Here is a 123,612-nt window from a genome sequence, read left to right on the forward strand (position 1 = left end):
AATAGGTCCCCCCCAATTTGTATTTAGGGCCCCCACCTACCGCTCAGGGGTGGGGGCCAGGGGGGAGGACATTAGGTCCCCCCCAATTTGTGCTTAGGGCCCCCACCCACCGCTCAGGGGTGGGGGCCAGGGGGAGGACATTAGGTCCCCCCCAATTTGTGTTTAGGGCCCCCACCCACTGCTCAGGGAGGGGGGACCCTTTTTTTCTTTTTTTTAACAGTAATAGGGGGCGGACCGAACATCGCATATGTTCGCCGTCTGCGGCAAACGCGAACACGCGATGTTCGCCATGAACTATTCGCCTGCGAACTGTTCGGGACATCACTAACTGCAATAACTGTAATAAAATAACATAAAAAATATAGTTATATAATATAGTTAGTGCTGTGCTTTGAGTCAGTAACCCATCAGTCTCTTTATGCCAGTGAACCACTGTTTAGTAATAGTAACACAAAATCAATAACAACAATAAGACATAAAAGATCGGAGGTAAATTTGGGAGGCTGGTACAAATGCGCATATGCCAAATGGTTAGTAAACTTGCCCATTTAAGTACTTAAGGCAGTAGGGCCCGGACCTGGCAAAGGCCATAATTGAGGACATAGATTATTTGCACTAAGATGTGTTATAACATCACTGTGTTGCTTTTGACAACAGTAAGGTTGAAATAAAGTCAAATATAAGCCAATCCTATCCACTACTACTAACACTACACCACACTGATTATGGATATAGTCTGAGGAACAATCATTTAAATATAGAAATAATGTAATCGATCGATAGATCATTTTTATCTAGATTTCATGTGGACTGAGTTTTAAGCCCCCCTTAATTAACATTGCTTGATTAGAATGGGAATTACCTAAGCCTTTAATTGTTAATGCTTGCTGCCCATCCCCAGACTACAACGTTCCTGGCCAAGAAGGTTAAATGTATGGAGTTATAGACTGTGGATTGTGCAACAGGTTGCTGAAATTAAGGCGTGGACAAAAAGCAGGTAGAGTGTGCAAGAAATTCCAGTTTGTCAATGTGCCTCCTCCCTTCTATTCTGTTGATTACGAAGTTACATTTGTATACATATAGTATGACAGTCATGTCAAACGTTTTCCTTTTTGCGACTGGATGCCAATGAGGTTGGATTCAGCAAACTGGGCTAGTACATCTGTCTCCTAAGACCTACATTCCTATAAAGGTAAGTTAACATCTGTGTTAAATGCAGTCCATTTGAGTATTCTTAATGTTTAAGCCTGTGTAATGTTTAAGGAAGCCATGACATTTACTCTCTTAGTTTTTGGTTGTGTTCTTTTTTTTTTTTTTTTAATTAACGAATATTAACACTAAGTCTTTATCCTAAATTAACTTTCAGTCTCTTCTGTACCCCACTAATTCTTCCTCTCTCTCTTGTTATTCTTAAACCTGTTCTCTGAGATCAAAGGTCAAGTGGTTAATAAATGTTAATAAACGCAAACCAACATTATATCCCCTACTACACGTTTTGTTATTATGTATCTTACATTATATGATATTTTTAGGTTAGTATTAAGTAAATGTATGGATTAATGGTTAAGGTAGAGTCTGTATTAATGTTTAGTGTAAGTGTACTTTGAATGGTAAGTGTTTTTTAGTATACTGTAGGGGTTAATGTTTAATGATTATGATAGCGTAGGGGTATTCGTTAGTGTCGTGTGATAGGGTAGTGTACGTGCTTAAGGTGGGAACATTACTGTTTGACATTAGTGGGCAACACAGTCCCAAGCAGCATCTATCTCGCTGCTTCTATTAAATTGGTTGCAGCTGGCACTGGAGAACATAAATCCCAATAATCTCAGGCAGACCAGGACTTGTATGTGAGGTTTTATAAATATGACTAATAGTTTTCAAGACTTTTCTTTGGTGATTTTTTTTTTCCCCTACGGAACATGTTTTCAGCATTTGTAATTGTATTTTGAATTTCTCTGTTAGCCTAAATACATGTGCATTTCAAACCAGAGGTAAAGAATTTTGACTACTCCAAATATACGGACTTACCTCATTCTACTGAAACTGAAGTGACACTAAAACCTGGACCGTTGTTTAAGAATTAACTATTTGAGTACCTATGGTGTCGGGAATTTAAACCATAGATAGAGCATATGTACCTCAATTATTTGCTCACTTTTCTGAACCCCTAGCAATTCTCTTTAGATACTAAAGCTATATAATGTAGGAGGTGCAGGTATGGAAAGTATGCTCTGGGATGTCAAAGCCCTTGTTCCATCCTTATTAGTTGCAGTATTTAGATGCTGACATTTTGTTTTTTAAAGGATTACTCAAAGCATCATAACCACTGATGTCCATTGTAGTGGTTATGATACCAGGAGTAACCTGGTCTAGTTCCCTGGTAAAGGGGGAATACCGTTTGCCCCCTTATCTGAGTCTTCACTGGGTTCTGATGCTCCCAGGTAGTCAAGTGACGCTCTACAGGCTTCTGCAGAGCTACAGAAGCAGGGGCGATCGATGTTCATTGGTAAACTTATCGCTCTCAGCCAATGACATTCTGTGTAACAAACGTTGGACAAAATTGTAGATTATGCCAACGTAGTGTACCTATAATCTTAATTTTAGTAATGACAGGAGGTGAATATTTGCATAATCTTTCTTTACTAAAACTCCAGCAGCACAGATCAATTAAAACTTTTAAACCAGGTAGAAGTGAATGAAGTAATACTCTGACCTGTACTCTGGCAGAGCAGCAAAGAAAGAGGAAGTGGAAGTGCACCACAGAGCTATTCATACCAGTGACTCTTGTTTCTGATTGGTTTAAAAGTTTTGATTGATCTGTGCTGCTGGAGTTTTAGTAAAGAAAGATTATGCAAATATGAAGCCTCCTGTCATGTGGTAAAATTGAAATTAGCCTCCCGGAACTCTGACAGATGACACCCTTATTAAATATAAATCAAAGGGAATATAATCTGTTACTTTTATTCATTTACAGATTTTCAGAAAAAAGGAGGACCATCCAGGATTAAAGGTAAGTAAACTATAATTTTACCTTTATTTTTCACTAGATATAACTTTTGTGCATAGTATAATAAGGTGGCTGAGAATTATATCCACATCAGAGTAACAATAAATGTAAAGCAAATAGTACTGAATAATTGATTAAAAAAGGAAAATATTTTAATAAAGTCTATGAAACTATTCAGGTCTTCAACAGTGAACTATTGAATTAAGGAAATACATTTTCAAATCCTTGAGCAATCTAGTTTGGCAACATTAAATCAAACCGTTAAAGAGAGAGGAATCCTAAAGGCAAAAAAGTACAACAAATGAAACAAATCAGGTTGCGCCTATTAAAGAAAAAGCTTAAGGAGGGTGTCCACAGGTTGTGATCTAGGATTTTATGCTACTTCACCAAATATTCTTGATTGTTACAGTGTATGAGCTCTTGTCCATGGGTACATGTGAACAAAAAACTGAAAATAGAAAAACATTCGTAGAATATGTTTTTTGTAAATACAACACATGCAGAATTTTCCACTCACATTTATGGAGCTTCAGACCAGCTCCACTTTCAAAGGTATGTAGTGGTACAATCCACACCAATTGATTGTACCAGGGAATGCCAAAGGTATGGTAGTAGTAGTTTATTTGTGATGAGTGGTGAAGGAGCTTTGTACAGAGCTCAATGTATCAGGCAAATGGCGTCACTTTTTCTTAGGTGGTGTAGGCGGAACCAAAAGCAACTAGAAAAAAAGAAAAACTAAATATTGTGTTCACTGTTCAACAAAGTGCGTAAAAATATATTGAAACTGTAAGCACATTTGGCAAAGCAATAACACTGCTCAATGTATCCAGCATATGTGGTTTAATCCCCACCAATGATTAGATATCCAATATCCTAGGCAGGTGCTTCAAATGCAGTAACATAGAAATATAAAATAACTCTTGTAGACCCAGTAGGCATTAAAACCAAAGCAACTTTATTGTTGAGGCAGTTCAATAGAAGATAAAATCAAACCACAAATCATCTTGCCAAAAGGCTTTTTCAAGTGGTTATATATTAATATCTGCTACCCAGTGTTATATAGGAGAAGCTGTAATTTAATTTTGCTCTGAAATTATGCAAAACAATACCAATCACCAATCCCAATCCCGACCATGTGGAATAGTAATGCACACAGATACGAAGATAGAGTATTATATAAACTTTTAATATTAGTGGATACCCAAATAAAAGCAAAAAGAAGACCATGGATTAAAAATAATATTTCAAATATTTTGAAGGTTGCAGTAAAAATAAATAGATGGCACGTCACGTGACTGCATACAAATGTATTGGAAGTGCAAACTTAAAGGACCACTCTAGGCACCCAGACCACTTCAGCTTAATGAAGTGGTCTGGGTGCCAGGTCCAGCTAGCTTTTACCCTTTTTTTTTTTATAAACATAGCAGTTTCAGAGAAACTGCTATATTTATACTGAGGGTTAAGCCAGCCTCCAGAGCCTCTAATGCTGTCTCATTGACAGCCGCTAGAGGCGCTTGCGTGCTTCTCACTGTGAAAATCACAGTGAGAGCACGCAAGCGTCCATAGGAAAGCATTATGAATGCTTTCCTATGCGACCGGCTGAGTGCGAGCGCGGCTCCTGCCGCGCATGCGCATTCAGCCGATGACGTCGCGAGGAAGAAGAGGAGGAGGAGGAGGAAAGCTCCCCGCCTGGCGCTGGAGAAAGAGGTAAGTTTAACCCCTTCCTCCCCCCAGAGCCCGGTGGGAGGGGGTCCCTGAGGGTGGGGGCACCCTCAGGGCACTCTAGTGCCAGGAAAACGAGTGTTTTCCTGGCACTAGAGTGGTCCTTTAAGACAGGACAAGTATATTGTTATATGCCTCAGAAGGCTAAAAGTTGAAGAGAAACTTTTGGAGAAGGCTAGACTATTAGAGCTTGGTAGAATCACGATATAACCTGATTGCATGGCAGTTTGCATTTCAAACAATGTAGGCCATTCTTAAAAGGGTAAAAGGATGGGAAAATTACAGTGGTGGTAACAAGAAATGAAACTGCTATCCACTTACAGTGCAAACTTGACAAAGGTTCATATAAATTGTTATATTTGAATAAGACAAAAAAAAGTATTGTAAAAAAAAATGAAATAGGGCCTAAAGTCGCAGTCTATCATGACAGGCAAAGTATCGAAAGTGGCCATTTAGATAAAGGATGAATGAAGTGCACAGGAATGTCCAAATTAAAATTGTTACTGGGACAATATAAGGAAATGTAAAAATATAGAGTTATAGAACATATCAGGGAAAATATATATTTTTTATATCTCCACCCCTTCAAGATGTTTACACTTTTGAATTCTAATGATTTTTAGCATTTAGGGTCCATGTTGTGTATACTGAAATGTTTGGACAGAGAATGTTTTTTCATGATTCATGAAATTCATGATTCTTTTGTCACAATGTTCTGCAATTAATGTTTTGAGGCATCTAAACGTCATGCCGACCTATTGGAGCCCACAGGAGCATTCCAATAGGTAGATACAATGTTTAGTGTTATATGTTTTAACAGACCGCCTGGCACCCCGACTGGGTTCCTCCGCCAATCAATGTTTCCTAGTGCTCACCAAGTACTCCAGGCACTCCACCAGACCCCATCAGCACTGTAGACCCTTACCCACCACAGCTTGGCTGGGGTCTCGCTGTCTTCCACCGAACCTGGACCCAAGTCAGGGATCCAGCTTCCAGTGGGTAGACCTCTCCTACTCCAGAAAGTATAGCAGGATAGCTCTTATAAGAGCTAGTGATTATTATCCCAGGGAGTACAAGGAGTACAGCAATCCCCAGAGTGAATATAGCTTTCCCCTCTACACATGAGGCGAGGCTCTATGTTGAGGGTGAAGAGGAACTGTTTAATTACAGCCACAACTGGCATTATATGCTAGTCCCCATGCAAGGGTTTTCCATAACATATTCCAGGGGCATTTCCCACTGGACCTGAGAGGGAACTGTGACAAAGTACACACTGTCATTACATTGACTCTCAGGTCCAGGACACTCCCACACAAAACAGGATAATCCTTCACCTGTGCCTGAGAGATAATTGAGTCAGGAACTGTACTAAGAAAAAATTGCCATTCTACCTGTGTATGATTTACTGAGAAGATTATAAGCTTAAAAAGTAACTTAATAAATAAATCTAAAATAAAAATATATTAAAGAAAAATAATAATATGAACAGCAGGAGTGAGTGGAGACTATACAGCGAGTAAAACTCTGTGACTACTTAAACAAGCTGTAAAAGTGTATACATAATAACACTAATGCTGAAGCAATACTGTTTTGCTATAATAAAACATCAGGGTATCCACAAGTAATAGAGGTGATACTGTATTAAATATCACCAATAGCTGTAACAAGAGGGGGGAGATAAGACGACTGCTAAACCAGTGCTGTCAATAGTTAAAAGATTTATGGATAAGTAAGTCCCTACATGATAGTATAACTAGCGACATGGGTTAACTCCACATACAATAATTGATAATGTTCTATGGTACTTAACCTCAAAAAGATCAAAGATAATGGTTCAGCTAAGACAGATTACTGACAGACGGCAATTAGCCAGTTAAATATCACAAAAGCTGCCTAGATCATAGCAGCGTATTGATAATAAATAAGGTTTCTGTCAAGCAGTGAAGTGAAAACTAAGGGGTTGCTGACCTAGCTCCATTTTTTCTGCAAGATACCTAGCAGTATATTATAGTGCAGGCCCGGACTGGCCATCGGGCACACCGGGCAAATGCCCGGTGGGCCGCGGTGGCCATGGGCCGAGGCCGGCAGGGGAAGGTCCCAGGATCTCTCCTGCCGGTCTATGCAGGGCCGGCACTATCTGAGCGCCGGCCCCGCTGTTTTCAATGAAGGGCCGGTGAGGAGATCAAAGATCTCCCTCACCGGCCCACTTGGAAAGACATGTGGCTGGGGAGGGAGGGAGAGGACCCGGCGGAGTTCTATCTTGCAGCTCCGCCGGGTTCCTCTCGCGAGATCCGGCGCGTTGCCATGGCAACGACCGGATCTCGCGAGAGTGAACTCTAGCCTCGCAGGCTAGAGTTCACTCACCCACTGGACCGCCAGGGAAGATACCAGCGTGCCGGTCCCCCCCTCTCACTCACCAGCGTGCTGCCCCCCCACCTCCCAGGCTACAGGTAAGAAGGGAGGGGGGTGCATAATGCTACATTTTATTTTACCCCCCAACACTCAATCCCTTCTAACATGCACACACAGCACTATCACACACAGCACTATCACTCCCATCACACACAGCACTCTCACTCCCATCACTCTCACTCCCATCACACACAGCACTCTCACTCCCATCACTCTCATCACACACAGCACTCTCACTCCCATCACTCTCATCACTCTCACTCCCATCACTCTCACTCCCATCACACACATCACTCTCACTCCCATCACTCTCACTCCCATCACACACAGCACTCTCACTCCCATCACACACAGCACTCTCACTCCCATCACACACAGCACTCTCAAACCCATCACAGCACTTTCACACACATCACTCTCACACACATCACACTCAGCACACACACATCATCCACAGCACTCTCACACACAGCACTCTCACACACATCACACTCAGGACTCACACACACATCACACTCAGCACTATCACAAAACACATCACACTCAGCACTATCACAAAACACATCACACTCAGCACTCTCACACAGCACCCTCACACACATCATACACAGCATCCATCATACACACATACTGCATCCCTCACATACACACAGAACCTCCCCAACACATTGCACCACACACATACTTCCAAATAAATATATATATATATACACGCACACACACACTACATTCCTGACATACGCACTCTGGATCCCCTATACACACACTAGATTCCTTGTAAGCAAACGCATACTACACCCCTAAACACACACTCTCTACAAACACTACATCACATATATACACACACACACACACACTATAGCCTGTATGCACACACTTGCTACATCCCCTATACACACATTCTCTACAGCCCCTAGCCACATATGCATTACATTACACCACAAACACAACACGACTAAAACCGACCTTATTACACAATACCACACCACAATCAGCTCACTCTATACACACACACACACAATCCCACAAGCAGGCTCCAAACACAGCACAATACTCTTTCCTGGCATTTTTGTCTCCTGGTATCCATTTATAGAGACACCAGAGACAAGTTGCAAGGAAACACAGTGCAAGCATGTTATTAAATTTGCTTGCACTGTGCAGAACAAATACAGGGCTTTTTTCTCATGCTAGAGATCTTTAGCAGAGCTCTGCGCATGGTCTGCCCTGGCCTGCACTTTGAGAAGGGGGCGTGTTTGTCGTTAGTGACGACAAAACACACCCTCTCTGCCCCGCCCCTTCTTAGTGGGCCACTCTGATAAAAAAATGCCCGGGACGAATTTTTATCCCAGTCCGGCCCTGTTATAGTGTAACAACGGCTGCCTGCACTGAATGATGTTATCTTATGCTTGACCACAGTGGAGCACAAAGTAGTAGCTCACCTGTGAAGGACTGCTGACAGGTGCTAGCTGCATCTAAATAATAGGTCAAAGTGTAAAGAGAGGGTTTACAAACAGTTTTGAACAGGTTGCCTAGGTAGTAGAAAATATACAGACAGTGACAGAGGAAGGCATATAGAATAAAGATTCCTGAGTCTTGTGCCTTCGAGGGCACCCCTTAATAAAATGCCTGGTCTTATCAAACTCCCCCCATAAACATAATAAAGGAAAAATAAAGAGAAATAAAGTATGTACAGAGTACATAAAATTAGTGTTAAGAGTCTCCAATATGCACTCCTGAGATGCTGGACATGAAAGAACTTGATGTCGGTAATTTAGCAATAATGTGTCAGTATGTGTCCAGAGCCCCTGACGTGCACGTTTCGCCAGTTAAGCTCATCAGAGGGGAACCAGATACAGGCAAGTATAGGAGTATTTAAATCATAAGCTCTCAATTGATTGGGAGATTATCAGGATTCTGACCAATAGTAGCTTGGGGAGGGAATCTCAACCATTAAGAAATAATTGACTAATTAACCCTATGTTTACCTGAATCTTATGTTTTTTTTTTACTGAATATTAAAATGATTAATTACATAAAAAAAAAAAAGTGGAAAAGTGTAAGTAACAGTGGTTATCAAAATGACAGTAATGTCATTATTTTAACTTATATGTGATTAACAATAGTGACATAGTTAGTTGAACGAACATAGCAACGTTTATCTGCTAAACTATTTACTGATTAGTGCAGATATATTAGTGGATTCCCAAACTTGTTGACTAAAATGTAACATTAATAGAAGTTTTTAGGATTTTAAGATTTTAGGAAAGAGAATGTTTGTAATAGACCTAAATTAATATTGATAATGAATAATTATGCATTTATTTGGGAATGAAGGGGGTAAAATAAAATTCTTCATTTAGTCCCAAGAGGGATAAGGTCTTACATTCATGTATCCATCTGGATTCTTTCCTTAATAGGGTGAGATTAAAATTACCCTTTCTAGTGTTCAGGTGGATACGTTCTAAAACCTGAAACGTAAGATGAGATGCATCCGAGTTATGGAAGTTCCTTATGTGATTGGAGACAGGAGTGGAAATGTTTAGGTTTGAGACGGAATTCACATGTTGTAGGATTCTCCTTCTCAGTTCTTGGAAGGTTTTTCCTATATATTGCAGTTTACAGCTACACGTAATGATGTAAACTACTTTTGTGGTGCTGCAATTAACAAAATCATTAATCAGATATGTTTTCTGCGTATTGGTGCATAAGACTGATTTTGATGGTTTGATAAACCTACATACCTTACATTTCCCACATCTAAAAATTCCTTTTGTTTCTTGTAGCCATGTCTTAGGTGATGGTTTTGTTTCAAGATGACTATGAACTAGCAGGTCACGCAGATTGTTAGCTCGTCTTGCTGTGATACTTGGGAATATAGAAAGATTAGTGGCCACCTCTTTGTTGTGGGTGAGTATCGGCCAATTGTCTGCATAGATTTTTCGAATGGGATTCCATAGTTGATCATAAGTGCCTATGCATCTAATTGTAGGTTTAGTATCCTTCACTTTGTAATTTCTGAGACTAGTTTATCTGTCCATACTAGAGACTTCCTCTGCCACTGTCTGTATATTTTCTACTACCTAGGCAACCTGTTCAAAACTGTTTGCAAACCCTCTCTTTATACTTAGACCTATTATTTAGATACAGCTAGCACTTAGGCTAGTTGTGTGATTTTTAAATGGTTAACTGCTGCCTGTCAGCAGTCCTTCACAGGTGAGCTACTACTTTGTGCTCCACTGTGGTCAATTATTCAGTGCAGGCAGCCGTTGTTACACCATAATATACTGCTAGGTATCTTGCAGAAAAAACGGAGCCAGGTCAGCAACCCCTTCGTTTTCACTTCACTGCTTGACAGAAACCTTTATTTATTATCAATACGCTGCTATGATCTAGGCCAGTGTTTCCCAACCCAGTCCTCAAGGCACACCTACCAGTCCAGGATTTAAGGATTACCTAGTTTTGTCTAAGGTTTTTTTTTCTTTTTTTTTTTCTAAAAACACCTTAGACAAAACTGGGTAATCCTTAAATCCTGGACTGGTAGGTGTGCCTTGAGGACTGGGTTGGGAAACACTGATCTAGGCAGCTTTTGTGATATTTAACTGGCCAATTGCAGTCTGTCAGTAATCTGTCTTAGCTGAACCATTATCTTTGATCTTTCTGAGGTTAAGTACCATACAACAGTATCAATTATTGTATGTGGAGTTAACCCATGTCGCTAGTTATACTATCATGTAGGGACTTACTTATCCATAAATCTTTTAACTATTGACAGCACTGGTTTAGCAGTCGTCTTATCTCCCCCCTCTTGTTACAGCTATTAGTGATATTTAATACAGTATCACCTCTATTACTTGGGAATACCCCAATGTTATATTATAGCAAAACAGTATTGCTTCAGCATTAGTGTTATTATGTATACACTTTTACAGCTTGTATAAGTAGTCACAGAGTTTTACTCGCTGTATAGTCTCCACTCACTCCTGCTGTTCATATTATTATTTTATATATTTTTATTTTAGATTTATTTATTAAAAGTAACTTTTTAAGCTTTTAATCTTCTCAGTAAATCATACACAGGTAGAATGGCATTTATTTTTTTTGTTTTTTTTTATTCTCTATGATATTCACCATTTAGGGGTTACCCCCCTTTTTTGTGCCTTCTACCTTGTGATATCTAAATTTTGGCCCTAGGTTAATTATTTTCATTTTCTTCGTATAACAGGAACTGTACTAAACTCAATTATCTCCAGGCATAAACATACATTTTAACAACACCCTGAAAGTACCCCCCAAAACACATGGAAACCCTACAAAAGTCATATCTCCTGATAGCCCCGATCTGCGGGACCAACATATCCAAAAATCACCCAGATCGGTTAAGGGGTTCAGGGTTTCCCCAGAAGGCATAATCCTATGCCCAAAACAGTTCAAGGAAATCATTGTTTCCCAACTAATCACCACACACTTTTGCCTATTTAAGTCTTTCTCTGACATCACATCCTTGACCTGTTGTGGTCTTTATAGCGCGAGAGTGCGTTCCTATATTCTTGACTAACTAGGCTTTATTTAATCATTTATTCTGTATTCTGGTATCCCTGAAGCTTGGCTTTGATAAACTGTCTCTAACCCTGACCCAGGCATGTATCTGACAATTCTTTATCCTATACCTCATATTTATATATATTGAGCAGAGTTATTGCTCTGCCAAATGTAAGTACGGTTTCAATATATTTTTATGCACGTTGTTAACCAGTGAGCACTATACTTTGTTTCTTTTTTTTTGTGTCTTTGATTCCAACTACATGACCTAAGAAAACATGATCAATTTACACCCCTTAGGCGGGGATTGTACTCCCATATGCCTGATACTTTAAGCTCAGTATGAAGATCCTCCACCACTCATCATGAAAACTACTACAAACATACCTATTATATCTAAATCCATTGGTGTGGATTGTACCACTATATGCCTATAAAGCTGGAGATAGTCTAAAGCTTCATTAATGTGAGTGGAAAATTCTGCACTTGGTGGCTATATGTCTCTAAGCTGGCCCGGTCTGATAACAGTAATTGAAGTCAGAATTTAGGGAATCCCAGAAAGGGAAAGTCAAATAATAAGCCAGCCTTACACAAGAAGTAGTATAAATCAAAGATTATTGTGATGCTATTCTTGTTCATCTGATGAAGCATTGGGTCCCTTAAATTAACTTCTTATAGAGAGGAGAAAGTAAAGGTTTCTCAAGGCAAGAAAAACATTACCAGGCAAAGCGGCACTAAAGGCGCACGCTATATAACAGTAACTGTGACATCCATCAGTGTCTCCTAAAGATAGTAGTTAGAAAACATTTTTTCAAGATATAGCACATACTAACAGAATCATGCCATGGAGTTACACCTCCGGTAGCAGAGGATTTAATCTCTGTAAGTGCAGCATTTAATAATACTGCACATATATGTTCCAGGCACTATAACCACTTCAAATCAAGGAAGTGGTCATGGTTCTTGGAATACATCTTTAAGCATTTTTAGCCTCTGAATATTGTAACTGTTAATGCGAGAATAGGAGCTTTGACGTCCCAGGATGCTCATTCACAGTGGTCTTGTCAACTTATTTAATGTATGACATGGAGTTTTAAGGTCATCATTCTTTTCACTTCCACATCAATATTGTAACTGAGCTGTAAGAACATGATTGCTAGGTAAGAGTAAAATGCACAAAAATAGTCAGTTGCCTTTCAGGTTTCGAACAAGTTAGACATTTGCGAATGATGTAAACACATTCTAGAGATACACCTTATACAAGCATGCACCCATGGGCAAATTTTTTAATATACATATTTCCTGCCTTATACCTTAAGGTTGTAGAAGGTTCTGACATTACTGTAGAACAGCAGTAAGCAACCTTTTAATAGTCCTTAAAGTCCCCTGGTGTGCCAGCCCTATTTTGTTTAAATTGAGGTGTGTTTGTTGCCATATTCTGCTTGTGTTATTTATGGGTGCTGCAGTTGCTTTGTAGCGTTGTACAGTATTTGCATATGTGGGCTGTTATATAAGTTCATGAGTAGTTTGTAGTACTGTGTATGATAAATATGAATGTGGGTTATGTATGGGGTCTGCTTGTAGAATTGTGTGTGGATGATGTGTCACATAGTGTGTGGTGTGTGTATTTGAGTGGCTGCTTGTGGTATTGCATGTGAGGCTGCTTGTGGGGTTGTGTGTGGTATTGCATTTGAGGCTGCTTGTGGGGTTGTGCGTGTGTATGCGGATTGTCCGTGATCTTGTGTTTGGGTGGACTGTGTGTGTGTGTGTGTGGGGGGGGGGGGGGGGGGCTGTTTATAATATTTGTATGAGGGGGAGCTCTGTGTATATCTAGCAGTCTGAGTTGCTTACCTGGGGTTCAGTGGGGACCAGGCTGGTCAGGTACAGGTCAAGGGCAGAAACTGTGATAGCTGCTGTGGGCTGCTCTACTCCAGTGCGGATTCCTCTTAGTGCTTCAATGCATAAATTGAAGATTGGCCCTCACCACCTGCAATCACTGCTCGGTTTGCAATAGCAACTATCTCTGGAACTCCTGATAATTCAGAGTCTGTTTGGCTTTGTCAGCCTTTGATGTCGTGCAAAGACACTTTAAATGCCATACGTTGAACCCTGCCCCAGAGGAATGTATATAAAGACTTAAATAAAAATAAGGTTAAGATAACTCTTCTTCCCTTTAAGTGACAATTCCTTGTTAACTTGATGTGAAAAGTGTAGTGCAGTTCCCTGTTATCTCAAAAAACCTAACACCAGGTAAAAAAGTTGGTACGGTTGGACAGGATCAGAATAAATTGGGACAGTTTGGAGGCCCTTTTACTCCAAATAAATGCATGCATGTTTTCATCGAGAGGTATTTCTACTAAACAGTAACTTTCTTGTATTTGGGCCACAAGGTACTCCTTTAAGGCATTAAAAGCTAAATATATCTTAACCCCTTAAGGACACATGACATGTGTGACATGTCATGATTCCCTTTTATTCCAGAACCTTGGTCCTTAAGGGGTTAAAAAGCCAAACCAATGAGGGTAAATGTGCCAGAACAGATTGAGAAAAATTACATAGCATTTATAGTTTACGTGTTTTCTTAGTAAACTTTGTCAAGAAAAAGTTGATATTTAAATTATTTTATTTGTGCAGCAAGGAACAATAGACATGCAGAGCCACGACAGCTGCTGCAGGCTTTTTCATAGTATTACAATGCGTGGCAGGTTAATCGGCACAGGTTTTTTTTTTTATGACATGAAAAAGACAAGCTATGCAATCTCGTTAGTTTTTGATGAACATGTTAGGCTGTGCGTTTGAATAACATAGTAGGATACAGGTAAACTGATAGCAATATATGTGGGTTGCATGTTGTAGGATGTTCTCACTTTTAGTGCTTGATAGAAACATAAGCTTAAAACAGAAAAGCAGTGTCAACAATGAATATTGTGCTTCAACGCTTAAAAATGCTTATAATAATGCCTATAATAGCCACCCCATGTTGACCCTGAGTCAGCCAGGCGAGAGTCTATGTCGGCATTCAAGGTGACCCCTTCGTAAGCAGTGTAGTGTGCTGTAGTGAGGCAGGGTGCTCAATGACTGCCCCTGTACTTATAGTCCCGTTGGGTGACCTTGTAGGGGGGGTCGCAGCTTTAGCCTTGGGTCCCTTGCAGTCCAGCCGGGTGCCTGTCATGTGCTTAAGGTGAGTCCCAGTTTAGTGGCTATGGGTGGGCATACCTTCCTATTCTAGCCCCTTGCGGGAAGCTGGGCAGTGGGTCAGTTTAGTCCCATGCCTTGTGAAGTGTTCTCTTTTCGGGTTCATTTTCCGCTGGTGCATCGAGCTGTTATGCTGTTCCTCCATAATTTGTGTGGGTTAGGCTCTTGCTTGCCGGCACCCTCTCTGGTGTGATCAGCGGTCCGCCTGTACGAGAGCAGGAGAGAAGGGTGCCTCTGGCGGCTCTGTCCTCACTTTCACTCGTGGCCTCCGCCATCTTGGATTCGAGCTTCAGGCCTTCACAGCGGCCTGGCAAGATACGGCCTCCGGTTTTGGCTGTGAGGTGGGGCCCAGAGGGGGAGGTGGAACCGGACAGGGTCCACACAGTGGCGCATGGTTGTCGGACTCCATTGGAGAGGATAATGGAGCGGCGGCTGTCCGCTCCACTCACCGCCAGGAAAGGTCCCGCCTGGTAGAGTAGAGATCTCCCCTCCAGGGGACTAGAACTCCAAGAGCAAGCCTCTCCCTGGTTCGGTGGCCCTTACCCATCGAGGGTCGCAGTTGTGAGTAATGTGGGAAGTCAAAATCGTTATTTCCATGCTAAATGGATCGTTATTTGCAGGAGCTGTTCTTTCCTGCGACCGCTCTGCTCGGCAGCCCGGCCCTAACCCCAAAGTTGATATTTAGTCTATGCATTTTGTTAGTAAACTTTATGAAGATAAAGTTGAAAAAGTTTAATAAACACAGACTATATGCTGTATATGTTGCCTAATTTTTGCTTGATCTGTTTTGGCACATTTACACAATTATCGGTTTACCTTTTTAAGATATATTTAGCTCATGTTGCTTTCTTGATATAATTTGATTTTACTGCTCCAAGAGATGAATACATGCTTTTAAATGTTAATCACTGTGAGGGTAAAACTAACTTACATGGCATGGTGTAGAAATTGAATATAAATACTTCTGCAACTTTTGCAATCATCCTACTGTGAGATGATCAAACTTGACCTCTCTCCAATCAAATAATTTGTAGACAATGGCACATGCATGGCTAGCTATTGCCACAACTCACCAATCCAATGGCTCTCAGTCTCCATTAGAAGCATTGAACTGAAACCCAGGGTGTGTATTAATGTAATAATATAGACTATTATTGTAAAATATAAGAAGTATTATTTTTGAGAAATTGCACTGTTTCCATCAGCAAGGTGCTGTGTCTATGCCTCAAAATAATTTCATTAAGATGCAATATTTTTAGTGCTTAGACTGTGCCAATAGCTTTTTTTTTTCTTTTATATCTTATTGTGTCTTAAACAGTGAATGGTGGTATTGTGAAATTTAAAAAAAAAAAAAAAATGAAAATTGCCAAGTTGTGACTTTAGCATACCTCCCAATTTTGACCAATGCCCAAAAATGCGTGGAAAAGCAGTCTAGAGAAAAGGAGCACCAACCTGGCATTAATGCTCACCGGACTGACTTACTGGACCACCTAGGGCAGACCATAGACAATGCAAGTGTGTCTAATGATGCACTCATGTTGTTCCCGCCAGGATCAGAGGCTGAAATCAGAAATATCCCGGCTAAATTGGGACATTTAGGAGGCCTGCCGTAGTAAAGTTGAATACGTTTTACAGTGCTTACGTTTTTTTTCTTTCACTTACATTACACTGTTTAGTTAATAAACTCCCTCTGTTTTATAGCCTTCTCCTGATCTTTACTTCATCTCAAGGGTGTGGAACAGCTTGTAGACCTTGAACAGCTTGTGTAGTGCAACGGCTTTCTCAGTCAGGCACTATATTAACATTTTGAGACATACTTTAACACAAAACAAATTTCATTTAAAATGTTCCACGCAATTAAAAAAACAAAAATGTATAAACACCAAACTTAAATCAATTAAATATTCTAATTATTTTCAGTGTTACATCATACTTCTCTCAGCACAAATATACACAATCTGTTCAGTTTGGTCACTAAACATTAAATTCGAAAAATTGTAAAATTTGAACAAATTGAAAAGAACGTTTAAATTAAACAATACGGCTACAATAGCCATGCAGTGTATTTTTCCAAATTAGCTTCTTCTTTAGATTTTGAAATTCATAAATTATTTGCTCTCCATTCATTAGTGAATAAACCCATATTGTTTACTAAGATATATTCTCTCCATCAATTCTCTGTAGAAGCAGTTAGGAGTGCTTAAGATAAAGTTTATTTTATGTTATCATAGTTTGATAGTACACATGTGCCTGATCTGGCAAAAGGGGAGTTATCTATGCCTCCAACCTTTGATGCCCGTAACCTGGGGAGGACTGACCCCCACCTCCTGGTTAGAACTTGTTTGGCTCAGTAAAGACATACAAAAGCAGACGTAGGCACCCAGGGGACCCACTTATGTTGTCAAACCATTTGTTTGTTTGTTTTAATTTAAATTGTCTTTCAAATGTGGAAAATTGATCTTGCTATTGTAAAGGTATATTCTCAAAAATGGCTTCACAGAGAACCAGGTGGCACATACTGCAGCCTAATAACAATTGTTTGAGAGAGCACTTTTATTTTTAAGGGTGCAATGACTCCGGTTCCGCCTTCCCGGATAAGTATCAAAGAATAAACATAAAAAGATGTCCAGCACTCCTTATTGTGAAAAGAGAATATCCTTTTATTGGCAAAACAGGTGTTTTGGCAATAAAGATATATAATCGTTTCACAATAAGGAGTGCTGGACATCTTTTTTTTGTTAATTCTTTGATACTGCAGCCTAATAGCGCAAAAATAAATTACACTGGGTTGTAGCAGTTATGGAAATTTGAGTGTAACTTTAAATGCATGTTTTCTCTATGATTTTATTGTTTTACTGCCTCCACTGCCAGAGAGCCATAATGGAAACACACATCCTGGTTTGCTGACTTATGAGGAAGTCCATTGTTTAAACAAACCTCTCGGTTGACCCTTGGCCAAAATATACAATCTTTTTAGATTCAACATCAAACTACATTAACTAACTTTAATAAAAAGTGCTTGGAGAGTTGCCAAACATTGCACTTCCATTGTAAACACGTATGAAAGGTCTCAACAAAGCCAGTAATGCCACATGTAACATTTGTCATGCCGAAATTTCCCATGGAATCCTTTGATATGGTATACAGTGGCGTACACACAACCCATGGGGCCCCGGTGCGAAAACTGATCTGTGGCTGCGACCCGTGCGACCGCGGTATGTACGCCAGTGCATGCATAAACACATACACTTAAAGGACCACTACAGACACCCATATCAAATCAGCTCAATGAAGTGGTCTGGGTGCCAGGTCTCTCTAGTTTTAACCCTGCAGCTGAAAACATAGCAGTTTCAGAGAAACTGCTATGTTTCACTGAGGGTTAATCCATCTCTAGTGGCTCTCATTGACAGCCACTAGAGGATTTTCTGCGATTCTCACTGTGAAAATCACAGTGAGAAGACGCTGAACGTCCATAGGAAAGCATTGAGTAATGCTTTCCTATATGGGCGGTTTGAATGCGCGCGTGGCTCTTGCCACGCATGTGCATTCGGAGCTGAGAGGCGGATCGGGACGGAGAGATCCCCAGCGCCAAGGGAGCCCGGCGCTGGAGAAAGGTAAGTGCTTTAGACACACACACACACACTCTCATGAACAGACGCACACATTTACTGACAGACACACACTCAGTGACAGACGCACACAAACATACTCAGTAACAGACACACACACTAACACACACTAACACTAACACACTCTAAAACTAACACACTCACTAACACACTCACTCTCACTAACACACTCACTAACACACTCACTAACACACACTCACTAACACACACTCACTAACACACACACACTCACTCACTCACACTCACTCACTAACACACACACAAACTAACACTAACACACACTAACACACTCACTAACACTAACACACTCACTAACACTAACACACTCACTAACACACTCACTAACACAATCACTAACACTAACACACTCACACTAACACACTCACACTAACACACTCACACTAACACACTCACACTAACACACTAACACTAACACACTCACACTAACACTAACACACTCACTAACACACTCTCTCACTAACACACACACACACACTAACACAAACACACTCACTAACACACACACTCACTCACTAACACTCACACACTCACATTAACACACTCACTAACACTAACACACTCACTAACACACTCACTAACACTAACACACTCACTAACACTAACACACTCTCACTAACACACTCACTAACACTAACACACTCACATTAACACACTCACTAACACTCTCACTAACACACTCACTAACACACTCACTAACACACTCACTAACACACTCACTAACACACTCACTCACTACCACTCTCACTAACCCACTCACTAACACTAACACACACACACTCACTAACACTGACACACACACTAACACTAACACTAACACACTCACATTAACACTCTCACTAACACTCTCACTAACACACTCACTAACACACTCACTAACACACTCACTAACACACTCACTAACACACTCACTCACTACCACTCTCACTAACCCACTCACTAACACTAACACACACACTCACTAACACTAACACACTCACTAACACTAACACACTCACTCACTAACACACACACACTCACTAACACACTCACATTAACACACTCACTAACACACTCACTAACACTAACACACTCACTAACACTAACACACTCACATTAACACACTCACTAACACACTCACTAACACTCTTACTAACACTCTCACTAACACTCTCACTAACACACTCACTAACACACTCACTCACTACCACTCTCACTAACACACTCACTAACACTAACACACACTCACTAACACTAACACACTCACTAACACTAACACACTCACTAACACACACTCACACACACTCACTAACACACTCACTAAACACACACACACGTTTTTTCTGTTTTTTTTTTAAAATTTAATCCCCCCAGCCTCCTTACCTGTGTGAGAGCTGGGGGGATTCCCTGGGGTCCAGTGGTGTTGCTGGTCCTGCTGTTACCCGGCTGGCGGGCGCGCGAGGGAGCACTGTCCCCTGGGTGCTCCCTCTTCAGCTCCCTCGCGCGCCGCGTACTGATACCGGAGCCGGAAGATGACGTCATCTTCCGGCTCCGGTTTCAGTGCGGTGCGCGAGGGAGCTGAAGAGGGAGCACTCAGGGGACAGTGCTCCCTCGCGCGCCCGCCAGCCGGGTGACAGCAGGGCCAGCCTCGGGGGGCCCGGAGGTGGCCGGCTCCTGGGCCCCCCAGCAGAAGAGGCTGGCCCTGTGGGTACATACCGGGTCACAGGGGCGGCCGGGCCCCCTGGTGGGCCGGGCCCGGTCGCAGCCGCGACCCCTGCGACCCTGGTATGTACGCCACTGATGGTATAGCAAAACTTTGAAACCCCAACAAAAAAATGTGTGCCGTAGAGTATTGCAGCGCAGCGCAAACTTTTCAATGAGCAGAGTGTATCTTTCAAATTATTTTTATATCTGGTTTAATTGTTGACAATTGTATTTGCATGTCTGCAGTTGCGTCAAGTCGATTTCGATACTTTGTTTTTGTTGCAGAGTAAAGCGAAAATCCACTTAAGTATGTGCTGGCGGATGGCAACAGAACTTTGATTGCCCGCTTGGACAATTCTGGGTATTCTTTGCGTAAATTACCCAAAAAAGCAATTAGAGAAACTTCTTTAAATGTTTGACTTAGTTGATTGTCAGAAGTTATATCGATCAGATTCTCAAAATCTATATCAGAAAAATTGGCTGGCTTTTCTTTTATGAATGGATTTTGAACCATCAAGAATGGAAAATACTGATTAATAGATGTGATTAAATGACAAAGATGATCTACAATGTCATTGCAAATTTCATCTTCAAGTTCAATTTCTGATTCTTCAAGAAAATCCTTAAGTGTTGGCAGAGTTCAAATTATTTAGCTCAACAGATGAGGTCCAAAACAGCAGCTTAAGAGACTGAGCGATCTCTGCCCAGCTCCCTCGCGCGCACCGCAATATGACGTCACTCCAGCTCCGGCATCAGTATGCGGCGCGCGAGGGAGCTGGGCAGAGAGCGCTCAGTGCTCCCTCGCTGCATGCAGGACCGGCCGCCCAGCAGCCCCACTGGACCCCAGGGAAATCTGGAATACCCTCAGCACTCCCAAAGGTAGGGAGGCTGGGGGATTACGTTTTTAAAAAAATGTGAATGTGTATGTGTGTTAGTGTAAGTTTGTGTGTTTTTATGTGTCAGAGTGTGTGTGTGTTATTTTGCGTGTGTCTGTTATTGAGTGTGTGTCTGCTAGTGAGTGTCAGTGAGTGTGTTAGTTTTTGTGTGTGTGTTACTGTGTGTGTTTGTTGTGTGTTAGTTTGTGTGTCTGTTATTGAGTGTGTGTGTGTGCTAGTGAGTGTCAGTGTGTACCAAAATTGTTCCACGTGAGGAACCAAAGAACGTTGGATAGCCTTTTTAAATTCTGAGCATGTAGTTTAAGATTAAGTAAAAAACTCCAAATAACCACTAATAAAAATGTTAAAACACCATATTGAAAAGAAATCTAAAAGATAATACCCTCACATGTAACCAGTGCTGATTGATATTGGAAAATAATCCTTTATTAAATGCTAGGATAAATGTAGAGTGGGTATATCCACTAAATGTCCCAAAATAGGAGTAAGTTCGTCACTACAGGGGAGGTAATGAATAAAAGTCTGCAGAAGTCAGTAATTGTTGCAAATTATATTAACCTCTCTTCCCCAAGTGGCAACAGTGTAGTGGTAATAGTGACACATAGGAGAAATCTGCACAGTGAAATAATACAAGTATGAAAATATCAGTCCTATTTAGATCGTGCACACCGCACGGATCTCCTAATCAGTTGCTCGGGCACCTTAAACGATGTCTCTCCCAGCTAAACTCAAGTTAACTTCATCATACTAGTAAGTCTCGGAATTTATATAGTGCATATCCATACAGGGAATTGCTAAATGTGTGAAGGTATCAGTCCTGTTTAGGTCATACACGTTACACATATCTTCCAATGCTTAAAAAATGCCTCTTCCCAGCTAAACTGAAGATAGCCTCATCATATTAATAAATCTCCATATTTATAAAGACCATACATATTGGATAATTCCTGAGTACCCACACTCCAGAACTGATCTAGGCTCCTAGATAGATCTTATATAAAGTCTTTAGTCCGTAGCAACTAACCGCTAACTGCCTCCTATATCCGAGACTTGCTAAGTCTTTCTCCTCAAGTCCTACATTAAATGTGCCCAACACCACACCAAATAAAAAGTAAGAAAAAAACATACAAGACGCTGTTAGTTTGTGTGTCTGTTATTGAGTGTGTGTGTGCTAGTGTGTGTGTGTCAGTGAGTGTTACTGAGTGTGTTAGTTTGTGTGTGTCTGTTAGTGAGTCTGTTTGGTGTCAGTGAGTGTGTATGTATGTCTCTCACTGAGTGTGTGTCTGTCAGTAAATGTGTGTGTCTGTTAGCTAGTGTGTATGCGTCTGTTCGTGAGAGTGTGTGTGTGGTAAAAAACCCTTCATCACTTACCTTTATCCAGCGCCGGGCTCCCTTGGCGCTAGGGACCTCTCCGCCCGATCCGCCTCTCAGCTACGAATGCGCATGCATGGCAAGAGCCACGCGCGCATTCAAAATGCCCATAGGAAAGCATTTTCACAGTGAGAATTGCAGAAGCGCCTCTAGCGGCAGTCAGTGAGACAGCTCCTAGAGGCTGGATTAACCCTCAGTGAAACATAGCCGTTTCTCTGAAACTGCTATGTTTTCAGCTGCAGGGTTAAAACTAGAGGAACCTGTCACCCAGACCACTTCATTGAGCTGAAGTGATCTGAGTGCCTATACTGGGCCTTTAAGTGTATGTGTATCTGTGACTTGTCACTTGTCTCTGCTATTTGAGGAACAGTATGTACAACTATTTCAGGCATGTTTTCTGGATTTTTAGGTCTTAAGACTGAAAGAAATGCCTTTTCACTTGCAGCAAAGTAAAGGGTTCTTTACAGTAAGAACAATAAAAATGTTAACTAACAAGGTTATTTTATCAGATTGTATAGATATTAAAAAAAAAAAAAAGACGAATACCTTTTTGCATAAGCAGAATATTCAAGGATATAATTGATATGTATGTGAACAGGTGGTTGATCCAAGGTGAAATCTGATTGTCATTATGGATTCAAGAAGTATTTTCTCATAATTAAAAATGGCTACAATTGGGGATTTTAGCCTTTTTTTGAATCAACAGCATAAAAGACCGATTGAACTTGATGGACTTTGGTCTTTTTTCAAGCTAGATTCCTAAGTAACTACTAAACAACATTTCTGTGTTATGGCATATTCTCCGCTCAATGATGGTTTGCACATGCTTATGCACGCTCAGGCACCTAACAGCCATCTGCATTTTTTTCTGACAGTAGCGAAGTCCACTACAAGACTTAGCAAATTAATACAATGTACCTGGCTTTTCCTGGCCATGAATTTGAAAATAAAGATTTATTTTTTAATTTTTTTTTAAGTATTTTATTGTACAGGATAAATTATATTTTCATAACAGTCAGATCAACAAAAACATGCATGGTGACATAACAGACTATAGAGTAAAAATAATGAATTACATTTTTTTTGAATTAGCACAATTAACAGCAAACATTTAAGTTTATTTTTAGGTTAGCTTTGCCAAATTAGTCTTCACTAATCTGGCAAAGGTTGTTTAAACTAACTGTCAAGTGGACTTTTTAAAGCACTACTGACATATCCATGCTATGTTATCTTGCTTTACAGATGGTACACTACTTACACATTTTCCTTTTGGTTTGCTTTAGAATAGTGTGTTTATATTATTTAGATTTTCATTCATCTAGGAATCTAATTTTTGCACTTTTGAATGTATACTGTTTAAGATACTGCATGTAATTTCCAACTCTGACATGAGACTTAAAATATATATATATACTTTTTTACGTCATGGTTTTTGACCAATGTGCTGTTATGCACATATACTTTAAAAGTCAGTTATTTGCAGAATCTAACAGTCTCTAATTGTTATTGTAGTGAACCATGTTTGAGTGGAGTAGCCTTAACATTTATTGTTGGAAGGAAGCTGAAAAGAGACTTGCGTGCATCAAGTTCAGCCTTCCTCACATTTGTTTTTTGCTGTTGATCCAAAAGAAGGCAAAAAAAAAAAACCAGTTTGAAGCACTTCCAATTTTGCAACAAGCTAGGAAAAAAAAATCCTTCTTGACCCCAGAATGGCAGTCATACTTATCCTTGGATCAAGCAGTTATTACCCTACATTGAAAGATTATATCCTTGAATATTCTGTTTTTGCAAGTATGCATCCAGTAGCTGTTTGAACATCTGTACGGACTCTGATAAAACCACTTCTTCAGGCAGAGAATTCCACATCTTTATTGCTCTTACAGTAAAAAAAACTTTCCTTTGCCTTAGACAAAGTTATCCTACAGGAATTTCTTTATAAGACCTAACCTGTGGCCCCATTATAAACTTGAGAGGAAAGTACTTTTTAAACTATTAAGTCCTGTGGTGTAGAAGCATGATCTTCCCACTTACCTTGGCATTGGAAAGTGTGAGAGCCAAACGCCAAGATTCTATGACAGATATTAAACAGCTACACTACAAGCTTTCAAGTGCAGAACCTTCTGTTATTCTCAACCAGCACATTGCTATGTGCATGATGTAGTAAACCTGGAGAGTCTGTTAAATACTAGCTCGCCAGTTACTCCGTTTGTGTATTATTACATATAAACATGTTTTGGTCCAAATTCCATAACTCTAAAGTTATAACAGCCATATGAATGTTTCATGAAAAAATTAACTGGACAATGGACATGCATGTTTGTTTGTTCCAGGATTTGGATTTTCATGAACCAAAAAATAAATAAAAAAAGATGATTGTTGGTTAGGAACTAAATATTGATTTTATAGATCACGTAGAAGTGACCAATATAGGTAAGAAAAAGAAGAGCGGCAAAATATATATAATATTAATATAGATTTTTTTTTTTTTTAATACACTGATTGGCCTATTTTTGCACCATTTTTGATTTGTCCAAATATTTTGCATGGATGATATTCAGACAAGCCAAACCGCCATATAGACGAAAATCACATTACCAGAACAAAACCTTTTAATATTTTTGTATTGATTCAGCCATGCACAAATATATAATCAACCTCTAAAAATGATTTTACAAAATGTAGCACCTCATCCAACTGTCCATACTTGAGAAAATAGGATGTGATCTAATGTTTGTACCTGTAAAGGATTTTAGAAAAAGACATGACTGGCATTTAAGTATAGATTCTCTGTATTTACATTTTAAGACCCAAGCTATCAAAAATGCTACTGAAATCTGAAATATACGACTATCTTAAAATTAGTTTAACTCGTTTGAATAAAATCAATTCTTTTTATATGCCCTAAGAAGTTATTTTTCTTGATTGCCATATTTTTGATGCCAGTAAGCCTGTAAAACCACAGAGAAGCAGCCTGTAGGAGTAGAACAATACAACATATTGTTAAGTTTTTTGCAAAATGATTTAAGATCAAAGGGCCCAAAATAAATGGTTGTCGGGTATTGGTGAAGGACAGTATCTGGTCCCAGAAAAAGATCTATTTCTTATTACCACGTTTGTACGTAATGGTCTGCATAATTATTTTGCTACTTTATGGATCCAAAATGAATATGCTTCTTTGTGGTTCACAAAAAAAAAATCAGACAAAAATAAAACATAAAAATGACATGAGATAGTTGTAGTGGAGTCTGCGTGTAACATCCCAACATGTCTGTTAATGATACTGATGCTGATGATGTTAATGCACTAGAATCTACCTCTACAATGTGACTCCACTCCTGATGTGGTTACCCATTGAACACTCTACCAGACTGAATAATAATGGGTCTGAGTTGCAAGATTTAATTTTTTTAGTACAACAAACGTTTGACATGTTTCACAGTCTCTTAGCAATCTATCCAACCATCAATAAGATTAGGGGATTTGGAAACTGCAGAATTAATTATGACAGACAGAACAATTTAATAGGTTTGTGGTTTTTGTTAGGGAGGGGGGGGAGGGGGGGAGATGGGTTCTGAAACAAAAAGCTGGAACACTTTCCCACCTTCCTTATTGGCCAGTCTGATTAACAATATAAAACATATTGATTGGCACAAATGATCCCTAAATACGCAATTGTTCAGCAGACCCAAAAACAGGTCAATATGTGGGAAAAAGAGACCACCTCTAGAAGCTAAGATATCTCCATATCCACTTAGAAGAAAAAAAAGTGTGTCCAGGCAAATTGAAAGTGAAATATTAAAGGGATGGGCATGGACTTTGGAGTGTAGGTTCAGAAGAAGGAAGGGGCGTGAACTGCAGAAGTAAGCCTTAGACACAATTACAAGAGGGAAATTGGTTAAGGTATGAGTGAAATAAAGAATAAAACCATTAGGGAAGTAAAAGGTTAAAAAAACAATAATTGTAATCATTAGTATGTAGTACGTTGTAGATGCAAATCCAAATGCATACCTATTGTATGAAATTTTTTTTTTTTTTAAATCCAAACAAAATAATGATCACAGTAGACTATCTTATAGAGCGAGTTGTAAAGACACATCGTTGAAATGAAACCAGCATACTACAGTTTAGTTCCCACATGAAATGAGGAAAAGCACATCATAATGGATAACAAAAAAATACTTATTAGGTGTGTCATGAATAAGTCGAGTTTTAAAAGTCGTCACTCTTTTATATTTTATTTATTTTTATTTTTCACTTTGGCATTACTAAAGATTTAATTTGGGCAATTAGTTCCTTGCACTAATACGCCCGGTCACAGACTCTAAATATCTTTTATACATATAAAAGTATATCAAGATGCATAGACACCATCAGCCCTGTGTTGTTTTAACAAGCAGGGCTAAGGTCATTTATGATATAAATCGAGGACTCATAGATCCCTTGGGACTGATTGTATATTCCACATTCTGCAATTTTAGTTTTACATCTTATTCTGGACTCTTTAACTGTAGACATTTTATCAACAAGTAACCTACATGTTACCCTGATCATTATACTTGGTTATATGGTTATTGTTAATTATCTGAATTCCATTTTGCATAAATTGTTATAACCTATATCTAATTCCCATTTTATAGCTCCTGGATACCCACACTATATTTCATGGTGTATTATTCTTGTGTCATGAATTTCCCAAGATATGGTAATGATAGCAAGTAATCAGGTAGTCTATATGCCTTTTGTGCACGTAATACAATCTAACTGGAGCTCGGAAAAATGTTCCCCCAATTATCCCAGGTTGTTCAGGGTCCCAAAGTCTCTGTTTATGTTAAGGTGACTTTGAGTTTACGCACCTTGTTTCTAGTGCTGGGGCTCCGCAGCAACCTCCTCCAATCCATTGCTTCTCATAGACATCACTTATGACCTCCTCAAATCCATTGCTTCTTATAGAGAAGCAATGCATCGGAAATAGGTATTTGTGTTTTAACGCCAAGCTCCTTTAATCAAATGCTGCTATCATTTCACCCGATTCTGGAAGAGAAAGCGCCTAAATAGTGCAATGTGTCTGGGTGACTTACTTTAGTGGTCCTTTTATTTGTTTGTTTTTTAATTCTTCTTTACCCAATATTCTCTTCATAATTGTGTTCTTTAAGACATTCATGTCAAAATTAACCAGCAGCTAATCCTTTGGATATGGTTACAGTTCTTTTGTGCAACATACACATAATTATCAACACAATTAAAAATACGTATACATATATCTATATACACATAAAGTAGAAACACCCATTGTTTGTCTAAACACTAAACTATTTATGGTAGTTTTATCCTATTGCCATGCAAATAGAAAAATAAAAAACAGCAGATAGACTATTCTCTTTCTGTAAAAATGTAACTGGTAAAACAGGTTTTAAAAGAGATTAAAACTGGTTTCCAAGAAATGTGTGTACGTTTATAGAGGTAAAAAAGATAATCTCTACGTTTATAGAGATAAAAAAGATAATCTCTGTTATAAATATCTCTTTAACCCCTTAAGGACCAAACTTCTGGAATAAAAGGGAATCATGACATGTCACACATGTCATGTGTCCTTGAGGGGTTAAAAAGTATTTACAAAAGCACAGAAATGAGATTACATAATAGCAATCCAGACAATAGATATAAGAAAGAAAGAATAAAAGATACCAAACCAGCAAACTAAATATATCTCCCGCGCTCCATTAGGCTTTCTTACAGTTTATAGTATAGTTTTCTGTAGTGCTTATGGTACCAGGAGGGCCTAAGCTCCTCCATGGTTTTTTTTTTTTTTTTTTATAACTTAGTTTTTATTATTTTCTGAAAATATAGGGATACAGAAGAGAAGAGGGGCGGGGAGTCAAAACGATCTTATACAGTATGGCACACTTTCCAAATGACATAGTATACATTTCGTACTATGGGAATATTATTACATCACATGTCAGAACTTGCTATTAGTATAGACAGCTCGGGTCGTGCGTGGTAGGCTCGTATGTCAGGTTAACCATTGATGTGTGGTATAGGAACTGTGGGAGGTTGGTGATCAAGTGTCCGCCAGTTGCCCCTGTGATGTGTTAAGTTGCTCTTGACCTTCTGTCTTTGGTGCTGCCTAAAGGGTCTGTCAGATTAGGGTTTTAGTTTGGTCTACTGTCCCATGCCCAATGGGGTTTGTGGATTTCCTCTGCTTATGTGGTCTGAGCAATCGTAGGTGCCTGCGTAAGGTAGTTCCGTTGTAACGTTCTGGTTTATGAGATTGTGCAGATGTTTAGAGCGTGTTGTCATGGTACTCTTCAGGTTTTGTCGCTAAGGCTTAATGGATAGGGGGAGGGGCATAGGAGAGGGTGGGAGAATAGGTTGATAAAGAATAAGGAAGGGGGGGCAGCTGAAGTGGCTCCTGGTACGGTTCGACCGGGCAGGGGTCATCTGGGGGGCTGACAGCTTGACAGGGGTCTCGTATAGTCTCGTGATGTGTAGGTATGTTGTGTCTAGGATGGATAGGATCCTCGTGGCTGTGAACTCTGGAGTTTGACTTATGTTAGCCTTTCTTCGCGTTAGGCTTTGGGAATTTGTGTAGGCTGTTTTAGTAGGTAGGTACGCCACATCTCGTCTATGGACGGGCTCAGTTTCCCTATCCTCATTTGGTTCCACATTAGGAGTTCGTAGTCGACAGTTGTCGAAATCAGGGTAGTAATTTCTTGGGTTGAGGGGAGAGCAGGGGTCTTCCAGTTTCTCGCTATTAAGGTGGACACTGTGCTCAGAATGATGTATATCATTTTTTTTTCTGGTTTGGGGATGTTATTTGGTATTGACCGTAAAAGTATTATCTTTGGTTCGTGCGGTAAGGAGCAGTCTGTAATTTCATGAATCAAACGTTCTGCTAATTTCCAAAGTTCGTTAACTGGGTTGCAGGACCACCAAATATGCATCATTGTGCCTCTATGTGAGTTACAGCGCCAGCATATGTCAGTCGTTGCTGGGTACATGGAATGCAATCGAGAGGGCACCATGTACCACCTGTATAGTATTTTACGCGACGTCTCAAAATGTGCTGCGCAGGTGGTCAGCCCTTCATGAGCTGTGTAGATTTTCTTCCATTCTTGTGGTGTGATTTGTTCTTGGAGGTCTTCTTGCCAATCCCTCATGAATTTCCAGGTGTCATCTGTCTTGGGATTTGCGAGATTGTAGTAGCAATTGGAAAGCGCTTTTGTCGGGGATATTGCTGTCATGCATTGTAGTTCGAACTTCGTAGCAGTGGTACGTAGCGTCTGGTTCCTAGTGTGAAGCGAGTTGTCTGTCAGTAGCGCTTTCAGTTGGAGGTATGCGAATGTGAAGTTTGAAGGGAGTGTAAACTCGGTTTGTAATTCTGGGAAGGGTTTCAGGCCCCCAGGCTGATATAGGCGATACTCCTCCATGGTTTTAAGGAGTCAAACTGTTCTAGAATGCCTGCGTGATTCCCATCTCAAATACTGCTGGTGCAGCCAGATGCACTCTGTCCGAGATAAGCCCTGAACCTGATGCTCTCAGCTCTCTGACAGTTTGACTCTTTACAATTGGGGAGGCGGTCACCAGGACCCTCATGGCACCATAACCACTATGACGTGCTTCAGTGATTATGATACTTGGAGTGTACCTTTAATAAGCCCTATCCAGTCATTTTATTACCGGGATGAATTGCAAAACGCATTACCAATCAACAAAATCCTTTTACCCACAGCTGTGCTCTGTAACAAGAAATAAAAAGTGGTAAGGAGTCTTGCACAGATACTTCCAGTTTAATCCGAGGAGCATGTTTAAAATGCTTACCTAGGTAACTCTCCAGGGCGGCTGATGCTCTTTGTATTGTTTGTCCAATAATCTACACTAAACCACAGAGGAAGACCTTACGGTCATTGATTTCTAAACAGGAAAGTATTTTAGTATTTGATCAAAATTCTACTCCATAGCAATTCTGGGCATTCCCCGAGGATATCTCTCTGTCTGTGTCATCAAGGGACACCAGAGATCCAGCCAGAGTGTTTATTGCTGTTCTATGTCCTACTCAGCTGCAGACATAAATCAGAAAAACAGCAGAAACAGGACAGCGGTGTTAACCCTTATTTTCCCACAATGCTAAGGCAGTCTATGACTCTCTGCAAAAATAATGATATTCTTTAACTCTGATTCTGCTGCTGATATTTTTTTTTTTAACCCTTTCTCAATAACAGGAATACACTAGGGAGTGTTTGTTTTGAAAAATACTTCAAATTTTTATTTAGCCTCTAAAGCCCCATCAGTTTTCACTAGCGATCCATGCAAACAGATTTCTCCATCAGAACAGTTTGTCGCTTTGCGTTACTGCAGAGGGAATATTAGTGGTGGTCTCTCCCTCCTTCCCTTCTAGCCGTGAATAACTTTGTCATTTTTGGGAATCCCAGTTTCACGGGTCTACAGGTGGCAAGAATTAGGCAGTTTTGTGTACACTGGAATCAATACATGCAACGTTGTCGTTGAAATTGCATTGTTCACTAGCATTACATGATTTTACTCACTTGTTTTATTATCCAGTCTTTCGTGGATGAATTAAACTTGTTTATGCAGCAAATGCTTATAGGTGATAAAACATGCAGATTTTCTTGTTTTTCCATTAATGGCAATTCCACCCATCCCTACCAAAGACACTGTGGAGTTTTATTTTGCTGCTGCATACACGTAACAGGGCTGTATATGATTTGTTTCCTAGAAGAAAGTAACGGTATACAAAAAAAAAACACAACACGGGTAATATTAACATTTAAATGTACTCATATGTTGAACATATGTATGCTTTAGTTTGTTAATCCCTTTTACAGCAATTAAAGCACTATAGCTTTCCCCTCTGACAAGCACCCCCACCCCTTCAGCGCTGGGCTTCTGTTACTTTGGTAATGGGACTGAAATGGTGAATGTATGCTGTTGCACATCTGTAAATAATAAATTATGTTATCTTGTTTATTTTAATTCCTATAGTATGTTGATGATCTCAGCCAATCCAATGCTTTCCCATAGGAAATCATTGGGAGGCTGTTGTGCATGTGTGGCAAAAAGCTGCGCGGCCAAACAGCAACTCCATGGGGAGCATTCAGCGCCTCCATGCAGACCCAATCTAACACACTGGCCTTCTTCCCATTCTAATAACTGCCCACAAATCCAATTGTTACGGTTGCCTCCAAAGTGGCTGGAAGTTGGACCGTAGAAAAGGATGCTCCTAGCGCTCACCAAAGGACCATCAGCACCGTAGACACCATAACTACTGCGTAGCCACCATAAATACTGCAGACTCCACGAACCACCGCTGCTGGGCTGGTATCTCGCCGTCTGCTCTGTGCCCTGGACCTACGACCAGGCTCCAGGTTCCAGTAGGTGATCTCTCTTCCTTCTGCAGAGCGAAGCAGGATCAGGAACAAGAGCTCTTAAAAGAGCTCAGTAGCTAAGGGAGTATGAAGAGCATAGCAATCCCTGTAGTGATTATAGCTGTCCCCTACAAACATGAGTCAAGGCTGCAAGTTAGAGAGTCAAGTCATTCTGTTTATTGGCACCAAAAGAACCTTCTTTTATGCAGGTTTCCCTTAGATAGGACCACCCACAGGGCGTTACAAAACAACCAATCACACACGTACATTACAGAAAACACTCCCAGCAATTACACACAAAATCCTCCCCTCTGCCTGTGATATAATTATGTTACACAATGAGTTTGTGGCAAACCTAGCCACTTCTGTAAAATGGGACTTTACTTGCCATAAAGTTTGTCTGTATGATCTGCTGTGTAACTATGTGTTTTATGCTGTAAATACTGTGTCCCGGGTAATTCTTATGCTAACAGCCATAAGCTGCTAGCATTCAGTCATTTCGTTTCACGAACAGCGACTATCCTGGCCGTTCGTGAAACGAATATGGCCACCCCTGGTAGACCACACATTAAGAGACGTGTGGCGCTCGTTAACCGATTGCAACAATGTTGCAATCGGTAATTAAGTGTAATCCTAGGTGGCCGTCGTTCGGCTACCGACCACGCGGCGCTCGGCCATCTTGGATTCTTTGTTCCCCAGCGGTGTTTTGTCGTCGAGCGCGTGGAACTAAAACCGGCTGCTCGACGACACGAACACCGCTACACTTCCAGGCCGTTCGGTAACTCCGGTATTCTCATATTATGTCTCCCCCTTATATTCGGTACGTTTGGAACTAATTTAATAAATGAATGTATTTCATGCGGCGTTCGGTCAGTTTAGCTGCTATCTGAGCGGTATTCACACAAAATGTACCCACAGACCCCAGCTATCTACCGAACACCGGTTCGTGCAAATCAGACGAATATTGTTAAAGTTACGTATTTTAAGGTGAATTGCCGGTTCTGCTGTACGAGGGGATAATCCACTTAACAGTCTATTTCAGTGGGAGTATCCCTCTCGTGCAGCAGTGCCTGATGGGAGAAATGTATCAACGGTTAAGTCCCCCATGTAGTCCCTTACTGTATCACCCCTGCTTTGTCAGTAAGGAAACCCCTTGCATGGGGACTTGCATAAATACTGGAAGTTCTGAATAAAGCTGCTAGTTGACTCCCAGACTGTGTTTCATCCGGTTATTGGGAGGATTGGGGATATTGCCTTACTTTTCAGCGCTGACTGTGGATTTACCTGTTATACCAGCGGAGATCGTGGATTTTAATATTGCACTCCGCTACAGGGTTAACATAATTATCACAAGCAGGAAAAATACAGTTTTTACACATACACTGTAACTTTAAAACCATAAATCCAATCATCATAAAAATTAATCAGCACACTTTAAACATAAACACTCTCAAAAATCAGCCAAATCCATCCAGTAGATTAAAAGTAGTTAGACGGAAGTCCTTTATGACCGACCGCAAGCACATTTTCCTGCCCAAAACAGTTCCATAGATTTGGGCTGTGCGGTCGGTCAATTTCATGCAGAAAAACAACTAAGTCCCATTCGAACGTGCGTTCGAATCTTCGAACTGGACTTCGTCTCTGCAGCTGAAAATTCAGTATGGGAGAAGGTCAGCGGTGTTCGTAGAAATGTGTAGCCGATTTTAGTTCCATGAATTTGGCTACACATACCGCTGACCTCGTTCGAAGAACAAAGATGGCCGCCGCCACGTGTTCGTTTGCACGAACTGCGGCCACCCAGCGGTCGACAATTAACCTGCAGTAACCTCGAAGCCTGGGAGGTAAATTGCCTGCACACTTCCACTTCTGGGTGGTCCGCCTGTGTGGTACTTGGTTCAGTAAGCCCCATTTACTGAACCAGGTGGGAAAAAGCCAGGAACACAGTGTATTAAAGGTTTGGGGACACCGTCTTAAAGGGGCATTGTTCAACAAAGTCACAATATGTCCCCAGACGGTTCTTAAAGGGCCATACACACCCAATACAAGTCCATACGTTTTCAGGGGCACAATCTCCCAGGGGCCATAGTCATGAGGAAGGAGGCTGGCAAATAGGCTTCTCCACAACACAGGGAAGCAGGGAAATTTGTCATTGATAGGGCCAGTTACAAATGGTGGTTTGTAACACCAATACATTGCCTCCCCCCCTCCATCCACTGTTATACACTGCCCTCTTCACCCAATCTAATACATTGCCCCTTACTCTAACACACTGCCCTTCCTACTCCAAATTAATACAGTGCCCCCTCCCTCCCATTAATATACTTCCCCTCTCCCTCCCATTAATACACTGCCCCCCTCATGTTTGACATGCTTGGTGTAGTGGATGCAGTGTTTATATCATATTCAGTGTGTAGTGAATGCATTGTTTGTGTGTTCAGTGTCATTGATGCTGCGTCTGTCATTGTGTCATGGATGTAGTGTGTATTGTATGCAGTGTGTGTATAGAATATATTGTCTGTGTGTATAGAGGAGGCAGTGTGTATTTGTTAAGTGAATGTCGTGTCTGTGTGTCGTGGATGCTGCTTCTGTAATTGTGTCATGGATGTAGTGTGTATTGTATGCAGTCCGTGTATAGAATATATTGTCTGTGTGTATAGTGGAGGCAGTGTGTGTAGTGGAGGCAGTGTGTGTAGTGGAGGCAGTGTGTGTAGTGGAGGCAGTGTGTGTAGTGGAGGCAGTGTCTGTGTATGTAGTAGAGTCTGTGTAGTGTGTATGTAGAGTTAGATAAATGCTGGTGGGGGTGAGCAGTTTGAATTAAATTGGGGTTATCCCCACTTCCTGTCTCTTACCTGAGGAGTGAAATGGTGGAATAGTGTGTATGGAGGTGACAGTATAGAGGAACAGTGAGCAGGAAGGTGACAGTATAGGAGGGCAGTGTGTAGGAAGGTGACAGTATAAGGGGCCAGGTGTAGGAAAGGGACAGTGTGTGTGTGTGGGGGGGGCAGTGTGTTGGAAGGCTATGATGGCAGGGTGTGGTGGTGACAGTGTGGAGGGCAGGGTGTGAGAATGACATTGGTGGGAGGCAGTATGTAAGGTTGACAATGACAGTGTGGGAGTGTCAGTGGTAGGGGGTAGGCAGGGCCGGCGCGTCCATAAGGCGGCACAGGCGGCCGCCTTAGGGCGCACCGGCCCGGGGGGCGCAAAAGTCCGGGTGACCAGCAGGAGGGAAGCGCACAGCTCCCCTCTCCTGCCGGTCACTTCTTGTAGCGTGGCCGAGCGTCAACTGCAGCGCCGCGGACTGTGTGGAGGGGGAGGGGATATGAATACGTCATATCCCTGCTCACTCTGTAGCACACAGCGCGGCTGGCGCCCAGCAGGGGCGGAGCTACTGCCAGCCCCCTCAAGTCCGCGTGGGAGGAAGTCCTTCCAAGAAGACTGAAACAGGAGAAGGCAGAGAGGAGGGGAGCTGGGCAGGACCAGCTCCTCCAACTCCCAACTACCTTAGGCAGCACTTTGGATCCCAGGTAAGGGATCTGTCAGTGTGTGTATATGTCTGTCTGTCAGTGTGTGTATATGTCTGTCAGTGTGTCAGTGTGTGTATATGTCTGTCTGTCTGTGTGTTTATGTCTGTCAGTGTGTGTATATGTCTGCCTGTCAGTGTGTCTGTGTGTGTATATGTTTGTCTCTGTGTGTATATGTCTGTCTGTCAGTGTGTCTGTGTGTGTGTATGTCTGTCTCTGTGTGTATATGTCTGTCTGTCTGTCAGTGTGTCAGTGTGTGTATATGTCTGTCTGTCAGTGTGTCAGTGTGTGTATATGTATGTCTGTCAGTGTGTCTGTGTGTGTATATGTTTGTCTGTGTGTGTATATGTATGTCTGTCTGTCAGTGTGTCTGTGTGTGTGCATGTCTGTCTGTCTATGTGTGTGTATATGTCTGTCTGTCAGTGTGTGTGTATGTCTGTCAGTGTGTCAGTGTGTGTATATGTCTGTCAGTGTGTCAGTGTGTGTATATGTCTGTCTGTCAGTGTGTCTGTGTGCATATGTTTGTATGTGTGTGTATATGTCTGTCAGTGTGTCTATGTCTGTCTATCAGTGTGTCTGTGTATGTCTGTCTGTCAGTGTGTCTGTGTGTGTATATGTGTGTCTGTGTGTCTGTGTGTGTATATGTCTGTCAGTGTGTATATGTCTGTCTGTCAGTGTGTCTGTGTGTGTATATGTTTGTCTGTGTGTATATGTCTGTCTGTCAGTGTGTCTGTGTGTATATGTCTGTCTATCAGTGTGTCTGTGTATGTCTGTCTGTCAGTGTGTCTGTGTGTATATGTCTGTCAGTGTGTGTGTGTCTGTGTGTGTATATGTCTGTCAGTGTGTGTATATGTCTGTCTATCAGTGTGTCAGTGTGTATATGTCTCTCTGTCAGTGTGTCTGTGTGTGTATATGTCTGTCTGTGTGTGTATATGTCTGTCTGTCAGTGTGTCAGTGTGTGCATATGTCTGCCTTTCAGTGTGTCTGTGTGTGTGTATATGTCTGTCTGTCAGTGTGTCTGTGTGTGTGTATGTCTGTCAGTGTGTGTGTGTGTCTATCTGTTAGTGTGTCTTTGTGTGTTTGTGTATGTCTATCATTGTGTATGTGTGTATCTGTATGTCTGTCAGTGTGTATCTATGTGTCTCCCAGTGTGTCTGTATGTCTGTCAGTGTTTGTGTGTATCTGTATATGTGTGTGTGTATATCTGTGTGTCTGTCTATCTGAATGTGTATCAGTTTGTGTATATGTGTGTCAGTGTGTGTATCTTTGTGTATGTGTATCACAGTGTGTGGCAGTGTATGTGTATATGTATATGTGCATATATCTCAGCATTCAAACACCAACACTACACACAAATAAACACCTGCATGCAAACGTCAACACAACATACAAACACACCCCTGCATTCAAATGTCAACACTACATACAAACACACCTCTGTATCAGACACCAAAATGATACATAAACACACACCTGCGTTCAAAAACCAACACTACACAGAAATGCATGCTTGCATTCAAACGCAAACACTACATACAAACACACCCCTACAATCATACAAACATACTCCATACAAACACATGCTTACAGTCAAACACACAAATACTGCTCCGTGCTAAATACAATCCTGCAAGTATGGGGAATCAGGAGAGCCCCAGCTTTCAAAGCATTGTTGAAGTTGCACGACAGATGGGGATCTATCTTTTAGCCATCCTGTGTACATACACAGACCGTCATACAGAGACATACAGTCTGTATGTCTCTGTATGACGGTCTGTGTATGTATTCAAAAGGAATAAACGCAGGCAACACTCCAATAGTAAGGATGGTATATTTATTGATAGGTGAACCACCCCAAAGAAAGTGCGACGTTTCGGCTCAGCAGAGCCTTATTGCATGAGCTGAAACGTCACGCTTTGGTAGGGGTTGTTCACCTACCAATAAATATACCATCCTTATGTGTGTTGCCTGTGTTTATTCCTTTTGAAGACTTTACTGGTGGATCCAGCGACGTCCGCCTGACACGGAGCATCCACCACTGTGGATGGCCGGAGCATTTACACGGTATCAGTGTGCAGGGTTCTTTGTTTGTCTGTGTATGTATGTCTCTGTATGCCTTGTCTATATGTCTCTTTATGACTGTCTGTGTATGTATGTCTCTGTATCATTGTGTATGTATGTCTCTATATGCCTATCTCTATGTTTCTTTATGTCTGTGTCTGTATTTCTGTGTGTGCCTGTGTCTGTATGAATGTATGTTTGTGTTTGTACGACAATGTACCTGTATGTGTAGATTGTATGACTGTGTTTGTTTGATTGTGTGCCTTTTATGACTGTGTGTCTGTATATCTTTGTGCCTGAATAATTATGTCTGTCTGCTTGTATGGTTGTGTGTCTGTATGTTTGTGTATTTGTGCATGTATGTATTTTTGCCTGTATCTATGTCTATGTAGGAGAAAAAGAGAGATAGATAGGGGCTGGGGGGAAGAAAGACAGAAAGGGGCTGGCGGGGAAGTAAGAAATACATAAGAGGGGTTGTAGGAGACACAATAAAGGGGGGGTGTAAGGCACAAAGGGGCCAAAGTGGTAAGACATTCAAGAGAGTGGATATGCAACACTAATGGGGGTAAGAAATTCAAAAGGGGGCTACGAGACACAGAGGTGAAGATGCATTGTTTATTTATTTATTTATTTTTTGGGGGGGGGCATCAAAATGCATCTTCGCCTGTGTAGTCAAAAGTCCTAGCACCGGCCCTGGGGGTAGGGTGTGAGGGTGACAGTGTAGTGCAGGATGTGAGGGTGACAGTGTGGGGGACAGGATGTAAGGGTGACAGTGTGGGGGACAGTATGTGAGCGTGACAGTGGTGGAGGCAGAATGTGAGGATAACAGTATGGGGGCAGAATGTGAGGGTGAGAGTTAGGGGGAAGCATGTGAGGGTGACAGTGGGCAGGGTGTGAGGGTGATAGGGAGCAGGGTGTGAGGGTGACAGTGTCAGGGTGACAGTGGGGGGGCAGGGTGTGAGGGTGACAGTGTGACAGTGGGTGGGCAGGGTGTGAGGGTGACAGTGACAGTGGGGGGCAGGGTGTGAGGGTGAATGTAACATGTTGATAGTAGGGAGGCAGGGAGTGAGGGTGACAGGATGACAGTGTATGAGGGTGACAGTGGGGGGGCAGGGTGGGAGAGTGACAGGATAAAATCGGGGGCAGTGTACGAGGGTGACAGTGATAGGGTAACAGTGGGGGGCAGGGTGTGAGGGTGACAGGTTGACAGTGGGTTGCAGGGTATGAGGGGTATAGTAGCGAGTCAGGGTGTGAGGGTGACAGGGTGACAGTGGGGGCAAGATTTGTTGGTGACAGGGTGGGGGCAGGGTGTGAGGGTGACAATGACAGAGTGACAGTGGGGGTAGGTCGTGAGGGTGACAGTGGGGCGCAGGGTGTGAGGGTGACAGTGAGGGGCAGGGTGTGAGGGTTACAGTGGAGGGCATGGTGTGAAGGTGACAGTGGAGGACAGGGTGTTAGGGTGACAGTGAAAGGGTGACAGTGGGGGGCAGGGTGACAGTGGGGGAGACAGTGTTAAGGGGCAGGGTGTGTAACATTGTGGGGGGCATGGTGAGGGGGTTAACAGGTCATGGGGAGGATGGTTACATATATTTTTTTTCTCAGTGCACCATTCCCTGGTGCAGACAGGAGGCTCCCCCTGGGTAGACTGATGGAAGGACCCAGCGGCATACAGGGAAAGCCACCGGGCCCCCTCCTGGTGTCGGGCACTCACTGACCGAGGACCCGACGAATCAATCTGCCTCAAGGTTTAAAGAGTCCGTCCTATGGATGGGTCAGCCTTGAAATGTAGCCATACTTGTTTGTGGGGCTAGCTTGACAAAGAGCCAAAGTATACCATTATGGTATCAGAGCGCATCTTGTATCAAGATCAAGGTTGCTTTGGCAGGAAGGAAAGGAATGTCCTAGAGAGCGATGCTACTGCTGTGTATGGTTTACTAACTAGATTTTGATTATTTTTCACCTTTCATTCCACTGAAAAGGTTTGTTGTCCGAAACACTAACAAGGCTATTGTAATTAATTCTATAATTAGAGTCGCAATTGAAATCACCCATTCACTCTGCACCTAACAGTTTTTAATTACTTCATTGATGCCAAACTGATAAATATAGCATAATTATCTCTTCACTAGGAGACAAACTAATTCATTGGGACTTTAACAACAAAAATAAAACAATTACAACAGTAGCCAAATTAACCCATGAATTTAATCCTTGATAGACATTCAAAATGTTGCCATCATTTTCCCTTCAATAGCTAGCTGGTTTTAAAGAAATTCAGTAATTGATAGCTACTAACAAAAGGTACTCGTTTTCCTTGGCACAGCAGAAAATCATATGTCAGAATAATTAATTAATCATCTCTAAACACTGAGAATTCCAGTCCAACCCTAATTTGCATCATTGTCCTCATACGTTGTGTTCCTTAAAGAGGAATTGTCACTTTACTTCTTAGTATAATGTTCACTAATCCCTACAGTTAAGCAATATGTATTTGTTAGGCATGAAAAAATAAATGTAAAAGATTAAAACCACACCGCCTTATCTTGAAACTGGGTGAAGCCATCTTCCTTGTCAATAATTGTTCCGAACTCTGCCCTTTGGAGCTGACAGCATAGAGGAAGCATTTAGAATAAAAATGCTTGCAAGGTTTGTCCTGGCTTTGACTCGTCAGAAAGAATTATGATGTAGGTTACTAAAATTTTTATATAAAGTTAAAAGAAATGCAACTCATAAAAAAAAAAAAGGTCAATGCAAGTTAGATGATTTTTATTTAATGTACAATGTGTAAATTCGAGCGAAGAGACAGTTCCCCTTTAACTGACTTACTTTGTTTAAATAATCTGAAAACGGACATTACTTTGCAGTTAGTTAGCCTGCGTGCCTGTTACCTCACGCACAGCTGCTTCACCCTACTCAGTTATTACATTTCATCTGAGTAAATACATTTGCCCAGTGGCGGAACTACCGTGGTTGCAGGGGGCCCAGCCACCCCTGCAACCGGGTGCACGCCAGCCATGTGTCGGGGCCGCACGTTAAGGGGCCCATCGGGTGGCCCATGCTGTTAGGGCCACCCAATGGAAATTAATTTCCAGGGGCGCCTGGTCAGTGCTGCGGCACGTTAAGAGCGCGAGCGGGCCCCCTTTGATGACACCAGAGCGCAGGGAGGAAGTGACTGCCCCAGAGAAGTCACTCTCCTGCACCTAAAAGGTAGGAAACATTTTCCATGTGTCTCTGTTTGTGTGTGTGTGTGTCTATATGTGTGTGTGTCTGTATGTATGTGTCTCTGTGTGTATGTGTGTGTGTATCTGTATGTGTCGTTGTGTGTATGTGTGTGTGTCTGTATGTGTGTGTTTGCATGTCTGTCTGTGTGTTTGTCTGTATGTATGTGTGTGTATGTATGTGTGTCTGTATGTATGTGTCTCTGTGAGTGTGTATGCATGTGTCTTTGTGTATGTGTGTCTGTATGTATGTGTGTTTGTATGTGTGTGTCTGTATGTGTATCTGTTTGTCTGCATTTGTGGGGGGCGGGGACGTGTAGGGATGTGGGGACGTACAGGGTGAGGGGTAGATGTAAGGGAGGGCAGAAACATGTGGCGTGGGGGGTAGACGTATGGGGGGGCCCAGGCCAACTTCAACACTGGGGCCCTGTGGTTTCTAATTATGCCTCTGTATTTGCCCTGTTTTAACATCTTGGTTTTCTGTTTCAGTTCAAAACCAATAAGTCATTTCTAGTACAATGTCATGTTCTAACTGAATGCTTTTTGCTTGTGATCTGGCAGTCAGGATATTAGTAGCAGGATAATCGATACCAGAGTAACAATTACTCTGGTGAATTGCAAGGATAGTTCTACTGCTGGAATTTGTGGGCTAGGTAGAGTGATGGTGCTGAAGGTATCAAAGATATCAAAAAGTAACTGAAATAAAATCTCTGCGGATAGAAGCAGCGCTCCTGTTATTGCTAATAACAAAAAACTGTAGTATTGAAGATAATACGAAGACAAGTTATGCTAAGTAAACTCCACACTACCAACTCTCCCCCCTGCCTTCAAGGGCACCTAAGTCTTCCCATGCTAAGATTAATCTAAATAGTAATTGAGGACAAATAGAGTTGCTGTCATGCTCTGTTTTTTGGGTTTTTTTTTTTATAGCTGCATACTATGAGTTTCCCTCCGGCAACATTGCCACCAGATACATAATGCTTGAGAGGTATGACTGTTTTAGTGTTTTTGGTCGATAAGATTCTGTACTTAGGCCCCTGATAACTGTCGGCACCAGGCCCACTGGGCTCTTAATCTGGCCCTGCCCAACATTTCAGATGGATAACGAGGGACACTAATTTTAAGGGTGTAAATGGGGGTTGTAGGTGTAGGGATGTTCTGAGAAGATTTAGCTGACTTACTAATAACCATTTATGTAACTAAATAATTGGAAATCAGCCTGTGTAAATAAGATATACACACACACACACACACCTTAAATTCACACAAACAGGTATTACAAATGAACATGTACATTCACAGTGACACTTTATGCAAATACACACATTAATCCACAGTGCTGCTAACTACATAAACAAGGAACTAGACTCACAATACACATTGTTAAACAGGCATTAATACATACTTTCTATATACTATGTGCACATGTACAAATATACACACAGCAGTGGTGTATCCTGGTTTTGTGCTGCCCTAGGCAGGACAAAACTCAGGCGCCCCCCCCTCCCCCCGCGCCACCCCCACCCAACCTTTCCCCCCGCCCCGCATTCTAAATACACACACACACACACATTCACTGACAGATACGCATACACTAGCTAACAGAAACACACACTCGCTAACAGAAACACACACACACACTAACAGACACACACACTAACAGACACACAGTCAGACACACACAGTCAGACACACACAGTCAGACACACACAGTCAGACACACACAGTCAGACACACACAGTCAGACACACACAGACACACACACTAACAGACACAGACACACACACTAACAGACACACACACTTACAGACACACACACTAACAGACACACACACACTAACAGACACCCGATCGCCCAGCAGCCCGCCGGCATGTCTGTTAGCCACAAGGCTAACAAGACATTTGCCTTGGGCATTTGGGGGCGGCTTTTTTTGCCGCCCCCTGGAAAATGCCGCCCAAGGCAAATGCCTTGTTTGCCTCGCGGCTAATACGCCCCTGACACACAGTGTATTCATGGAACTGTACACAACTAATAAGGGTATTACACACTGACACTTAAAATAACCAAAATAAAAAAAATTCACAGCTCAAATATTTTAACCCAGGAATTTTGGCCTAACAATTCATTTCATTGTTAGTTTTCCAATATTTCACAATTTCTATTAATATTTGTGTATATTAGACAAGAGGTTTAGGGCCTAAGAAAGTATGGCAAGTATTTATTCATAAACAGGACTATACATAGGACAAGAGGCCATGCATCTAGAATGGAAGAAAAGAGATTTAATCTAAGGCAAAATAAATGTTTTTTTTTTTACAGTAAGATCAATAATTCTCTACCTTAAGAGGTGGTTTCATCAAAGTCAGTACAGATGTTATGTAGCAATTGGATTAATACTTGCAAAAACATAATATTCAGGGGTATAATTGTTAATTAGTGGGGTAATAGCTTCTTGATCCAAGAAGGTATCTGACTGCTATACTGGAGTAAAGAAGGAATTGTTTTCCTAGTCTGTTTCAAAATTGGAAGCACTTCAAACTGTTTGGGGTTGTTTTTGCCTCCTTTTGGATCAACAACAAAAACAAATATGAGAAAGGCTGAACTTGATGGACGTATGTCTCTTTTCAGCTATGTAACTATGCAAAGTCAAGGGGGACCTGATTGCTGTCAGCCCATCTTGATTTCTAAATAACAAAGAATAGTTAACATAACCTTCCTCTAACAACATTAGAGTTATGATGGTTATGACGCCAGGAGTAGTTTGTTCTTGGTAATGGGGCAAACCATTTAGCAATGGCTTGCCTTCTGACCTGGGTCCCCATCTAGCTCAAGGCTTATTTCAGTGCTGGTAACATGCTTCTAGCATCTGCATTGCTGGTAAATCTGGAACCTAAATCAGTTGTGATTTTGACTATACACCCTAATGACTCTACCAAAGGTAGAGTTACACCTCCGACAGCAAAGTGGTAAAACTCTGTATGTGGTCTGTAAGTGGTCATGGTGCTTGGAGCTACCCTTAAGAATCTGTAAACCAGTTTATTTTATTAGGATCCACATCTTGGTCAATAAGGTATCTTCAGCTTGGTCAATAAAGGTATCTTCTCATGAAAACATTCTTATCTATGACTATAGATCAGTGTTTCCCAACCCAGTCCTCAAGGCACACCTACCAGTCCAGGATTTAAGGATTACCCAGTTTTGTCTAAGGTGCTTTTTCTTTTTTTTCTAAAACCACCTTAGACAAAACTGGGTAATCCTTAAATCCTGGACTGGTAGGTGTGCCTTGAGGACTGGGTTGGGAAACACTGCTATAGATGTTGTAGCAGACAACGTGGATCCTAATAAAACAAACTGGTTTACTGGTTTATTTAAGGGTAACTGCAAGCACCATGGCCACTTACAGACAACATACAGAGTTTTACCACGTATTATATTTACCTATTGCCGGTGGGCATATCTATGACTAAGGAGCTAGAAATACATATATTGTCATGTCAACGATATAACTATGACAATGATTTACCAATATTTGTCTAGTGTCACAGAGGGTGGGGACCTTGCTCTTGTAAAAGTGCTACTCCTATGATGTTCCTATCCAAACAGCTCTTTGCACTTTCACATGCTTACTACCTCTAGCCATGCCCACCTATCTCAACAGTTGAGTTTCAGAATGTTTTTGATCAATAATAATTTCTTAAATAATATTTTTTTTTTTCTCTAGTGCTAGCAGTAACCCCTTTGGGCCTGTTTAATCTTAACATGGCCTTTTCACTGCTCCAAAGTTCTCAACCACATACATTGCTGATAAAATGTTAAAAGTAAGATGCTCTGTTAAAATGAACCAAAACAAACGTTTCCAATTTTGGCTACACATCAAATGCATTTTCTTATCTATGAGACACACTGATTTTTATTTAAAATTACGGCAGTATCTAAAGGCAGGAACCGAAGAGCCCAGGGAATATTATACGGAATTGAACATTTAGTATTATCAGACAGCAAAGACATCAGCTCAATACACTTATTGAGAAAATCATATATCAGACATTAAAACAGAAATGTCCAGGAAAAATGCTGCCCTTACTGGTGAAATAGGACACAGTCAACTAAGTAGTGAACTAAAAAAAAGGTCAAAATGTAAAAATGAAAACTAAAAACAAGCAGGATATAAAACTGAACACAAAAGAGAAATCGCATATAGAATGTCACATCAAGGTATAATAAAGTTCAAATTTGATAGATTAACCATCAAACTAAAATCCATAAAAAGTCAGTGGTAAAAGAGATTGTAGCAGTGTCTCTATGTAACTATGTCTCAGCTAACTGGATACACAATTTATTTTATTGAGTAACATGAGCTGCAGATTATCCAAGGCTGATATAATATACCCTGTAGTGCAGAATGTAAAACGGGTGTCAAATAGTTCGGAATTGGCACATCATAAGCCGCAGTAAGAAGCAGTACAAGATGATAATCACTCTCAGATCACAGTGACAGATCTAGAGTGTTGGGATCTTCACTGTGTTCTGAAAGATAGATTAAAAAGCCATAGAGCTCTCTGTTAAAACGTAATAATTTATTCATCAAGAGATTAAAAACTCCCATGTGTTCAGACAAAAACGAGCATGTATGGAGTGATATGGAGCTGCAGGATCAGGAGACAAAGTGTTCGGTGTTGATCCTCCCTCCGGCCGGCTGAGAGGAGGTGATGCGCCGAGATCGATGTTGGAGTCTTCGCGTGCATTCCACTTTATCCCAAGCCTGCGTTCCACTCTAATCCGATACCGGGGTAATTGTACAGTAAATGCCGTAAAGCCTTATGCGTTTCGTGACTACAATGTCACTTCATCAGAGGCTGTCTGGATGTCTCTACACAGCGTACAATAAAAGCACTTCAATCAGCCATGTAAGGGCGGCAGCTGGCTCATTTATAATTTGAAACCAAATTTACATCTATTAGCTAGTACAAAGACAGTTAAGAGATATGAGGTATGGAACATCTAAAACATCAGATCTTGAAATGGAATAGGATAACATCCAAATAAAAGATATACAAGAGATCGAAGTAAACTAGCAATACAAATCTGATAAATAAAAACGTAATGTATAGAAACCTAATACATAAACAAGGACAAATAGATCAGATACACATAACAATAAATTTAAATATAAATTTGAATATAGATCAAATAAAATAAAATAGAATAAAATAACAATAAAGATAAATAGTTATATTGGTTCACTTGGGTGATATGTGAAATAACTACCATAATAAGGGACACCTAAGATATGGGTAAAAATAGTAGTAATTACAGAAATAGCCAACAGATGAATGAACTATTAACATGAACATAGATTTGGTAACTAGGACCATGAGTATGAGCAAATACGTAGAAGCAAGTGGTGATTTCTGGATAGAAATTAGAACAGAAAATGGTTCCTAATTCAGTTGTTACAAATAGAGATAAGTTGAGTAATCTAAAAATGGTAGTGGTTATATATTTATCACAGAAATGTGAAACAAATAGGAGCCATAACGAACAAACCAATAAAAAGTGGAGTAACAGAGAAAAAAACTAAACATAGTTGATGGTTGTAACTCAAATCAGTACCAAAAATAGTTGCTTAGCTGTTAAGATACAGATAGTAGTACATGATTAGTATGTGTTCAGTATATGGTTAGTAATAGTAGAAAAAATTATGGATAAAACTCTTTCCCACATAGGAACTGGTGGAAGGTTAAAACTCCTAAGGTGGGACTAACCCTCTAGGGTGTAACAAGATATTTCGTGGGAAACTGTAGTACAATACTGAAATATGGATTTAGCCAACAAATGAAATAATTAGCAAAAACAATTAGTCCTAGGGTGCAATAAAGGCATATGTAGAGTATATGGGTTCAATAGACCTTCAATCAGAAAGGCAAATACAACGTATAGTAGAAAGAGCATGAATAATGTACAATATACACTGAAATGAGGGGCCTATAAATAATATCTCAATAAGGATGAAATAACATAACTCTAGGGCATTCCTTGGGGGAACTAATAATTTAGAGAAAGACATTTAATTCGAAGTCAACTTTCATGAAACTCAAGTCCTATCTGAGAGATACCACACAAGTTATCAAAATCCTTTCTACAGTGGAATGGAAATGTGAATACTTTTTGGTCACAGCAGATGTGACATCACTTTACACGGTAATTGAACATTTACAAGGCTGTGAAGCAGTGCAGTATGGCTTGACAACACACTCAGAATTAAAAAACATCCAGATCAAATTTCTGGTCAGATGTGCGGCATTCATACTCTGTCACAACTTTTTCTGGGTCAATGACAATTTTATATCTGCAGACTGAAGGCATTGCCATGGGGACCAGATTTGCGCCAAGCAACGCCAACTTGTTTATGGGAAAATGGGAGGACGAGTTCATCTGGTCCAACCCCCACCTGTGCGCAAATCTGGTTCTCTGGCATAGGTACATAGATGATGTCTTCTTTATTTGGAATGGATTGACAGAGCCTGCATGAAAACAAAACTGGTTTCACTTTCAAACAGATGTAATTTACCTTAAATAATTGTATCGCAATCTCTAAATTGAACTTTAATCACATACAGGAGGCTCTTGCAGGGTCTAGCAAGCTATTAACATAGCAGGGGATAAGGAAATCGTAATTAAACAGAACTTGCAATAAAGAAAGCCTAAATAGGGCTCTCTTTACAGGAAGTGTTTATGGAAGGCTGTGCAAGTTACATGCAGGGAGGTGTGACTAGGGTTCAGAAACAAAGGGATTTTACTCCTAAATGGCAGAGGATTGAGCAGTGAGGCTGCAGGGGCATGTTCTATACACCAAAACTGCTTAATTAAGCTAAAGTTGTTCAGGTGACTATAGTGTCCCTTTAACTCATTCCAACAGTATTTGAACCACAACCCTTATCATTTACAGTTTACGTTTAATCAGTCACAAGAACATGTGGAATGTTTAGACTTGGAGAGCTACATCAAAGATAATACCATTCATACCAAGACCTTATAGAAGTCGGTGGATTGTAATAGCTTCATTCCGGCTAATAGTTACCATAAAAAAACCTGGTTGGATAATATCCCTTACAATCAATACAGAAGAATACAACGTAACTACTTGGAACCAGAAGTAGCAAAGGCACAAATGGCAGAAATTACTAATAGATTCTTAGTGAAAGGTTATTTGAAAGAACTATTAGAAAGAGCATCAAAACAAGCCTTAGAATTGCCTAGAGAATATACTTTGGAAACTAGAACTAAAGACAACAGTGACCAAATGGTGATCCCGGCCTTTATAACCAGTTAAAGTAACCAAGCCCAACAAATAAGAATTTTTTTTTTCCAAGAATTGGAATATTCTTAACCCTTTAAGGACCAAACTTCTGGAATAAAAGGGAATCATGACATGTCACACATGTCGTGTGTCCTTAAGGTGTTAAGGGAGATCCCATCCTTTATACCATTTTTGGAGATAAACCCAAAAGAATGATTTTCTCCAAAGCACCAAGTTTAAAAAACATGCTAGCTTCTACTGTGCTAAACAAGAAAAATATATCAGATATCCATCAACGTGGATTCACCAAGTGTGGGAAATGCATTGGTTAGAGAAATAATACCCTACAAGAACCTCGAATCACACACAAAGAAACAAAAGAAATCTTCAAGATCAAGACGGCAATGAATCGTGACTCTATGGGGATTATCTATATCTTAACCTGTCCCTGCAATAATTAATATGTAGGTAGAACTAAAAGAACATTTAAGGTCAGACTGGGTGAACATATCCGGAACATCAAAAGAGGATTCGCCAATCACAACCTATCTAGACATTTTGAAGAACATCACTCAAGGAACCCCCAAGGATTACAATTTATGGCAATTGAGAAAGTTGATATCCATTGGAGAGGGGGCAATTTGGAGAAGGAACTAGACAAAATTGAGGCCAAATGGATCTTCTCTTTAGATACCCTGGAGCCTAAAGGCCTGAAAGTTGACTTCAAATTAAATGCCTGTCTCGAATGTATTAGTTCCCCCAGGCAATGCCCTAGAGAGTTATGTTATTTCATCCTTATTGAGATACTATTTATGTATAGGCCCCTTATTTCAGTGTATATTGTACATTATTCATGCTCTTTCTACTATACGTTGTATTTGCCTTCTGATTGAAGTATATTGAGATACTATTTATAGGCCCCTCATTTCAGTGTATATTGTACGTTATTCATGCTCTTCCTACTATACGTTGTATTTGCCTTTCTGATTGAAGTATATGAGTTCAATAGACCTTCAAAAGACCTTCAACCAGAAAGGCAAATACAACGTATAGTAGAAAGAGCATGAATAATGTACAATATACACTGAAATTAGGGGCCTATAAATATTATTGAACTCATATACCCCACATATGCCTTTATTGCACCCAAGAACTCATTGTTTTTGCTAATTATTTAATTTGTTGGCTAATTCCATATATTAGTTTTATACTACAGTTTCCCATGATATGTCTTGTTACACACTAGAGGGTTAGTCCCACCACCTTAGGAGTTTTAACCTTCCACCAGTTCCTATGTGGGAAAGAGTTTTATTACTAGCCATATATACGTAAATATACAAATATTCTACGTATTTGCTCATACTCATGGTCCTAGTTACCTATATCTATGTTCATGTTAATAGTTCATTCATCTGTTGGCTATTTCTCTAATTACTACTATTTTACCCATATCTTAGGTGTCCCTTATTATGGTAATTATTTCACATATCACCCAAGTGAACCAATATAACTATTTATCTTTATTTTATTCTATTTTATTTTATTTTATTTTTTCAATATTCAAATGTATTTTTATGTGTATCTGATCTATTTGTCCTTGTTTATGTATTAGGTTTCGAAACATTACGTTTTTATTTATTAGATTTGTATTGCTAGTTTACTTCTCTTGTATATCTTTTATTTGGATGTTATCCTATTCCATTTCAAGATCTGATGTTTTAGATGTTCCATACCTCATATCTCTTAACTGTCTCTTAACTGACTAGCTAATAGATGTAAATTTGGTGTCAAATTATAAATGAGCCAGCTGCCTCCCTTATACGGCTGATTTAAGTGCTTTAAATGTACGCTGGGTAGAGACATCCAGACATTGGCCTCTGATGAAGTGACATTGTAGTCACGAAACGAGTAAGGCTTTACGGCATTTGCTGTACGATTACCCCGGTATCTGGTTAGAGTGGAATGCAGGCTTGGGAAAAAGTGGAATGCACACGAAGACTCCAACATCGAACACTCCAAGATCCCAACACTCTAGATCTGTCACCGTGATCTGAGAGTGATTATCATCTTGTACTGCTTCTTACTGCGGCTTATGATGTGCCAATTCCGAACTATTTGACACCCGTTTTACATTCTGCATTACGGGGTATATTATATCAGCCTTGTATAATCTGCAGCTCATGTTACTCAATAACATAAGTTGTGTATCCAGTTAGCTGAGACATAGTTACATAGAGACACTGCTACAATCCCTTTTACCACTGTGACTTTTTATGGATTTTAGTTTGATGGTATATCTATGAAATGTGAACTTTATTATACCTTGATGTGACATGCTAGATGTTGTTTCTCTTTTGTGACCAGTTTTATATCCTGCGTGTACTGTTTTTAGTTCTCATTTTTACATTTTTGACCTTTTTTTCCTGGACATTTCTTTCTTAATGTCTGAAATCTGATTTTCTCAATTAGTGTATGATATTTCATACATGTACCTGCTTTATCCATTATCCATATACCAATGATTATCTGATTTAGCATAATCACCTACTTTCAAGTCTTTTACAAGTTCTCCTGATACGTTTAGGATCTAGTGTTCTTACTTTTCATTTCATTTTCTAAGCCAATATGGGGGCTTATTTATACTAGTCGAGATTTGTTGTGAGTTTGGAATTTTATTATACGCGTAGCAACCCTATTATACAGTCTCTGTTCAATCCTTATTTTCCACTCCACCAGCCTAGTCTCTTTCTGTCCAAATTTACTTGTATCAGCTCAATACAGTTTACATATGCTTTGTTACAAGACTGATATTAATTCCTTTTTTTTCTCTAAAATATCATATTGAAGATTTCCAAAGAGAAAAAATAAGTATTCAAAAAATATATATTCTTTGAGATAGTGTGTGATGTAATATACTATGTCCCACCAGTCTCAACAGTGGCAGAAATTGTCTAATCAATATCTATATAAATCAATGGGTCGCCATGCTATTTCAGTTTGGAACATGTACTTCGCATTTAACCTGAACCAGGTACCTGCACACAGTAGATTGGTCGCTGTAGCAAAACTGTCTTCCTAAAGTCATTGGAGACTCTTAGTTACATAGGTATATAGGCTGAAAAAGTTCAGTGTTTCATATGTGTATTTCTGCTGTTGATCAAAAAATAAGGCAGAACCGCGGTTTGAAAGGATTTGCATTTTTTTCTCAAAAATCATTCTTGGCTCAAATATGGTCACATTTCTCTTTGGATCAACAAGCTGTTACCCCATATTTTAACTACTGAATCATTACATCTGTTTTTTCATAAATATATAACCAGACAATGCTTAACAATATGTACAGAATCTGATTTAAAAACCTCTTTATGCAAAAGAATGGACTCTTTCATTTGCCTTAGGCAAAATATTCATGTATATTATGTAAAACTTGAAGAACTGGTTATTGAGGCAATTTTAATGTCACCTATATAATTTGGGTTGTGCCTGTAAAAAAAACTATTAATAGCTGTCTCTGAATTTTTAGAGACTTACATAATGCTTATTTTTCTGGTCTTCTTGTTACTACAATTAGTACAAATTAAAGGGACACTCCAGGCACCCAGACCACTTCTGCCATTGGAGTGGTCTGGGTGCCAACTCCCACTACTCTTAACCCTGCAAGTGTAATTATTGCAGTTTTTTATAAACTGCAATAATTACCTTGCAGGGTTAACTCCACCTCTAGTGGCTGTCTACTATACAGCCACTAGAGGGCACTTCCTGCATCATAGCACAGAAAACCTGTGCTAGAGCGTCGCTGGATGTCCTCACGCTGTGTGAGGACCTCCAGTGTCACTAAATTTCCCATAGGAAAGCATTGAAAATCATTTTCAATGCTTTCCTATGGGGAGCTCTAATGCGCATGCGCGGCATTGCCGCGCATGCACATTAGGTCTCCCCGGCCGGTGGGCGGGATTAGTCTCGCCCACCGGCCAACGTAATACAGAGGAGCAGCGGCGGCGGACCAAGAAGCAGCGACGTGGGACATGTCGATGCCTCTGGTAAGTTACTTAAGGAGTTTTCACCCCTTCAGCTACCGGGGGATGGGGGGTGGGAGGAAGAGGGGACATGCAGTGCCAGAAAAAACTGATTGTTTTCCTGGCACTGGAGTTTCCCTTTAAGTTAATTGTTATACTTTTTAGATTAGTTCTGTTTACTTTCATATTTTATCTCATATGTATCTCGTATGTTAGTGCTTATGATATGATTACAATTATTATTAATTTTATTTATGTATACACTGTGTAAAAATTATTTTAAAATACAGAAACATATTCTTTTGTCTGCTAAAATGAAAAAAAAATATATTAAAAAACAACAGGTTTATACAAATTGGTATAAATATGTTGTCATTCAGTGGTAAAAATATACAAGTGAACTTGCCATGGACATTCCTTTACAAATATGAATGGATGGAGATATGAGATCTGTGCATACGAGTATGAAACTGGTTAAATTATCTTTACAGTTTTAAAATATGGACATTTGATTCACATTTATTCAGACACATAAAACTGAAATAGCTAAGATTCCAAAAAAAAGATATGTAACTATTTAAAAAAAAAAAATACTGATTGTAATAGAAATGTTATTTTTTTTTTATAAAAGCAGATGCTACAAACTTTGTACACAAAGACTGGACCAGTAATGTGCTTTGAAATATTTAATAAGTTAGTAAAAACAACAGTGTTTTATCATGTTATTTGTTTTTCAGCTTTAACATTTTACATAATCCGCTGTCGAATTTAAAGGAGAGTGATGAGGTGGACAGGTAAGTCACTTTATGTTATTTGATACTGCGTAGAGTTTGTCTATAGTAATCGGTCATGGATGGTGCCGAATACCACATGGCTGCAATGTATTTTATGTAATAAATGCACATTTCAACATTAGCTAAGACAGTGTATCCCACTGCTTCCACCATATTCCATCTTAAATACTTGGGGAAATAATAAATATGAATCTCATATTATGCATAGCTTACTAGACATTACATATTATGAGCTATTTTATAGGCCATTTAAATAAAACAAGCTTCAAAAGTATGCAAGCCAACATACAAAGGCTATTTAAATCATAGTGTAATAATGAGCAAGTGAGTCTAATGAATGGAATTGTTTAATGTCCTAATTACATACAAATGAACCACCCATAGATAGACAATGCTAGGGAGGGAGAGATCTCATTTCATTTTAACTAGTCACTGGTTATCAAAGTCAGGCTTACCCAAACAACAAGTGTCTATGCATAAATACAATGCTAACATTTTTCCTATATTCCCTGCAGGCATTTACCATTGTATTTTAGCAAGTTAATTCGTAGTACAATTTTAATAGATTATGTGTGGTTTTTATTTTCATTTATTTTAAATTTTTCACTTTTCATTTTTTTGTAAATGGTTATTGAGTAGTTAGCTGTAGTATTTATATAGCGCCAACATATTCCCCAGCACTTCACATTTATAGCAAGGGGAAGTGGTGAAAAAAACCCTACTCAAACAAGTTTACAATCCATGAGGACTCGAGGTAATGAGATCTATATCATTAGATGTCTTGGTGACTCATTATACCAAAGTTACAGAAACATTGATGTGTAAAGGAGTGAATGAACAAACTCTCAGATCTGTTATCACCAATCTACTAGGTATATAGGCCTTGATTGCAATCAAATAGATGGATATATATAAATTGGTTTCAGTCATTTTGTTTTTCAGATTTTGACTGGATTTAATGCCAGACAAAATTCTAGCAGATGAACCAAATAAATGGTGATAAATGTGCTTCATTGTTACATAGTTCTCAAAACAAAAGCACATGGAGAGTCAAAATAATATAACAATAGCCAGATGCAAACCATATGAACACTCCCTTAAATGTTTCAAATGTACAAATATCTATAGAATATAGGATGTACATAAATCGCAAAAACTATAATTTTGTTATGTACAAAAAGTACCAAAAAAATATACAAGAAAAATAAATAAACAGAATGACAGAAGCAAGGGCAAATATAATAAGTCAATGGTAAATAACCAAGAAAAAAATCCCTTCAATGGTACCTATTGATAAAGGCAGCTAGTTGGTGCCGAAACGTTGGGGGGTTTGGTGACTCGTATTTCTGTCTTGTGCCTTGTAAGGAATTTTTCTTGGTTATTTACCATTGTCTTATTATATTTGCCCTTGCTTCTGTCATTGTGTTTATTTATTTTTCTTGTATATTTTTTTGGTACTTTTTGTACATAACAAAATTATAATTTTTGCGATTTATATAGTGTGCATCCTATATTCTATAGATCATTGTTATATAGTTACATAGCTGAAAAGAGACGTTGCTGTTGATCCAAAAGAAGGCAAAAAACCTAGTCTGAAGCGCTTCCAATTTTGCCACAAACTAGGAAAAAATTCCTTCTTGACCCCAAAATAGAAGTCAGAAGTCTCCTTGGAACAAGCAGCTATTACCCCACTAATTATAAATGATATCCCTGCATGTTATGTTTTTGTAAGTATTTATCCAATTGCAGTTTAAACATCTGTAGTGACTCTGACAAAACCACCTCTTCAGGCAGAGAATTCCATATCCTTATTGCTCTTACTGTATAAAAACATTATCTTTGCCTTAGATGAAATCTCCTTTCTTCCAGCCTAAATGTGTGACCTTGTGTCCTTTATATAGCCATGTTTATGAATAGATTTCCAGATAAAGGTTTGTACTGGCCCTGAATATATTTGTAGTTAGTAATTTTTAAAAAGAAATTAATAAAAACCTGTCCACCCCAGTGTCCCCCACGATTGGCTATCAAGAAGACAAGACGGTGTCCCCTCATTTCTCACCCATGGTTGTGTCGTATGTTTAGAATAAACATGGGGATTTAGTGTCCCTCCAAGCCTCCACCCATGGGCTGCTGCTGGGGGGCTTTAATCTTTAATGAAAAAGCCTCCACCCAACCTTCAAATTGCCATCAAGTCTCTCCCCCGGATGGCTAGGGGTCCCCAAGCCCCTAGCCACCCTTCAAAGAAAATAAACTATGCATATCCTCTAATAAAAGTAAGGAAGCCCAATGAATCTAACACCTGAAAAAAAATCTTAAAATACTTCCCATTACATTTTTTATCTCTTCTAAAATCTTCTCTTCAACCCCCCACCCCTATCCCCCCTTTCATTAAGACAAACACACAAAAACAATACAAATAAAAAATATGTATAAAAAGCAATCTTTGCATTAAGGGGTACATGCGGAAACACATTGCATAGAGGTAATAGCCCTTAAAAGGGCTTTTCCATGCAATGCAAGTTTAGTCAGAGTGCTTTGATTGATATGCTTGAACTGGAAAATTATTATCAAATAATTAAAGTCACCATAGATAGGAGCAAAGGGGAAAACTATCCCCCCCCCCCCCCCCCCCACACACTTCATTGTTTTATTTAAAGTCTCACTGTAGGGTTGCGGGGGGTTGGACTCTGATATGCCAACCCCACATTTTTTAAATTGAGGCCACCTGTATGTTACTAGAGACTGGGCAGCAATAATTGCCCAGTTGCTGGTCTTATGACAGGGAGCAGCCACTGGCTACTCACTGTTTAACAGACAAGCTCCCACTCATGGCGTGGGGGAGCTTTAAAAACCTCATTCTGATCCCAAAAGGCTCTAGAAGAAAAAAAAACTATTTGCCCACTTGCTGCTAGTATTGCCAGCAGTCAAATAGTGGAAAAAAAAGCTTTTGTCATCAGCTTTTTAGTGTAGACATTTTAAAGAACATATATCAAGGATTATGCCCTTGATAAATGGCCCTGAATCACTGAATCCAATCATTTCAACAATACATTTAATATTGATTTTTTTAAAATTATAATTACATTTTTATTTTATTTTTTACAAAATTTCATCATTCAAAGCGATATTTATCAGCCCCCAATAAGCATTTAAAAGCAGTGATTAAATCAATTAAAACTGATGAAAGGCTCATCATAATCCAATCAACACCAAATTATATGTTATTGGCAGAAATTAAATTGAGGGCATAGATCTCCTTACTGTAAAGGTAAGAGACATAGGTAAAAAGGAGTTTTAGGGAAGAATTTTTGGCCTTTCTATTGTAGGATCCAAAAAACTATCATCACATTTCATTTTCCTGTTGTATGGCACTGGTTGTCATTTAGTCATCAAGGATAGCCAGCAACTAAAGTTTGATCACAATCCCCATTTTAGCAGACTTGAGATACCACTTGATGCCTGACCACTGGTATTTATTTAAAACTGCTTTTAAAAGCCAAGCAATAAAGGTCTTATTCATGAAGATACCAGACTTTCTGACCTCTCAAAATATGCATTTTACACGAGGCTGATTGTCTTGCACTCATTGAAATCCTAATATACCACGAATAAGATGCAATGTTTAAAGTTGACTATGTGATGGCACAAAAAAAATTACATTTTGTGTAACAGATATTATATTCCCTTCTTCAGTCCTTCATTACACTTATTATGTTGACAAGTAAGGGTCAAACTCCAAGACAGGGGTTGGCAACATTCGGCACTCCAGATGTTTCGGACTACATCACCCCAATGCTTTTCAAGCAATATGGCTTTAAGGGAGATTTAGTGCATAACTTCTGGTGTGCCGAAGGTTGCCTACTACCTCTCCAAGACATGGGTAGCCAGAAAGTAAATCCCCAAATATTACTATACAACAACTCCCATAAATGGTTTGCCAACTTTACAACTGATAAAACCCATTATACAATACTGTGAAATTTGTTGGCACTTTATTAATAACAACAATAATAATAATAAAACGCCACGGGAGAAAGCAGTGCTTTTAGTATGCCACGTCAGCCTTTGTAGTGCCCAAAGAGTCAACACGTGTTTAGCATTCAAAATTGTAAAGAAAAAAAAAAAAAAGTTTTTCACTTTGTTAACAGCACTTAAACTTATATTTTTCTTTTTACTTTCTACAGAGGCTTTAAGAATTGTGGTTATATTGGTTACGCTAATTGCTACATGGTACTTTGCTGAATTTGTGTTTGCCAAAAAATGGAAGATGAACAATCTTTTAGGTAAGAAAAAGTAAACTATATTATGAAATATTTCAAGAAATGCAAATATTCTGCATTAAATTAAGTGGACTAGCGTGTGCGGCAGGGGCGGGCTGGGCGGGGGGGCAGGGAGGCAATTGCCCCCCAGGCCGCCCGAAATTATTTTAGGACCGGCCGCGGCGGGCCGGCCCTTTAAATGCTGCAGCCGCCGAGCGCTCTGTAAAGAGCGCACAGATGGCTGCAGCTGCTTTTCCCTCCCTCCCCTCCCCTGTAGGTGGCCGAGCTGCACTCCGGTCCGCGGTCCGCGCGGTTCCGCGCGGAACAGGAGTTTCTGTTTCCTGTACCCGGCCGGACTGACAGGAAGGTGCACACTGAGCACCTTCCTATCACTCCGGCCGGGACCGCGGACCGGAGACCAGCTCGGCCACCTACAGGGGAGGGGGTAAGAAGAGGGGAGGGGGGGGAGAGTAAAAAGAGGGGGGGAGTAAAAAGAGGGGAGGGGGAGAGTAAAAAGAGGGGGGGAGTAAAAAAGAGGGGGGGAGTAAAAAAGAGGGGAGGGGGGAGTAAAAAAGAGGGGAGGGGGGTGAGTAAGAAGAGGGGGGGAGAGTAAGAAGAGGGGGGGAGAGTAAAAAGAGGGGAGGGGGGAGAGTAAGAAGAGGGGAGGGGGGAGAGTAAGAAGAGGGGAGGGGGGAGAGTAAGAAGAGGGGAGGGGGGAGAGTAAGAAGAGGGGAGGGGGGGAGAGTAAGAAGAGGGGAGGGGGGAGAGTAAAAAGAGGGGAGGGGGAGAGTAAGAAGAGGGGAGGGGGGGAGAGTAAGAAGAGGGGGGGAGAGTAAGAAGAGGGGAGGGGGGAGAGTAAGAAGAGGGGAGGGGGAGAGTAAGAAGAGGGGAGGGGGGGAGAGTAAGAAGAGGGGAGGGGGGGAGAGTAAGAAGAGGGGAGGGGGGAGAGTAAAAAGAGGGGAGGGGGAGAGTAAGAAGAGGGGAGGGGGGAGAGTAAGAAGAGGGGAGGGGGGAGAGTAAGAAGAGGGGAGGGGGAGAGTAAGAAGAGGGGAGGGGGAGAGTAAGAAGAGGGGAGGGGGGAGAGTAAGAAGAGGGGAGGGGGGAGAGTAAGAAGAGGGGAGGGGGGGTGGAGAGTAAGAAGAGGGGAGGGGGGTGGAGAGTAAGAAGAGGGGAGGGGGGTGGAGAGTAAGAAGAGGGGAGGGGGGGTGGAGAGTAAGAAGAGGGGAGGGGGGGGAGAGTAAGAAGAGGGGGGTGGAGAGTAAGAAGAGGGGAGGGGGGGTGGAGAGTAAGAAGAGGGGAGGGGGGGTGGAGAGTAAGAAGAGGGGAGGGGGATGGAGAGTAAGAAGAGGGGAGGGGGAGTAAGAAGAGGGGAGGGGGGAGTAAGAAGAGGGGAGGGGGGATAATAAGAGGGGGGAGTAAGAAGGAGGGGAGATAAGAAAAAGAGGGGGGTAAGAAGAAGAAGGGGGGAGTAAGAACAAGAGTGGGGAGTAATTAGAAGAAGGGGGTAAGAATAAGAGGGGGGTAAGAAGAAGAAGGGGGAGTAAGAAGAAGAGGGGGGAGTAAGAAGAAGAAGGGGGGTAAGAAGAAGAATGGGGTAAGAAGAAGAAGGAAGGGGTAAGCAGAAGAAGGAGGGGGTAAGAAGAAGAAGAGGGGGTAAGAAGAAGTAGGAGGGTTAAGAAGAAGAAGGGGGTAAGAAGAAGGGGGGAGTAATAAGAAGAAGGGGGTAAGAAGAACAATGGGGGGAGTAAGAAGAACACAGGGAGGAGGGGGGTAAGAAGAACACAGGGGGGGTGAGAACACACAGAGGGAGGAGTGAGAAGAACACAGGGAGGGTGGAGGGGGGATGAGAAGAGCACAGGGAGGGTGGGTGAGTGTGAGAAGAGACCGCTAGGGGAGGGTGGGGGAGAGGAGAGACCACTAAGGGGCAGGGGAGAGCTCTAAGGGACAGAAGGGACAGCTCTATAGGACAGGGGGCAAGACAGGGAGCTCTTTGACACTACGCGCACACACACACACACACACACACAACATTGAAAGTCAGAGCCGTGAAGGAGCGGGTATGGCAAAGAGCTACTGATTAGCATAACATCAATATCCGTTATAAAACCAGAAAAAGGTGGGCATGGATGGTGAACTGATTTGGTGGCGCAATGGGCCACTTGACTGGTTTTGCCCCCCAGGCCCAAGGCTGCCAGCCCTCCCCTGGTGGGCGGGGCCGGACCGCTAAGCTGAGCGGTCGCAGGAAAGAGCTTCTCCTGCTTTACACAGACAAAACTGCGATAAAACCGCCACGAACGGCACTGAAACGACCCCAAAGTGTCACTAACGGAGAGGGGAAACTGAGGGGTACACGATGACACTAAATGAGTTGCCCAACGTGCAAAAATCGAGGACGAGACGCCTGCGGCCTACAAGCTTAGGCGGCGTGGGGGAGACGGCCGCTCCCCCGCAATCCACCGCGGTTTCTGAGCCTCCGTTCCCCCACCATGGACCGTGGGGTATATCCCGGTCCCAGGAGGGCCCACCCGGGCAGCGGGACAGCAGCTTCAGACGGAGTGAGCTACCCAGAAAATGGCGGCAATAGCCACTGCGACAACGGGCGCAGCAGAGGGGCGTGACACCCCGACACGGCTGCATGCTATATTTGTAGCCTTCTGGAGGAGACTTGAAGACCGGCGAGCCATGTCACAAGCCCCAGAAGAACACACACTGCTGAAGCGGCCCACACGATCCCGACATCACGGTACCTCCTGCAGAGCAAAGAGAGCGCGAACATGGCGCAATCACAAGCGAATCACCGTAAGCAGACATAGAATATGGCACCCTGTAGGGATGAGCACCTCACACGAGCACAAGCAGACCCTGACCAGGCACACCCACAACACCTGTGCGAGGCTAGCTCCGAGGGGAGCCCACACACCATCAAACGCAGCCCTGGACCAACACAGAGGAACCCACGAAGGGCTTCAAAAAGCAGACTCTACAGAATGCATCCTGCCAGGTGCCCCCACAGGCAGGCAAAATCAGACCCAACACCGAGACACGGACGGAGAGCTTCCTCACTGCCAGGCGGACATGGAACCCTGCGGAGCAGTTCTCTCCACCTCTACTCCCAGCACACCTGGCAAGCCTCCAGAGTCTGCATCGGCTGAGTGGGAGGACTGTGTGGGGGACAAACTTGGACTCTTGGCACCGGGGGCGGCAGATGACCCTACCAAGCAACCTCTGGCACACATAAGTATTCAGTATAATATAGCGGGATAACAAATGTAATTGTTTTAGATAACCTACGAATTGCAACAGATATAGGGGTTTACATATTTTAATCATACCATGGGAGGGGGGGGGGGAGACCGCTGGGCACAGGTAGATGACCCCCCTCCACATAGGCTTATAGGCCCATACGCAGCAGACCTCTTGTCCGCCCGTCTCCCATTATGAGCGTCCAGCAATTGTTCCCGATCCTTGCATAATTGCTCCCACGGGATGGTCCATATGTGCAGCCCACTTTACATGTAACTCAAGAGCGAGAGACCTAAGGCTAAAATATCTCTGACCTAGACAAATAAGCATTCTAAACGCTTACCAGATAATAACTGTTAGTCTATATGTCAGTTTATAAGCAATATCTTGTTAAATGCTTCTCTTGACATTAATGTGACTCAACCATGTTACCTTTTCTATTTAAAAAAAAGTGCAATGAATCTTATTGTTTTTTGCGTGTCTACAACTTGTTATGCCATTCACCAATTTTGTCTTGTGTAATCAACTCTGCACTTTGAAAAATAAAGAATTAAAGAAAAAAAAAATAAGTGGACTAGCATGCAACATAAAATAAATAAAAAAGACAATATCATGTATTTTCGATAACAGCACAATTTAATTCCCAAGGTTTAGCTATTTTTTGTGGTTATTTTAAATAACTCTTCCAGTGCATTAAATACAAGGGTGTTCTAAAACACCCACATAATAATGCAAATGATTAAGGTTACATGATTATCTTCCCACACCTGTGGAGATATGTCAGGGAGTTCTTGGAGAAGATGGCAACACCTGAAAACGCGTTGGAGGTAACTATGTTACCTTTACTGCATATCTCACAATAAACATTCCATTAAAATGTACTGGGGTTTGTAAAAGTGGCATTGTCACCAACAAAAGAGTGATAGTTTGGTTACTCTATAAAGCAATTGAGAAAATAACTTCCTAAATCTGTATAAAATGGGTATGGTTTCAGGTTTCCACCAGACCTACACACATAATTTAGGAACATGAGATCCAGCACAGCCAATCTTCTCTATTTGCCACTTTTGCAATTCATACAAAACCAACAACTGTTTGTTAAAAAGAAAAATCATATTCTGCACTAGGCTGCACTAGGACTTTTTGTTATGAATAGAAAGTAGAAATGGTAGTATAGACACTATAATCGCTACAGTGCTGTTTCATTGTAACTAGTCAAACCTCAGGTTCGGACCCCTTTTCAGATCTCACTTAAGTGTAAGTTCTTACTTCCACTTTAGTGAGATCAACTGCATCTAAATAAGGACAACATTGATATATCATATGTCAAAGTGGAAATTCTTGTTTAGGTATATCTGAAACTGGGGCCAGACCAGAGGTGCCTTGGGGATTTCTGGCAAAATAACTTCTACAGAATACTGTAGTGGTTACTGTGTTTTATGCCCCTCTGAACTGTGACCACACAAGTATTAATGTGTAATATCATTCATGATTAAATATTTTCTGTGCAGGGTTTAAATATTTAAAGTAGCAGAAATCGTTTCCTAGTGCTACATTTTTGAGAACTTGTCTATAGGACACCGGCAAGTGGATTCTATCATATCTTGAACATGCTTCAATCCAAGTGCCTTTAAAGGAAAACACCAGTGCCTGGAAAACAATCCGTTTTCCTGGCACTGCAGGTTCCCTCTCCCTCCCACCCCCCAACCCCCAGTCGCTTTCTAATAATTTAGTTCAGGGTACAAAAACTCAAGAGGCAGCAATCGCCCAGAGCACCAGCCTTGCAAAGACTTCTCATTGAGCTACATTAGGAAGCCTGATTAGACAGTCACAAAGTCTGGACTGGGCAAGAAGGGGAGGGCTTACACAGGCCCTAAACATTATAACTGCACATTAGAATGATGTTTTTCGGATATGCCCACAATTTAAAAAAAAATCAAAATTACTGTATTTTCATTTGGGTATATTTATAATATTTTCATTGGGGTATATCTAACAGATAGTGTTATTATTTTTTTTTTTTTTATTTGTCCCTGTGTAGACCAGGGGTACATAACCTTCAGCACTCCAGATGTTGTGGACTATATCTCCCATAATGCATTTATAACAACAATAATCCTGGCAAAGCACCCATGGAGATTTAGTCCACAATAACTAAAGTGCCGAAGGTTGCCTACACATGGTGTATCATGGATGAAGAGAGCATCCATTTTTGACATTACCTGCTACTAAACATTATCACACATGCTAATCGCCATTCTCCGGCTAAAAATGTTTATGATTACTATTAGCATTTGTATAGTGCCAACATACACTGAACAAAATTATAAACGGAACACTTTTGTTTTTGCCCCCATTTTTCATGAGCTGATCTCAAAGATCCCAATACAGTAAGACTGCCCATTTTAGAGTGGCCTTTTATTGTGACCAGCCTAAGGCACACCTGTGCAATAATCATACTGTCTAATCAGCACCTTGATATGCCACACCTGTGAGGTGAATGGATTATCTCAGCAAAGGAGAAGTGCTCACTAACACATATTTAGACAAATTTGTGAACAAAATTTGAGAGAAATAGGCCTTTTATGTACATAGAAAAAGTCTTAGATCTGAGTTCAGCTCATGAAAAATGGGCGCATTTATAATTTTTTTCTGTGTACAATGCAGTGCTTTACAATTATAGAATGGGGATATTTGACAAGTAATTGACATACTGAATAAAACAGAGTGTAGATGTGAAGAATGCCCTGCTCAAACAAGCTTACAGTTTGTAATGAAGGGGTAAAGATACACAAGAGGAAAACGAGCATGTCAGAGGGGAGGAGAGATTGATGGAAAAGATATATGTCTTAGAAGCTGGATGCAGCTGGTGGCTGGAGATTCGGTACTTGAGACCGCCTTTGTTTGAGAACAACTACCAACTGAAAGAGTGGGATAGAAAAAAACACTCACTCAAAAGTGAATGGGACTCAATCTCACTCTAGAAGATTACCTCCTAAAGTAAACGTAACAAAGAAAATGGTAATAACCTTTATTAAATTAAAATTAAGCAACGAAAATGTATATAATAGGTATAAAGCTTACCCTGGATAGAAACACCATAGAAAGTTGTGTTAGTGAAAATCACATAAAGGTGAGGAATTAAAAACCTGGGGATATGTTCCTTAATCTCATAGAAAATGATATATATATATATTGTATGTGCACATACGTATAAAGTCCGCTAAAATAAATAGTAGTAAGGCCTCTAAAGAGGACCAAGTAAAACTTAAGGGACATCCGATATGTGGACCAATATATAAGAGAATATATAAGCCTCCCAGAGAGTCTGTACAGCAGGGTCGGCTAGATAGCTCTACACCCGTTTGTGCTTCTTCGTGGATTTATTTTCCACCAGTGAGTTATCTTGATATACTCTATTGAGACACAATTTATAATGACCCCAGTTTAACTCCAGTACCATATCGGCATTTCTACTATCGCTAGGTACCACGATCCCAGCTATATATATTACTTACGGATTTTACAGTTTTAGCGCGTCTTGGTTTATTTAATTTTCGCCTTTTGTACGGAGCAGTCTGTACTTATGTTCCGTTTCTCTTATATATTGGTCCACATATCGGATGTCCCTATAGTTTTACTTGGTCCTCTTTAGAGGCCTTACTACTGTTTATTTTAGTGAACTTTATACGTATGTGCACATACAATATATATATAATTTTCGATGAGATTAAGGAACATATCCCCAGGTTTTTCATTCCTCACCTTTATGTGATTTTCACTAACACAACTTTCTATGGTGTTTCTATCCAGGGTAAGAACCATTATATATATTTTCTTTGCTTAATTTTAGTTTAATAAAGGTTATTACCATTTTCGTTGTTACGTTTACTTTAGGAGGTAATCTTCTAGAGTGAGATTGAATCCCATTCACTTTTGAGTGAGTGTTTTTTTCTATCCCACTCTTTCAGTTGGTAGTTATTTACTTGTTTTGGGGTTAAGCCCCCGTGTTACCTCTTGTAACCTACTTTGGGGTTCTGACGTTGGCTAGTCCAACATCACCACTCCTATCTCATATCTATTTGTTTGAGAACAGTTTAACCCCTTAAGGTAACAGGGCACCCAGGCATCTCCTGGCACCATGACAACTTAAAATACACTTTTCCTATCTTTAAGTATTCAGACTCCTGCAGAACAATGTAGAAAATCATATCATAATATAGAAAAAACCCAAGTGGGAATACATGGTAATAAAATATATTTTACAGTCTGGTTAATTATAGACTCACTCTTGGCCTAACCAAAAAAATGTCTAATATGCTGTTCTGCTTTTTTCTCACAGATACCCACCAAAAAAAAGAAATAGGTAAGTAGAATATTAGCTACTTGTCAGCTTTTTTGTTGAAGCGGATACTTATGTAAGCATGAAAGATAAATCTATTAATCTAGGCCTAGGTAACTAGTGGAAGGTAACAGAAAATTCGCAGTGATGTGCGAGACTCATGTGGAGGCTGCTGTCCGAGCAGAGCTTCTGATGGCTCAAATTGGTAGTTTGTCTTCTACTGAAATTCAGACATTACTGGGATTTTGGAACAAATGCCTAATGTTAGAGAGATTTGGTTAATTATATATTAGCATTCAATTCCTGGCATGAAGGTAGCCTATGATTGTTTGCACTCCCCTGAACTTTTTTTCCTAAGGGTCAGTCATTGAAGCGTACACTTTCATTGATTTTTGGCTAACTAACATTAGCCAATCACAGATAAGCAGAAAGTAACATTAAATAAAAAAAAATAAAAAAATATATATATATATATATCTATATAAACCAGACAGCCAATAAAAGTAAATGAAAATACAATGCAGCCAATAACAGACATGATGCAGAGAATGTGTCTTCCTAGACAGGAAGTGAGCAAGCTGCTGTGCTTCAATTCATCTTAATGTGGGCCAATTGAATGAGCATATGAATTTACAAACCAAATGAATAGCTCCATGGAAGAGCATTTTAATTTTAATTTGTAATTAAGAATTCTGCCTCTGGCAAAAAAAAGAAGATTGATTACTAGGGCACAGCCACTAACTGTTGATATTACTAACAGATGCAGTGAGAAGTGATCAATTGAAGGGGGAAAAGGAGAAACATTAAAATACAATAAATATATATAAATATATATATATATATACAGTTTTAATCAAAATTATTCAACTGCCATTGAAAATCAAGTTTATTGTCTCCAGCAAGGGCTTCACTAGTTGCACCAGGTGTGCTTCAGCTGGAACACTTGAAATACATCACCTAGCAGGGGTTTGTTGAGTGTCACATTTGACTGTGTTAAAAATATGGCTAAGTTAAAAGAAAGGTCAAAAACGTTAAGAGAAGAGATCATCACCCTTCACAAACAAGGAACAAGATACAAAAAGATTGTGAAGGCACTGAATGTTTCTAGAGACACAGTAGGAAGCATAGTTTGCAATTTCAAAGTTGAAGGAACAGTGGTTACACTACCTGGATGGGACAGAAAACATAAGCTGTCAATGGCTGCAACCAGATTTCTGAGAAAGTAGGCTGTGAAAAATGCTTGAGTGACTGCAAAAGACCTGCAGCAAGACTTGGTGGAAACAGGCACTGAGGTTTCAGTGAGCACAGTACTAAAAGCAGAAGGTTTCCACGCCAGAACTTCAAGACATACACCACTATTGACCCAAAAGCACAAGAAAGGTCACCTCCAACTTGCTCAAAATCATATAAATAAGCCACAGAAGTTTGGGGATTCTGTTCTGTAGAGCGATTTAAACAAAACTGGAACGTTTCGGCCCAATGGATCGGCGGTATGTCTAAAGAAAGTAGAATGAAGCATATACTGAAATGAACACCCTGCCTACAGTTAAGCATTGTGGTGACTTGGTGATGCTCTGGGGCTGCTTTGCATCCTCTGGACTTAGAAACCTGCAGTGTGGAATGCAAGATGGATTCATTGCAGTATCAGGAAATCCTAGGATAAAACATCATCGGACCTTCCAACAAGACAATGATCCCAAGCACACCTCAAATTCCACCAAAGCTTGGGCACAGAAGAAGTCCTGGAAAATTCTACAGTGGCCATCACAGTCACCTGACTTGAACCCCATAGAAAATATCTGGTGGAATTTGAAGAAGACGGCTGCTCGTGAACAATGGGCTAAGATTCCTCAGGAATGCTCCCAGAAGCTGGTGTCTGGCTATGCATCTCGTTTGCAGCAGGTCATAATAGCAAAAGGTTGCTCTACTAAGTACTACAGATACTTGCCATGAATGGGTTGAATAATTGAGACTGGAGAAGTCATTACAATGTGCATTTTCAGTTTAATTTGGGGAAACCACTTGAAGCAACAGTTGAGCTATTTCACTTGTTCATTGAAAACAGCTGAAAGTCTGTACATTTTGACAATATACCTCATTTTCAATGGGGGTTGAATCATTTTGATTACAACTGAATATGTATATAGTTTATTGCTTTTTTTTTTTTTTTTTTTTACTAATCCTCCTGCTCCTCCTCTGATTATTTTTTCTCAATTGATTTTTTTAACCAAATTACAGGAGAATGTGCTCATCAGTTTACTGCAAAATATATACATAATATTTATATAATATATAGATTTTGTAGTGCACTCATTGGCGCATTTTCCTGCCGTTTTGGTTTGTCTGATTCATTTTTTCATTTTGCTTGTTAAAAAAAATTGGACAAACCGAACTGCCACATGACCCAAATTTGGTTTTCTTGAAATGTATTTACCGTTAGATTTTTGGTTAAAAGTTCTCAGCTGTAACTATTTTTATTCACCCTGAACAAGTATACTGACAACAAGGTTAATTTTAAACTTGGATGGTGCCTTTTACACCGCATTTTACTTGATTCCTATTTTAACATGGGGCATGTGAATAGGAAGTAACAAATATTGCACTAACCTAGAATAACTAAATATTTTCATTTCGGGGATAGAGAGTTTTTTCCTGTGTTTTTTTTTTTTTTAACAAATAAAGCAACTGAATATCCTTCACAATTTTGATTTATACATTTTCATGTGTCTCTTTATTTTTGTCAGAGATAAAAGAAATCAAAAGAAAATGTGGGAATGAGAAAGACTGTCCGCAGTATTATTATGCATTCAAAATTATAAGTGGTGCAGCTAATGTAGTTGGACCTTCTATCTGTTTTGAAGACCAAATGTGAGTATTTAATTATATACACTAGCCTTCAAAATAAGGACTAGAAATAATATAACTATCATGTTTATTATTATTATTATTATTATTATATATTTTATTTACACTCCATGGACATAGGTATGGGGGGACTCCTGCTCATTTTACAATGATGTCAACATTTCTGGAAAGGCTTCTGCTATATGTTTCCATCACAAAACGATTAGTGAGTTTGGACACTAAAGGTTGTCAGTTAAGAAAGCCTCAAATTGGAATGAGATTAGGATTTTGGACAGGCCAGTCAAGTTCCTTCAATTGTCAAACTATCTCTGTGTGGAACTTGTTTTATGCATTGTAGCTTTGTCATAGTGAATCTGGAAAGAGCTTCCCAAACATTTGCCACAAAGTTGGAATCCCATACTAGTCTAGAATGTTATATGTTTTAGTCTGAAAATATCCCTCCAATGGATTTAAGTAGTCTACTTTGAATCTTAAAGGAGAACTGTCACCTCAATACAATTTTTTTATTATATATATATATATATATATATATATATATAAAATCGATTCATCAAGATTTGAAAGGAGATCGATTAATTGTTAAATGAAGTATATATATATACAAAAAAATGAAAACCAAATTCAGACCTTTGACATAAAATAGGATCCTCAGCGGTGGAACTACCACTCGTGCAGTTGTATTGGAATCCGAAGCGGTAAGGGAGCTGTGATCTTCCTGCTCTGCTCCCTCACGTGCCGATTGCTGTGGGAGCTGGAATATGATGTCATATTCCAGCTCCCGGCTTCAGTAGAAGGCCCGCGAGGCACGAGGGAGCAGAGCAGGGAGATCACTGGACCCCAGGGACAGATCCACACAAGCTGTCCAGGTAGGGAGGCTGGATGGACATTTTATAAAGTATTTTATTAATATTAATAATTAGTGTGTGTATGCATGTGTGTGTCTGTGTGTGCAAGTGATTGTATCTGTGTGTGTGTGTGTGTGTGTGTGTCTGTGTGTGTCTGTCAAATCAGTGAGAGTCTGTTTGTCATTGAGTCTGTGTGTGACTACCAGTGTGTGTCTGTCAATGAGTTTGTCAGTGTGTGTCTGTCAGTGTGTGCATATGTCAGTGTGCATGTGTGTGTCTGTCAATGAGTGTGTGTCAGATCTGTGAGTCTGTGACTGTCAGTGACGTCTGTGTGGTTGTCATTGAGTGTGTGTGTGATTGTCAGTACCTGCCAGTGTGTCTGTTGGGGAATGTGTGTGTCAAATCAGTGAGTCTGTCAGTGACGTCTGTGTGGTTGTCATTGAATATGTGTGTGTAACTGTCAGAGTATGTGCTTAAAGGGACACTAAAGGCTCCCAGACCACTTCAGCTCATTAAGGTGGTCAGGGTGCAGTGTCCCACTCCCCTTAACCCTTTCTAAGAAACTGCAATAATTACCTTGAGGGGTTAACTCCTACCGGTTGGTTAGGTGACCAAAAGTCGCCTAACTGATGCTGGATGTCCTCAAGCTGTGCATTAGGACATAAAGCATCTACTAAATCCCCATAGGAAAGAAGTGATACAAAATGCTTTCCTATGGGGAAGACTAATGCAAACGCAAAGGAGGAGCTTGACCCATCGCTGAGAGACATCAGCGCTGGATTCAGGTAAGAGACCCCTTCAGTGCCAAGTAGGGGGGGAGAATACAAGTGAGGGGGGCACTATAGGAAACTAAAGTGCCAGGAAATCTTTTCTTGCACTATAGTATCCATTTTAAAGGAGTAGGAAAAGGTGGAGTCTAAAGAGGAAGGAGTGGGTTCTTAATCAGGAAGAGGTGCGGCCTTGACCGGTAGGGGTGGGGCAAATTTAGATTAGGGGTGCCCAAGTTTAGTCATGCCTAGAGCAGCACAAAACCTAAACACACCACTGTCTGTGTGTGTATGTTTCAGTGTGGGTATCTATGTGTATCTGTGTGTCAAGGTCTCTGTATGTATCAGTGAGTGTGTGTGTCTGAGTTTGTGGCAATAATTGCAACAGTACACACAAATACACCCCTGTATGCACACATACTCTATACAAAAACATGCTTACATTCAAACACTTCTCACAAATTGTAAATACCCTGCTGGCATAGCATTGTGGGAGTTTGACAGATAAGGCCTTCCTTTTGGTGTCAATTGTCCTCTAGGGACCTATGTCACAGTGCCTTACAAGCCTTTGCTCATATGTCTGCCTTTCTGGGATCAAGGGACAATTCTGTCAGGTAAAACTGCATTCAGCTTATGTGATAATTTAGATATTGACATATTTTTTTAGGTGCTGGAAATTCCAAATAGTGTGACCTAAACTCCTCAGACTATCGCAGCAAATGTTCTTATGCTAAGTAGCTGTTATGCACATTTGCATACCAGTAAAAGCAAGTGCTATAGATGACATCAGCAGCTTCCAACTACATTTTCAGATACACGATAAGACATTACCAGATATGCCATGTTCTTTTTATTTCCACAATCCACAAAAAACAAACTATTACATATCTACAATTACACTACATGTGAATTTATGTAACCTGAAACCTGTGTATGTTTTGGTACTATATATATACACATATATTTAAAAAAAAAACTTTAGCGTTCATCATTGATTTAAAAAAAAAAAATACCTTTATGTACCTATGCGATTTCATGAAAAAAATACATCACTATACCATTTTCTGTGTGTGCATTTTTGGTCCATCATCAGCACAAGATATAGCCAAGATATAAAATCCCCTCCAGTGATATAATAGATTGCTTCTGGGAGAAGTGTATCTTTGGAAACTTGACCTACAGGTCATATTAAAGTTTAACCAATGAAATATGTGTGGGTTATACAGTCAATCAATATATCAATATTCTAGGAGCACTTTCTTGGAGGAATGACAATAACAAGTAAGCAGTTTTTTTGTGAGCATTTCAGGTGGGAAAACAGTCTGGTTAGTAATCATTTAAAGCCAGATATTATTTTTATCCTTTGAACCACATCAACTTTCTATTTTCTCAGCAATATTTCTTATTGTTGGTATCATCATGTTTAACCCCTTAACCCCTTGATGACACATGACATGTGTGACATGTCATGATTCCCTTTTATTCCAGAAGTTTGGTCCTTAAGGGGTTAAGGATGAGTGACGGACGAGGTCCGTCACTCAGGGGATTGCGTTAACGCCGAGTGACGGACCTCGTCCGTCACGCGGTAAAATTAACCCCAGATCGCCGCAATCGCGGGGTTAATGGTGCTCCGGTCTGTCTCTGTATTAGAGGCAGACCGGGAGCACCGGATCGGGCTGTCCCAGTACATGTGCCCGCTCTGACAACATGTCAGAGCGGGCACATGTGCTCAGTACACTCACCTCCGCCTCCCTGCACTTCCGGGTTCAGTGTGAAGTGCAGGGAGACGGATCAGTGCTGATCCTGCCCCCTGGTGGAAAAAAAATAAAGTAAAATTAAAATCCCACCTCCCTTTACCCATTTTAATAAAAAATTAACCCCTTCCCAGCCAATTGATCACCGACTACAGTGATCAATTGGCATGGATTACATTTTACTATGATCTGATTTTTTTTTTAACCCCTGAGGGTTAATTCTTTTTTTTTTTTTTTTTTAACCCTTAGGGGTTACATTTATTTTATTAATTTTAAGTATTTTAAAATTATATATTAAGCTAGCTGGGGAGGGTGGAAGTTAGTGGGGAATTGGGGGATTTGGTGTTAGGCTAACTAGGGGTTAACGTTAAAAAAAGTTTTAAAATAAGCTTTAAAAAGTTAAAAATTAAGTTAAAAAAAGTTTTAATAACGTTTGAGTAAAAAAAAAAAAACACCCCCCTTTACCCAGTCCAAATAAAAATTAACCCCTTCCCTGCCAGTCGATCACTGCCTACAGTGATCAAAACATAGATCACAGTATTATACTGTGATCTAATTTTTTTTTAACCCCTGACGATTAACTTTTATTTTTTTTTTAATCCTCAGGGGTTCAATTTATTTAATTAACTAATTTAAATATTGTATAATTAAATATTTTTTTCTAGGTGGGGTGGGTGGGAGTTATGGGAAAATGGGGAATTTACGGTTAGTGCTGCTTACTACTAGTTAGGGGTTAACGGTAAAAAAAAAGCTTAGAAAAATGTTAAATCTGTAAAAAAAAAGTTTTAAGAAAGTTTAGGAAAGTTTAAAAAAAATTAATAAGCAAAACAAAAGTTTAAAAAATAGTTTTAAAAAGTAAAAAAAGTTAAAAAAGTTAAAAAATACATTTAAAAATGCTCATTACCACTACACCTAGAACAAACTAGAGAAAAAATTATCCCACGCTAAGGTTCAAAATATGCCTTTTGAATTACCCCAGGGTGTATTTTTTAATAAATAGTATTAGTGTTTGTGGGGAAGTTTCAATAACCAACCATCTAAACTACTCCAAATTGGAACATGGATACAGCGTAAAACTTCAAAGTTAGAAAAAAACTGAATGGCTCTGTCTCAAATGTGCCCCTTCAACATCCACATATACCTGGCAAAGGTACATACGGGGGTATTGCTGTACTCAGACCACATAGCTGAGCAACATATGAAGTATTATACAGTCATAGCACACATAAGGTTTGCAAAATATACTGTGCAAACTCATTTTGTGTGTCAAAAAGGCAGAAAAAAACGCTTATTACCACTACACCTGGTACAAGCTAGCGGAAAAATTATCCCACGCTAAGGTTTAAAATATGCCTTTTGAAATACCCTGGGATGTCTTCTTTAAGAAATGGTATGGCTTTATGGGGTATTTGGATCATATAGCCTGGTAAAATACTCTAAAATGGGACATGGGCACAGCGTAAAAATTTAAAGTTTGAAAAAAAACTGGAATGGCTGTGTCCCAAATGTGCCCCTCCGATGTCCACATATACCTGGCAAAGGTACATACAGGGGTATTTTTGTACTCAGCCGACATAGCTGAGCAACATATAAAGTATTATAGAGTGGTGGTACACATAAGGTTTGCAAAATATACTGTGCAAATTCACTTTGTGTGTCAAAAAGGCAGAAAAAAACGCGTATTACCACTACACCTGGTACAAGCTAGCGGAAAAATGATCCCACGCTAAGGTTCAAAATATGCCTTTTGAAATACCCTGGGATGTCTTCTTTAAGAAATGGTATGCCTTTGTGGGTTAGTTTGAATTATATAGCCTGGTAAAACACTCTAAAATGGGACATGGGCACAGCACAAAAATTTAAAGTTTAAAAAAAATTGGAAAGACTATGTCCCAAATGTGCCCCTCCGATGTCCACATATACCTGGCAATGGTACATACGGGGGTATTTTTGTACTCAGCTGACATAGCTGAGCAACATATGAAGTATTATACAGTCGTAGCACACATAAGGTTTGCAAAATATACTGTGCAAACTCACTTTGTGTGTCAAAAAGGCAGAAAAAATGCTTATTACCACTACACCTGGTACAAGCTAGCGGAAAAATTATCCTACGCTAAGGTTCAAAATATGCGTTTTAAAATACCCTGGGGTGTCTACTTTAAGAAATGGTAGGCCTTTGTGGGGTAGTTTGAATTTAAAACCTGCGTCAAAATTCAAAGTTCTGTAAAAACTGATATGGCTTGGTCTCCTATATGGCACTGTAGCTTCACGAAATAGTGCCAAAGACATTCATTAGGGATGTCTTTTTACTCAGAAGACTTAGCTGAGCATAATGTGGGGGTTTTGAACTTAGTGGCACATATGAAATATACAAAATGCCCAGCAAAAATGCAATCCGTATGTAAAAAAACTGCCCCAAATTATTTTTTACCACATACTTTGGCATCTAATGGTAAAAAAATGGGGGCATGTTCAGGCACAATATGCACCTTATGAGATACCCTGGAGTGTCTACTTTTACAAATGGTAGGCCTTTGTGGGGGTTTTTTGAACAGTCAAACTGTTATAATACCCCAAATAGAAGCATAGGCTCATTAAATCCGTCTCTCAAAATTCTACTGTGAATACTGAAAAGGACAGGTCTCCTATATGGCACTGTAGCTTCACGGAATAGTGCCAAAGACATACAATGGGGGTACCCTTGTACTCAGCAGATGTAACTGAACACAAAATAAAACTTTGTACAGGAATAGCACACACCAACTTTACAAAATACACATGAGAAGTTCTTTGTTATAAGTTTGTGTGCCAAAACCCCCCAAAAAAACACAATTTTACTCCAATATTTAGCAGAGATTGGCGGTGAAATGGCTACGTAGAAAATGTCAAAACAACCTTAGGTAAATAGCCTGTGGTGTCTACTTTATATAAATATATACTTTTGTGTGGCAATTTTGTTTTCTTTTATGGCTATTAAGCTTACAAGACAAACATACCAAATTCTAAAATCGCTCCACATTAAAATATTATTTTACTCCTTGTGCTTTGTGACCTGTAACTACCAAAAAAAACTGAAAATCCCAGACACATTATATATTCTGTAAATCAGAACAACTAAATGAATTTATTTTTAATTACTTTCCTTAACCTGCACTAATTGTGCACACATTATTATTGCAAAAACTGTAAAAAAAAAAAACACAAAATGTTTAATTTCTTTTGCATTTTTCTGTATTTTTTATAATAAATAAGCATGTATATATATATATATATATATATATATATATATATATATATATATATATGTTACATCAAATTAAAGCCCTTTCGGTCCTTTAAAAAACTGTATATAATATGCGTTGGTGCAATAAATTAGTCAAATGCAAATTGCAGTTAAACGCAAACAGCTAAAAATGCCGTTGTCATAAAGTGAAGGACAAGCTTCTGAAGCTCTGTCCTTAAGGGGTTAATAAGACTGTATGGACTGAGGGTAACACATTTATTTATTTATATATTTATATAATATTTTACCAGGATGGATACATTGCGATTTCTCTTGTTTTCAAGCATGTCCTCGGTCCACAAAACATTTCATTGTTACAATAGGATGATACATTACAAAAATACAATATACAAACAATCAATATATATACACTAAACAAAATTAAAAACACAACATTTTTGTTCTTGTCCCTATTTATCTGTCTAAATCTGTGTTAGTGAGCACTTCTCCTTTGCCGAGAAGTGCTGGTGTGGCATATCAAGATGCTGATTAGACAGCATGATTATTGCACAGGTATGCCTTAGGCTGGCCACAAAAAGACCACTATAAAATGTGAACAATATTTGAGTGAAATAGGCCTTTTGCGTACATAGAAAAAGTCTTAGATCTTTGAGTTCAGCTCATGAAAAATGGGGGCAAAAACAAAAGTGTTGCATTTATAATTTTTTATATTCTACCATGAAGATTAGTCAAAAAGATTAAGAATTTTGTAATTTTCCTACACATATAAAATGGACAAAAACAAATAAAAGACAAAAAATAACCCTAAATCAAAAACAGAAAAAAAAGAAAGAAGAAACATTTATATGCCTATTGTGTTCTTAAATTTCTAAGAAGAAGCCATTAGGCCATTAGGGATACAACATATCCCTCTCCATAAGGCATTTATGGGATAAATGCAGATTCCTCCTAACGTTATTTAGAAAATTGTATAAAAGCATTGCTCTAAATGACCAACTTAGCTGTGTTAGTTTCATTCTCCCAAACCTCAAAAAACAAACATGAATGTAGAAACATAGAAACATAGAATGTGATGGCAGATAAAAACTACTTGCATTAGTCCCTGGCCTTATATTATAGCTAGGATAGCCTTATGCCTATTCCACGCATGCTTTAACTCCTTTACCGTGTTAACCTCTACCACTTCCATTCCATGCATCCACTACCCTCTCAGTAAAGTAATACTTCCTGATATTATTTTTAAACATTTGCCCCTCTAATTTAAGGCCATGTCCTCTTGTTGTGGTAGTTTTTCTTCTTTTAACTACTTACACATTTTTATTAAAGTCACCTAGCTTGTGGGTTTGTAATGCACATCCGTGGCTAATCTAGAGGAGCTTAGATGTATGAGATAGAGAGAGCACGTCAATTGAAATCATCTGGGGCATTAGTACTAGTTGACTTGACAGCAAGTTCTGTCTTAGCAAGTCCTGGTGGAGGAGACATCTAGCAATGAAGCAACAAACACTGAAATTTACAGTAAACTTGTTACATTTAACCCCTTAAGGACCAAACTTCTGGAATAAAAGGGAATCATGACATGTCACACATGTCATGTGTCCTTATTAAACAGAAGTATATTTTTTCGTTTTTGTATTATTATTTCTGAGAAAATGAAATATTTACCTTGCAGGGTTAAGACTGCCTCTGGTGGATGTCAATCAGACATCCTCTAGACTAGAGGCTCTTCCTGGTGGTTAGGTGACTTTTGGTCACCTGACTCTGGACGTCTTTATGCTCTGCATGAGAACATCCAGCATCAGTCAATTTCCCATAGGATAGCAATTGCTGCGCATAAGCATTATCACGGATGTCCCTAACGTTAGTACAGTAAAGGTATTTTAACACTTACTGTGCTGGTGGGGCGCGAGGTAACTATAGTGCTAGGAATACAACTTTGTATTCGTAGCACTATAATATCCCTTTAAAGGAACACTATAGTCTCTCATTCAACTTAATCTCAATGAAGTGGTCTGGTTGCACTATCCCTGTCCTCTTAACCCTGCAATGTAAAACTGCAGTTTTCAAGAAACTGCAATGTTTACATTGCATGATTAAGTCCATCTCTAGAGACTGTCATAGTAAAACTAGAGGTTTCTTATGTGAAAGGTTTGATGCACACACACAGCACTGCTCATTGAACATTGGCAGAATAGGCCATGACTGTGTGACATCGCAGGAGGCAGAAAGGTTAGTAATTATTTTTTTTATTTAATGCACTGTGGGGGGCACCTGAATGGGAGAAGGGACAGGAACATAAAAGCATTAGAACTTTTGTTCTGTACATTATAGGGGAATGGTGGAGCAAGTAGAATTAAATGTAATGTCAATAAATCTACAAAACCCCAAAGAATGATCATGTTTGAATAGCATTATACTGACATCACAAGAATAAAAAAAGCAAAGGCGATTGCATTCACCATAACCACATAAAGCCTATTGTAGTGGTGTTGGTGCAAGGAGACCAAGGATAACATTATTTCAGTTCATGTCAAACCATCAACCCCTTAAGGACCAAACTCCTGGAATAAAAGGGAATCATGACATGTCACACATGTCATGTGTCCTTAACCCCTTAAGGACACATGACATGTGTGACATGTCATGATTCCCTTTTATTCCAGAAGTTTGGTCCTTAAGGGGTTAAGGGGTTAAGCAGTTTGACAAAACCTTGAGGATTCTCAAGCATAATCTAGCCTTGAATATGCTAATTAAGTAGTTTCTTGTAATGGATCAATCAGCAGCAACATTGCATTGTTTCACCACTGCTACAACTGTGTCCCCATAAGTGCCCTTTATACATCAGGAATGAATTATTAATTATTAAGGAAAGGAGCCAGGGGAGGCCTCAAAGTGGTAATTGATTTGGTTAAGAAAACCACGACATTCCTGAGCATTACCACCAAAATTAGGGAGTGGTGAGAGGGATACAGACGGAGCCTTGTATACTATGGGTACAACAGCAACAGGAGGGGCAGGAGGAAGTCATTGATCCTCCGGTTCGAGGTGAGCAGTACGGTCCAATAATGTCTGAAAGGCCTGGGCGAATTGATCCATACTGTGATCATTATCTTCCAGCCTCCTTTTGCAAGCCAACATTTTTTGACTTAACCCTGAAGGGTCCATGACCCTGTCGTGATGTCAGGACAAACTAGTGGCCCATCACACAGAATTAAGTAAAACGCATAACAAATACAAAAAGTAACAATGTATTAAAGGGCCTTAGAATGGCCAGAATTAACGTAATAGAATAAACAGTCATGAGCCGAGGTCAGAATTACAGAAAGGAACAAATACGGAAAAACAAAGCCAAAGGGTCAGGGATACCAAAAATACGGGAAGGTGGTGTCAATGGATTGCTTTAATTAAATAAGGCTAAACAACTAGAGTACTGAATACAAAAGGTGTTCATCGTAGTATGGTATATTAATTGAAGTGTAGTGTAGATAATTAGAGCATGGTCGTGTCTTCTGGTAACTACACCTGTCAAAAACTGTGGAATGTTTAATCTCCAGTTTCTATATATACATACACAGTGACATTGGACTATCAGTATAGCATTAGCTCTTTGAAAAGAGAATTGAAGTGAATTGACAATCTACATTCAAGATCAAAGGCAACATAGTCAACCTGAGCTTGAAATCTTTTTTTTCCATCTGGGCTATTAATGTCCAATGTTTTCAAAGTGGTTATCAGTTCCTGCTGGTGTACAAACTCAGCTAACATACAATCTCGCAGATTAGGTGTACAGCTGCATTTGTACTAAAGAACAAATATTATCTTATTGAAACACTACTTAAAGTCAGCTAAGCATTTTTAAATGAACCACATTAAACACATATTGGCAAGAGTAAATGTACAAAGAAGTCAAACATAAATGCAAGATCTTGGAGGGTGTGAGCCATGCAGGATACAGGATATAAATACAAAAGATGTCCTCTTTAAATTGACGGGTTGCACATTTCATCAACCTGTTAAATTCAGGATAATGAATTCACTCATATCGCATTTGATGGATATTTATTGTTCCTGGTTTGCTTACAATGTCAACAGCATTTTATGTAAATGAAGCTTTTATGGAAGTAAAAAATATTTTGGAATGTTGTAGATTACACTAGGAGAGATTCTAATTTTGCACTAAAAGCAACAAGACAGGAAATTGACCACGTTTTTTTTCCCCCCCTGTATGTGCAAAAGTTACAGATCAAATTAGGCATGTGCTTACTTCCTGGACAAATCTCTAAAAAGTGTTAAACGACCACTATAGTGCCATGAAAACAAACTTGTTTTCCTGGCACTATATAGTCCTTAGGTCCCCCCCCCCCACCCTCAGGGCCCCTCTCCCTCTGGGCTGAAGGGGCCCTGAGGTTGATTTTCGAATTAAGCCTCGAGGAAGCGCCTCTAGCGGCTGTCAGGAAGACAGCCACTAGAGGCTGGATTAACCCTGCAATGTAAACATAGCAGTTTCTCTGAAACTATGTTTACAGCTGCAGGGTTAAAACCTGGGGGACCTGGCACCCAGACCACTTAATTGAGCTGAAGTGGTCTGGGTGACTATAGTGGTCCTTTGACCCCTTAAGGACTGTGGACGTTCTATGCCGTCCTCGGGGACCCGGATCTAAACGCCTGCGGACGGCATATAACACCCAAGCCATCCTATGTACTTACCCGGTCACCGGCGATCCCACGCCGGCGATCGCGGTGTGGGGCCTCACCTGGGAGCCCACGGAGTCCCCCTCCTTCCTCTTTGGCCCCCCTGGGCCATGTGATCGCGGGGTCCTTGCGAGGACCTCACGATTACATGGACGGTATAGCCGTCCATGTCAGTGCCAGCAGGGGGATTGCCTGTAATGACAGGTACTCCCCCTGATGCCTGAAAACTGTAAAAAAAAGATTTAATAACAGTTTAAAATAAAATATATACTTATTTTAAAATCACCCCCATGATGGCATGCCATTTGCAATAGTAGACAACCCAAGGTATTGCAAATGGGGTATGTACAGTCTTTTTTTAGAAGCCACTTAGTCACAAACACTGGTCAAAATTGGCATTCAAATTCTTTTTTGCATTTTTCACACACAAACAAACATTAATGCTAACTTTGGCTAATGTTTGTGACCAAGTGGCTACTAAAAAAGACTGGTTAAATGAAAAGGAGAATGTACCCTAGAAACCATATGAAATCTCAATCTTGGTTTAACCCCTTAAGGACCAAACTTCTGGAATAAAAGTGAATCATGACATGTCATACATGTCATGTGTCCTTAAGGGGTTAATAAGCCAATATTAGGTTTAAAAATATAATACAATAATAAGTGATAGTATACAGGCTCAACATAATAATCAACAGTAGATATTTACCAAAATTCCACAAACCTAATAGGGCAGAAACACGGACCAAAAGAAAAAGAAAAAACATTTTGCCACCTCCTGGCTGCCTTTAGCAAGGGCATGTCTCTCCATACTTTATATATTATAATACTAAAAAAGACTGGATATACCCCATTGCAATACCTTAGGTTGTCTACTATTGCAAATGGTATGCCATCATAGGGGTAATTTTCATTCCGGGGCTACCATACAGTCTCAAAGGCAATGTAACCAATCTGGCGAATTTCAACGTGAAAAAACTGAAAAATGTAACATGATATTTTTGACCCTGTAACTTCCCAAAACACCATAAAACCTGTACATAGGGGGTACTGTTTTACAAGTGAGACATCGCTGAATACAAATATGTGTATTTTATTGCAGTAAAAGCAAATAGTATTATGACATTCACAGTTAAAATGTCATGTAGAACTAAAAACTTTTTTAAAAATTCTTATTTTCTCCCATTTTTTTTTTATATTTAATTCATATTAAATTATGTTACATACCTAAATAATTGATGTTAAATTAAAGCCCTGTTTCCCCTGAATAAAATTATGTATAATAAGTGTGGGTGCACATAATATGAAAGAGGTGAATTACGCCTGAACAGACAAATAGTCAAATGCCAGGTTTTGTTTATGTTTTGTTTTGATCACAACATGTACATTTGGCTCAGTCCTTAAGGGGTTAAATATATGTGCTTCTATTTCTAATGTACACATTGTGTCCCTTCACCATTAACACAGTCAGTGTTAATTACTAAAAGGAGAAATCAAAGAAAATTTCAAGTTAAAGCCAAAGTTGGTAAACTTAAAGCAAATGTGACTTCGAGAATTTTCCCAGTTTTGGCTATTTTAAATTCACGTTGCTTAACCTTTTGTGAATAACATGGAAGGTGTATTAAAGGTCACTAAGCACTTTAGATCTCCCGTCTTGGCGACTGCAACCTACTTTCCCTGTTTCCCAAATAATTATTTTGCCACATTTTCTGCGTCCTTTAAACTATGACCTGCAAACCCCTCCACAACCGTATCTCCAAACTACATAAATGATCTTTGATTAACAAATATCGTACTTCTCTCCATTGCCAACAACCTTAAACCTCGTATCCTATTCTCCAAATGTCAAAGATCTAGGGCAGCCTATTTCTAATCAAATCACACTCTGGTCCTCTAAATCTTGCCCCGATACTTTTTCTCCTACCATTCTCCTTTAGCACCAGTATACTTTATAGCTACAAAATGGCTCAGTGGATTTTTATAAAGATTGTATAGTTAGATATAATTTGTATACTTGACAGTCTTTCTTCTTCATACGTTACAAATACCCTTAGACTTCACTTTCATAGCCACACCATGTATGACCACAACACTTTTTATGCACAACCCCCTTTTGTTACAATTTACTAGTAAGTTTAGTTTGTCCTATGGTATACATTGATGCTTTATGAATAATATAATAATAATACCTAATATGCAATATTATAAGAAAACTTGTCAGCTCAGTATACATATGTGTCACCTAAATTTTAACAAGGAGATATATGTAATTGTTCTTTCAACAGTGTGTAAATCAATATCATGTTTTACAAAGTTTATTATTTCATTTGACCATTCATTGTGAAAAACTGAATACTGTGTGTCTCAACTTGTGTGCAGTTTTCTCGTGTCTTAAATGTACTATGCATACTTTGCAAAGTTGCCTATTACAGTGTACGCAATTGCGACTGAGTGTGAAGATGACACTTGCCTTTATTGCTAAAAAGTTAAAAAGAAATCCAAAAATGTGTGATAGCTCATATTTTGGTAGATTTTTTTCGTTAAATCTTTTTATTAGGATTAATAATATTAACATTAATAATTATGGGGGTGAGCATGTGCAGAAGAACACCACGCAAAATGTAATGTCTCCAAACATGAGAGAGGAAGTTGTAAGAAACAGATTTTGAATAAAAAAAGCATACTACATAAGAAAGCCTGATATGAAAGTAAAATGTAGAACAATAAATCAGGCATACCCAATCATCATTAGGCAAGCCGCCATGCTTATGTTACTAACAAGTTACTTAAAGCGACAGTAAATTCACCAAAATAACTATCTTAATGAAGCTGTTTTGGTGTATAAACCTTGCCTCTTAAGTTTCACTGCTCAATTTTTTGTTCTGTTTATGCGGCCCTAGCCACACATCCTCTGATTGTGACTGACACAGTCTGCATGAAAAACCAAATGGTTTAATTTTTAATTACGTGTTACTTACTTTAAAGGTTTTTATATTCTGCTCTGTAAATTGAACTTTAATTACACACAGAAGGCTTCTAAGAGTCTGACAAGCTATTATCGGAGCAGGAGATAAGAAATTCAAAATTAAACAGAAATTGCAATAAAGGAAGTGCAAACATTAGATGACTCTTTACAGGAAGTGTTTGGGAAGGCTGTGCATTTACTTGCAGGGACGTGTGCCCAGGGCTGTATAAATAAAGTGATGTAATTCCTAATTTGCAGAAAAATGAGCAGTGAGACTGCAGGGGCATGATCTATACACCAAAATTGCTTCATTAAGCTAAAGTTGTTTTGATGACTATGGTGTCCCTTTAATTTTAATAACATTTGTGGTAAAGTGGCATTGCCTGTAACTCCAATACTAAACAGATAAGAGAAAAGAAAAAAAGAAAATAGTTGTACAAAAGCAATATAATACATTATTGTCTTTGTATAAGTAGGATGCCAATAGGTCGCCGATAGAACATCCCAAAACGTACACGTTTAAAAAACAACAGTTAAATATGGAGGTTATTCTTTTCTCTTTGTACAAACATATAAATGTTACTGTATATCCTTGGATACTGAGCCAATTTGGGAGCACTTTATTTTTTTTGTTTTTTTCTACTTCTGTGAGAAAATACACAAGAGCATTTGTTCCTGTTTTTTCATGTTACCATTTGAACTCTGTATATGAATACTGCTTCTATGATGACAGAAAAGGATTTACACATTAAATCAAACGTATAATCGCTTCTAGAGATTGTTTTTTTATTGTTTTTGTTACTTATGTCACTGCTTTTATAGGTCTTGTTTATTCAGTTAATCTGTTGGTTTTGTGATCTTTCCTGAGAGCCGTTTTATCAGTAATAGCCATTTGCACTTATTTTCTAGTTTCACCAAAATTCCAGCTTTTATTAATAACCCTCTTTGATTAACGATAATTGCATCAAAAACTTGTAAGATGTTTTTACCCATCATTCTTAACCCTCTGATATATCTATATAGATATATCTATACATAGAATATCCAAAAAATGGTGGCTGCACACCTCGGTCCTCGTTTAAAATCCAATAGTTTATTTGGTATACATTAACATCGAGATCAAAATTTCAGCCCTGTTATGGGCTTTCCTCAGGATCAAAAATTATATGTAATTCAGCCCTGTTATGGGCTTTCTTCAGGATCAAAAATTACATAGAATTTTTGATCCTGAGGAAAGCCCATAACATGGCTGAAACGTTGATCTCGATTTTAATGTATACCTAATAAACTATTGGATTTTAAACAAAGACCGAGGAGTGCAGCCACCATTTTTTGGATATTCTATGTGACCACAGCCTGTTGACTTTGCACCCGGCATTACCCAGAAAGTGTGAGTGCAAGGAAACTTTTGTCTTAAGTATTTACACCAGGAGCAAACAATGTTATCAATATGTACTGAAAAAAATAATATTTATTTGGTTACTCAGCAAAGTTGCTTGAATAAAACACATATTATTTACCGATTTATTTCCTTATATCATGTGCCCAACACCTTTTCCATTCAGTCAATTTATACTAACATTTGATCTCTGCTATGTATTATTTCAGTTTAATGAGTGGTGTGAGGAATAACATTGGTCCAGGCATTAATATAGCTTTAATTAACGGTAAGTTACCAAAAACAAAATTGTGTAATCTATTGATTTTATAGTTTGCTAAATAGATTACATTTCTGTTTGGTCTTGGAGGTGTTTGGCTTTTTTTTTTTTTTTTTTTTTTTAAATGTCTCTGTTATTAAGAAGTAAAATAAACAATGTGCTCTTGTTAGCATTTGGTATCTGTGCTAGTATGTGTATACTATAATGTTGGGTAGCAGCTAAATGCATAGTTTCTGGAGGTAAACCGCGACCTTGTATTGACACATAAAGATACCAGAATGTGTTGTTTCTCTGTACCTGATTATTGAATACCTAGCACCATTGTAGCAATGTTGAAATGTCACTATGTTTACAAGAAAAGAGTGTCATTTTCATCTCCATTTATAATGCCAGCTCTGGGTTAAAAGGGAAACTCAAATGCAATGAAACACTTTAACTTTAACTACATGTCTTTTTATTCAAGCAAAATTGGTGCATCTTATTCAAGGGTATTTAGCACTTTTATAACTATAGATAAATAGATAGATAGATAGATAGATAGATGACCCAGGACACACAGCCAGCAGGACTTGCAGCACAAAAGCCTTATGCTGAGGTAGCATTTCTGGAAAAATGTTCCCACCATCCCTGCCCAACACACCACCCTCCCCATGGTATTCACTACATTTATAGCTGGTTCAAATGACCTGGTTTCCCAAACACAACAATTATGTCTATGTTCATCCCATACACTATACTTGCACCTATCCACCCTTTCCCCTCCAACTCCTTGTAAATCCTCAAAATACAGACATTCAACCAAAACATTTAAATCTTACTCCCACCTTCTCTTACTTTCTATGCTTCTACTCCTGGCAGCTTGTGATGTCTCTCCAAACTCTGATCCTACCTCTATCCACCTACCTTGTGTCCACCCTAGGAAACCTATCCAATTTTATATCCATCCCATGTAACTCTCCCTTTAAGCCCTCCTTCCATTCTGCCCTTTGGAATGCACACTCTGTGTGCAACATAACTAAATCTACTTCCCTCCATGACTTATTCCTCTCTCGCTCCCTTAACTTACTTGCTTTGACTGAAACTTGTCTCTCTCCTTCTGACACAGCTACCCATACCTCATTATCCTGTGGTGCTCTATAGTTTACGCTCAACCCAAGACAGTCTGACAGTAAAGGTGTTATTTATCGCCCTCTGGATCTCCTCCTTCTTGACCCCTTTGCTGCCTGGCTACCCTACTTTCTCTCCTCTAAAATACCATCCCGAATTCTCGGGGACTTCAATATTCCTATTAACCCACTCCAGACCTATCGCAGTGGGCTAATTCTCCCCCCCACCCCCCCCCCCCCATGTAACTGGCAATATCCTTAACCTAATTTTCTCTTATGCATGTACAGTGTCTAATATCTCCAACACTCCATTTCCTCTCTCTGACCACCACCTCTTATCATTTGCTCTAGAATACCCCTTCACCCAACAACCTAAGCCTAAACCCCCTCAACTCAGGAGGAACCTTAATTCTCCAGCAGCCGTCAGCTGATATTGATTCACAACAACTATCCATCCCTTCCCTCTCCTGTCCCTCACTGGCCATCTCCACATAACACTACCCTCACCTCTTCCTTGAATGCTGCAGCCCCACTCTAAACATGCACCTCGAGGAGGACATGGCCCCAGCCATGACATGCTAAATCAACACGCTACCTGCACAGATGCTCCCATTGTGCTCCACGCTCCTGGAGGAAGTCTCACACCCAGTCGGACTTTCTCCATTTGATATTCATTTTATGTTCATACAGCGCAGCCCTTGCCCTCGCCAAACAGTAATACTTTTCCTCTCTCATTAGTTCCAGCAATGCCAGGCATCTCTTTGACACCTTTAACTCTCTTCCCTGCCCTGCTGTGGCCACCCCTCAAGCTAACCTTACAGCTGAGAGCTTTGCATGCTACTTTACCAGCAAGATTGAACAGCTAAGGAAAGAATTATCCCCACCCTGCCTTTCTCTTTCTCAACCACACATAGATCATGCGTTTCCTAGCCTTCAGACTTTCTTCCCTGTTACTGAACAAGAGGTGGGTGCTCTTCTCCTGTCCTCTCACCCCACCACTTGCCCATTTGATCCTGTCCTGTCTCTCCTTATCACATCTCTCTCCCCTTGTCTTGTGCCTTCCTTGACACACATCTTCAACTGTTCTCTCTTCTGGCATTATCCCTGCTGACCTTAAACATGCTACTGTAATACCTATCCTGAAAATAAACATCCCTCAACCCATCCCACCACCCTCTAACTATCTTCCCATATCCCTGCTCCCTTTTTCTTCAAAGTGTCTGGAAAGACTTGTCTTTACTTGTCTTTACTAGTATTTCTCACTTCCTCAATTCACACTCTATCCTTGACCCTCTTCAATCTGGCTTCCGTCCCCTCCACTCTACTGAGACTGCTCTTATTAAAGTAACTAATTGGCTAATCACAGCTTAATCCAAAGGCCACTATTCCATACTAATTCCTCTTGACCTCTCTGCTGCCTTTGACACCGTTGATCATGCTCTCCTTCTTCAAACTCTTCAATCACTCGGTCTCTGTGACTTTGTCCTCTCGTGGTTTTCCTTTTATCTCTCCCAACGCTTATTCAGTGTCTCCTTTTCTAATGTAACCTCATCCCTTCGTCCTGTCTCAGTTGGAGTCCCCCAAGGTTCTGCCCTTTGTCCCCTTCTATTTTATCTTTATACTGCCTCTCTTGGCAAACTTATTGCCTAATTTGGATTCCACTACCACCTGTACACTGATGATATCCAATTATATATCTCCTCCCCGGACCTCTCCCCGGCCATCCTGCAGCGTGTCACTGCTTGCCTTTCCTCCATCTCTACTAAAGAGCTTGTCCATGCTCTAGTACAGGGATAGGCAACCTTCGGCACTCCAGATGTTGTGGACTACATCTCCCATTATGCTCTTACACCCATAATGTTGACTATGCCTGCTTTAGTAATTGCCCGCATGGATTATTGTAACTCTAGTTGGTCTTCCCAAAAAACATATTGCCCCTCTACAGTCTGTAATGAATGCTGCCGCCAGACTGATTTTCCTCTTTAGTCAGTCCTCTCACACCTCACCCTTCTGTCAGTCCTTACATTGACTTCCTGTATCCTATAGGAGTCAATTCAAAGTGCTAACCCATACTTATAAAGCATTGGCCAATTCTAGCCCCTCTTATATCTCTTCACAGATCCATAGGTATGCCCCTTGTCGGTCTCTCCACTCTGCCCATGACCTTCTCCTGTCCGCTGCTCGCCCCCCGTATGGCCAACTCACGCTTGCAGGACTTCTCGCGGGTGGCTCCCTTCCTATGGGATAGCCTACCTACTGCCATCAGACTTTCCCCTAGTGTTCAATCATTTATGAAGTGCCTTAAAACCCATCTCTTTAGAAAAGCTTATGGCCTCTCAGAGTAACCTCTACCTCACATACCTGTCTCTTGCTCTCTCCTAAAGGACAGCACTCTACTCTCTCCTCCAGCTCTGCTTCACTCTAACCTATTTTGATTGCTATTTCCTGTCCAATAGTCCCACCTCCTGTCCTACAGTCCTACCTCCTATAGACTGTAAGCTTGTTTGAGCAGGGTCCTCTTCAATCGTTTCTGTAAGTGTTCTTGTAATTATCCTATTTATAGCTAAATCCCCCCCTCTCATAATATTGATAGATAGATAAATTGATTTCAGGTAGGTTTCCTGTCTCACTTGCCTTGACCTGTAGAATGAAGCAGAAGTAAGTGCTTCTCAGAGAGAAGTATTGTTGGCATGTCCCAAAGCTTCTCTATAAGAAGCATCTGATTGGGCACTAGTCAGTCACCAGTAACTATAACATCACACAAGGTTGATCAGAACTGCAGCGTGGAGAATGCACTAGCACTGAAATTTTGATTGAGTATTGAAATGGAGGGGGGCAGTTTACAGAACACTCCTATTAAAAAAAAATATATGTGTATTTATAGATGTATGTTTCAAGCAAATCATAATAAGATGATGGAATTTATAGACATACAATTTTAGATTAAATAAAAAAAGTTCAGTTTCCATATAATAATTATTTTCATTGTATAATTTTTTTTTCCATCATTCAGCCAATAATGGAAGCCTTTTGAAAACAGCCAATTTCAATATGTATTCCGGAGGTAGGTTGTAAATTATAAATGTCTCTGTAAACACATGTATATTCCCCTTTCACATGTTAAGCCATTAAATTAATATATAAAAGACTAATAAATGTGGAAAAAAATATTAGAGCATTAAGAGAAGTGATATAAGAGCAGAAAATTTTTTATGGAACAGATCTATTCTACTTATGTGTTCTTATGACTGAGGACTAAGGAGGCACACATAAAAAAAAAATAATAATTAGTGGACCCAGAGTCAGATTTAAAGATTGTATTATTTGAGCATCCAACACAATACTTCAAACTAAAAAATATCCCAATAGTTTTCTCATCACTTTCTAAAGACGATTTAAAATAGTAAACAAAAACCAAATTACCAATCTAATTTACTTATTATTTATTTTGAAAAAAATAAATAACATTTTTACACAGAGCCGGCCTTTTAATGCAGAGCAAACCACAGATTTAAACAATGTTAAGGACCGCAATTCTGGAACATCTTGCTAGCTATGGTTGGGCACACAGCTGTGATGTTGGAATGAACAATAGCTCGAACCCCTAATGTTTAGGTTTTCAAAAGCCTGTGTGCATAATGTTGAATTTTAGGAATAGTAATTTTACACTTGCATTCAATAAAGTTTAATGCCAGGAATTGCAAGTGAATTTTACATTTAGAGCCAAAATAGTCTAACTGGAAACATTCTCTACGTGAGTTATTCTTTTAGCTCAGCCATCTTGCCCTAATAATTTGAAATTCACTTTGAATCCTCAACAATGCTAACTAGTGAATAAGCTAGGTCTTACCAGTATGTTGCAGTAATCAGTAAGTTGACATGTATTTTATTATTTCTTTATAGATGTAAAGCCACTTATAGCATTTATAGAAAATTTAAATGAGGGGACATTATTGCTCATCTCATCGTATGATGATCCAGCGACAAAGTAAGTATTTAAACAAAAAGTATTTGTTACATATGTTGTTACCATGCATATCGACTGTTAAATTGTTCAGTACAGTAGCACTAAAATAATTCAACAGTGAATTCCCAAGTTAATTCTACAATTACCAAACAATATACTGACAATTAATGCCTTGCCCACAACTTTAGCCTTTGCTCACTGTTTGAGTGTATCAAAACATAGTAAATAAAGTTTGTCCCCAAATTCTTTTTTCCCTTAGATTGGATACTAAAGCCAGAGAATTATTAACAAGTTATGGAAGCAGTTATGCAAAGACACTGGGTTTTCGAGATAGCTGGGTTTTTGTTGGAGGCAAAGGATTGAAAGATAAAAGTCCATTTGAACAGGTAAATATCATTTTCATACAATAAGCATAAAAAAGAAGAACATGTCACAAATATTGATTTTAGTTTAACTCAGTTTTAAAGGACCACTATAGGCACCTAGACCACTTCAGCTTAATGAATTGGTCTGGGTGCCAGGTCCAGCTAGGGTTAACCCATTTTTTATAAACATAGCAGTTTCAGAGAAACTGCTATGTTTATAAATGGGTTAAGCCTTCCCCCAAATCCTCTAGTGGCTGTCTCATTGACAGCCGCTAGAGGCGCTTGCGTGATTCTCACTGTGAAAATCACAGTGAGAGCACACAAGCGTCCATAGGAAAGCATTGATAATTACCCCTTTTCCCCTTTCCAGAGCCGGGCGGGAGGGGGACCCTGAGGGTGGGGGCACCTTCAGGGCACTATAGTGCCAGGAAAACGAGTATGTTTTCCTGGCACTTAGTGGTCCTTTAAGCATTCTTTAGGTCTCTCTCTCTCTCTATATATATATATATATATGATGCCTATTGTTGTGACTTAGATGATGATCAGATAACATGTATGACCAATTTGTGTAGAAATCCATTATCATACTGTTTTGTAATAATGTTTTAGGTATATATATATATATATACTTAAAACATTATTACAAAACAGTATGATAATGGATTTCTACACAAATTGGTCATAAATGTTATCTGATCATCATCTAAGTCACAACAATAGGCAATCACAGTATGCTTAAACTAATAACACACAAAGAATGAAATGTTGCCATGTTTTTATTGAACACACCATGTAAACATTCACAGTGCAGGTGGAAAAAGTATGTGAACCCCTAGACTAATGACATCTCCAAGAGCTAATTGGAGTGAGATGTCAGCCAACTGGAGTCAAATCAATGAGATGAGATTGGAGGTGTTGGTTACAGCTTCCCTGCCCTATAAAAAACACACACCAGTTCTGGGTTTGCTTTTCACAAGAAGCATTGCCTGATGTGAATGATGCCTCACACAAAAGAGCTCTCAGAAGACCTACGATTAAGAATTGTTGACTTGCATAAAGCTGGAAAGGGTTATACAAGTATCTCCAAAAGCCTTGCTGTTCATCAGTCCACGGTAAGACAAATTGTCTATAAATGGAGAAAGTTCAGCACTGCTGCTACTCTCCCTAGGAGTGGCCGTCCTGTAAAGATGACTGCAAGAGCACAGCGCAGACTGCTCACTGAGGTGAAGAAGAATCCTAGAGTGTCAGCTAAAGACTGACAAAAGTTACTGGCAAATGCTAACATCCCTGTTAGCGAATCTACAATACGTAAAACACTAAACAAGAATGGAATTCATGGGAGGATACCACAGAGGAAGCCACTGCTGTCCAAACAAAACATTGCTGCACGTTTACAGTTTGCACAAGAGCACCTGGATGTTCCACAGCAGTACTGGCAAAATATTCTGTGGACAGATGAAACCAAAGTTGAGTTGTTTGGAAGAAACACACAACACTATGTGTGGCGAAAAAGAGGCACAGCACACCAACATCAAAACCTCATCCCAACTGTGAAGTATGGTGGTGGGGGCATCATGGTTTGGGGTTGCTTTGCTGCGTCAAGGCCTGGACGGATTGCTATCATCGAAGGAAAAATGAATTCCCAAGTTTATCAAGACATTTTGCAGGAGAACTTAAGGCCATCTGTCTACCAGCTGAAGCTCAACAGAAGATGTGTGTTGCAACAGGACAATGACCCAAAGCATAGAAGTAAATCAACAAAAGAATGGCTTAAACAGAAGAAAATACGCCTCTGAAGTGGCCCAGAGTCCTGACCTCAACCCGATTGAGATGCTGTGGCATGACCTCAAGAAAGCGATTCACACCAGACATCCCAAGAATATTGCTGAACTGAAACAGTTCTGTAAAGAGGAATGGTCAAGAATTACTCCTGACCGTTGTGCACGTCTGATCTGCAACTACAGGAAATGTTTGGTTGAAGTTATTGCTGCCAAAGGAGGTTCAACCAGTTATTAAATCCAAGGGTTCACATACTTTTTCCACCTGCACTGTAAATGTTTACATGGTGTGTTCAATAAAAACATGGCAACATTTAATTCTTTGTGTGTTATTAGTTTAACCCCTTAACACCGCAGCCAAATGTACAAGTTGTGAACAGAACAAAACGTAAACAAAACCTGGCATTTACGCTATATGTCTGTCCAACCGTAATTCACCTCTTTCATATTAAATGCGATCCCCATTATTATATATCATTTTATTCAGGGGAAACAGGGCTTTCATTTAACATCAAATATTTAGGTATTGAACATAATTTAATATAAAAAATTTATAAAAAAAATGGGAGAAAAAAAGAATTTTTTAATTTTTTTTTGTTCTATGTGACATTTTAACTGTGGATGTCAAAATACTGTTTGCTTTTACTGCAATACAATACACATATTTGTATTCAGCGTTGTCTCACGTGTAAAACAGTACCCCCTATGTACAGGTTTTATGGTGTTTTGGGAAGTTACAGGGTCAAATATAGCACGTTACATTTGAAATTGAAATTCGCCAGATTGGTTACGTTGCCTTTGAGACTGTATAGTAGCCCAGGAATTAAATTTACACCCATAATGGCATACCATTTGCAATAGTAGACAACCCAAGGTATTGCAAATGGGGTATGTCCAGTCTTTTTTAGTAGCCATTTGGTCACAAACACTGGCCAAAGTTAGCGTTAGTATTTGTTTGTGTGTGAAAAATGCAAAAAACGCCAATTTTGGCCAGTGTTTGTGACTAAGTGGCTACTAAAAAAGTCTGGACAAACCCCATTTGCAATACCTTGGGTTGTCTACTATTGCAAATGGTATGCCATCATAGGGGTAATTTTCATTCTTGGGCTACCATAGGGTCACAAAGGCAACGTAAGCAATCTGGCGAATTTTAATGTGAAAAAAATGAAACACAAGCCTTATATTTGACGCTGTAACTTTTGAAAACACCATAAAACCTGTACATGTGGGGTACTGTTGTACTCGGGAGACTTCGCTCAACACAAATAGTATTGCAGCAATAATATCGTCCGTGTAAGTGCTGTTTGTGCGTGAAAAATGCAGAAAACGTCACTTTTACTGGCGATATCATCGTTGTAATACATTTTACTGTTTTGAAACACTAATATCTGTGTTCAGCAAAGTCTCCCGAGTAAAACAGTACCCCCCATGTACAGGTTTTATGGTGTCTTGGAAAGTTATAGGGTTAAATATAGTGCTAGCAAATTAAATTCCCTATACTTTCGGCATGGGTTGTCAGGCAGGTCCCGCTAATTGTAATTAATTAGGATACCTAATTATGTAAAATTATTACATAAATATATGTGTAGAATTAATATATGTATATATATACATATGTGTATATATACGTATATATATATATAATTTTTTTTTAATATTTTTATTTATATATAGGTATATATATAGTGATATATACGTATATATTTATGTATATAGATATATATATATTATAATATATATATTATTTTGTTCTACGTGTATTTTGATATAAATATATATATTAATATCACAATACAGTTAGAACGAAATAACACATCTATATATTTTTTAATTATTTATTTTTAAATATTTTTTTAATTTTATTTTTTAGGTATTTACATATATATTTTTTTATATTATATATAAATATATATATATAACAATAATTATATATATATTTAATCAGTATCAGTCTACGTGTAATTTGATATTAATATATATATATATATATATATATATATATTTATTAATATTTAAATACACGTCGTGTATGTGTAAATGTGTGTGTGTGTGTGTGTGTGTATATATATATACTTAGATCATATATATATAATATATATGATCTAAGTATATTTTATTTGTAACTGTAATTTTTTTAATTTATTTTTTGAACTAATATTTTATTTTTTTTACAGGACAGGGGTCAGAGACAGTGTCAGCCAGTGATTTCACATCACTGGCTGACACACAGGATCAGTGATCACAGTGACTGCCTGTCACTGTGATCACCTCCTGCAGATTGGGTAATTGACCACAGGGGGGAGTGCCTGGGTGGTACAAGCACTCCCCCCTTCCAATCTGCAGGGGGATCACTGTGCCAGTTACATGTGTCAGCCAATAGGCTGACACATGTAACACTGATCGCAGTGACAGGCTGTCACTGCGATCAGAGTGCTTTGAGATCGCAGTGACAGCCTGTTACTGCGATCAGACTTCGCAGATCGCGGTCACTGACCCCAAGGGGACTGCCTGGGGGGCCAGGTAAGTCCCCCGACCGCGATCTGCAGAAGGGGAAAGCCGCCGGCCGCATGTGTCAGCCGATTTGAAATCGGCTGACACATGCTTAATACTGGTCGCAGTGACAGCCTGTCACTGCGATCAGAGACTGCAGATCACGGTCACCGGCCACAGGGGGGGTTGCCTGGGGGGCCAGGCATCCCCCCCGACCGCGATCTGCAGCGGGCGATTAGCGCCGGCCACGTGGGCGGCCATTATGGCGAGGACGTAATATTACGCCCGCCGGCGTTTAGAGCCGGTTCCTGCAGGACGTAATATTACGTCCTCCGGACTTAAGGGGTTAAGCAGACTGCGATGGTCTATTGTTGTGACTTAGATGATGATCAGATCACATTTTATGACCGAATTGTGCAGAAATCCATATCATTCCAAAGGGTTCACATACTTTTTCTTGCAACTGTATATATATCTTTTTATACTGTTTTATAATAAAGTGCAAAAATAATAAAAATCTATATTCAGTGTATCGCTTTTTCTTACAATGGTGTGAGCAGCCATCTTTAGTTAAAGGCGTGGCTTATCTACGAAGAATGCGCACAATCTGAATGTTTGAAACCTTTATCTAATCCTTTTTGAGAGGTCAAACACTTAGGCAAGATGTTAGGATTCCTGAACACACACTAGTTTTTGCTTATCTGTATGTCTTTGGTCAGATAAGCTATGCTTCTGACTCATAAGAATGTAAGGCAGACATAACTGTAGAGCAGTGTAAACAAGGAGGTATTTAATTACATATATGCATTTCAAAATCATACAAACGGAGCATATAATACATGTAATCTTTTATTTTAAATAATAATAATAATACAAAATGACTATTTTCCTAGAAACAGACACTCCAAACCACTTCAACGTATTGTGCTATTCCAAGCATTTAATACAGTTTCTTAGCTGCAATAGTTAGAGGGTAGAAAATATTTCATATTAGTTACAATTTGGACATTTTAAATACAGACGCTTTGCTATCTTTTATTTAAAAGATATTGAAGTGCATTCACTGGTAATTCTCCATATACGCTTTTATTAAGTCCCAATATTGTATATAAGTGTTCAGTGAAATCGGATAACTTCCTTAAATAGAAACTATAGTGCCAGGAAAACAAACTTATTTTCCTGAAACTATAGTTTCCCAGTGCTGATTTCCTTCGGTGCTGGCTTGGGTCCACCTTCTGTCCTCTAACGTTGGTGGGGGAGACCAATTGTGCATGCGCGGCAATGGCCGCGCTCACATCATGATTTCCCCATAGGAAAGCACTATTCAATGCTTTCCAATGAGGTTTTTGGTGACGCAGGATGTCCCAATGCATAGCGTGAGGACATCCAGCATCAGGCGACCAAAAGTCACCTATCAGTCCTGAAGTTCATTTAGTGGCTGTCTGGTAGACAGCCACTAGAGGTCGAGTTAACCCTAGCAGGTAATTATTGCAGTTTCTTAAAAACTGCAGTAATTACTTGCTCAGGGATAAGGGACCTGGGGCAGTGCACACAGACCACTTAAATGAGCCGACGTGGTCTGGGTGCCTATAGTGTCCCTTTATTTTTTTTTAATTAGGAGTCACATGCAGAGCAAAGTAAGTAATTCTAGATATTTCCATCACATTAAATAAACCCATTGCCCCACTAACCTTATCATTTACTCCACAGTATCTCAAGAATGAAAAAGAAAAAAACAAGTACGATGGTTGGCCAGAGGTTTTGGAAATGGAAGGCTGTATTCCCAAGAAGATGTAATGAAGGCAAAACTGAGATGCAGTGTCCAAAACACTTTAAATTATATTGTGACTGTCATCTATGGGAATAACGTTACCTGCAATCACTTTGTTTTATGTTTGTGAATCAATTCAGGACTGTCAGGAATATCCATTGCTTGGGCAGAACTGGTTTATTTGTTTATGTATATATTTATATTTAATAATAGTGAAACTGTTATAAATGTCTATGGTAGATGTTTACTGTTTTATGGCTGGAAAAAAAAAAATGTAGATCATATATTGAATTGAATCTCAAAGTATATTAGGTGAAAATGTCCTCCTTAGGAGCTTTAATCTGAAAAATAAAACCCATGAGTGCAATACCATTTATAAAGAGAGAGAGAGAGAGATGGTAAATGTGAAAATATGCCATTGAAGATACCTATTTTTTATGGATAGATCCATATTCCAGAGGTGGCACATGATTCTGCATGTATATTTTATATTACATTATGTTTTAAAACTTGGTTGCACAGCAGCTGGGATACCAACGAATGTTCTGTACCATTCCAACTGTTGTAGAACATAACATGTAGACCCACACAGATGGACAAACACAGAAACTTAGAGATACATGTTCATGAATACTCACAGACACTTCCTTAGGTGTGCTTAACCATGACATACATACCCAGGCTGCACGAGCTTGATAAGAGCCGCAATCCTTAACAGCGGACACTATTTGTGGCTGTTATCATAAATTCTGTCTCCCTTCCCTCTTTGGTATGATGGAGAGGTGCTGGTAAGATTGATCATGGTGTGTATCCCAGAAACAGTGAACTCAAAACTCCATTACAATACCAATACAAGACTAATATGATTGTGACTATAACAAGAGTTGCAGAGGTTTTTTTTTCCAAATAAACTATTTTTGGCCCAATATTTGTAGTTTTGTTTTCAATGCACAAAAAATATTTTTATGAATAGACCCTATAGTTATATAGTGTCTTCACTTCCTGTCCAATATTCTGGCATACAAGCGACATGATAATGGCAGAATTATGACAGCAAAAACTAATTGCACCTGCTACTTAAATTCAAAGTTAATTTCAAATTCTTTACAAAAATAGCAGATCTGGGACTTTAGCCAACTTGGAGAATTTATCCAATTTAGCTATTCTAAATTCACTTTAGTTTATAACCCTAGATTGACAAACCCTGAGATATGAAGTGTCAAAGCACAATATGAAGTGTTTGCCCAATGTGATATCCCACAGTTCAGTATTAGATCTGAAAACATAAACTGCCCTTTAAAATAATAGGTTCACAACTAGGATCAATACATCGCAGTGACTTGAATGCATGTTTTATAGTTTTATTAAAGTTAATCACTATGTAAGGGCCCTATTTTTTTTTTTATTTTTTTTTTTATAATGTGCATACAGGTACATTTCAGCATTTAACGCCACAACAGCGTAGGCATGCATACAATGTTTAAGACAGTGGCATGAAAAACAGCCATTTTTTAAAGTTTTATAAACAAGCTAAGCTGGCCTGTCCATTTCAACATTAGTGTGGGAAAATTTGCCAGGAGTAGATAGACATGAGCAGAAGATGTATTGATGTATTGATAGGTTGAGTAGGGTAAAGCATAGAAAATTGACAGCATAGCATAAGCTGTTTGTAGAGAAGAATATGCTTACTCTATGACATGCTATAGAAGTGGTCGTAGAGTGGAACCACTGAAGTTAAGCCTAGCATTATTTAACCATACCTCAAACGATTAAATTAAAAGATAAACACAAAAAAAACAAGAATAATATCAAGAAAGGCAGGTATACATCTGTTCTTCGTTGAGGAGATGGGGATGCATGTATTAGGCTTGTAGCCAGAATCATGTATTGCGACCTTGCAGGCCGACCACACTTTTTAAGAGGCTGTCATATGTCTTAAAAAAGGGGTGGGGAACGTCTGGCCAGCAGGCCGTATTAGGGTTGCAAAATAATTTGTTATGGCCCTCCCAGGGCTGGCGCTACCATAAAGCAGCACAGGCTGCCTTAGGGCACAACATCCCACTAACCGGCTTTAGCAGGAGTGGAGCGCATACTTAGCACTCCCCTCCAGTCAGTTACTCCTGTGTAGCTTGACTGAGCTGCAGATCAGGATAGAGGAGCTTCTATAACCTCTACCCCGGTCTCACAGGAAGTGCATGCAGGGAGCGCCAAACTTCTCCCTGTCAAGCTAGAGGTTACAGAAGCTCCTCTATCCCTGTGTGTGGCTTGGCCACACTATACAGGTGGGAGGTGAAGAGACACATGGGGAGGAAGGTAAAAGGGGATAAGGCACACGGGGGCTGGAAATGAGACACATTAGGGGCAGGGCCAGACTGGCGAAACAAAGCAGCCCTAGAAAAATATCTATGCCAGCCCAATAGGCCAATCTCACTGACACACACAGACACGCTTACTGGTACACACACATAACTTTAGTACAGACAAACTCTGACACACACACAAACTTACTACAAACAAGTCCACTGAGACACACACACATGCTCTCTACAGACAAGCCCACTGACACACACATGCTCACTGCAGACAAGCTCACTAAAACACACACGTTCCCTGCAGACAAGCTCACTAAAACACACACGTTCCCTACAGACAAGCTCATTGATGCACACACATACAAGCTCACTCAGCAGACACACACACACACACATATACAAGCTCAAACACTAGCAGACACACACAGAATCTCACTCACAAACAGGCACACACACACACATACAAGCTCACTCACTAGCAGACATGCACACAAGCTCACTCACTAGCCTGCACACACACACACACTCACTCACGAGCAGGCACACACAAGCTCACGCACTAGCAAGCACACACACATACAAGCTCACTAAGTAGCAGACACACACACACACAAGATCACACACTAGCAAGCGCACACACATACAAGCTCACTCACTAGCAGGCACACACACACACAAAACAAGCTCACTCACTTGCAGACACATGCACACACACACAAGCTCACTTACTAGCACACACACACACACACACAATCTCATTCACTAGCAGACACACACACACACAAGCTCACTCATTAGCAGTCACACACACACACAATCACTGTCATGGCTAAAGCTTACCTGGCACTGGGAGGTCAGCAAACCTGCCTGTGGGGGCGGAGCTTACTCACAGCACTTAGGTGGTGCTTAAGTGCAGGGGTGGGCAGGCAGTGCAGAATTGCTTAGCATTGTGTAGGGATACTGACAGGTCTCCCTCTGGCTGCCAGCAGCCTAATTGCAGCCACACCAGCCCCCAGTACCTCCCTTCTCAATCCCCTCAGACTGACACAGGCTAGCACAGACCGAGGGGAAAATAATTTAGGGCTGTCTGATCGACCCCAGGTGCCGCGGCCCACCGGGAAATTTCCCGGTATCCCAGTGGGCCAGTCCGGCCCTGATTGGGGGAAAGCTTGGGGGGAATGAATGAACACATTGGGGTAGGGCTTAGTGAATGAGACACATTGGGGGGCAGTGGGAATGAGAAACATGAGGGTGCTGGGGGATAAGACACATTGGAGGGGCAGTGAGAATGAGACACATAGCGTGGGCTGGGTGATGAGACACATGGGGTTGGCTAGGGGAATGAGACATGGGGTGGGCTGGGGGAATAATAGACATTGGGTGGGCTGGGGTGGGAGAATGAGAGACATGGGAACTGGGTGAATGAGACACATGGGGGGCAGGATTAATGAGACACATTAAGTGGACTGGGGGAAGGAGCAGTGTCGGACCCAGAAGCTAATCTCAGGAGGGGCACTGGCAGATCATTTAAAGAAACAATCCAGGCACAATAACCACTACAGCTCTCTGCCAAGTCCAGCTGGAAAATGAAGTCAGCATCCCCATAAAGCTCATCTGCGGAAGGAAGCATGAAGTGCTCCAAAATCTCCCGGTAGACGGCTGCGTTGACCCTGGACTTAATGAAGCACAGTGGACCAACACCAGCAGATGACATGGCTCTCCAAATCAACACAGACTGTGGAAACTTCACACTGGACTTAAAGCATCTAGCAGTGTGTGCCTCTTCATTCTTCCTCCAAACTCTGGGTCCTTGGTTTCCAAATGAGATGCAAAAGTAGCTCTCATCAGAAAAGAGGACTTTGGACCACTGAGCAAATCCAAGTCTGTTTTTCTTTAGCCCAGGTAAGATGCTTCTGATGTTGTTTGTTGTTCAGGAGCGGCTTGACAAGAGGAATATGACATCTGAAGTCCATGTCCAGGATCTGTCTGTGTGTGGTGGCTCTTGATGCACTGGCTCCAGCCTCAGTCCACTCCTTGTGAAAGTCCCCAACACATCTGAATGGCCTTTTCCTGACAAGGTGCTGCTTGTGCACCTTTTTCTTCCACACTTTTCCCTTCCACATAACTTTCTATTAATGTGCTTTGATTCAGCAATTACCTTTTGAGGCTTTCCCTCCTTATGGAGGGTCAATGATGGTTTTCTGCACAACTGTCAGGCCAGCGGTCTTCCCCGTGATTGTGATTCCTACTGAGCCAGACTGAGAGACCATTTAAAAGCTCAGAAACCATTTGCAGGTGTTATGGCTTACTTGGCTAATTAGAGTGGGACACTGTGAGCCTAGAATATTGCACCTTTTCACAATATTCTTATTTATTGTTTATATTTGCCACCCATTAGTCCACTTTTCTTTTTCTTATTTACTGAGATTGTGGATTTGGGGTTTTCATGAGCTGTAAGCCATAATCATCGCACTTATGACAAATCACAGCCTGAACTCTCTTGCTTTGCATGTAATGCGCCTACCTCATATATTAGTTTCCCCTTTTACATTGCATTACTGAAATAAATTAACTTTTGCACGACATTCTAATTTTTCGAGTATCACCTGTATATCCCACCATACAGGCCAGTGAATGACAACTGAAGCAAATAGGTTTTCTGCACTATAGCTGGTCTCCAGAGCTTGCAATGACCCCAGTCAAGAACACCCATAGCAATGTGAGTATGTAATTATTTTGTCCTTCCATTTCCCTTCCTTTTTATTTTTTTATTTAGATTAATAGTATTGTTTGTTTCTATCACTAGATGGCACTATTGGATTAGTTTTGAGAACTGTATACCCAGAATTCTTCATTTCATTACATACCCTGTATATTTTGAAAATGTGCATTTATGAGGTTTGGAAAAAGAAATTAAATATATAAATACACATCTCTTTATCCTGGAATAGGGTGTCTCCATCATGTCTCCTAATCTATCATTGTTAGAAATCCTGCCCTTTTCTGCCATTGAACACATGCCTTAATTTAATACGTTTCCAAATGATTTAATACCAGTGGGGAAAAAAATGGTTTCTTAGTTTTTATTTTTATTTATTTACCTTAATAGGCTTTAAGACTATATGGGAACTTTGTAGATTAATTTCAAGTTTTCTAACAGTACTGAATCATTATCTCAAAAAATAATAAAACCATAGTTAGAAGGGGAGGAGAAATTGAAACAACGTGTCTATTCTTTCTCATTTGCATTTTGTGCCCAGCTGTGCCTAGACTGACCTGGAGTGTGATGTCACTTGCCAAATCTTTGAGCATGACATAAAAAAAAAGAAAGGGTAGCAGAAATTCTAAGTGATTTTCAACATTTTAGAAAATATGAAGTTTATTTATTCATTTTATTGCAGTGCATTGAAATCCAAACTGTAATATTTCAGCAAACAGCAAGCTGTACTAAATGTTGCTACTCAGTTTTTAATTTGCTTTAGTTAATAAACCCATATGTTTCATAGATATTTAAGGAAAAGAGGCAAATTGAAGTGGTGGAGTCTAGCACCCTATCATCTTAAAAGATGATGTGTGTAGTGTGCCATTGCGACTCACTGGTACTTTTTGGGCGACAAACATCTACTAGCTGTTGGTATTACCATTGCATTACTTCTAAGTTTTACGACAAGTATGATCACAAGTCCAGAGTTTATCATATAAAATTAGATTTCAGTTAATATAATTGTATAATTCTCTCTCTCTCTCTCTCTATATATATATATATATATATATATATATATATATATATATATATATATATCACCTTCAATACTGTTTTTCAGGCTGAGATTCTATTCCTAGCTTAATGCGGGTCACCTATAACCTAGCACTACTGGGACGGATAGTGTAATCACTATTTAAGCTTTACTGACTTATCTTGATTTTATTGTGTCCTCTGTATTTTGCTTTACTATAAACATATCTTGACACTTGAGGAGTTCTTTTTAGCCTATATCAATATTATTCTACAACAGATGTAACATTGTGGATTGTATAGGAATTTGTTGCTACTTAGATTTGTTAAGCAAGTATTTACCAGTAGCTACATTTTTTCCTCTGTTGCCATGAACATGAATAGGTTAGATTGGCTATATTTGCACACATGATTTCGACCGTGAATTGTAGACTTTATTGTCACACAGTTTTCATTTTATACTGCATAAAAGCTAGGTTTTATATATATTATACTTCCTTTGGTAAAATTAACAGTTGTTTGTGTCGATTGCACTCCTTAGGAGTTACTTCCATGTTTTAGGATACATTTTCTAAAGATGCAAATGCTTAGCTCCTTTTCTCTCCTTTTCTTGCTTTCAAAGAATTGAGAAAGAGCAGTATAAGAGGGATAGCAATGTATAGCAAATTTAGCAGAAAGCATGGTACTGTAAACCTCAAAGTCTACAAATCATTCCTACCATAAATCCTAAGCTAGTAATACAATAGGCAACTTTCCAAGTTCCTCAACCACCATGTGACAGAATTTCAGTAACAAATTACTCATAAAGCACAAACATGCTATACCAGGGGTAGGCAACCTTTTAGCAGCACTGTGCCGATATAGGATTGTGATGTCCCGTAGAGTGCCGGTCCTATTTTTTTTTTTTTTAAATGAGGTGTGTATGCTGCCATATCCTGCTTGTTATTTTTACTGTAATGGCTTTGTATCGTTGTATTTGTGCGTATATGCAGGGCCGTCTTTAATATTGACTGGACCCTGGGCAAAGCATTTGTTTGGGGTCCCCTGGACCCTGTCCCCCCTCCCCAGGCGTGCACCTCAACGCAGTGGCGGACCTAAATTAGAGAGGTGCAAGAATTTTTTTGGGCCTCCCTGTTGCACGAGTGATTAAAAGGTAGATCCCCATCTGTCGTGCAACTCCAGTAATGCATTGACAGCTGGGGCTCTACCGTTTACCCATGTTTCCAGGTCTTAGCACTAAGCGGTTTTTGTGTGTTTGAATGTAAACAGGTTTTTGTATGGAATATGTTTGTATGTGGTGTTGACGTGACTGCAAGCATGTATTTGTGTAGTGTTGGTTTTTTAATGCAGGGGTGTATTTACATATAATTTTGGTGTGTAACACAGACATGTGTTTGTACGTAGTGTTGAAATTTGAATGTAGGGGTGTATTTGTGTGTAGTGTTCGTGTGTGAATGCTGAGATGTATGCACATATACACGCACACAGAGATATATACACACTGAAACACACACACAGACATACTGACATACTGACACACACACAGATATACTGACACAGATTTACTGACACACACACACAGACATACTAAAACACACACACACACACAGATAAACTGACACACAAACATACTGACACATACACAGATATACTGACACACAGATATACTGACACACACACAGACAGACATACTGACACAGACATGCTGACACACACACACTGACATACTGACACACATAGATACACCGACACACACATACTGACACACACAGACATACTAACACACACACTGACAGACATACTGACACAGACATACACACATACAGATATAATGACACACACAAAATTTACACTTTTAAACCCACCCTCCAGTTTCCTACCTTTCCTGCTGGTGGCTGAAGGTGTTGGGAGTTGGGGTCTGGCTCTCTCGGCCAGCCCCCCTCCACTCTGCCTACTCTTCTTTCCCGCACGCTCCTCTCTTTGTGGGAGGAAGTGATGCACGCCCGTCACTTCCTCCCAGCCTGTTGCCAGAAAGCAAGGGGCCCGCTCGCGCTGTTAAAGCGCCTCAGTGCGCCACCGGGACCCTGCTGACAGAAGCCCACCGGGTGGCCCTTTGTGCACAGGCCACCCGGTGGGTCTCCTTAGTGTGCGGATTACCGGCCGGGGGTTAGAAATAGTTGAGGCCAGCGGGGCTCACGGTGCAGCTGCCTAGTTTGCCCCACGTTAAAGACGGCCCTGCGTATATTAGCTATTATATTGTATATGTTCATGAGTAGTTTATGGTATTGTGTATGATACATATGAATGTGAGTTGTGTATGGGGGCTGCTTGTGGAATTGTGTGAATGGATATGTCACATTGTGTGTTTGGTAGAATGTGTGGGGGCTGTTTGAGGTATTGCATGTGGGGTTGTGTGCATGTATGTGGATTGTTAGTGGTGTTGCGTTTGTGCAGATTATGTGTATGTTTGTGTGTGGGCTGTCCGTACTATTTGTATGAGGGATTACACAGGAATGCAGGATTCTGCATTCCTGTCTATATCTAGCAGTCTGGGTATAAATTGAGGATTGTCCTTCACCACCTTTTCGGATTAGCAGATATCTGAAGTTTTACTGGGACTCCTGATAGGCCAGAGCCTATTTGTCTCTAGCAGCCTTGAGTGCCGTGCAAAGACACCTCGAGTGCCGTGCATGGCACTAGTGCCGTAGGTTGCCTACCTCTGTGCTATACCATGGAATGGAGAATAGCCTGTTTTTTGTTTGTTTGTCTATGTCTGTGATTGAGGGAGTGAGACCAGCAGTAGATGTGTTTTACCCTTGCTGTGTCTGTGTGGGAATGGACGATAGCTTGAGTCTTTACTAATAGTTTGTGACTAGGTTTAGTTACTGTTCTATCTTCCTAACTAGCGCTATATCCATTGTCAGTACCACACACAAGCTTTGAGTGGAAGATAGTCTGCTTCACTCATCCTATCACTCATCACACTTCTTCATAAAAGCATATCAATTAAACTGTTAATAGCTCCTGACTGATTCCTCTTCTGCAACTGTCACTAGTCTAATACTATCCTTACCTTTTTGTGTCACTTTACCCCACTCCCTCTAGCATGTAAGCTCATTGAGCAGGGCCCTCAACCCCTCTGTTCCTGTGTGTCCAACTTGTCTGGTTACAACTACATGTCTGTTCGTCCACTCACTGTAAAGCGCTGCGGAATTTGATGGTGTTATATAAATACCATAATAATAATAATAATAATAATAATAATAATAATAATAATAATAATAATAATAGTGTAGGTTACTGGTGGTTACTTTAGTGATGTGTCTACTCTTAGCCACTTAACACTAACTTGGAATAAATTGTTGTACAGTTTTGCATTTTTTGTTAAGAGTTTATAGAAAGAAAATCCTTTAGTATTCTCTGAGTGTGTTCTGTCCAATTTTAGTTGTGCAAGTGTGCAAGCAGTGACTGAGTGCCGTTTGTAGTGTAGTGTTTCTCCCAGTCAAACACAGTAATGTTATAGTAGTAAATCCAACAAGCACAAATTCATTTTGCAATACCTGTTTTTGCTGAACAAAGTTGTGGCGTCCTAATCCAAAGAACAAAATTATGAGATGGGAAGGGAAGGGGTCATGTTCTCCAATTCCCTATTAGCAGTAGTGCTATTGTCTCTGAAAGTCTAAACATATTTTGCTTAATGGCTATCACATCCTCATGGCTGCCTCCACTACAACTAATAGAAGTATTCAGCCTCTGAATAGTGAGATTGGCAGCATGTCTTTTAAGATAAACTGCTTCAACAACCAGGATACAGCTATATACCTAAATTAACATAACACAGTGTAATACTGTTAACTAGCGTTAATATTGTTGCAAATTAATTGCACTCACAGACATATGCGAACTTTGAGCATTTCAACTTTAATGTTCCTTTCCTGTCCAAGACAGGAGCCTGGACTTAGTGCGTCCTCGCTCTAACTTCAAAACGAAGTCAGGAAACCAGCACGTCAGTAGGTAGTAAACCTTATTTATTGCGGTAATATTTCAAAATAAAATAATATAATGTTAAGAAACCCCAGGATCAGGTCCAAAGCAAACTAGTGTTTTCTCTTACAAGGAGCATAGAGCCTCCCTCAAATTAATTTTCCGAACGTTGAGTTAACATGCTCTTCCCTGTGACACTTGAGTCGTCGTCATCTGCTAGCTGGCCATCCAACTCTGCCTTCTAAGGTTTTTTTGGGTTTTTTTTTTTTAAATAACCAAAGTATTGTAAAATCTGGCGGGAAATAAAAAATAATAATAATAATTATATATATATATATATGCACACCAGTCAAGCCATAAGACTTGCTTTTCCCACAGGAATCACAAATTTGCAGTGATGTTACTCCCGCAAAGGATTCTGGGTGGGCATATGCAAATTAGTTCAACAAAGACAGATTTTTGCCTCATTGCATTTTAAACCTGGATTCCTTTGAGTAGGTATTTGCTGTATACAACAGCTTTGAAACACAACTTAGGAAAAGATGCAAAGTCAGTGAACCACTCATGGAAAGCTGTTTCATTGTTAATGAGGTTGGTTACTGGCTGGCTAGTAAGGCTTGGCTGTACTTGCGAAGCAAAAACCAAAAAAAGGTATGGTGGGGAACAATTGTGACTGAAAACCCCCTTTCATCTGAAGTTTGTGGATAGTTAATACAATGGTAAACAAAAATCTGCACACCAGTCAAGCCATAAGACTTTTCCCTGCTGAGGCTCCCCCTTTATTAACATTTTTGGTAAAATCCCTTTTTTTTTTAAACATAAAATTACTCATGCTCTCATTTTTCATTAACACAAGATAGGAAATGGAAAAATATTACAATCACACATTAGAAATAAAAGTTCTCTCACTTTTTTTTTTATTTATTTGTATCTGGATATAGCAACTCAGAATTGGCATTGAAAAAATGGCTGATATTGTGTAGACATGACTGCTCAATTTTTTTTACTGAAATTATTCAGTTAACGAAATTCTGACAAACCAAACTGCGGTTACAGACTTATTCTGTTGTCCTATAATTGTTTTTTGTTTTGTTTTTCCACCCATACATAGTGATTCGAATTCGATGAACAAATGTTTATGCCAAGTCTAGCAGTGATTCAGTAAGTTTAGAACTTTTAGAAGTATAGACTCAATCTCCTGGATAAGCTGCTAAAGACTGTCAATAAATCACAAGTATTCTTTTCTCCAATGACCAAGTTTACCTTCATTGATCAAATCATTTTGAAGGCAAAAATGCTTGTGTAGTCACTGAATATCTTTCTGGTAGAGCCATACATGTGACAACTAGAGAGAGACATTCCACTTCATCACACCTTCAAAATCACCCACCCCAAGAAGCATAGTAAAAATGTTACATCAATAGATGTATCCCAAATATGTTGGTGTAAAAACAGGGTTATAGGTATATGACATCCCCAGAAGGATGGGGAACTCAATCATCCACCTAGCAATAGACATATGCATTCGTTATAGGACTATTATGATTTTGTCAGAATTTTCTGACTTTTTCATGTTCATTTACTATAACATAAACGAAGGTCCTACATACAAATTATATATGAAACAAAAAAGCAAATGCCGAATGCATTACCTTTTCGTTTCAGTTCTTTCGTTTCACTCAGATTGGTTCAGTGAAACAGGAATGCCATTAAGGTAAAGTTTTGACCAGCCAGACATGAGGCGCTAGCCTAAAACAGATCCAGAAAATAGGTGCCCTGGCCGGTCTCCGTTTGGGAGATTCCTGTGCGAACACCATGCAAGGTTATCTCTTAATTTCAGGAAATGAATGCTCCCCCTGTTCGATAGTTCATATCTCCCAAACGTTGTTCATATAGGTGGTCAGGAAAAAGAACGGGCAGTGGTCTAAGTTTAGTGCCTAGCCGAAAAGAGTTCCAGACCCTTGACGACCAAGGACTGCTGCCCTCGTTCGCAAGACAAGATGACTACCAGTCTTTTGTCTGCCACGTGTTTGGTTATACGAATGGCGGCCACCCAGGGGAAGCATTCAGTAATTGCTTCCCTTGCAGGTTTGCACTTAAGTTGCTGGTGTTAATGTTCTAATGGAGTACAGGGGTGGTTGTCGTTCGGGAGACGAAAGGATTCTGTTCGTATAAAGTACTCCCAAACGGAAAAAGGATAAAACATACAAACTAAAGGGGAAAACATACAAATAGGTGGTAAGTTACTCCACAAACCATAACATGATATCTGTTAAAATAAAATTATTATAATTACTGTCTATCCCAGTATCTATATATTAATTATTTTAGAATTGTTTTTAAAACAATTTTCAAGTCATATTGCAACATCAAACTTTATTCACAGTTGAATAAAGAAGATGCTTTATTCAGGCATTCAAGGATATACACCCAGTTCCAAATGATTATGCAAATTCTATTTAAGTGTCACAAAGATGAAATTTTTTGTTTTTCAGTTTAGCTCATGGATGGCATTAGGTCTCAGGGCTCTTTTGATCAACGAAAACAATCTTGGACACCTGTGATAATAAGATTGCCAGGTGAGCCCAATTTAAGGAAAAGCTACTAAAGGAGGGTGTTCCACATTATTAAGCAGAGCACCATTTTCACGCAATATGGGGAAGAAAAATGATCTCTCTGCTGCCGAAAAGAGTGAAATAGTTCAATGCCTTGGACGAGGTATGAAAACATTAGATATTTCACAAAAACTTAAGCATGATCATCGCACTATTAAGAGATTTGTGGCTGATTCAGAGCACAGACGGGTTTGTGCAGATAAAGGCACATTGAGGAAGATTTCTGCCAGATCCATGCATCAAATTAAGAGAGCAGCTGCTAAAATACCATTACATAGCATGAAACTGATTTTTGAAGCTGCGGGTGCCTCTGGAGTCCCACGGACATCAAGGTGTAGAGTCCTCCAGAGTCTTGCAACTGTGCATAAACCTTCTATTCAGCCACCACTAACCAATGCTAACAAGCAGAAACGGCTGCATTGGGCAGAAAAATACATGAAGACTAATTTTCAAACAGTCCTGTTCACTGATGAGTGCCATGCAACCCTGGATGGTCCAGATGGATGGAGGACGGCCACCCTGTTCCAACAAGGCTGTGACGTCAGCAAGGCGGTGGTGGAGTCATGTTTTGGGCCGGAATCATGGGAAGAGAGCTGGTCGGCCCCATTAGGGTCCCCAAAGGTGTAAAGATGACCTCTGCAAAGTATGTGGAGTTTCTGACTGACCACTTTCTTCTGTGATACAGAAGGAAGAACTATGCTTTCCGTAATAAAATCATCTTCATGCATGACAATGCACCATCTCATGCTGCAAAGAATACATCTGCATCAATGGCTGCTATGGGGATAAAAGGAGAGAAAGTCATGGTGTGGCCTCCATCCTCCCCTGACCTCAATCCTATTGAGAACCTTTGGAGCATCCTCAAGCAAAAGATCTATGAGGGTGGGAGGCAGTTTACATCCAAACAGCAGCTCTGGGAGGCTATTCTGACATCTTGCAAACAAATTCAAGCAGAAACTGTCCAAAAACTCACAAGTTCAATGGATGCAAGACTTGTGAAGCTGCTATCAAATAAGGGGTCCTATGTTAAAATGTAATGTGGCCTGTTAAAATGTTTAAAAAGGTAAAATGGTGTTATAAGTTTGATTTAAATAGCTTTTGATTTCAGTAAAAATTACTTAGTATTCGTAAATTGTGCCCCTACTCGCTATACCGCGAGTAGGGGCATGTCTAGTAAACAGTGAGCAGCCTGTGACTGTTCATTGTTTAAAAAAATAAAATAAAATAGTGCCCCCCCCAGGCCCCCACTCCTGAGCAGCGGGTGGGGGCCCTAAAGTAAAATGATGGGGGGGGACCTCCCCCATGGCCCCCACCCCTGAGCGGCAGGTGGGGGCCCTAAATACTAATAAGGGGGGAACCTAGTGTCCTCCCCCTGGCCCCCACCCCTGAGCGGTGGATGGGGGTCCTAAATACTAATAAGGGGGGGACCTAATGTCCTCCCCCCTGGCCCCCACCCCTGAGCGGTGGGTGGGGGCCCTAAACTAGAATAAGGGGGGGGAACCTTATGTCCTCCCCCCTGGCCCCCACCCCTGAGCGGTGGGGGGTAGGGGCCCTAAACAAGAATAAGGGGGGGACCTAGTGTCCTCCCCCTGGCCCCTACCCCTGAGTGGCGGGTGGGGGCCCATAATACTAATAAAGGGGGGACCTAATGTCCTCCCCCCTGGCCCCCACCCCTGAGCGGCAGGTGTGGGCCCTAAATTGTAATGGGGGGGGACCTAGTGTCCTCCCCCCTGGCCCCCACCCCTCAGCAGCGGGTGGGGGCCCTAAATACTAATAAGGGGGGGACCTAAGGTCCTCCCCCCTGGCCCCCACCCCTCAGTGGTGGGTGGGGGCCCTAAAAACAAGTCAGTCCATCCCCAGGTGACTACGGGTCCCCAAACCCCTAGTCACCCCCTCCCCCCAATAACAATTATCCCCCTACCTACTCCCCTCAGCCTAAAAACTGCAATAATTACACTTGCAGGGTTAGGAAGTTGGAAGTTGGCACCCAGACCACTCCAATGGGCAGAAGTGGTCTGGGTACTTGGAGTGTCCCTTTAAGAGTCATACTAGGGGCGAAGGGCTCCTCACATGCTGAATTGTTACAAAAAATTCTGTATAGATGGTTGCTTCCAGATTATATGCCATGAGCCTCTCTAAATCCAATAAATACTGGAAATCCTCCCATACCCACCCATGCTTTGGTGGGGATGTAGTTATCTATCTTAGATCAGTATATCATATATAAGTATTATATATATAAATATATATAATCACCTCACTTATTGCAGCATGTATATGGTAGAACACTTCCTAATACTCAAGAATGCCTCCTGTCGCTTTCATTCTCTATGACTCACCAAAACTCACAAATATTTAGCTTTTCACATCCTAATTGCAGCCCTCAATTTAATAGCAAGACGTTTGGCTTCAACCTCCTCACCTGGGATATCTGAAGTTTCGAACCTAGTGTTCCTAAACTGTAAGTATGTATTTATGGTTAGGTCTGCAATAAATTAGATAGGATTCTGTAAAGAGTCATGGGATGTATGGACTCCAAAACCACAACCTTCCAGTAACTCCTAATCCTACTGGAGTATATCAGGTTTGCATTCCATCAGCTGTGCCCGTTTAAACAATGTAAGGGTACCGTAAATTCAATCTTCATGGCATGTCATTTTTTTATACGATGTAAAAATCGTAATGATAAATGTTTAAACTATATTATATTGTACTGAATGGTGCTCTCACCTCCCTCACTCCCATCCCCTTCCTCATCTTTATGCCAACCCAGTTCAGCTACTTCAATGTGTGTTAATTGATTTTATTCCTCATGTTCTATGGTCTCATACTTCCACTTTACAGTCAAAGATTTGCATCCTCTTTCATATGTTTCTTTAAAGATTTAAAGTAAGCCACATTTCCACACAGGCTTCTCAGTAGATGATGTAAGATGATCGCAACATACTTTCACAATCAGCTTAGAAGAATTTCTCCATTCACAATTAGTCATGGAGATGAACCCGTAATTTGTACTTTTGTCTACTCTAATTCAATAAGATTCTCTATTTGTAGTGAGATATAAATAAAAAAAAAGATAAATATGATATGTTTGTGGGCCTTGCTGAATAAGTAGTCCAAGACAAGAGTAAAATCTTTACTGCAAACAGCTATATCCTATGTTTCCCCATGATGTTCCACAAGTATCTGTAGCACTAAGGCTTTTTATTATCATTGGACAAATTGAGTACTGACAACTAAACAATATGTTTTGGACTAGACTTGACTAGGGTGGTTAAACAGATTAGAGATAGAGAGATGATTGTAATGAGCTGAGGCAGACGGGTGGAGGAAATGTGTTGGAGATGGGGTAAGTGGAGAGAATGTCAACGTCTCATTGTAATATTAAATGTTTGTCTGCAAATGCAAGAGCCTGAATACAAAAATGCAGGAGGTAGAGTATTTGGCGTATGATAAATAATATGACATGACATGGTGGACCAAACTACAGAACTTACAGTCCAGCACTGGTGCTGTGGGTACCTAGTCATTGTGCAGCAAGTATAGGCATTGACAAGCTAAATCACACAAAATTCAGTGTGGAAACACCTTTCCCTTCACAAATAAAGAAAGGGAGCATCATACCCAAGCATACGTTAGTCCTGTACAGACAAGTATATAATAATAATAATAATAACAAAGTATTTAACCAGGAAAGGTACATTCAGATTACTCTGGTTTCCAAGTACGTCCTGGGGATGTTACCTTAGCCCAACATCCAGGGGTTGTATGGCTTCCTTCTAACCATACAAGAGTTTGCTTTACATGTTCATACATGGCTTGTACACACCTCACAAGTTCCAAGTGACTTGTAGTCATGACTTCCTATGAAACAGTCTGTACCAAAGTTGTACCATTCAGAAATACATTTAACAGCTTCAATAATGTATATACCATGAATAAATCTAATTGGTCAGTTTAACGGTAGCAACTCAAAAGCTTACATCATCTTCGAAAGTTCAATTTATGTTTTATCGTGAATTAAATTACTGACAACTGCTCATCTCAGCCTCTCCCTGGTCCAGTGACAACCCCTATGGGATTGGTTCTCCAAGATGTGAAGGGTAGGTAAAAGAATGGCCCCAACAGAAACCCTTGTTTCACCTCAATCGTGATAAGTGTGCTTACCAACTGTGGATCGTCTAACGTGGATTGTAGGTTGTCGCATTCCAGTGTACCTGAAGGTAAATGAACCAACCCGGTGTGAAATCCCTCAGTCAGTCCCGTGATAATATAGTCAATGAAATGGCGTGATGGGTGTAGCCGTAACAGCGAGGTCAATAATGTGATGTTCACACACGTGTGATATGGTTTGGGGAACGCTTTATTCGGGCACATTGTCTTGGCATGGGCCCTGAAACAGTGGGAACATACATGCATCAGCCTGCAAGAGGTGAAACCACAATTCCCCGCATTAAAGTTGTTGCAAACCTGGGATTTGCCTAGAAATACAATATCCCTACCTAGTTTGTCTTTTAATCCCCTAGCAGGTCTTTGAAAGTTGGAGGTAGTTTGGCTTTGTTCAATTTCTGCTGTGTTTGGGCAGGAATTGGTGTTATGTGCTGTAGATGCAAAAACTGCACAAGCTGCACAAGCTGGAGGCCTGAGGCCTGCAAAGTGCCTGCAGAATAACTTGGTGTCCAATTTGCTCCAATTAATGCTTAAATTTAACTGAGCCAGAGCCACAGCCACCTTTGCAGAAAAGGAACGGTGGTAATCGTAAAAAGCGGTACCACCGTATTTGTGCCCCAGGTCCACCATCTTGTGCATGTATGCATCCAACTCTGCTCTTTTCCCCAGGTATACTGAGCAGTAGACATCCATATAGATCCCAAAACCTAGTACAAATTCAGGGATGGTCATTTTTTTGTTTAGCCTCGGGTCTCTTGCCATTAGCACTACTGAAATATCCCCATATGCAAAGGTCCTATTCTCTAGGACAGTGATGGCGAACCTTTTTGAGCCCGAGTGCCCAAACCGCAATACATGCCAACTTTTTTTTCCTTAAAGTGCCAACACGGCAATTGCGTGTGTGTGGGGGGGTGCGTGTGTGTGTGTGGGGGGGGGGTGCATGTGTGTGTGGGGGTGCTGTGTGTGTGTGTGGGAGTGTTGTGTGTGTGTGTGTGTGTGTGTGTGTATGAGGGGTGCTGTGTAAGTTTGTGGGGGGTGCTGTGTAAGTGTGTGGGGGGTGCTGTGTGTGTGTGGAGGGGGTGCTGTGTGTGTGGGGGGGGTGCTGTGTGTGGGGGGGGGGTGCTGTGTGTGTGTGGGGGGGGTGATGTGTGTGTGGGGGGTGCTGTGTGTGTGTGGGGGGTGCTGTGTGTAGGTGGGTGCAGTGTGTGTGGGGGGGTACTGTGGGGGTGATGTGTGTGTGTGTGGGGGGGGTGCTGTGTGTGTGTGTGAGAGGGGTGCTGTATGTGTGTGTGTATGAGGTGTACTGCGTGTGAGAAGGGTTCTGTGTGGGGGGTAGGGGTGCTGTGTGGAGGGAAGGGGTGCTGGGAGGGGGTAAGAGAGTTGTGGGGGGGTAAGGGTGCTGTGGGAGGTGGTAGGGGTACTGCTGGGGGGTAGGGGTGCTGTGTGGGGGGGTAGGGGTGCTTTGTGTGGGGGTAGGGGTACTGCTGGGGGGTGGGGTACTGCTGGGGGGGTATGGGTACTGCTGGGGGGTATGGGTACTGCTGGGGGTGGTAGGGGTACTGCTGGGGGTGGTAGGTGTACTGTTGTGGGGGGGTAGGGTTACAGCTGTGGGGGGGTAGGGGTACTGCTGTGGGGGTAGGGGAACTGGTGGTCCGGTGGTGGTAAGCACTGCAGGAGAAGGGATCTGTGAATCAGCTCCCCTGTCGTCCCGCGCGATGCTGTGTGGAGTGTTGCCATGATAACGCTCGGCAACGCTCCACACAGCATCGCGCGGGAGGACAGGAAAGCTGCATCACAGATCCCTCCCCCTGCCTCCCGACCCGGAAGCAGAGTAGGTGCCTGCCGTTTCGGGCAGGCAGGTGCCTACTCTGCATTGATGGTGAACCTATGGCCGCGTGCCCACAGAGAGGGCCCGGCGTGCCACCTGTGGCACGCGTGCCATAGGTTCGCCATCACTGCTCTAGGACATCCTGGGAGGCTATGAGCAATGAAACCAGGTTTAAATCCTTGCCTTCCAGAATGTCCTTTTTAAGGTGAGATGGGACCATGTGCGAAGGATTAATAGATGCAATAATCGAAATAGATTCCAATGAATTACCGGGCATAATATCAGCAAGAGGGTGACTGGCAACAATTGGATTTGTAGAGGTCTGGTTGGCACCACTTGCTTCCAATTTATCCAGCCTATCGCTAATTGTGCCGATGGATGACATAGGAGAAGTCATCATGGCGTGAAAAGCTGGCAAATGGGTCCCACTAGGGCCTTCCCCTGCATCGAAGTTGTCAGTGGTAGTGTTTAAAAGTCTAAACAACTCCGCCTTCCTAGCAGTAGCTGGGAAAAGGATGCAGCGTCTTCTAAGTTCTGCAGTGAGACGTTGGATGGTCCATGATCTAAAGGGACAAAAGACTATTAACATCTGTTCGAGGAAAAGGGGTACCAGGCCTAGCAGGCGTGCAGGGTAGCGAAAGTTCCTCAGGGATATCAGGAGTATTTGACATAACTGAAAAATATAAGGTAGCTTTAATCAATCACTCTGTAATGAATTGGGTGGGTACTGGTGAGGCTAGCTAGATACCAAGCGGCAAAACAATTATACTTCGTGATAGTGACAGATGAGTCCCTGCTAACTGCCAAGCGGCTTGAGAGGCTCTACCTATGCGTGGGCCTGAGGGGAAAGTATGAGGCCACCGAACGTTGTGGCGGGGTGCTGGCCTCTCGGGGGCAATTAAAGCATAAGATAGAATGGCAGGTGACAGGTGAGGCCCTCTCTATGCAACTATGCGAGACGGCTAGCTATCATTTGGCCCGAGGGACGTATACCTCCAAGTATGAGGATGAGGGTGTTGGCCTCGCAGGCCCACTAGCCTATGGATTAAGACCAGAAAATATATTCCTAATTGGGCCACATAACCTAGGACCAGTACCACTCTAAAATAGAAAAGTACTGGGATCTGGCATAGTACCAGATTTGTGAGACAGGACGAGTTGTCAATGTAGAAATAAGCAGCGGTTGTAATAGTATCGTGGTGCGACCTATGGACAAGAAAATCAATATATAAGCGTCTGTGCTTATGGTATAAGTTGGCTAGATCGTGGGCCCGAAATCAAATGAACCTACCAGACACTTATGCAGAGAGTAGTAAATAAACAGAGGATGATTACGGTTTTCTAGTGTTTGTAAATAGTGATGTCACGAACATAAAATTTATCGGTTCGCGAACGGCGAATGCGAACTTCCGCAAATGTTCGCGAACCGGGCGAACCGCCATAGCAAATTTTAAAACCCACAGGGACTCTTTCTGGCCACAATAGTGATGGAAAAGTTGTTTCAAGGGAACTAACACCTGGACTGTGGCATGCCGGAGGGGGATCCATGGCAAAACTCCCATGGAAAATTACATAGTTGATGCAGAGTCTGGTTTTAATCCATAAAGGGCATAAATCACCTAACATTCCTAAATTGATTGGAATAACGTGCTTTAAAACATCAGGTATGATGTTGTATCGATCAGGTAGTGTAAGGGTCACGCCCGCTTCACAGTGACAGACCAAACTCCCCGTTTAACGCACCGCAAACAGTCCATTTGCGCAACCGCAAACTCCCCATTTGCACATGTTTTAGTGCAAACTAGTCTAACTACTAATATAGTTGAAACATGCTACTTTTATTCATGCCAGACAACCATGCAGGCCAGACTAACAAACATGCCAGGACCACTCATAGTTTACCACCTCAGATAGTAACATGGCTCCCTCTATATACAGAGTAAACATGGCTCCCTCTATATACAGAGTAACATGGCTCCCTCTATATACAGTGTAACATGGCTCCCCTCTATATACAGAGTAAAGTAACATGGCTCCCCTCTATATACAGAGTAACATGGCTCCCCTCTATATACAGTGTAAACATGGCTCCTCTCTATATACAGAGTAACATGGCTCCCTCTATATACAGTGTAAACATGGCTCCTCTCTATATACAGAGTAACATGGCTTCCCTCTATATACCGTGTAAGCATGGCTCCCTCTATATACAGAGTAACATGGCTCCATCTATATCAAGAGTAACATGGCTCCCTCTATATCAAGAGTAACATGGCTCCCTCTATATCAAGAGTAACATGGCTTCCCTCTATATACAGTGTAAACATGGCTCCCTCTATATACAGAATAACATGGCTCCCTCTATATACAGAGTAACATGGCTTCCCTCTATATACAGTGTAAACATGGCTCCCTCTATATACAGAATAACATGGCTCCCTCTATATACAGAGTAACATGGCTTCCCTCTATATACAGTGTAAACATGGCTCCCTCTATATACAGAATAACATGGCTCCCTCTATATACAGAGTAACATGGCTCCTTTCTATATACAGTGTAAACATGGTTCCTCTCTAAATACAGAGTAACATGTCTCCCTCTATATACAGTGTAAACATGTATCCTCTCTATATATAGAGTAACATGGCTCCCCTCTATATACAGAGTAACATGGCTCCCTCTATATACAGAGTAACATGGCTTCCCTCTATATACCGTGTAAACATGGCTCCCTCTATATACAGAATAACATGGCTCCCTCTATATACAGAGTAACACGGCTCCCTCTATATACAGAGTAACATGGCTCCCTCTATATACAGAGTAACATGGCTCCCTCTATATACAGTGTAAACATGGCTCCTCTCTATATACAGAGTAACATGGCTTCCCTCTATATACCGTGTAAACATGGCTCCCTCTATATACAGAATAACATGGCTCCCTCTATATACAGAGTAACATGGCTCCCTCTACAGGGAGTGCAGAATTATTAGGCAAACAAGTATTTTGACCACATCATCCTCTTTATGCATGTTGTCTTACTCCAAGCTGTATAGGCTCGAAAGCCTACTACCAATTAAGCATATTAGGTGATGTGCATCTCTGTAATGAGAAGGGGTGTGGTCTAATGACATCAACACCCTATATCAGGTGTGCATAATTATTAGGCAACTTCCTTTCCTTTGGCAAAATGGGTCAAAAGAAGGACTTGACAGGCTCAGAAAAGTCAAAAATAGTGAGATATCTTGCAGAGGGATGCAGCACTCTTAAAATTGCAAAGCTTCTGAAGCGTGATCATCGAACAATCAAACGTTTCATTCAAAATAGTCAACAGGGTCGCAAGAAGCGTGTGGAAAAACCAAGGCGCAAAATAACTGCGCACGAACTGAGAAAAGTCAAGCGTGCAGCTGCCAAGATGCCACTTGCCACCAGTTTGGCCATATTTCAGAGATGCAACATCACTGGAGTGCCCAAAAGCACAAGGTGTGCAATACTCAGAGACATGGCCAAGGTAAGAAAGGCTGAAAGACGACCACCACTGAACAAGACACACAAGCTGAAACGTCAAGACTGGGCCAAGAAATATCTCAAGACTGATTTTTCTAAGGTTTTATGGACTGATGAAATGAGAGTGAGTCTTGATGGGCCAGATGGATGGGCCCGTGGCTGGATTGGTAAAGGGCAGAGAGCTCCAGTCCGACTCAGACGCCAGCAAGGTGGAGGTGGAGTACTGGTTTGGGCTGGTATCATCAAAGATGAGCTTGTGGGGCCTTTTCGGGTTGAGGATGGAGTCAAGCTCAACTCCCAGTCCTACTGCCAGTTTCTGGAAGACACCTTCTTCAAGCAGTGGTACAGGGAGAAGTCTGCATCCTTCAAGAAAAACATGATTTTCATGCAGGACAATGCTCCATCACACGCGTCCAAGTACTCCACAGCGTGGCTGGCAAGAAAGGGTATAAAAGAAGAAAATCTAATGACATGGCCTCCTTGTTCACCTGATTTGAACCCCATTGAGAACCTGTGGTCCATCATCAAATGTGAGATTTACAAGGAGGGAAAACAGTACACCTCTCTGAACAGTGTCTGGGAGGCTGTGGTTGCTTCTGCACGCAATGTTGATGGTGAACAGATCAAAACACTGACAGAATCCATGGATGGCAGGCTTTTGAGTGCCCTTGCAAAGAAAGGTGGCTATATTGGTCACTGATTTGTTTTTGTTTTGTTTTTGAAGGTCAGAAATGTATATTTGTGAATGTTGAGATGTTATATTGGTTTCACTGGTAAAAAGAAATAATTGAAATGGGTATATATTTGTTTTTTGTTAAGTTGCCTAATAATTATGCACAGTAATAGTCACCTGCACACACAGATATCCCCCTAAAATAGCTAAAACTAAAAACAAACTAAAAACTACTTCCAAAAATATTCAGCTTTGATATTAATGAGTTTTTTGGGTTCATTGAGAACATGGTTGTTGTTCAATAATAAAATTAATCCTCAAAAATACAACTTGCCTAATAATTCTGCACTCCCTGTATATACAGTGTAAACATGGCTCCTCTCTATATACAGAGCAACATGGCTCCCTCTATATACAGTGTAAACATGGCTCCTCTCTATATGCAGAGTAACATGGCTCCCCTCTATATACAGAGTAACATGGCTCCCTCTTTGTACAGTGTAAACATGGCTCCCTCTATATACAGAGTAACATGGCTCCTGAGCTGCGGGTGGGGGCCCTATAAAAGAATAATGGGGGGGGACCTACTGTCCCCCGCCGCCCCCAACCCCTGAGCGGCGGGTGGGGGTCCTAAGTTACAATAAGACGGGGGGACCACTGTCCTCCCCCCGCCCCCACCCCTGAGCTGCGGGTGGGGGCCCTAAATGAAAATCCCCCCTCCCCCATCAAAGCTGACTAGGGGTCCCCAAGCCCCTAGTCACACACCCAAATAAAAAAGCCCCTACCTACCCCCCTCACCCTAAAAAATAGTGAGGGGGGAATAAAATTACTACCAACTTACTATTCAATGTCTTCTTTTTTCTAAAATCTTCATTTTTCAGCCCCAAAAAAGGCCAAATAAAAAGCCATCATACCCGGCGAACTTAAAAATAAAATAAAAAACCCGAGCGCAAAAAAAATGTATCCATCTTCACCCATGGAGGGCTCCGCGCAGACTAGGGTATTAACATATACCCTATTGTTACAATTGTTACTTGAAAAGCATGAGGAATGCCGTTGGGGTACCACATGCTCATTTGTTATACCTCCATGCACTACAAAAATAAAGAATTTAAATAAATAAATAAATAAAAAATAAAAATGTATGCAGCTTCCAAATGAATCTAAAATGGATGCTGTCCAGGAGGTGGGAGGGTCTGCTAGGGAGGGTGTGCTGCTGATTGGCTGGAATGTGTCTGCTGACTGTGAGGTACAGGGTCAAAGTTTACTCAATGATGACGAATAGGGGGCGGATCGAACCGCGCATGTGTTCGCCCGCTTTGGCGAACGCGAACACGCTATGTTCGCCAGGAACTATTCACCTGCGAACCGTTCGGTACATCACTATTTGTAAATTACCGTCCGAAGTTCTAGAACCTAAAAGAGTAAATTCACATGTGTAAACTAAATTAACATGACATTTGGATCAAAGCCTAACACCTAAATCAAATATCAACCAGACAGCAACCACAATTTGACACAAATGTCAGTTATCACAATTTTTAATCCGTAAGTATGCAATCCTAGGTGTGGACCTGTGGAAAAAGTACAGGCAATATAAGTTCTAACATTCAGATACACCAACTATATATTAACCCCTAAGTGGATTTTTTGGATGACCGTACTATCATATGTAACCAGCAGGGGGCGGGGGGGGGGGGAGTATAATAAAGTTAGGTGAAAAATCGTGCCGATGCCGTGAGTTTTGGCCGTAATTACCGAAAGGAAAAGAATGCATGAACAGCTGAATCATACGAAATGAGTGCGTACACTAAGTGTCATTCGAATACCGAAAAAGATATATACAGTAAAAATGCACGAACGGTCGCATTCGTATGAATACACGAAGTGAAACATGCAAAGCATAGGCGGATATGTGTACGAGAATTAGCCGAACGGCTTGAGTGGTTGAAATACATGAAAGAAAACCGAACGCTCTGTATAAACAAACGGACCAGACTTACGGTTAAACCCGGTGTTGGAGCTGAGAATGGTCTGCGCGGACGCCAGCAACGTGTGGCAGAGGCAGGGAAGCACCAGACCAGGAGACCTCAAGGAATACAGGTAAGGAATCCAAGATGGCTGTCTGAACCGGAAGTAAACATTTCAGACTCGCCAAACCAGCAACGGTAAGGTGGGAGTGGATTAGCAGCTCTTTTAAAGGGGAACCAAGACCCTCCCACAACTACAGGCCAAGCCTTCAAATATATAATCTAAGTACTTTTATATGCACATGCACATACATAAACCATTAATAAAAGTGTATTTTAATATTCATATATATATTTATATATATATATATATATAAATATTAAAGTACACGTAGATTGACGTTAATTTTTATATATATATATATATATATATAATTATACATATACAGTATATAAAATAAAAATCAATAAATTGAAAAAAATGAAAAAAATAATTAATATATTTAAAAATAATTATATACCAGTTTTAATTTGTTCTAACTGTATTTTGATAATATACATATATTAAATTCAAAATACATTTAGAATGACATTATAAATACATATATGTATCTATTTATCTATCTATATATAACTATATATAAATAAAAATAATAAATATATATATATATATTTAAATTCTACAAATATATTTATATAATACTTTTACATAATCAAGTAATTTTATTAATTACAATTTGAGGGACCTGCCAGACAACCCAGGCTGAAAATCCAGAGAATTTGTCTCGCAAGCCCTATATTTAATCCTGTAACTTTCTAGGACACCATAAAACCTGTACATGTGTTGCACTGTTTTACTCGGGAGACTTCGCTGAACACAAATATTAGTGTTTTAAAACAGTAAAACATATCACAACGATGATATCGTCCGTAAAAATGCAGTTATTTGCATTTTTCACACACAAACGGTACTTCCACTGACGATATAATTTTTGTGATACATTTTACTATTTTGACACACTAATATTTATGTTCGGCAAGGTCTCCCAAGTATAACAGTACCCCCCATGAACAAGTTTTATGGTGTTTTCAAAAGTTACTGAGTCAAATACAAGGCTTGAGTTTCTTTTTTTCACATTGAAATTTGCCCGATTGGTTATGTTGCTTTTTTATGATGGCACACCATTTGCAAAAGTAGGCAACCCAAGGTATTGCAAATGGGGTATGTCCAGTCTTTTTTAGTAGCCACTTAGTCACAAACACTGGACACAATTATCGTTCCATTTAGTTTTTTGCATTTTTCACACACAAACAAATATGAACGCTACATTTGACCAGTGTTTGTAACTAAGTGGCTACTAGAAAAGACTGGACATTCCCCATTTGTAATACCTTGGATTGTCTACTTTTGCAAATGGTATGCCATCATGGGGGTAATTTTCATTCCTGAACTACCATTTGGTCTCAAAGGCAACATAACCAGTCTGGTAAATTTCAATGTTTATTGCAGTAGCAGCTAACAGTATTGTGATATTCACAGGTAAAATGCCATGCAAAACTACAAAAATTACATTTCTTATTTTCTCACTTTTTTTATATTTTATTCATATTAAATTATGCTCAATAAACAAATGTTTGATGTGACATAAAATCCCTGTTTCTCCTGAACAAAATGATAAGTGTGGGTACACATAATATGAAAGAGGTGAATTACGCCTGAACAGACATATTGCGCAAATTCAAGGTTTTGTTTAAGTTTTGATTTGATCACAACTTGTACAATTGGCTCCGTCCTTAACCCCTTAAGACCGCAGGACATTCTATGCCGTCCTTATTTTGGTGGCTCTAAATGCCGCAGGATGGCATAGAACGTCCTGCGATCTTTTGTACTTACCCAGTCGCCGGCTACCCCACGCCGGCGATCGCGGTATGGGGGACTTACCTGGGAGCCCAGGGAGTCCCCCTCTGTCCTCTTCGGCCCCCCAGGGCCATGTGATCGCGAGGTCCTTGCGAGGACCCCGCGATCAAATGGACGGCATAGCCGTCTATGTCAATGCCAGCAGCGGGAGTGCCTGTAATGACAGGTACTCCCCCTGCTGTCTGAAAAAAATTAAAATAATGTTAAAACAGTGTAAAAATAAGATTATATATACTTAGATCATATATATATTTATTATATATATTATCTAAGTATATATATACACATATACACATAAATATACATACACTGTCTACATGTATTTTAATATTAATATATACATAATTATATATATATATATATATATATATATATATATATATATATATATATATTAATATAAAAATACACATACAATGATATTGATTAAATATATATATATATAATTTTCATTATATATATTTCTATATAATAAAAAATAAATAAATATATAAATACGTTAAAAAATAAAACAAAAAAATAATAAAAAAGAAATAGATAAAAAATATATAAACATGCGTAATTTCGTTCTAACTGTATTTTAAAATTAATATATATATTGATATCAAAATACATGTAGAACTAAATAATATATATATATATATATATATATATCTATATACATAAGTATATACGTATATATCACTATATATATACCTATATATAAATAAAAATAATAAAAAAATTATATACATATATATACACACATATATATATATATACATATATATATATATATATATATATATATATATATATATATAAAATTCTACGTATATATTTATGTAATAATTTTACATAATTAGGTCATTTTATTAATTACAATTTGCAGGACCTGCCTGACAACCCAGGCCGAAAGTTTAGGGAATTAAATTTTCGAGCACTATATTTAACCCTGTAACTTTCCAAGACACCATAAAACCTGTAAATGGGGGGGTACTGTTTTACTCGGAAGACTTCGCTGAACACAAATATTAGTGTTTCAAAACAGTAAAATATATTACAACAACGATATCGTCAGTGACAGTGACATTTTTTGCATTTTTCACACACAAATGGCACTTACACTGACGATATAACTGTTGTGATACGTTTTACTGTTTTGAAACACTAATATTTGTGTTCAGCGAAGTCTCCTGAGTATAACAGTACCCCTCATGTACAGGTTTTATGGTGTTTTCAAAAGTTACAGAGTCAAATATAAGGTTTGCGTTTCAGTTTTTTCACATTAAAATTTGCCAGGTTGCCTTTGAGACCGTATGGTAGCCCAGGAATGAAAATTATCCCCATGAGGGCATACCATTTGCAATAGTAGACAGCCCAGGGTATTGCAAATAGGGTATGTTCAGTTTTTTTTTGGTAGCCACTTAGTCACAAACACTGGCCAAAATTTGCGTTCAAATTAGTTTTTTTTCAAATATTAACACTAACTTTGGCCAGTGTTTGTGACCAAGTGGCTACTAAAAAAGACTGGACATACTCCATTTGCAATACCTTGGGTTGTCTACTTTTGCAAATGGTATGCCATCATGGGGGTAATTCTTATTCCTGGGCTACCATATGGTCTCAAAGGCAACGTAACCAATCTGGCGAATTTCAATGTGAAAAAACTGAAATATGTAACACGCTATGTTTGACCCTGTAACTTCCCAAAACACCATAAAACCTGTACATAGGGGGTACTGTTTTACACGTGAGACATCGCTGAATACAAATATGTGTATTGTATTGCAGTAAAACCAAACAGTATTTTGACATTCACAGTTAAAATGTCACGTAGAACTAAAACAATTAAAAAAATTCTTATTTTCTCCCATTTTTTTTATATATTTTTTCATATTAAATTATGTTCCATACCTAAATAGTTGATGTTAAACGAAAGTCCTGTTTCCCCTGAATAAAATGATATATAATAAGTGTGGGTGCATTTAATATGAAAGAGGTGAATTACGGTTGGACAGACATATAGCG

The 123,612-nt window shown here is 40.1% G+C and overlaps 1 protein-coding gene and 1 long non-coding RNA gene across 2 annotated transcripts; both read left to right on the forward strand.

The window, feature by feature from the left end:
* The first annotated feature begins 1,076 nt into the window (after positions 1–1,076).
* Positions 1,077–57,049, forward strand: LOC134568864 (uncharacterized). The gene is made up of 4 exons (XR_010084064.1): positions 1,077–1,192; positions 2,975–3,010; positions 52,713–52,769; positions 56,954–57,049. It is a non-coding gene; the product is annotated as an uncharacterized LOC134568864 (long non-coding RNA).
* Positions 57,050–64,760: 7,711 nt separating this feature from the next.
* FAM3D (FAM3 metabolism regulating signaling molecule D) lies at positions 64,761–95,174 on the forward strand. The gene is made up of 7 exons (XM_063428159.1): positions 64,761–64,818; positions 67,358–67,481; positions 83,357–83,415; positions 87,526–87,576; positions 88,416–88,500; positions 88,739–88,865; positions 94,823–95,174. Exons 1-7 carry the CDS (start codon positions 64,761–64,763, stop codon positions 94,907–94,909), a joined length of 591 nt encoding a protein of 196 aa, XP_063284229.1. The 3' UTR covers positions 94,910–95,174.
* The last annotated feature ends 28,438 nt before the right edge of the window (positions 95,175–123,612 follow it).

The sequence above is a fragment of the Pelobates fuscus genome, chromosome 7 (genome assembly GCF_036172605.1).
Source record: "Pelobates fuscus isolate aPelFus1 chromosome 7, aPelFus1.pri, whole genome shotgun sequence".
Classification (NCBI taxonomy): domain Eukaryota; kingdom Metazoa; phylum Chordata; class Amphibia; order Anura; family Pelobatidae; genus Pelobates; species Pelobates fuscus.

Bases quoted from the DNA above. Each gene is read 5' to 3' on its own strand.
- FAM3D (XM_063428159.1), top strand. From the start codon at position 64,761: ATGTGCGAGACTCATGTGGAGGCTGCTGTCCGAGCAGAGCTTCTGATG. The intron at 67,482-83,356 runs GTGAGTATTTAA...GTATTATTTCAG, and splicing joins ATCTGTTTTGAAGACCAAAT to TTTAATGAGTGGTGTGAGGA. The intron at 88,501-88,738 runs GTAAGTATTTAA...TTTTTCCCTTAG, and splicing joins TATGATGATCCAGCGACAAA to ATTGGATACTAAAGCCAGAG.